Source organism: Lissotriton helveticus, chromosome 7, assembly GCF_964261635.1.
Source record: "Lissotriton helveticus chromosome 7, aLisHel1.1, whole genome shotgun sequence".
Lineage (NCBI taxonomy): Eukaryota > Metazoa > Chordata > Amphibia > Caudata > Salamandridae > Lissotriton > Lissotriton helveticus.
Genome location: NC_136068.1, coordinates 1,681,896,893 through 1,682,041,071, shown reverse-complemented (window position 1 = coordinate 1,682,041,071; position 144,179 = coordinate 1,681,896,893). Strand labels below are relative to the sequence as shown.

The 144,179-nt window shown below is 44.2% G+C and overlaps 1 protein-coding gene across 1 annotated transcript; it reads left to right on the top strand.

Moving 5' to 3' along the window:
• The first annotated feature begins 33,298 nt into the window (after positions 1-33,298).
• Positions 33,299-78,026, top strand: LOC144770658 (zonadhesin-like). Its single transcript, XM_078655367.1, has 4 exons — positions 33,299-33,318; positions 47,361-47,445; positions 50,565-50,591; positions 75,662-78,026. The coding sequence occupies exons 2-4, from the start codon at positions 47,403-47,405 to the stop codon at positions 76,009-76,011; spliced, it is 420 nt and encodes a 139-aa protein (XP_078511493.1). The 5' UTR covers positions 33,299-33,318; positions 47,361-47,402; the 3' UTR covers positions 76,012-78,026.
• The last annotated feature ends 66,153 nt before the right edge of the window (positions 78,027-144,179 follow it).

Sequence of the window (144,179 nt, the reverse complement as noted above, 5' to 3'; positions counted from 1 at the left end):
TCAACTGACAACACTCATGCACCCAAGCATTCCACTCACACTAACATTCCAACCGGAACACACACACTGGCTGAGCAGCTAGATGCAGAGGAGTAAATGAACATATGTACAACCTGAGGATACTCCTATGTCTCAAGACTTCCTGCCTCGTGTGTGTGGATCATAATATTTAATTGAGGCCTGAAATGTACTCGCAGTGAAATGATTTTCAAATTGTCTGCGGCGCTCACGCGTACTTTTGAAGTGCAGTAAACTTTTGAAGTGCCTCGCGAGAGGTGCTTTCCTCAACTCGTGTCCATTGTCAACTGAATGCAGTGACTATTCATATGATATGAAATGGCCACTATGTTTAGCACTTGGATGTATGTCATTACATCCCATAGGAATACCACGCGTGCCATTACAACGCGGGTATTACTACGCAATGCCAATGACAACGACATGCCATCAAATCGCATACTTTTACCACGAGTATGCCTTTACCATGCATGCCATTACAACACAAAGGCATGCGTGGTAAAGCTATACTCATAGTAAAAGTTTGCAAGGTAAGTGACATCCCTACACCTACACAACACACTACCAGGACCGGAATGGCTGTAGCGGGCACCCGGCGTTTTCCCAGTGGGACGCTAGGGTGGGGGGCAGTTTTGGCCCTCTGGGTAGCTGTTTTTGTTAAAGGGGGCCTGCAATATCGGCTCCCTGTAACAAAATCCGCGAAACCGGCTCGAGCAACAGCCAGGGCCGGTTTCTGTACCCAGTCTGGCCCTGCACACTACTCCCACCCCTAACCCAAAAACACTATAACACTACAGCACTACCCACACTACTCTCACCTCTAAAGTACCCTAAACCCTAAAACACAACTACACTACAACACTACCCACACTCTTGATCAACTTTAAATGTGGTAATCATCTTTAAAACATACTCCCACCCCTACAATACCCTAAACCCTAAAACACTACTACACTACAACACTACCCACAATACTCCCACCCCTACAATACCCTGAACCCTAAAACACTACTACACTAAAACACTACCTACACTACTCCCACCCCTACACTACCCTAAACCCTACAACACTACAACACTACACTAAAACACTACACTACACAAACACTACTATACTACACTAAAACCTGCAACACAACACTACCCGTAACCCTAAAACACTACACTACACAAACACTACTACACTACCCTAAAACACTACACAAACATTACTATACTACACTAAACCCTAAAACACCACACCACACTACCTAAACCCTAAAACACTACACTACGCAAACACTACTACACTACCCTAAACACTAAAACACTACACTACCCTAAACCTTAAAACACTACACTACACAAACACTACTACACTACCCTAAATACTAAAACACTACACTACCCTAAACCCTAAAACACTAGACTACCCTGAACCCTAAAACACTACACTTCACAAACACCACTACACTACCCTAAAACCTAAATCACCTCACTACACAAACACTACTACACTACCCTAAAACCTAAATCACTACAACAGTACCCTAAACCGTAATACACTACACTAAACAAACACTACAACACTACACTACATTACACTACAAAAAAAACACTAAAAGTTTTAAAAAAACACACAAATGTTAGAACACTACTTTTACACTACCCTAAACCCTACAAAAGTAATCCCCACACCAAGCACAAACCCCCTTACCTCTCTCCTCTCCATTGTCGCCGTCTCTGCTCTCGGTTCCTGCTTCCTCCTTCTTGCTTGGTGCACGTCGCTGTGAGGAAACAGCCTAAGTTTCCTCACAACGACTTGGATAGCCTCCACCATTACACATTACATCGCATGCATTTTAAAAGCGCATGAGATGTAATGGTATGCGTGGTTTTTACACGCGTTGTAACATCACATGCATTGTAACGCATGCGATGTAATAGCAACGCGTGGTAAAAACTGCGTTGTAATGGCTGTTCCCCCTTAGCACATAGTGGCCATTTAGGGTCCACTCTGACAAAGAGAAAAATGTGAGAAAGATTTTGGTGGCCTCATATGGACTCTGAGGTTTAAGAATTTGTTTCCAACCGCGTCAAATGCAAACTTCGCGACAAGGATTTAATAACTGAATCCCAAGTTAAGACTGTCAAATTGTGTCCCAAAAGAACTTGGCAGGGCATTTGTGTCAACTTCTTGGGTCCATATCATATTCTTCCTAATCACATGAGATACGTAATTGTTATGGTTGACCATGTATCTAGTTGGGTTGAGGATGAAGCAATTTCTGAACCTACTACCAAAAAAGCAATTGAGTGTTTCCAGAGGGTGTGCTCAGGAGAGGGTTTTCCTGGTGAGATTCTCACTGACAACGCAGTAAACTCATAGAAGCACTGTCTGGAGAACATCTAGGATCTTAGGAGCTGTCCCTACAAGACTGGGATATGTGGGGCAGACCAGCAGTGACTTTTCTAGCATTTCTAAGAAATGTATAATATTGGGCATGGCATGAAGCAGTATTAGAGAGGTCTGTCCCACTCTTTAGGATGTGTCGCAAGTCATACAGAGATAACCAGAAAGACGGAAAGTATTGGAAGGTGAGAACATGCAAGATAACTGACGTGTCCCTGACCTCTCCGTCTCCATGAGACAGAACAGCTTTCTGGTAATTTCATTACATATCATGTGGCATTTGGCAGAGTTTGATCTAGTTTGTGGACTATACGTGTACCATAGACATACATACACCCATACATGCATACACAGATGTATCCCCAGCTCCAATTATCTGATTTTATTGATCTTTCTAAGCTTGAGTTCAAATTGTATTGTGTGGGTTTTGTGGCTTTAATTGATGTTTGTACTGCTTCAACCTTTCACACAGTAATCTTGGTAAAACCAAAGTGCTATGTATGTGCCATAGCTACCAGGGGTTGTGAAGAGATTACCTAGTAAACAGTGTGTAACATAGCAAGACCACACCTTATTAGGTTGGAGGAGTAACCCCCTCTCAGAAAAATATTCTATTTTATAACAAAACTCACAGTCACTAATTACCTTGTTGGATTGCATCTTGTGTGAGAATCTACTGGATATTAACTTCCATGAGTGTTTGAATATGTGTGAGTAGGTTTTAGATTTCTAAAATAGCATGTCCATTTCCTACCTGGGAAACAAGCCATTTCTCAAAGGGTATCAAGGGTTGGCATTCCAACAGCCTAATCCATCATACCTGACTATATCAAAATCACTTACCTACTGGCAACCTATAATCAAACAACTTAATTCCCTCTGCGTCACAGATATATGTTAATAGTCCAACCTCTGCCATTTGCCTAAGATCTCCTTCTCCAATGCACCCTTCAAATCTCGGGTTTCTATTCCTAAATTCCAAGATGCCAGTGTCATTTTTATGATGGGGATTGCTCAAATCTTCAGGCTTTGTACTTCTCACCAAGCCATATTGGCTTCCCAATGTAAGCCCCAGTGATGGATTGATAGATGAAACACCAGCATGTTTCCCTTTCTTCATGGTGCCATTCAACTGTGTATCTTAGTTTTGTCACAAGATAATACTGTGTAATATTGGGCACTACCAGTGCTCCTTCCTCCATGGGACGAAACATTTATTTGGCAGCAAGCCTAATTTGTTTCCCGTCCAAATGAAATCGCTGAAGAAGCAGTAAATTAAACCCAGAATACTCTAATGCCAAAATACCCTTCCGGAGTGAGTGAAATGTGCTATATAGGCTCTTTTAACATAACATAACACTGGGCATAAGTCTTCAGGGGAAGAAAGGCTATAGACTGAGCCAGAAAAATGAATCTCAGTAAAGCCATCATTTTAGCAGCAGCAAATAGTACCAGCCAGGAGAGGCCAGCCCCTTGCAAGTACCTAAAATCATTTTTAAGTTGGTCTATGAAATTTGCAAAAATTTTCCTTGGAGGTTTTGGCAGCATCTGAGGTTAACTTTAGAACCAAGTATATGATATAAGACTCAGCCCATTGGAACAGGAGTTTGGCTTGAATTCATGTTTGAGTTGATTTAGGAAGGGACAAAAAGCAAATAACTGCAATTTATGAACATTGATTGTGAAAATCAAGGCCTTGCCAAAATAGTCAATTCGGTGATCTCCTCTGAGAGGGATCCTTCGAAGTCGGTTAATGCGAGCAGGACATCATAAGCATGTATGCAGAGGTTGTGTTCCATGTATCTTATAGCCATCCAATTACTTTATTATGTTGCCGAACTGCCATGTCCAGGGTTTCCAGGTGTATCACAAAAAGTAGAGGGGACAAGGAGGAACCTTGTCTTGTCCCCGGCTCAGTTCTGATGATGGTTGTCAGTGAGCCATTGGCCTTGAGTCCGATGGCCACTGAAGAGTCAAGTCAAGAAATTGCTGATGCATTTCAATGTGATGTAGTGTTCATTTAAGAAATGGTCAGTAAATGCGGTCAAATGCTTTCTCCATGTCTATTGTTAACAAGATTGCATCCCAGCCTGTTCACCCCGCTTTATCAATTACATGAAGTGTCTGGTGGTGTCTGAGCAATTATGGCCTGGTATAGATATCGCACAATATAAGGTGCACAACTGCGGATCCTTTCCCGACTTGATTTTTATAGTTATTGAGGCCTATTTGATTGATCTCAGCAGTTCCCCGATCTCCCCCACTGTATTAAACAACTGTGTGAGGATGAGTGCGAGTTTGTGACAAAGTGTTTCGTAAAATAGGGCTGAGTAGCATCAGGTCATAGGGCCTTTTGTGTTTTCAATCTGGAAATGCCCATAATCATCTCTTCCAACCTTATGAGTCTCTCTACAGAATCTTAGTCTGGCCCTCGAGCAGGCTTGGAAGAGGCATGCTGTTTAATAAGTCTTCCATGACCCGCACCCGAACCTCCTCAAGTATATACTGCAAATTTCGGAAAAGCGTGCGCACAGCACGTGTATGAACCAGCATACCTTGTCATGTGGCTTGTGTTTTGTCTCGATTTTGGTTTCTCGTTTTAAGCTAGCATCATTTTCTAATGGTGTGCAAAAATATTTCTTGCAGAAATGAGCTTTGCATGCATTTTTTATGATAGGCATTGTCGCCCTGTAATCCGCACATTTTGTTCCAGGGTTGCACAAACTTAGAACACAATGCATTGTTTTACTTTATGTGCTTGTGAGGAGACAACTCTTCTGCTTTAGTCTAATTAGATGTTTGTTTGATAGCATCTTTTAAACTGTTTAGGATTCTCATAATATTATGTAAGAAAAATCTAACTATACAGGATGACATCAGAGGGTTGTTTATGTCACAATATTGCAGTATTCGTAAAAAATATGTTCTCTTTTCATATACATATTTGTAGGTAGATACTGCTGTCAAAACCAAGTAGTGAGAAGCCTGAAGAAGGAGGTTGGACCCGTGTAATCCTCTGAAACGCGTCGCTTTTTCTTGTCCTACTAATATATGTTCTCTTGTGTTGTGTGACACAACTTAAGATAAAATGTTGAATCCACCGATCTATATTACCGTGGTTATGTCCTCATGAACTTGAATTTTTTTACATTATTGCAAACTATTTGTATTATATCTCTTAATTTGTAATGTTTTTAATGTGCATTATGATGTTGTATTATTCTTAATGTGAAAAGGTGTTTTTATACATATAATCTCTTGAACCAACTTAATAAAATTAAACATATGTTTTTCTAAAAACTGTATTAAGATTTGACTTACTGGCAACTGATAAATGGACCCGTGCTTGTTTGAGCAGTATGTGTAGTGTGTATGCATGTTTGGTATGCTAGTTGAATACCCCAAAGGGAGTTTTTTCTAGACTTAATCGTCTTTGTGGTGTCCTGTCCCTTTGGAGGGTTGGTCCCCTCTCTTCTTTTAGTGGAGAAACCATTTGAAACACATGAGATCCCACATATGATCCTCCAGAAACCGCTTGCCCAAATTTGAACTCCACTCCCTACCCTAATGCTCCGTCTAGAACTGCCAGATCCATAAATCCATGTTCAGAAACTGATATTCTCTCCCTCCTCCTTGAGTACACCTCTCCATAGTCAGAAGCTGATATTCTCTTCCTCCTCCTTTAGTACTCCACTCCTATTTCGGCCATCTCTGTCCATGCTAAATCCTCACAAACAGCCCCACTAATTGCACCTAACTCGACACACCCTAAACATGGTAATGCAGAACCCCTCCAACCATCACGCCCAACTCCCATAAAGCGCCCAGACTCAACGCCAATTCCATAAACATCAATAACCTCTTGCAGATCCCCACTACACAACCCACGCCCACAGACCCCCTGCACAAATCTCACCTGAATCAATCGATCAATACATTTGTAGAGCGCACTACTCACCCGTATGGGTCTCAAGGTGCTGGGGGAGGGGGGAGTGCCGCTACTGCTCGAAGAGCCAGGTTTTGAGGTGTTTCCTGAATGTGAAGTGATCCTGGGTCAGTCGTAGGTGGGCGGGGAGGAAGTTCCACGTCTTGGCTGCCAGGTAGGTGGTGGTTCTGCGGAGGGCGAGGCTGGCGCAGCAGAGTTTGCGTGTTGGAGTGTAGAACATGAGGCGGTTGTTGAGGTATTCAGGACCTATGTCGTGGATCGCTTTGTGTGCGTGGGTGAGGAGCCTGAACGTGATCCTTTTGTTGGCGGGGAGCCAGTGCAGGTCTCTCAGGTGGGCTGATATGTGGCTGTGGCGGGGATGTCGAGGATGAGGCGTGCGGATGCGTTCTGTATGCGTTGTAGTCTTTTCTGAAGTTTGGCTGTGGTGCCTGAGTATAGGGCGTTCCCGTAGTCTAGTCGGTTTGGTGACGAGGGCCTGGGTGACCGTCTGTCTAGTTCCGGTAGGGATCCACCGGAAGATCTTACGGAGCATGCGCAGGGTGTTGAAGCATGATGATGAGATGGCGTTGACTTGCTTAGTCATGGTGAGAGAGGAGTCCAGGATGAATCTCAGGTTGCGAGCGTGGTCAGAGGGTGTCGGTGCGTTGCCCAGTTCTGTGGGCCACTGGGAGTCGTCCCAAGCAGATGGGGATGGTCCGAGGATGAGGACCTCTGTTTTGTCTGAGTTCAGTTTCAGACGGCTTAGTTTCATCCATTCAGCGATGTTTTTCATTCCTCCCTGGAGGTTGGGTTTGGCGGTGACTGGGTCTTTGGTGAGGGAGAGTATCAGCTGGGTGTTGTTGGCATATGAGATGATGTTGAGGTTGTGTTTGCGTGCGATGGTGGCGTGGGGGGCTCATGTAGATATTGAAGAGGGATGTATGACGTTACAACGCATACTTTTACATCGCATGCCTTTACAACGCGGTATTTACAACGAATACCATTACAACGCATAGTGCTTTTAGGCGCTGGATAGTAATTTATTTAATTTACTATTCCAACTCCAGTCCCCGTGGATAGTAGGGAAGGTGTTGGATAGTATATTAAATACATTCCCTATCCTAGAGCGCCCCCCAGCGCAATGCGTTGTAATAGTTTGCATTGTAAAAGTTGCGTCGTAAAGGCATTGCGTCGTAAAAGTTGCGTTGTAAAGGTTGTACACCATTGAAGAGGGTTGGGCTGAGCGATGAGCTTTGGGGTACGCCGCAGATGATCTCGATCTCCGAGGAGCGGAAGGGAGGGAGGCGGACTCTCTGGGTTCTGTCGGAGAGGAACGAGGTGATCCAGTCCAGGGCTCTACCTTGGATCCCGGCGTTGTGGAGGCGGGTTATTAGGGTACGATGGCAGACTGTATCAAAGGCGGCTGAGAGGTCTAGGAGGATGAGGGCGGTTGTTTCCCTCTTGTCAAGTAGGGTCCTGATGTCGTCGGTGGCTGCGATGAGTGCAGTCTCAGTGCTGTGGTTGGCTCAAAATCCGGACTGGGATGGGTCGAGGGATCCATTGGCCTCGAGGAATGCGGTCAGCTGTTTATTGATGATCTTCTCGATAACTTTTGCAGGGAAGGGAAGAAGAGAGATGGGGCGGAAGTTTTTGAGGTCTTTAGGGTCCCCTGTGGGTTTCTTCAAGTAGGGCGTTGATCTCTGCGTGCTTCCAGCTCTCTGGGAAGGTGGCGAATGCGAGGGAGTTGTTTATGACGTTTCCTAGGTGGGGAGCGATGATGGTGTCGGCTTTGTTGAAGATGTGGTGCGGGCATGGGTCGGAAGGAGAGACGGAGTGGATGGTTTTCATAGCCTGGGCAGTGTCTTCGGTGCTGATGGGAGTCCAAGCGCTGAGGGTGGTTGTCGGGGGCATTTGTTCGGTGGCTGGGGGTGGAGTCAGGGCGCCAAAGCTGTCGTGGATATTGGCGATCTTGCGGTGAAAGAATGTGGCGAGGGAGTTGCAGAGGTCTTGCGATGGTGTGATGTTGTTGCTGTTGGCGTTGGGATTGGAGAGCTCTTTTACGATGCTCAAGAGTTCCTTGCTGTTGTGTGTGTTGTTGTCCAGCCGTTCTTTGAACAATGTATTTTTGGTGGTGCGGATCAGCTGGTGGTGTTTGCGGGTGGCGTTCTTGAGGGCTGTCATTTTTTCGCTCGTCTGTTTGCAGCGCCAAGGTTTTCTCGAGGGTTCGGCAGGATTTCTTCGATTCTTTGAGGTTGTTGGTGAACCATGTTGTTTTCCTGTTGTGGGCTTGCCTGGAGGGTTTTTCAGTGGTGCAAGGGCATCGGCGCAGTTTACGATCCACTGTGTGAGGTTGCGGGCTGCGTCATTGGTGTCAGTGGTGTTGATTGGTGGGTTCCGGCTCAGTGATGTGGTTAGCTGGTCAGCGGTGACTTTGCTCCAGCATCTACGGGGCATCTGTTGCGGGCGGTGGTGGGATGTGGTCTTCTTAAAGGTGAAGTGGATGCAGCTGTGGTCGGTCCAGTGTAGTCCGGTGGAGTGGGAATCTACTTAACTGTAGATCAGTGGTGAAAATGCCACAGAACTTGCTTATCTCATCCTTGCCCAAGATCTGGACCTCCTTATCCTCACAGAAACTTGTCTCAATGACTCCGCTGGCTCTATCCTTGACCTATTAGTCCCTCCTAGTCACAATATTATCAGACTCGACTGAGTTAAGAAATTGGGAGGTGGAATAGGCTGTATATTCCGTAATTCTCTCACAGCAAAACAGTCCCCTTCAGCTAATCTCTTCTCCTGTGAATACCTAAGGATAGATATCACTAGCACACACAGACCCTTATGCACACTTCACATCTTCTACCATCCCCAAGGTGATAGCTGTCATCTAATCGAACAAGTTATGGAAACCATAACCTCTAACCTAGGCCGACACTCCCCCCAGATCTTCCACAGTGACTTTAAGCTCCACTGGAATGACCCGCACAATCAGGCAGTTACAACCCTCAAAAACTTCCTAACTGACCTACCACTGACCCAATTCTGCAACACCCCCCTCACACCTTAGGCTCGACACTGAGGGTTACTAAATACTGAAGAAAATCCTGACCAAAATTGAGAAAGATGGTAATTTGTGAGTACATTCTGAAAATTAGAGTGGAAGTACACCTATATTTGGGTCCCACAAATGTATTATTGGTTAGTGAGATTGAAGTACAAAATCAGCACTTGTTTTATGCTGTCCTGACCTTTTTCTTAAATTCTTAAATTGTGCACCATCTGCATATTTCTTTGCCTTCATTTTCAGTTGACAGACTGGCTAAGCTTACATCTGAAGAGGAGCAGGGTAAGAGCAGGAGATCCTCGGCTCATCACTGGGCATGTACTCTGGACACCACCAGTGAGGAGGAGGAAGAGGGAGACCAAACAGCAGGTAGTGGTAGTGCGCCTAACCTGGACCAATCCAACTCCAGCAACATCAGCAGCCCAGGTGGAGGCTGAGACCAAAGGTGGTGATGTTAAGAGGGACATCACCAGCCAGGGGGAAGATGACTGTGTGTCTCCTGTTGGCCCACAAGAGCTTGAAATTCAAATGGTGTCCCCTGAGCTGACCCCAATACCATCTGGGTCTTCCACCGACCCCTCCGTAACTCTTCAGGTCCCTAGTCCATCAGGCCTGCATCTGCACCCCCTGCCACTCCCCCAGCTCCTAGTGCCTGCCCAATAGAGCTTAGGGGGACACATGCCCAAACACCCCACACACTTCATGTTCAACCCAAACCCCTCTGTGTTTCTCCTGTGGTTGCATCCAAGTGAAGATGTCAGGACTGTAGACTGTCATGGCTGCCAGGAGCTGAAGGATGAGCCCCAGATGTTCAGAGATGCATAATCCAGTTATTTTGACAGCCTTATTTCCTCCATCACATCCTTGGGTACAATCATATTTTCTGTGTTGTCTCAACGGCCCTCCCAGGCAACAATTTCTGAGTCCCCAAGTTAATTTTCCCTCTCTGTTTTCTCTGCTATCATTCGTACCCCTCATGTTTTCTTCTCACATGCAGTGTTTGGTCCTGCATCGGCCAGGATTTGAACATTGTAGTCCAGGATGAAGATGAGGACGGCCAGTGACTGGACAATGTTTTGAGAGTGGACATTGATTTTACCGTTTGTACATATACAGTTTCCCCTGATGCATCCTGACGTGTTTCATTTATTGTCTCAAACCCCCTCCAAGTTCCTTTCCTCATTCTGCCAGAAGATTTGACTTAAATTTCCTTTCTTCCATTTCAATGGATATTATTTTGTTTAAATGTGTTTTCTTACACTTTCTACAATATATACATTTTTCTTCAGAACCATCTCTATATTTTGGTTTTTTTATTATAGAAGCTGGATTCTAAGTATGGGCGTCTACATTGGTAGGTATTTAGCTGTGCTTTAAACATGATACCTTGCTACACAGATGGTACTATAAATCTACATGTCTTACTCACACATATTTACCATCACTTATATAGCCTACAAGCAGAGCAACAATGTGCCCATCATCAACTATTAATCAACTCAGGATGGAAGTACTGAATTGTGAAAATATCTTTTTATTTACAATTTTTTTGAGCATTTATATTTTACAGTGATCATGGGGGGTCTGTCTTGTGACTCTGCAATTGTAGTGGTAAGGATCTCTGTAAGTACATTTTCGTCTCTGGTGCCAATGTGCAGGTGTGTTAGTTTACAAAGTTCGGGAGGATGGTGCCCGTACAGTTGTTGGTTGAGTCAGAGGGTGTCATCACAGTTGTTGGTTATTCCTGTACAGGGGCAGAGTGGTTGCACAGTTTTTTGTTGTGCCTGTACAGGTGCAGAGGGTTCCTGCACAGTTCTTGGTAGTGCCTGAACAGCGGCGGAGGGTGCCTGCACAGTTTTTGTTTGTGCTTGTACAGGGGCAGAGGGTTCAAGCACAGTTTATGGTTGTGCCTGTACTGGGGCGGAAGACACCTATACAGGGAAGGGGTTTGCTGGTCTAGGTGGAGGGCATGCATGTGCAGGGGGGCATGTGAAGGAGGGCAGAAATGTGCATGAGGGACTTACCTGTGTACGTAGGGGGTGGCAGTGCTGGTTGCAACATAATAAGTATATTCCATAGTATATCAAGTGCTACAACACAATGGTTGGGACAAATATTCTTTGCCTCTAACTGATGTTCCACCTACCACCTGGTTTGTGGACACCCACCTACATGTGACAGTTCAATTCATATGTGCAATGCAAAATCAAATTCCCCCATTTCAGCTACAGCTTTGTGTGCTATTGAGATCCCCCGTGATATCAGCTGATGAACCTGGGTCCTTGATTGTGTGGCAGAAGACTTGGTCCTTGACCCATCAGCTTTAGAAAGAAGAGACACCTCAATCAATATTTAGCATGAATTATAAGTGATGGAGCAAAATTAACACAGACATCACTGATTATGTTGGGAACATATCACACACCAACATCAGAAAAAGTGCCCTATATGGCACACTTACCTGACAAACAGATGGTGGTGGGTTTGACTGCTACAGCCAGAATGTCTCCTAAATCCCTGGATAAGGTCCTTTGGATAACTGGAAAGCTCCTGACAAAAGCTGTAATGTTCCACACACATCCATATTTCAAGAAAAAGGATGATGGTATTCATTTTACATGTGTATGTCATAGAAATGCATATCCAGCATATTTAGGGCTACTCCTCTTTAGATGAGACAAAATAAGCAATTTGATACATACTATATTATTTCAATTTAAATGTAGCAACATCCTTTCATTAATCAATGTGTTATGAATTACTATACTCTTATGAACCATGCCTGAGCATATGGAGATGAGTGATGTCAGGGGTATTAGACACACACCACATACTACTAACGTATAATCCAATAAAAAACTATGAGCCTTTCAATCAAGTAATTTTTAAGTGCACTTATCAGGGTCTACCATCTGGCCAGTGCATGCCATGTGTCACAACCGCAAGTGGAGCAGAGATCCTTGTAGTAGGTATTTTTCTGGACAGGATCACAGGGCCAAAAATGATATCAGTGTAATTTAATTTACTTTCTAGTGGAAACATGTCATAGTTCAGTTAAAAAGTATGAGACTATTTATGGATTATTTGTAATATATATATGGGTTGTCTGATCACAATGTAGTACATGGGACCAACTTCTGGCCATGTTTACTTACAAGTTTGTGCCAGTGTATTGGTTGATCTGCCCCATGATGTCTCCTTCCTTCAAGTGCAGGAACAACTGGTCCAGTGAATGGATCTACTCTGGATTTTTGTGGAAATTAATTGTAGAAGTCAACAGACAACGGCAACAAATTATGAGTACAAATCCTAACATATTTGCTCAATTACTGTGATTGTTACTAAGTACTGCTCATGTTTATGTGCCATATATCAGAGTAAATTGTAATCACCAGCAGAGATGGGCCACTGTTTTAGAATGAGAAATTTGAAGTTAACATTTCCAGTACTGGGGCATGTAGTTCAATTTACAAAATTAGACACATGAGAGTCTAAATCATTCTGATTATTTGCATTAAGTGGATGTGAATTCCACAGTCAAATTTGTTGTCTATTGTACTCATTTATCTAATAAAGTAATTATTTAAGAAATCACATGTTACCTGGAACCACCTTATGGTTGCCACTCACAGGCAGCCATGCAGCAGGTGGGTGTAAATGGTGGTGAGGACGCCCTTCTCAAGTGGTGTGAGATGGAAACAGAGTCCAGTTTGTCCACCAAGAAGTGGTCTGGCAACCTCTATTCTGATAACATTTTCTTTCACCCACCTCCTCCCATCCTGCCTCTTCTTTTTTATGTCAGTGATGGTCAGCAAACAGTCTAGTAGCAATTCAGGAAACCATCCCAGCTAGTACACTCTCCACAGTCAGTGAGCTGGATTCACTAGCCCTAGACAGAGTCCACACACTCTAAACCATACCTATGTCTAGGTGCACCCCCACATTGAAGACAAGAGTTCATCAGTTATGCCATACATTCCTCCGATATGCCAGGTTCTTTCTCAACTTTGAGTCTACATACGGAAACCACTCTTCTCAGACACTGTCTCAGTCCCTAACCTGTTACTGACACCAAAAAATAGCCAGACCATTGCCTCTCCAATCCTTTGATGTATTCTGGGTAGGACTTCAAATGGCAGTAAAGACCGAAAGTGAGCCAATATCCACCAAATGAAACCAGTCTATTATCTTGAAAGCTCTTGAGAGTAAATATGCAGGGAAGCAGTGCTAGTAGTGTAGGTCATTGCATTACCTAGCCCTTGGAGCATCCTTCCTCTTAGCAAGCAGTTACATGATGATGTCAATAGAGATTGCAACCCGATCAACTCCCAGAGGCTAGGGATTATTCATCTCCCTGGAATGGGTATACTGTTTTATGAAGCTTTTGATCTGCTTGCTGATGGTGCCAAGTAATTAATTCAATGCGCCAGGAAGCTCAAAGGGAAAAACTCATTACTGGCATCTCAGAAATATATGCTTTTTCTTGTAGTTATGTTAAGGAATTAAGCTGCGTCACACATTACCTCCTATCTAGAATCTGGGCACAATGACTTATAAAAGGCAGTGTTGCTGATCATCATCCACTCTAAAGTTACAGTTAAAGCTCAAGTTACACAAGCAGTGCAGAGTTAAATCACTACACCTAATACATTTTGCCAAAATGGGATGTTGCAGTTCCTCTTATTGGTAACATTGCTCATAAAAAATTTAGATAGAACCCCATCTGTCACAGTGCTACCTGTGTGCATGTGTCAGAAAACATTCTTCCTCACTCAGGCTGCTTGTCTTCCTTTAAACATGCTCAGAGCCCTGAAATCAAGTTTCCATATCACATCACCTTCTTTCATAATGTGGCAGCTGTGTGCTATAGTTAAAAACATATTGAATACACCATTACTGTGGGCCATACTCCCTTAGTGGGTCACAGGCCAGAACAGAGGTAAAAAGACGGCTACAGTCCCAATGCGAAAAAAACGGGAGGGTTCACTGGTAAACCTCATTCACCTACAGCCATTGGATATGCAAGTACTGTTTAAATTGGATAATTGTACGACAGTAAATGAATTATAAAAAGAAAAAGACACAAAAATGATGGACAGAATGCGGAACAAATCAAACTTTCACCCCCAGTCAAGAGATCTGGGTTAAATCCATAATTCTTTTGCTCACCATGCCACACTAGCTTAGACACACGCATATGCAAATCAGTCTTGACCCTGCTCCTCATGGGACCAGTCCAGCCTGAACTGCCTAGCCAGGTCCTACCTGGACCAGAAACCAGCATCCTGGGACCGGTTTCAGGGTATCAACCCAAATCAGTCAGGCTAGCTTAAATACAGTGGCACAGTGAGCCTGGGGTCCATGCCTGGGCAGACCCAGCACACTTAGGGTGAGATAGTAGAAGGCACACAAATGATGGATGGAACACGGAACAAATCAAACATTCACCCCCAGTCAAGAAAAATGTAGGTTAAATCCATTGTTCTTTTGCTCACTATACTACCTCAGTTTAGACCCAATCAAATGCAAATCAGTCTTGACCTTTCTTCTCATGAGAACAGTCAATCGTAAACTGACAAGCCAGGTCCGCCCTGGACCAGAAGCAATCAACCTGGGATGTGTGTCGGGTTATCACACATTTGATGCCAGGCTAGCTTGAATCCAGAGGCACAGCGATCCTGAGGCCCACGTCTGGGCATACCCAGCGCACTAATGGCGAGAAAGCAAAAGACACTCAAATGATGGATGGAATGTAGACCAAATCAAACATTCAACCCCAGTCAAGAGATCTGGGTTAACCCCTTCCATGCGCACGACCCCCGGGGGGAGTCATTTGCAACGGTGGTTGTGTGCGCACGACGGCTACCTGCCATTATGACACATGGCCCCGGAAATCCCTCTGGTGCAGGAACCAGAGGGATTTCTATTTCTCCCCTGTAACCTCAGGAGCTGGGGAAGAGATTCCCCAGCTCCCGAGGCCCCCTACCGTTTCAGTGAAATGATGATCAGCGCTCACGTCGCGCTGACGTCATTTCACTGAAATCGAAATTGAAATGAGCCTTTAGGCTCTTTTCAGTTTCACTTTCTACTTGCTCAGGGGGCTATATCAGCTCCCTGAGCCCAAAGAAAGACAGGAGAGGTATAATTGGAAAGGGGAGAATCTCCAGTAGACTCCTGCTTGGGTATCACCCCGGGAAGGCGATCCCCAAGCAGGAATCCACTCCCTAGACACCAGGGAGGGGGGAGCGGCCAGTTGGGCAAGGTCCTTTGCTCCCCCATATGAATCTGGGCAAATGTAGTCTTTCTGCCCGAGGCAGTATCCCCCAATCTGCAGAAAGCCCACTAGATACCAGGGATTGTTTAAAATTATAGTTAGGGGTGGGGGCTGCCCAATATGGGTATGCCAATGCCCCCACCACATGCCGCAAAGGTAGTCTTTCCCTGGGTGGCATTTGGGGGCAGTAGTCCCTAATCTGCCCCTCGGGGCTGAAAGCCCACTAGATACCAGGGATTACAAAATATATATAATTAGGGGTGGGGGCTGCCCAATATGGGCATGCCTATGCCCCCACCCCCTGCCACAACGGTACAGTCTTTCCACATTTTTTATTGCTCTTTGCACTTTCCCTACCTTCCTCTTGTACAGTAGTTCTGGTCTTTCCTGGCCCACCACGGTGTCTACCAATTGATGCGGAGGGATGGCCACAGTTGCTACACTACCGGCGCGGCAGTTTCTGCCTGGTCAGTGCTCTAGGCTCCAGGGGCACCTATTTAGTTGCGCAAGGGAGCATACTCGAAGCGGGCGTGCCGTTGGTGCACTGGAGATGCGCCTAAGGCAAGCCCATCTGTCCACGCCTGGACAGGGACCAGGGCCATGATCCCTGGCCAAAATACTAAATGCAAACATTGTACTACCTCCACTAGGGAAAACCTTCTCCCTCTAGGCTATCCTAGGGGTGCAAGATGTTATCAATATTCATGTGAAGAGATGCTGGAACTAGAAAACCCCAATGTCCAGGGTGCCTTCTCAAGATTCACAAGAGTTGCAGGAAGAAGACAAAATTTGACAGAAACTTGAACAATGTGTGTAAAAGAAACACAGATTTTCAGTTAGTGCTTATCAATGCCAGGTCCTTGATAAAACATAGATATGAGCTTGCAGACTTTACTACTGATAACAAACTGGATGTCTTGTTTGTTACGGAAACCTGGGGCAGAGAATCATCCAACCCAGATTTTAATATTGCTGTGGAGCTTCTCGATATTACATCTGATTTAGGACTCCAACAGCTAGTCCAAGGCCCAAAACATCAACCTACACATCAAGCAGGTCATACCCTGGATGGAGTGTTTACCAGTAATCCAGCCATCTCTATTACCTCTGTCCTTCCTCCCACATGGTCTGATCGCTATGCTGTTGTATTTTGAAATGACAGGCCTGTATTCAAGGCAACTAATTCAGCGAGCTCCAAGCTTAATAGTAGAGCTTGGCACAATATGGACTTAGGAGTACCGGAAAGTCAGCGAGTGCACAGCCTCCCAGACTTAGTGCTTGAAGTAGAGGTTTCATGTAGAAGTTATACCTCCTTGTTGAAATCCAACTTTGCTCAATTAGCACCCATCACAGTGGCTAATAAAAATTGAAAACTCCATCTGCACCATGGTTTTCTGATATTCATAGATCAGATAAACAATCATGTAGGAGGCAAGAAAGAGCCTGGCGAAAAAATTATGATGCAGTTGAAAAAGAGCAAAATAAGTCAATGTTAACTGACCATAAGAAAAAAAAATCACTGAGAAAAGCCAATATTTTACACTGAAATGGCAGGAAATGAAATTCTAGCAAGGAACTTTTGAAGGTCATAAACGATCTGACATTTGCTAAAAAGGATAATGCTGCCAACTGTACTCAAGATTTCTGTAGCACATTGGCACAGGCGTTTAAATCAAAGGTTGATCTAATTTATGATCAATTTGCCATGTATACACCTATTACTAATGGTACAGAAAAGGAAGTTAAGTTGGTAATGCCTCCCTTAAATGTTACCCCTACATCCACAGTGCAAATTGACATCCTTGTGTTAAGGACTAAATCGGGCTCCCCGGATGATCATTGTCATCTGAGGATCCTACATAACATTAGCCATATCATTAGTCCTCAGCTATAGGGCATTTACAATCAGATGCTCCTACAAGGAATATTTCCAATGCTGTGAAAGCAGGCCTGCATCTTACTGTTATAAAAAAAAACTAACTTAGGTATAATCGACTCTGCACACTATCGACCGATTACGAGACTTACGCTTCCCATGAAAACTTTGGCAAAAGTTCTAAATGCAAAACTTTCTACCTACATCCTAGAAAACCATATTTTAGACCACAGTCAGTTTGGTTTTAGGTCATGTCACAGTACTGGGACAGCTCTGATAAAGACAACTGAGGAAATTCACACGGCGCTAGATGGCGGGGGGGTCGGCTGCTCTCTTCCTCCTCGACCTGTCCGCGGGTTTTGATACTGTGGACCATATCTTGTTGATTGAAGGCCTTAAGATCATAGGTTTGGGAGGAAACGCCCTCTTGCTTTTAACCTCATTTTTAGCAGATAGAACTCAAACAATCCCATTAGGCGATTTTAAATCTGCACCTTTTATCCTGCCAAATAGAGAACCACAGGGCTTCTCACTGAGCCCAACGCTTTTTAACATTTATGTGTCTGAACTAGCCCCTCTGATCAGAAGTTTTGATCTAATCCCAACCTCATATGCCGATGACACCCAATTCGTTATATTAACAATAGACAAGGATGTTAACTACTCCATCAAACTTCATGATTGCATGGTCGCCCTAAGCAATTGGATGAGTAGGCATTGCCTGAAGTTAAATTCAGGTAAAACCGAGGGGATGCTTTTTGGAAAGCTTTTTCCTCTATGGTCACCAGTTTGGTGGCCAAGTACCCTAGGCTCCCCTCCGACACTAGTAGCAAAGGCCAAGAACTTGGGGGTCATAATAGATGAAAAGCTTAATTTTAAATCCCTGATTTCTAAAGTGGTGTCCTCTGCATTCCTAACCATCATAAATGTGCGTAAAAGTCTTCCACTTATTCCTAAAAAGACCAGAAAAACAGTTTTAACTTCTCTGGTTTTATCAAAATTGGATGATTGCAATTCTTTATATATTAACGTGCAATCCAACCAGCTCAGAAGACTACAATTGGTACAAAATGCCGCTGTCAGATTAGTACTGGACGTTCCCAACACCAGTCTATTAGGGCTGGAATTCAAGAGCTTCATTGGCTCCCACTTGCCCAGCGCGTGAAATTCAAGGCACTTTGTATCGCATAGAAGGCACTCTACAGAGAAGGCCCTGAATTTCTTTGGTACGCCGTTAGCTGGTACTCGCCTAGTAGATCATTACAGTCGGCTAACACTTTCCTAATGCCCAACTTCAGAGTCAAAAAGATGAACTGGGGGGGAGGAGTTTCAGACATAGCACCTTCAGGATATGGAACTCTCTTCCACTTTCTCCCAGGAAGATTTCTTCCCTTCTTGAATATAGAAAACACCTGAAAACCTGGGGGCATATTATCAAGGGGGTTTATCTCTGCTTTTTTGGCTTTAAAAGCCAAGAAAGCGGAGATAAAATTATCTCCCTATTACCTAGCTGTCGCTAACACCAGTTAGCGACTGCTAGTAGGAGATAGCGACCATCTTGGGCCCCACTTTGCATGTCAGTGATATTTATCACTAATGACATGCAAAGTGGGCGTGCCAAGAGGTTAGCGACTGGAAACAGTCGCTAACATCGCTATCTCCTATTACCAACATTTGGAGATATTCGCGCTAAGCTAACACCTGCCCTGAGCAGTTCTTAGCCATGTTATCCAATGGGAGGTGGATAACATGGCTGGGAGCATTAGCTCGGTAATACATGAATATCGGCCGTTTTTTATCGCATTAGCGATAAACCTTGGTAATACCAAGGTTTATCTGCGATAAAAATCGCCGCAGCTCAGCGGTAAAATTTTGTCTCTAACCAAGCAATAGCGATAATTATCGCTATTGCTTGGTAATATGCCCCCCGGCTTTTTAAAACGTAGTCTCCCTCTTACAGCATTGAACCAAAAGTGCCTAGACACCCAAGGGTATTAGCACAATATATAAAATGTTATAACATAACATAACATAATATGCCAATACCCCCCGCCGCAAAGCCCACTAGACACCAGTTATTTTTTTTCCAGTAAATTTAGGTGTGGGGGTTGCCCAAGATGGGCATGCCAATGCCCCCACCCCTCCCCACCACTGTATTTCTGCCCCCTGGGGAGCAAATGGGGGCATTCCACACGCAGGAATTTGAAATAAATAATTTTTTTCAACAAAATTTGAGGTATGCAGGGGATTCTGGGTAGGGAAATGTTGGGGGCCCACGCAAGCCATACCTCGCTGGACTCCTCCTGGTGTCTATTTTCAGAAATGTGTGGGTTTGGTAGTTTCTATAGATGGCCGCTGAGCCCAGGCCAAAATCCAAATTACCCCACCTTTGCAAAACCAGTTGTTTTGTGATAGGTAATTTTGATGTCTCCTCTATAAGTTTTGGGCCCTTGCCTGTCCCAGGTACTTGACCCACCAACGAGAGGTACCATTTTTATCGGGAGACCTGGGGCAATGCTGGGTGATAGGAAATTTGTGGATCCACATAGATTCCAGAACTTTCCCACTCAGAAATTTGAGGTTTGCAGGGCATTCTGGATAGAGAAACATTGGGGATCCACGCATCAGTTAAAACCTCAGTTGTATTCCAGGGGAGCCCCTTACGCATGAGAATGGAAACCCAGCGAGAATAGCAAGAGTAGAAGGAAGAGTGAGTTTCGCCCTAGTGATGAGAGCAAAGCCTGTCAGCAGTGGCGGGCTGCAGGTGAGTTTCCTGAATGAAGCATATGTCACCTTTATGATGGAGGAGGTGAGCATGCACAAGGCGGCCCTTGTGGTGGTCATTGACACCGCGGACATTACAGGTCCAGAGTGTAAGGGCTGTCATGGTACTATGCCAGGAAGAGGAATGATGGATGTAGGTTGATGCACAGATGGAGTCAGATATGATAGTGAAGGTAAACACAGCAGAAAGGCCGATGCAATGAAGAACATGATGCAAAAGAAATCGCAAAACAACAAAACCAACAAGAATCAAAGGAGAGGCAACGTACCAGTAAAAACAACCCCCCCACCACCCACACCAACCCCTCAATCAGGTTGAGAGACCAAACCCACGCAGGTTAACCCCGACATGGAGGGAAAGGGGAGAAGACTGAGACAGAGGGAATTATCCTGTGGAGGCATGTCTCGACACTGCGAACACCCCTGCCTATAGGGACAGGGTGGCCAAGTTGAAAGGTATTGCAGACTGCAGTTAATAAACAGAGAGTATTGGGGTGCCAGAATGGACTTCCATGGCCATCTGGGTGTTGGTCAGGAACCGCTAGAAACAGGAGGGGAAATCGAATCAGCAAAAGGGGAATGATGAAGGACCATATGTCCAAAGTGGGCCACACGCGAAAGGTGGCAGCAGAAAGATACAACAGAGTAGGGAAGGAATCTTTATCTTTATCCAACCAAGAAAATTATGTTAATGATGCCCAAAAAGTTAACTGTTCACAAGGGAACGAAATGGAGAGCAAGCAAAAAATGGCCAGAAAAGTCAGTCATTGTTACTCAGGTTGCCAACATCAGTGGTCTGGGAGCAATCAGGGGGAGAGCGCGAAGCCTTGTCCAAAGACTTTGTGAAGGATAGCACAGCCTTAGGCTCCAGAAAGACATGCACCATGGAACCCTGCCATACCCGAAATTCGGCAGGGTATGCCAGAGAGTAGGAGACATTGTGTTTTTGGAGAATCCGTTTCGCCGGGCGGAACTCGCGGCGAGCAGCCAGCACCGCCATCGTGTAGTCGGGATAGAATGCCAGGGTGTTGCCCAGATGCCGGATGTCGACTTTCACCCTGGCTGCCCACAAGATGACGTCAGGGTCACGAAAGTTCAGCAATTTGGCAATGATAGGGCGCGCTGGCAAGATGGAGCTGGGCGAGGACCGAGGGAGCGGTGGGTATGCTCGATGATGAAGAAGGAGGATAGGACATCACCAAAGAGTTCTGGAATCAGCTGTTCCATGAAATCTTCCATCTTGGAGATGTTGGAGGATTCGGGCACGCCTATGATGCGGAGGTTTCTTCTGCTGGAATGCACCTCCAAGTCCTTGTTCTTGTTTCTGATTACTTCGACGACCATATCCATTTGTAGAAGCTTGTGGTGCTCCCATGCAGCAGCGTCTACAGCCTCCGAAATTCTCGTTTCAACCTGCAGCAAGCGAATGTCATCCGTGTCAACACGGGCGTTGACAGCATCCAACCGGGTTGACAATTGGTTGAGTTGAGCAGCGATGCCCGTGACCGTAGACTTGATGTCTAACAAGATGGCCTTCAAGTCATCCTACCGTGCTGGGGCAGCATCAGCCTGAGAGGTGGCATCACCAACATCAGTGATCGCACCGTCCTGGCGAGTTTGCCGGCATTGGTGCAATGCAATCTTGGGCTGTTTTGGGTCCATCTTCCCCATGGTTAGGTGCAGACCTGAGGGCGCAGAGGGGCAAAAAGTATGTGCCTGGTGGAGTTAGAGAGGAGGCGGGCGCAGCTGCCATAGGGCGAGAGTGAATCAAAGCTGCCCCTGACAGATGCAGCTGAAGAAGGTTATCGGAACCTAGGATGACAGCAACCGCTGAGTTCCAGGAGGCGCTGATGTAAGAAAGAGGCCGGATGGCCAGCAGGGCCTGCAGGGGGAGGCAGCATCTGGAAATGCCACATGAAGCACACCAGCAGGGTTGTGCGCTTCGGTGCAGCGGGCACCGCGAAGTCAAGAGGAGCGTGCAGCCCACTTCGCGGGACCCCAAAGGGGCAACTAGAACACTGCCAGTGCTTAGGGCTGTGAGGATGAGGACCAGGAGGCCTAGGACCCGCTATGCGGCATGCGCACCCCCAGCCCTGCTGCGCTGCGCTGCACCACCAGTAACAGCGGGATCCAACAAGAGATTGAGGCGTGAGACAGTCCGCTCAGTGGGGCATCAATTTGAGGAGGTAGGAGGCGGCAAGGAGAAGCGGCGTGAAGGTAGTAAGGAGTCAGGGCAACCTCAGGGTCTGACACCCGCTGGCACCGGATCCAGCAAAAGAGGTCGCCCCCCCGAGGAGGAACAAGAGGTGAGCAGGGCCACCGGCGTTGGCAGATGGAGAATGCACGACTACAAATGGAGGGCCCAGGCCTGGGCAACTGGTGAATAGGAGGCTGAGAAGGGCTGCCAGCCAAGCGGCAGGCAAGTGGCTGGTGGGCAGATAATAAAGGGTGGCAGAGAAGTCCCCAGGTGCATGGCGATGTAAGACAGACAGTCGGGAGGCCACGCCAGAGGAGGGAAGTAAGGAGTGAGGAGTCGCGGCAGCGCACCGCCCGCGTCGCGAGGCCAGTTAGGGGGAGGCCGCTACAGGAGCTGGAATATGGCGCGCGCCACGAAAAGGCCAGGGCCTGGCGGTACGGCGCAAGTGCTCCCAAACTCTCTGCAAAACGCCCCCACAGCAGCAACACTCACCAGCTCCGGAGGTGAAGAGCTGGAGGCAGGCCCAAAGTGATGATCCAGTCACAGGAGGGCCACCGGAGAGTGGCACCAGTGAAGCCAAGCCGTGCCAGCAGAAGGGCCATGAGCCCGCGCCAAGGCCCAACAGCAGATCTCGGCATAGCGGCACGGGAGGAGGGCCAAAGTGGGATCAAACTGTGCCCCGGGGCAGGGTGAGTCAAAATGGCATGGCGCCAAGAGGCAGCGATGGGGATGTCTGCAGGGATCCTGACAGATTATCGGCTTGGCCGGCAGAGCCCACTTAGAGTGCGGCCATTTTGGAGCCTGCTAAGCCATGCCCCCAGAGTATGTGGGTCAGTTGATAGAGCGAACAGCCTCCCTAACAAGATTTTTTAATGTTATGAACCTGAGGCAAATGAGCTGAAGAGGATGGGGTGGCTAGTGATCTTAGCAAAAGTAGACCGCTCTTGTGGAGTGATCTGTACAAAATGCATAAGACCTTAACTTTCACTAGCTGTTTCAATGGATGCCAGTGTAGATCTTTCAAGGCATTTTTCGCCTATTGGTGCCTTTAAAGATTCATGAGGATCCGAGGGGAAACATTCTGAGTGACCTGCAGCCTCTTGATCATGTATTGTGGTGAATCAAGGTACAGGACATTACCAGAGTCAATGTATATAATCATTAGAGCCTGGATGATTCATCTTGTGGCTGAATAAGGAAGGAGATCAAGAACCTTTCTTAACAGTTTTGGGGTACAAAAGCAATTAGCGGCAAGTTGTTTCACACATTTAGGGTTGGGAAGCCTCTTGAGACAGTCCAGAGCAGGGGTAGGGATTTTCTTGCTGAGATGTATGCCCAATATTATAACCTCAGTCTTGTCTTCATTGAGCTTCCTGAAGACATGGGGCCAGACTGCAGTGACTGCAGCTGGAGATGTGTGGATTTAAATCACCAGCTTAGTGTCAACAGCATAGGAAACCAGTGCTAACCGGTGGGATTACACAATTTCAGCTAGGAGGTGAGTATAAAGATTTAAAAAATGGTGGGGTACAGGGACGACCTCTAAGGCACCACACAGCATAAGGGGAGGTTGTTGGAGTAACATGAGTGATCTAACACCTGGCATGTTTTATTGTCCAAGAAGGAGAAAAGCCATTTCATAGCACGGCTGTCAATCCCCACGTTTGATATCCGATGGATGAGTGTGGCATGATCTACCATGTTGAAGGCCTCACTGAGTTCGAAAAGAATGAATTTGCTTCTTTGGTCCAACAAGTGTCTCAATTCCTCACAAAGCTATTTATGTCATGTGCTGTGGTCTAAACCCGATTTCAGTGGGTTGGAGGATTTTGTTGGACACAAGGAAGGCAGAAAGATGATTGTTAACATGTGTCTCAAGGATCTTCTAGTCTCCTGGTAACAGAGAGATCGGCTTGTAGTTACTCAGACAGAGGGGATCAAGACTAGGCTTTTTTAAAATTGGTTAACCACTTCCATGCGGGGCTAATTCCCCTGTGGCGCGGAGGGAGGGGGGCGGCGCCACAGTACTCATGACGAGTCCAGCTCGTCATGCCTCACAGTGGAGCTGTGCTCAGGACGAGCTGGACTCATCATGACTCCACCCACTCCTGTAGATGCCCGCACAGGTGGAGAATTAGCCGCGCGTGAGGGGGCCGCGCCAGTTATGACGCGCTCAGCTCGTCATGAGCATAGCTCCACTGTGCCTCATGACGAGCTTAGCTCGTCATAAGCATCGAAGGGGTTAAACCATTGAATGATTCTATTGTGGGTGGACCTGCTTACTGGAGAGGAAGAGACTGAGCAGATCCACCAAGGTTGGAGCAATACTATGAGACCCTTGCCAGAGAATGTGAAGGGGGCAGGGGCAAGAGGAGAACCTGACTTTGTTGCACTTAGAAGATATGAGAAGACTCACATCAAGGTCAGGAAAGACATTGAGAGTCTCTTCTGACTTTATTAGATGGTTTCTGAGGAATCTTTAATGTTTAATCTGTCGGGGAAGGGGGAGTCGATCAATCAATCATGACATTTGTATAGCGCGCTACTCACTCGGAAGGGTCTCAAGGCGCTGGGGGAGGGGATATGTTACTGCATGAACAGCCAGGTCTTAAGTTGCTTCCTGAAGGAGAGATGGTCCTGGGTCAGCCGAAGGTGGATGGGGAGGGAGTTCCAAGTCTTGGCTGCCAGGTAGGAGAAGGATCTTCCTCCGGCGGTGGCTCTGCGGATGCGTGGGCGAGGCTGGTAGATCGTAGCTGGCGGGTGGGCGTGTAGAAGGTCAGGTGGTCGTTGAGGTACTTGGGGCCCAGGTCGTGGAGAGCCTTGTGTGCGTGGGTGAGGAGCCTAAACGTGATCCTCTTGCTAACGGGGAGCCAGTGCAGGTCTCTCAGGTGGCCGGAGATGTGGCTGTGACGGGGGATGTCCAGGATGAGTCGTGCAGAAGCGTTCTGGATGTGTTGGAGTCTTTTCTGCAGTTTGGCTGTGGTTCCGGCGTAGAGGTTTTCCCGTAGTCCAGTCGGCTATTGACGAGTGCCTGGGTGACCGTCTTCCTGGTCTCGGTGGGGATCCAACGGAAGATCTTACGGAGCATACGCAGGGTGTTGAAGCACGATGAGGAGACGGCGTTGACTTGTCTGGTCATCGAGAGGGAGGAGTCCAGGATGAAGCCCAGGGTGCGTGCGTGGTCCTTCGGCTTGGGAGTGGAGCCCAGGGCAGGGGTCCACCAGCATGACTTCGGTGGGGAGGCGGACTCTCTGGGTTCTTCCGGCGAGGAACGAGATGATCCACTCCAGTGCCTTCTCTTGGAATCCGATATTGCTGAGGCGCTGTACTAGGGTGCAGTGGCAGACAGTATCGAACGCTGCGGAGAGGTCCAGGAGGATGAGGGCTGCTGTTTCCCCATTGTCGAGCAGGGATCTGATGTCATCGGTGGCTGCCATCAGGGCGGTCTCTGTGCTGTGGTTGTCTCGGAAACCGGACTGCGAGGGGTCGAGGGATCCATTCGTCTCGAGGATGGCGGCGAGCTGTCTGTTGACGGTCTTCTTGATGACTTTGGCAGGAAAAGGGAGGAGCGAGATGGGGCGGCAGTTCTTGAGGTCGGTGGGGTCCGCTGTTGGTTTCTTCAGGAGGGCGCTGAGTTCGGCGTGCTTCCAGCTCTCCGGGAAGGTGGCGGTGTGGAAGGAGGTGTTGATGATGTCCCGCAGATGGGGTGCGATGATGGAGTTGGCCTTGTTGAAGACGTGGTGGGGGCAGGGGTTGGTTGGTGATCCGGAGTGGATGGTGTTCATCATGCGGGTGGTGTCTTAGATGCTGACCCGGATCCAGTTGGAGAGGGTGGTGGTAGGAGGCGTTGGTTCGGCGGGTGGGTGCGTGGTGGGTGCTCCGAAGATTTTGTGTATATCGGTGATCTTGCGGTGGAAGAACGAGGCGAGAGAGTCGCAGAGGTCTTGCGATGGGGTGATGTAGTTGTTTCCGGCGCTGGGGTTGGAAAGCTCTTTGACGATGCTGAAGAGTTTCTTGCTGTCATGGGCGTTGTTGTCCAGTCGTTATTTGAATGCTGTCTTCTTGGTGGTGCGGATCAGCTGGTGGTGCTTGCGGGTGGCGTGCTTGAGGGCGGTCATGTTGTCTGTGGTCTGGTCGTGGCGCCAGGCTTTCTCGAGGGCGCGGCAGTTCTGCTTGGAGTCCTTGAGTTTGTCGGTGAACCAGGGGGTTTCTTGCTGCCGGGCCTGTTGGGAGGGTTCTTTAGCGGTGCGAGGTCGTCGGCGCAGGCGGTCAGCCACTGAGCGAGGTAGCTGGCTGCTTTGTTGGGGTCCGTTGTGCTGGCGGGAGCGTTCTGGCTGAGGGAGGTGGTGAGCTGCTCGGCGGTGATCTTGCTACAGCTTCGGTGGGGAGCGTGTTGTGGCTGGTGGTGGGTTGTGTTTCTCCTGCATCTGAAGTGGATGCAGCTGTGATCGGTCCAGTGTAGTCCGGTGGAGTGGCTGGAGACGTGCTTGCTTGCGGAGAAGATGGGGTCTAGCCTGTGGCTGGCGTAGTGGGTGGGGGTGTTCACCAGTTGCTTGAGTCCGAGGTTGGCGAGGTTGTCCAGCAGGGTGGTGGTGTTGGTGTCGTTGTTGTTCTCCAGGTGGAAGTTGAGGTCCCCTAGGAGGATGTAGTCAGGGGAGGCGAGGGAGTGTGGGCTGATGAAGTCTGCAATGTCTTCGCTGAATTGTGTGCGTGGTCCCGGGGGTCTGTAGTTGAGGGTGCCTCTGAGGGTCGTCCTGGGGTTGGTGTGTATATGGAAGTGGAGGTGTTCGCCAGCGGTGAGGGTGTCGTTGGAGTTGGTCGAGATGCGGATGGTGTTCTTGTGTACGATGGCGATGCCTCCTCCAGTCTGGTTGACGCGGTCCCTCCGGGTGATCTTGTAGCCATCCGGGATGGCTATGGCGATGTCAGGGGCTGAAGAGGCGTTCATCCAGGTTTCCGTGAGGAAGGCGACGTCTGGTGATGTTGTGTCGAGCAGGTTCCAGAGTTCGACGGCGTGTTTGTGGACGGAGCGGGTGTTGAGCAGGATGCCCTTGAGGTGGTTGCTGCTGGTGCTCGGCTTGTCGGGTGCGGTGCATGTCCGGAGGTAGGTGAACTTGCAGGCTTGGCAGGTGAATGGTCCGTGGGTGCGTTTCGGGGTGGCTCGGTGGCAGGCGGGGGTTCGGCCGGTGTTGAGTGCGTTGAGGGTGGTGGCATCGTAGGTCCGTCGAGAGATCAGGTGACGTCGGAGTCCAGGGGTCCTGGCGCTGGGCGCGGACGGGCCTAGACGGGCTTGCCTTTGGCACGCCTTCGGCGCACAATTGGCACACCCGCTGCGCGCGTCCGCAACGTGTACGCGTGGGCGTCATAAGTAAGGAGCCGGGAGGGAGGAACAGCTGGGTGGCGGGAGCGGGGCGGCGAATGGGCTGGCGGGCCGCAGGGCCGCAGGGAGGCAGCGGCGGAAAGAGTCTGGGGTGGGCGGGCGTCTCAGCGGCGGCTGGGTCGCCCGAAGCAGAAAAAATAAAATAAAAGCGGCAAAATCAGGAAGCATGGAGGCTACCTAGAAGGTAGCAGGCAGCAGTGGAGCGTGGGGGCGACCTAGCCTGGTAACAGGCTCAGCGGTCGATGCCCAATATCTTCTTCTGAAAGAAGAGAGCCAAATGATTGCTGTGTTCTATCAAAGCTTCTGGAGCAGAGTGAGAGAGATTTGGCTCTGTGATATTTCAGAACCTGAAAGATCTCATGATGGAATTGGTGGAGAGCTCAAGTTTGGAAGTAAAATAGGCTGATTGAGAGTCCTTTGCTTCTGCATGATTAGAACCTAATGGGGCTCCTATACTTAGATTTGCTTTGTCAAAGTACTTTCTCCAGCTTCTCTCCAGACTCCTACAATCCTTTTTCAAGGCAAGACTGTGGGCATTAAACCAAAGAGATTTTTTGCTTCGCTGGATATTCTTATACCATCTTGCAGGAAAGAGCAGAATAGGTAAGTGATCCACTCATTAAAATTACAAATGGGCAACATAACTTGGTCCGATTGATACAATCTCGTTGCCTTCAGGACAAATGACCAGTTCTTAAAGTTCAATTTCGGCCAGGGTCATTCCAGAAGTCTGGCCAATGATTAGGGGGGAGGAGAGGAAGGCACAGATAGAGTAATAGAAAGCAGAAAGTGATTAGACCAAGTTAAGGGTAAAGGTCTCTGCACCTGAAGATTAGTCATATTACTGAGCACCAGATCCATGGTGTGGCCTTTCTCATGAGTGGGGCCCTCCACTAGTTGCAGCAACTGTAGAGACACAATATCTTCTTAGAGGCACTATTGTTGGTGTCGTCAGTATGTATGTTGAAAAAACTGAGCAAAGTGACGTTTGCCCTGTTCATAACTAAACCCGCATCCAAATCGGAAGAGCCTGTAAAACATGAGCAGGCGAGCCCAGCAGTTTATACAACAAAATTCTAGAATAGGTAAAAGTGGGTCTAAGTGTCAAAGTAAAAAGCAGACTCACGCAATTTGGAATCTGAGATGGTGAGAACATGCCCTTTAGGGTTTCCTTATTGGTTATTGGTTATACCTATGCAACCACCTCCTTTACCCAACCAATCTAACATATTGATACAGTAATCAGGGGCAAGGTTTGGATGACATTGGGGCCAGAGCCCTTGTGTAACCAGGTTTTGGTAAGGAAAGTACATCAGGTACAAATTCCATTAGGAGATGGTATATATACAATTGATGTGCTTCCAAGGAGCGTCGGTTGTCCAACAACAAGCTACAGGTGTCGAAGTCTCATGTATACGACTAATGCCAAGCTGGCAATGCCAACCATAACTGTCACAGACAAACAAAGAATGACTAAGGTCTATAGAATGGAGACAGGAGATAGTTGCAGAGGTTTGAGGAGCTGGTAGCTTAATGGTGGTGTAATATACCTTATTTTCCAGAAAGGGCCTGGACCCTGGTTCCAGATGGCGTTGATTGGTGCAGACAGGTTTGTCTTTGGCACACCTTTGACGTGCCAGCAGTACGCCCGCTGCTTGCACCCATGCGGCTTCCTTCATTCCAGGTGGAACACTAAAGTGCATCAGAATAAGATAGCGACTAGTAATGTGCAAAAGAGCAAAGAAAATGTCCTTGCCTAGTACAGTTTGCCCTTTGTGAGAGCTCACGCCCCAGCTCCTTTTCTGCAATTTCCCCAACTACAGGTAAAGTATATTCAGTTCAACATTCACGTAATACAAATTTTAAAAAGAGCTTCTTAAAAAAGAGTGATACCAATCTCGTCACTCCCTCAACAGCGTCAATCGGAACTGTGATTTTGCAGTCATTCAAAGTAGCCAGTGGTTTAAGCGCTATTGTGGGAGACCCCTCTAAGGGCAGGGGGCTGGCACTGGTGCTAGGAGGCAGCAGCCCTTGGATATTAGTGGATGGAGGGGGTGTCACTCTAATGTGGTTCACAACAGAAATTACTACTCTACGAGGAAGGAAGGCCGATTGTGAGGCCAGATTACTGCAGACTGCCAGGGTTACCCACAGCTACTGTGCCCCAGGCAAGAGACTTAATGGAAAAGGCACACGTTGTGTAGCGGGTCACCCAGTGACTAGCATGGCAGAAGGGACCCAAACCACAGTGAGCACTCCGTGAGTTAAGGGTAGTGGTAGAGGGGTCTAGCAGGGTGGTGAAATAGGCAGTAGTGCTTATGTTACATACTGCATATTTGCTAAACTAGCACAGCAAGTCAAATTGCACTTGTATAGTTTAACAGATTATGTTTTACTTTTACTGTGGAACATGATAGCACAACCCCATTGTGCGGGCTGTACCTCGGGAGGCATGGCTCCGCATTTCACTTTTACTGTGTATCATCATAACACAACCCCATTCCATGGGCCATACTCCAGACTCACCACCAGCGTGTAGCAGCAGGCCTCAGATCCCCAGCAGTAGCAGGAGGCATGGGTCCATGTGGCCGCTTCAGGCCAGGGGCTTTATCACACTCCGCCAAGCTCTCTGGCCTATCATGGGGCAGAGGGGGATGGGCTGCTGTGGCACAAACTGCCTGACCCGGTCACCAGGTCAAACACCAACACTACAAGATCCCCTCACAACGCAGCCCCCTTCGCCTAACTCCATCTCTTCCCTTTCAGTGCTGCTCCTGTGATAATAATGCACCGTAGGGCAGGCATGCCCCAGAAGAGAAGCCCCTCTCATCATAATCTTCCTGAAAGACAACATCTGATGTAAATTAGCCTCCAGGAGCTTCAGGCAGGGAAAGAGCAACTTTCTAAAAGAACCTTTCCATTAATGTTTGATTTTTTAATACATATTAAACACAGTCTTTGCATTATTTTTCTAGTGAACCCTTAGTCTGAAATAGCAGAGTTAATGTAATATTGCTTCCTGTGTTTCTCTAATGACCAACCAGCGTTTTTAAGGTGTAAATTGCTTTTGGGGACTAGTCACTGTAAGAACATGTTGATTTTAAATTTCTAAATGTCCTACATTTAAATTCTATGTAACCCGGCCTATTGTGCTACAATGCATACTTATAGGTGACATTCTTATATTTAAAGGATAGGTTTTCTCCCTTCAAAAGGATTCATTTTGAATGGGTTTGCATTTTTAAACTTGCAGCAGCCAGGCTTCTATGGTAGGACTTGAGTCATGTTTGTGCTGTCACAGAAGTGGATGGGTGGCGCATTATCAATAGGGGACATTTCAATGTTCATGTCATGGGTCTACGTTAGGCACTATATATCACGGCTTATGAGAAAGTTAAATATGCCAGTTATGGCTTTAGGCAATTTTGACCTGTGTTAGTGGTCAGAGAACATGCATTGAGGCCCGGTCAATAAATTAGCAGATGCATCAGCTCACAAAAATGGGAGTGGCCAGTGAAGAGGGGCATTTTCTCACACTAATCACGAGTCTTATGATGCATGCATCCTTGTATGTACTATGTGAAATAAACAAGGACCCCCTGATTTGGATCAATTTCCTGGGTCAGGGCAAGAATTTATGTGAGTAAAATACCCAGGCAAATCCTCATTAGAGACACTAGCACATGAACAGTGGCATCAGCCCAAACATGGTTTAGAAAAAAATATATAATCAAAAAACGTTTTTGCACATATTTGTGTATTTTAATTTCTGTTATAAAACATGATTAAATGATAAAAAATATTGAGTACATTAATATTTATACATGATAAAATTTTCCTGCATTATAGCATATGCATGGATCTAGACATACATCAGGTACATATATGTTATACAATAAAAAGATGGTTTCCTGTCTACGCGTTTCGACACAACTGTGTCTTCCTCAGGACTGTACCATCATATTTCTGTAAAAAATATACATAAAAGTCTGTATTAGCAGTGCAAAAAACGTTTATATTATAGATTTTAACATTTCATAAACAGGGCTAGTGTTACTAAGATTCCTAGATCTGATGATACCGCATTGGCATATATATACGAGGAGCATCATTTATATACATATATACAAATCTATATACATATCTAGAGATACATATTTACATCATTGCTGCAGAAAAATACTACGCAGACACATCTATGGTACAGAATAGAAAACCATCTGTGTGTTTCAAGGGAAAGGTAAAAGCGGTAAAGAACATGTGAGAGCCTACCTATTTCAGTACTCATCAAGGCTTAAACGGTCCTACAATATCCCTATTGATATTAAATGGTAACTGCTTTATGGGATAATCCTATAGTATTATCAGCATCCTACATAGGACCCTATCTCGCCATGTATACTGGCTATACATTTTATTGTATCATATTATCTGCTTACCTATAAATACCAACACGTGGTGCCGGGATTAAAGCCAATGTGGAAGCAGATACACACAGTAAAAGGTTCCAGGGTAAAAAGAGAAATAGGTAGGTTCTGCAAAGAAAGGGGGTAGGGATCAGAGTGCATATCCACAACCCTAACGCACAGGTAGCATTTCTATTTTAGGCCTATAATATCCTTCATCTCTTTTATTTTATTAAAGTCTACAAATCTCACTAAACCAAACGCCTGATGTGACGAACTAAAGCTACGTTAATTGATAGTAAATCTAATTTAATTTAATACAGCACATCCTAAATATGACCTTATTTAATGTCACTGGTAAAAAGTAATAGGAACAGGCTATATTGTTTTCATGCTCGATTGGCCGATTGTTAACATATTCGGTTCAAAGTTAACACATAAAAAAGAAGAACCTTTGTTATAAGTGATCTCGTCATTTTGGGGAATGAATTCTAAGACTGCCTTGCCGATAGTATCAAGGATAGTTATTCATTTTTACCTCTAATGTTAATGTCCTGAAACCATCAGCTTTTGTACGTATTGGCAGCAAGATTTACCGCCTGCATGGACAAGAGAGAGGGGCAGAAACAAGAATATCGTCATGGTGAGGACGGATATGCCACACTGATTAATCACCTCTTCGTTTGCAACAACAAAGTTTACCTGTTTTTATGATAAAATGTGCGTGCCGGCTGCATGAGGTTCCTCATCCTTGTATGTATCCTTGTAGATGTGTTCTTGCTAATCATGAGACATATGTGTGCGTCCTTGTGCATCTGCTAAAGAATCACCACGTAGGATGTTTTTGCTAATATCAATTTTGGCAGTGCTGCTATTGGCAGAAGCACATCACGCTATATTTACTATGGCAATGCCTTCAAATCATCATTGGCTATATAACCTTGACACTCCTAGCAGCAACAGGTTTCAGGCAGTAGTTCTTCTCAGAGCTAAACAGCTGAGGTGAGTTGTATCTACCAAACCTTTATTTTTTACATGTTTTTTTTTGCTTACTAGAGCAGCTTCACTGTCTTCAATTCAATGGTTTATTCAGTCTTGAACAACTGTCTCTTAACTTTATGTAATGTCAGTAAGGAAAAAAAAAAATAATAGCATATATTTAAACAGATAATGTATGAACGGCGCGTACCTCATTAGTCTCTGCACTTACTGTCAACTGTGACACTACTGCATCTGTGTACCTGTATACTAGTCTAACATGTGGTAATTTGTATCGTGTGCATTTAGAGGAATATGTAGGTTTCTCTTATCTTTAGAAATATCAGTCCATTTTGACACAGTATTTTCTGTTGCTGGAAACAAAACATCTCCATTTGTTCTTGCTTTAAACAAAATAAATCTTAAGAGATCTCTCATTTATTAAATATTACAGCTATCAATTAATAACTAACACAGTCCACAAAGGCAAAGTTGATGCATCATTCACAGTGAAACCAGGAAACGTTTCACGCGCCATATCACAGGACTCGGGTTGTGAAAGTAATAAGATGTGACAATTAGGAACTGGGGCAATGGGAGGGTGGAAAGGATGAGAATAGCAGGTCCTTGATAAAATCGCATCTGGACATTGCATTGGGTATAGATCAATACACCATCGAACAGGTCAAACAGCCTAGAACAAAATAAACCTTCAACACCTCAAAAACTCAGAACCAGACACCTGAAATGTCTAACAATACTTCAATCCAAGGATTAAAGTCAGCAGTATTTACCCTGGGAGATAAACCCCTGGACATGGAAAGTTTTGTAACCAGCCTATGACTAGGAGTGTAGCATTGGCGCAATAGGCCTAACTCAAGCCCACATAATGCACCCCCGATACCAATGTGTTAGTAAAGAAGAGGCATAATTAGGATGGAGATAGCCTCTCAAACACCTGTGCCCCGGTGCCACTGTACATGCTGCACGATTGATAGCTATGCAGCAGCCTGCAGTAGGTTAGTGAATGCAGTACTCATGATTCACTGAGGATGGATCCCTGAATTCATGAAGCCCATAAGCATCTATAGAAAACCATCTTATAAGCACACGTTGAAAGCACCGAGTAGTGAGGGCACTTGTTATTTTATTATTACAAGTTCTGTGCGGACATTTTAGAAAGCACGATTGCGCACAAAGAAGGGGTCAGCTCTGTTCATGCTACAGACCCAGGTATCGGCATAACCATACTGGCTAAATGCAATATGAGCTGTAGTTTTTCACATTCGATATTACTTATCTTCAGAATGGCTGTTTCCTCTGCTCCTCATGCTTAAAATCATCATTCACTAACCGATGCCACTTATGTATTACTATAAATGAAACACGGGAGACTATGGTGATTTTTATTGGGCTCTTGTGAAATTGTAAAATGTAGCTTCTAAATGTATTGTGAAATTTTATGAAAACACTTTGAAAATTTCATGAAATTGTGAAATTGTTTAAAACGTCTGCAACAAATTCTAGTGGAATAAGTAGCATTTGACATGGTGCTGATTTTTGGCAGAATATTTTGCTAAAATAAGTAGCTAGCAGTTTTAATTTTCAGGAAGGTTTTCCTTCAAAAGCCAGAGAATGCTGACAGTCAGAGAGGTAAAACAGAAAATGTTTTAACTCATGAAAAAGAAACTGATTAATTTTATACCATCAAACCAACATTATTATAATTGTGTTCATCCGTGGTTTGAAAGTGGCATTAAAACCATTCTAATGCAAGAGGAAATATACAGAACCTGATGAACAGTTAAGTGAAAATACGCGAAGAATGCATTGAGTGAGTGAGAGAATGAGTGAGTCAGTAATTCACTGATTTTTCAAGTCTGTTTATTGAAATTACCACTTCACCTAAATATTGACCTGATCAATGATGTCTGAAACTAGACACCCGGGGCCAGGTTTAAGAAAGTGTCACTCAACGCAGCAACTATAAATGCTACGCTACGTTGTGTGAGTGGGAGGGAGCTAGCATGCATCATATCTAAAGAGATATGGCACTCTCCTCCACTGTCCCTAGCACTGCTCGCACAGAATTTTGGTGCTGAGTGCAATACACACCACTTTGCACCATAGTGTATGGGTGTGAGCTTGACTCTAGCATAGGCTTTGTACTGGAAGTGTTGGATTCCAGCACAAAATACTATGCTTAGACTAACCTTTAAAACGTTTTCTACATTGTGTGTGTACTGTACAATGCAGCAGACAATCAGATTCGAAAAATAAAGAAGAAATTAAAACATTTCGTCTTTTAACTGCTGCTTTCAAGTGGTGTCTGTTTACTAATATTAGTAGATAGGGCTTTGTGTCAAAAATCATGGATGTTTGCATGGGAATGCCTATGTACACCCCATGGAACACCCCCTTGATACTAAGAATGAAAATCAGTGCTCTACTACTACTTACCAGCGCAAAACATTTTTTGCACTGAACGGAAAAGTACTTAAAACATTTTGTGCTGGTCTGAATCACTTTTTTGACAATATGATGTTAATACCTAAACGTGGTAAATATACCTTGGTATAAGAAAACATCACCTAATGAGATTGTGTTCCTAATCATAAATGGCTTTGCCTAATGTACAACAGACTCGCCTGAGCTTAGGAATCTCACCTGATGTAAAATGGTAGTATCTTGTTACCAAGAACTTTGTTTGCTACAGGTGCATAGCCTTGTTTTCTCATAAATGTTCCAAAAAATAAATTCAAAAGGTGTAAATAAAGTTTTTAGGTGCTCCGCGGGTGGTGTCTACCATCCAAGACGTCCTGTAAACATAAGAAAAGTGTGCTCCTAATGACCCATTAGTTGCTTCCCCATGGGCACTCAGAAATAGGTCCCTCTGTGATAAAAGTGAGGACTTCACACATTTTATTAGAGTTATTCTCTCCTTTTTTTTATTGATTTGAATTGAAGTTCGTAAATTCTTGTTTTTTCATCACGGAAACGCTTTTGCATCTAAGTATTTTGATCATAAATTCAAAGTCTCTGATAATAGGAACAGAGACTGCTCTTTTCGTTTTAGCAACTTTGGCCGAGTCTGTTTTCCAGCTTCATCCGATGACACATAACACGTGATCACGGAGTTACTATCCAATCGGGTGCATTCTGTTTTCAAAACACGGAAACGCTGGGAGCGTTCCTCTCAAACTTGATTTACCGCGCTGGAGGGGAATGCATGACATAAGGTCAGTTTAGATAGATCCGTTATTTTTGAACGTAACATATAATGTACAAATCTGAATATGTGACATTTATCCTCGATCTTTTTATGTTTAGACTCGCGAAAGCAGCATAGCGAAAAAGACATGTATGTCTTGTTCCTACATGTTCGGCACAAACCAATCGGTTATTTGTGTTTCACATGAATCACTGACATAATATCGACAGTCAAAATATCGACTTACCAAAATATCGAGGTAAAAATATAGAATGCCAAAATATCGACTTCCTATCTACAAACAGGTAAGTACAAAAATATCGACTCCAAAATATCGATAGGAAAAAATATAGACAGTCAAAATATCAATTTTTTTAAATATCTTAAAAGTAATTTTTAAGTACTATAATAATAAATATTATTAATTAAAACATACTTAAAATACTTAAATAAACTTAAAATTAATAAATAATTATTGTAACTTAAAAAATATATATATATATTTTTAATATATATATATATATCTATATATACATATTATTAACAAAACATATACAATATTTTTTCCGTTGGATAGCGAGAGGTTTAAATTTACTATTCCCACTCCAGTGAGAGCAAAAGTTGGGAAAGCGTTGGATAGCGTAGGGGTAAAAATTACTATTCCCACTCCAGCAAGTGCATCAGTAGGGTAAGCGTTGGATAGCATAGGGTCAAAAATTACTATTCCCACTCCAGAGAGTGCAACTGTAGGGAAAGCGTTGGATAGCGTAGGGGTAAAAATTACTAGTCCCACTCCAGCGAGTGCAACAGTAGGGAAAGCATTGGATAGCGTAGGGGTACAATTTACTATTCCAACTCCAGCGAGTGCAACAGTAGGGAAAGCGTTGGATAGCATAAGGGTAAAAATTATTATTCGCACTCCAGCGAGTGCAACAGTAGGGAAAGCATTGGATAGAGTAGGGGTAACATATACTGTTCCAACTCCAGAGAGTGCAACAGTAGGGAAAGCGTTGGATGGCGTAGGGGTAAAAATTACTATTCCCACTCCAGAGAGTGCAACAGTAGGGAAAGCGTTGGATAGCGTAGGGGTAAAAATTACTATTCCCACTCCAGAGAGTGCAACAGTAGGGAAAGCGTTGGATAGCGTAGGGGTAAAAATTACTATTCAAACACCAGCGAGTGCAACAGTAGGGAAGGCTTTGGAAAGCATAGGGGTAAAAATTACTATTCCCACTCCAATAACTGCAACAGTAGGGAAAGCGTTGGATAGCGTAGGGGTAAAAATGACTATTCCCACTCCAAAGAGTGCAACAGTAGGGAAGGCGTTGGATAGCGTAGGGGTAAAATTTACTATTCCAACTCCAGAGAGTGCAACAGTAGGGAAAGTGTTGGATGGCGTAGGGGTAAAAAATATTATTCCCACTCCAGAGAGTGCAACAGTAGGGAAAGCGTTGGATAGCGTAGGGGTAGGAATTACTATTCCCACTCCAGAGAGTGCAACAGTAGGGAAAGCGTTGGATAGCGTAGGGGTAAAAATTACTATTCCCACTCCAGCGAGTGCAACAGTAGGGAAGGATTTGGATAGCATAGGGGTAAAAATTACTATTCCCACTCCAATACCTGCAACAGTAGGGAAAGCGTTGGATAGCGTAGGGGTAAAAATTACTATTCCCACTCCAAAGAGTGCAACAGTAGGGAAAGCATTGGATAGCATAGGGGTAAAAATTACTATTCCAACTCCAGCGAGTGCAACAGTAGGGAAAACATTGGATAGCATAGGGGTAATTTCTAATATCCCCACTGTAGTGAAAATAAATTAATATAAATCCCATAATTATAAATTAATCAATTATTACATTTTAATTACCAATTAGGATTTAACTAATTACCAATTAAAAATGAATCACCCATTTATTTAAATAAAATACCAATTAATTAATTATCATGTTTAATTAATTATAATAAATTACTTCCCAACCTATTCCCCTATAAACCAACAACCCGCTACTAAAAATAAAATAATATTATTCACATAATTATCAATTAATCAATTAATAAAAATTAATTATCAATAAAAAAATTAATTATTTACAAATTAAAAATTATTTGACAATTTATTCTAAATAAATACCAATCAAGTAATTAATTAATATATTTAATGAAATTAAAATTAAATTACTTCCCACCCCATTCCCCTATAAACCCAAGACCTGCTACTGAAAAAAAAAATATTATTCACATAATTGTCAATTAAACAATTAATTAAAATTAATTATCAATTAACAATTAATTAATTATCAATTAAAAATTAATTACCAATTAATTCAAATAATTACCAATTAATTAATTAACACATTTAATTAATTATAATTAAATTACTTCCCACCCTATTCCCCTATAAACACACAACCCCCTACAGAAAATAATTTACTAACATTAAAATATGTATCAATTAATCAATTAAAATTAATTACCAATTATATTTTAATTAATTACCAATTAATAATTAATTAACAGTTAATTCAAAATAAATAACAATAAATACATTAACATATTTACTTAATTATAATTAAATTACTTCCCACCCTATTCCCCTATAAACCCACAACCCACTACAGAATTATATTACACACAAAAAATTAATATTAACTTACCTAAAATTCGATATTTTTGTTGTCTATATTATGTCTAGTCGATATTATGTCCATTCTTTATTTTTGATTCGATATTATGTCCATTCCATTCGATATTAAAATTTTCTAGTCGATATTTTGGTAGTCTATATTATGTCTAGTCGATATTATGTCTGTTCCATATTTTTGACTCGATATTATGTCTAGTCGATAAAAAAAACTCGATATTTTGACTGGTTACCGTTTCACATACACCACACGGGCACTGTTTTAAGATTGAGTTCTGGCACAATGAAAGATCAACAAGGACTTGTAGACAAGCACTGATCCAGTGTCTTTGCCCAGATGACATGCCGATTAACTCTGCCTTCTCAAAATTCTTAGCATTTGCATGGAAAAAACTTGAACTTTTATAATATTAATTGTCATACCGTTCATATTTCTCTCTTCTATACTTTTAAACATATGAATTTACAAATTTAAAACAGTTTTATGATTCATGTGTACTATTTTAAAAAGTTTTATGCTTCATTTTTATAATTATTTTCTTTTTATCGTATTATCATAATTGAAATGTTTATACTGTGCATTCATTCTTTGTAAAGATTTTAAATATTCAATCAATAAACATCATGAATCCCACTAGGAGACACGTGTGTTACACTATGGTTTGAATAGTTTGTATTAAGCAATTCAATTATGATAACGTTTTCCTTAACACATGATAGATATACACTGATGTTATGATATTTCTGAACTAACAGTGATGCTCCCTGAGGAAGGGCTGTCTCTTGCCCGAAATGCATAGGAGCCAACAAAACAACAATGTCAAAATAAAGAATAATGATGTATAAATGAGATGGAATGACAAATGAATTTCATTGAACAAAAATTTACGAACTTCAATTCAAATCAATAAAAAAAAGGAGAAAATAACTCTAATATACTGTGTGGAGTCCTCACTTTTATCACAGAGGAACATATTTCTGAGTGCCCATGGGGATGCAACTAATGGGTCATTAGGAGCACACTTTACTTAAGTATCTTGGTACCCTCACATACACTTAATAAGGTCTGCTACCAAAGAGTGCATGTTGTATACAGAATGTTTGATTTCCTACCAACACAAAGCCAAAACCAGTTTGTATAGAGATCCAGGTGGTAGTTGCCAGTAGCTAGTTATAGTTACGACCATATTTCCACAGGGAAGCGTTTTTTTGACTTGCTCAAACATATTAGGGTGCAGTGAAGCAATCACAGAGCTAAGAAACTAGTAATGACAAGTATCCAGCCCATGTACTCTCCGTGACTTCCCCAGTGCACTTAGAATATCCAAGAATGGAGTTGATATTACAGGGTCATACCTGCTCATACACATATGTTCACACATGGGATACAGTGCAGCCTGCTTTACGGCTGAAAGGTCTGCTGTACGGGTGACTTACCAATACCTCATGCAGTGCATGATGGCATGGCATACATCGCTGTGTGCCATTGTGACTTTTCAGTATTCTCTGCACCAAACACCAGCTTACAATGGCAGTTTGCATGGTCTTGGTGAGGGGTCCCTAGGAAGCACAACCTATGCAGCAGCCCCAGGAGATCATCTTCAGTCCCAGTGCCCTAGATACCAGTGGTACCATTTACTATGGACTTGTAGGGGTTGCTGAAGGTGTGCCAATTGTGTTATGGTTTTGGGGAAAGACCACTGCTACTGGGAGACTAGTTGGCAGTGACCCAGTACACCTCAGTCAAAGTTGCATTAAAAACCAGGCAAAAAGTTTGGGGAGTACCACAACAGATGCCCAAATTCTCACACACCCGCTCACTCACCCATGCAGCCCCTCACTCACCCAGTCACTCACACATACAGTCACTGACACAGACACTGACTTACGCTTGCAGTCACTCACACAGTCACTCACTGCATTCATCTCACTCAACCGTACAGGTACTCACATAGGCACTCACACATCCATACTGCCGTTTAAGCACTCACTATCTCACTCACATATACAACAACTCACTCACCCTCTTGCTCATTCATAAACCCATTCATACACTCACTCACTCACTCATATAGTCTCTCGCACACTAATATAGGTTCTCATCTACCCAGTCAGTCACTCATACAACCAGTCACTCAGCTATACAAACACTTACACATTTAATCAGTCACCCAAGCAGCCACTAAGACACAGTCACACACTTTATATATACACACATACAAACAGCTTATCATTTTTCTAACCATAAAGGGCTGTTCTGACAAGAACCTTTATTTCTTCTTTTTTTCTGGAACTTTTTTTCTAACATTTGGTATTTTTGTATGTTTTATCAAATAAAATAGCAACAAGGGGGGGTCAACCCAAAAACACAAAAACCGTGGGAAAAAACTGGAACAAATAAATAAAAAATGAACAGGTATGTTGCCTTGCTGACTCGACCATGACATTGACAGATTGCTCACCAGCTGTAAGCATAGTGTTGCAGACATGGTTCTTGTCTCTCCACAGTTGGTGCTGCCCTGGATGTGGATGGCCCCTCTCCAGTATTTTTAGGCTGTTTGTCTTGAAAGGGTCTCATTCCGCAAGTTGCATTCCATAAACTGTTTTAGATTCTGGGAAGGAATTGTAAAGAAAGCCCGGCAATACTTTGCCTTTCAGGGCTGGTCCTTCATCACCAGAATCTTCAAGACATTCCTCTTGCTCCTCTGGTTGCTGTGCCACCTCCTGCTGGTCTCTGCCTCCTGTTGCCATTTTGGATGTCAAAAAATGACAAAGAAATGCCCTAAGCAGAGTTATGCACTAGTAGTACAGGGCAACTCGAACTCCAAATAATGATTCAGATATCAATTGGAAGATGAAAGAAGAGAGAAATAGGCTGGAAGTACCTTTGATGATTAATGAAACTGTCTTTTCCAGTCAAATCTCTTTCTTACATAGTCACATTATATTCGCGAATGCGGACATCATCACAAATACTAGCATTGTCGAGAAGATATGTAATACAATTTAGAAGTGCTTTATATTAAAAATAATTAGAAACATTGAACAGCTCTTGTCAAACATTAATTACAATATGTGTTTTACACTTTTTCAAAAACCAGTGTATTTTCCATGAAACAGGAACATACGTATCACAAGAATTGAATATGAATTTGCGACAAAGACATTTTTGAGAAAAGACAGTTAATAACCCATTGAAACAAATAACAAGGATTGACACAGAGAAATACATGTTCATTTCAGATAAATGAAACCTTGATGGGCCACACATAAAGGTCCACTTGAGTTAAATGAAAATAGAGAGCAAAAACCTTTCCTCTATTATTCCATATTGGAAAATGATCTGAAAGTGTTAGCTGGAGTGAATGCAATGTAAATATATTGGAACAAAATCTGAACTTCTGTGTGTGGAATGCAGTACTTAATGACATCTCCTTGGAACAGCAGAGTGCATGGTTCTCTCAATCAAATACACCAAGTATGGAAATCCCCAAATCATAGCACTCACTAACATACCCACCCACATATCCATAGCAGCTCTCACACTGCCACTCCCAGACACACACAGGCTCTGACACAACCAGTGACTCACCCACTCAAGAACTCACACAGTCTCTTATATACCCAGTTATGCACTCATATACAACCTCACATAGCTACTGAGACACCAACACTCACAGTCCTCCATACACACTCATTCGCCCACAAAGAGCTTGGTTATAACTTTGGTCATGGGACGATGGGTCCACCTGCCACTGCACCACCAAAGCAGTGGTCAGACTGCCTGCCAGATTTGTCGTTTCTTTCTTTCTGATGGGCTTTGTTTCTGATGTTCCAACAGCAGTGCCCTGAAAATGGGCACCGCAATGGGAATGCCAAAAATAGTTCCTGCACAGCATGTACTGTAAATCCATGCTGTGCAGGAAATGGTGTGCATGTTGTGCCCCCCTGTATGCACCCGCAGGCCATTAGGCACCATGGAGACCTGTAGGGCCCCCTTTGTTTTGTCTCTGGCACAGTTTTCGTGCCTATGGAACTGCCATGAAAATATGCTTAGTGGGCAAGCATATCACTGCCTCCTGACCACCGCAACACTGCCATGGAACGGCGGTTTCCTGGCAGCTGCAGTGGCGCTCTGGTGTGCCCTCTATCCAACTCATAATAGGGCAGTCGGGAGACCACTACCACCAGGCCCCTATGTGCCAGACTCATAATCGGGACTAAGCGACCCACACAGGTTCTCAAATATCCACTGCAAAATATTACAGTTTACATTTATGAAAATAATTCTTGAAAAACCTTAGAAATTCAATAAAACAAAGGTTAAATGGACGTTATAGTTAGGCTCAGATTTCAAATGTACAAAAAAGTTAAATTTAGCAATTATTGTTCCCTGAACTAACTATAACTTATGCTCCCTGCAATACACTGCTTATGACCTGGTGAGTGATATCACTGATGATATGTGTGTACAAAAAGGGGGAAAGGAGTCCTGCAGTACAGGAGAAAGGCGAGTTTAGCACTCACAAAGTGGAGTGGTAGGTCCAGCCGAGGTTTTCGCCAATAGTGACAGTAACAAAATGTGGTACCAGGCTGTTCCTAAAAAAGGTGGGGTGTGTTAGGTCCGTATGGTTGTGGAGATGGCGTAGGAGACCGATGGAAACCCACGGATGGGCATCCAATATGTTGGATGTAATGGCCTCACACAACCTTGCAGGTGTCATGCTTCATCATCGGCAATGCTACTCGTTGGGTCGGCGGTGCAATACCCAATGGGCAACACCACTAAGAGGGGCTCTTTGGTGGAGATCTTTTATCCAACTGCCGTATGGGTGAAGTGTGGATATGGGGCCAAGATTGTGTAGACATTATGGTGGCTTAAAATGGGGCAAAGGGTACCAGGATCAGGTTTATTCTAGTGGTCCCTTGCTCCAAATTAAAAGAGATCAAGATTAGACTCGAAGGGAAATTATGTGCCCTTGTGCGAGACTAGGCTAGTTTGTGTATGACTGGGTCGACATGTTTCTCGCTACTTGTCCACTGACTAGCGATTCTTCAGGACCAATATCAAAAATGAGTTTGAATCGTATCAACTATCTACAAAGTGTCTTTTCCTCCATCTTGGAATATAAATATTAAATGGAAAAGGAAGGTGTACCTGTGTTGCGCTGTATTTGCCTACATTGGGAGACAAAAGAAAGCAAATCGCAACAGGTTTCACTCCACACACAATAGTACGGGACCTAACAGCACTCAGTGTAGCATGCCAGTGAAGGTGTCGCTACCATGTGAGGTAAAAATGATAGTGTCATCCATAGTGAGCATAGTGAGTGGCATGCCCATGTGGGGAAACATAAATTAAAATTAACGTTCACAGCAGTATTCTCATTGTGTCACTAGATTCTTGGCACTCAACTATCTGTTCAATGGTGAGCTACAACGACAGCACCCGGCGGGTAGAACAACGGGTTAAGCCTCTTTGCTTTCAGGGTAAGTACGGTAAACAAGGGGCAATAGTGATTTAAGGGCTTAATCAAACTATGCAAACTGGTCTCACGAGTTGACTAAAAACAGCATTACTCATAATCTTGCTCCCTATGTGAAGGGCGACTATCATTATAGCTGCTTCAATTAGTACAGTTTCTAAATATCTCCTCTCTCTCTCTCTTACCATCTGATGTGTGGCTGGTACTTAGAAAGCCACACGTGTTAGAAAATGGCACCTCGCCGCAAAACCATGCGCATGTCAGGCACCTGTAGAAGGCAAGGAGTGTTGCTGGTTGCCTGAAAGCATGCCACAGATCGCTAGTGGTACAAAAGGGGGTGTGATGGACGGAGCATCTGAACCAATCAAACACTCACACCCAGTCAAAAGATCTGGGTTTAATCCATCACCGTTCTTTAGCCCACTCTGCCATCCCAGTTCAGACATGGCTATATGCAAATCAGTCTGACCCTGTACCTCATGGGAACAGTCCAGCCCAAACTGCCAAGCTTATATAACATAGCAGCAAAAACGTACATGCCCCCAAATTTAATGGTGCTGGTAGAAGGAAGGGCTGCTATCGGTTGTACGGCATTTCCCGAACAATCGCATCTCCCTAGTCCCATAGGCAAAAAGTGGGCGGAAGCCTTGTGTGTCAACTTACTGCTGTTTAAACATAATTTTCCTGATGTTGCTCAAAAATAGCTCATGTACAACACACACGCATCAATATCACCCGCTTAGTTTAGTACAACATGCCTACGGGAGGTTCACGAGTCAAAACATGCTGTCTCTCTGACTCGTTCGTGTGAACCCAGCAACTGTCAATCTCAGTAAAGTTATCACACATTCCATTCACTCTTTGTAAAGACAGCGATCGAGCAGCAATCCTTGGCCTAAAGCTGGGAGTTCATATTCATGATCTTTCTGTACATTCTAAATCGACATGGGGAGGAGTATGGGTGTGGCCAGTCTATGTTGGTATGTTTTGTACAAGGCTACGCAGTCGGTCATGTGTCTGGTCGTTCTGGTCATTAAAGTGTACCTTGGATAGACCTTCAAGTGAGGACCTAGAATGAACCCCATGGTATGTCCTCATTGAGTCCCGCACTATCTGAGGACAAGCGGTGTATCCACCTTTATTCTTTAAAGAACAAACTCTGTTTTTTGGAGCTTGCATTTGCTTCTAGTATTAGCCACCTCATGGAGTCGGCACTGTGATTAAATTCCATGAAATATTTACACATTTTGGTATTGCTCTTTTTGCAATGAAAGTTGATGCGGTGCTCAGCCATGCGTGTCTTGACTGGGTGAGTGGTCATGCCCACATAGTATAGATCGCAGGGGCACAGTAGAAGATAGATGCATTTAGCGGTGTTGCAGTTTGCATGGCCTCGTAGCTCCCAAGAGAAAGTAGGGGTCAATTGAATTGACTTATATGTTGTTGTGAAAGGGCATACACTACATGACCCACAGGGGTAATGTCCTTTGACTGGGGGCAAGTACCACAGGGTAGATTGCGTCCCGGTTTGTGGTTTCTTAGGTCTGGTCTGTATCAATATGTCCTTGATATTCTTCGACCTCTTGAAGGCGAACCGGGGTAGTTCGAAATCGAGGCCCCCAGTATTTAAGATCTGCCAATGGCGTTTAAGAGCTTTCTTAACTGAGTTTGAGGCTGGTGTGAACGTGGTGACACATGTCATGGGTTCGCACATCTCAGGGTCCTGTACTCTTCTTTCCGATAGCCCACCTCTATGGTTATTCTGAGCTCTCTTTTTTGCTTTTGTTATCTCCCTATTGGGGTAGCCTCTGTCCAACAAATTCCTTGAGAGGATAGCGGACTGTGTTTTGTAATCAGCCAACCTGCTGCAATTACGCCTGACCCTCAGGAAGTTTCCGAAGGGCAGATTCTCCCTTAAAGCTTTGGGAAGATGGCTCGTGAAATGGAGCAAGCTGTTCCGGTCTGTTGCTTTCTTGAACATAGTAGTTCAAGATGAAACACATGTTAGCTGTGCTGGCTGTGCTTGGATAATTGTATCTTGTGGCTGTATCTCAACGTCTTCTGTACTGTATCAGATATGTGTTCAATTTGTACTGTATGTTGCTTTAATACATATGCGGTGTTCATATATGATTTACATTTAAATAGATGCACTCGATTGCATCTATTTGTCAAATTTATCTTGACATATTTAAAATAAAACATCATTACTAATCAAAAGTTATTTTCTCATTATAATAAATTGTGACCTTACTAGCTTAAAGTGTGTTGTGCACCAGGCATTCGTTGTATGTTTTTGTAGGTCATTGCCTTTGGTAATGTCTCAATTGCACTTATTTGCAACAGGAGTGTTGTATGTGGTAGAACACTGAACACTTTTTCTTATTACTGACCACACTTGTTAAGAGTTCTCAGTGCTGGTTGTATCTTTAGCTTAATGCTGGTTTTGTAATGGGTAACACTTCAGTAATTTGTTTATATTATTTCTTTCTCTAACCAGTCCCAGAAACCCTGGGGTAAGCGTCACAGTCAGTCCCCAGTTGTCCCTAGACTACAGGTTAAGGACCACTGGATAAATGTCAGTTAATTACCATCCATACTGTTCTTCACACATGTTATTGGTCAAATTAGTTCATGTTTAAAGCTGTGTATGAACTTTAAAACCAATTTCAATCAACACTGGGACAGGTGATCAATTGAATAATGAAACTTTCTCTATTTGATTAAGATTCAGATTTCTTCCTGTGATCCACCAAAGCAGCAGAATTTCATGATGATGAAAATTCAGCTCTTCTTTCTTCTCCTCGTCCTTGGTGAGTGCACATAAATACTAAAACATGTAATGAGTTGTAAGGGCAAGCAGCATATTTTCTAAGATAAGGGTGTTTCAAGTCCTGAGAAAAAGATGAGGGTATGAATGAGGATGAAAATGAGCTCTGTTTTTATTTACTCTATCATTTGTACACCTGTTTGATAGCAATTATTGGAATATGAAGGAGGTGATATATGTTACACTGGTGCTCATAGGTGCAGTAGATGTGCACATCTGCTTTTACCATTCTGAGGCCCTTTGGTATTACAGAATAGGCCTCAGAACTCCAGGAGTGTACTGATGAGTGGATCAGGAGGTCCATCATTCATACCTGGTGTCAAACTTTGAGATGGGGGGGTTCCCTATGCAGGGGGTTCTTTAAAGTTCTTCCCTTCCTCTGTCAATGCTGAGCTGACAAGAGGCTAGTCTCAGGTTCCTTTGTGTGCTGGAGACAAATCTTTTGAACTGTAAATGGGGCAGGGCCGAGCCCCACCCCAAGCTATCCTGGCAAGACGGTCTTCTGGGCTGAAAAAAACAACAGAGCTGAGATATCTTTTTCTATAATTTCTCTTCTTTTTGAGACCTTTATTTTTTCATTAAGTCTGCTTTGTTGGGAGATGGGCAGGTTAAATGCAATAATTGTGTAAAAGATAATGAAATTGTAAATATGTCCGGAATGAGCCTTCATAACTTTAAACATTTTATCAACTCATATACATGAATAAAGCACAGGAGGCATGTAGAAAATATTACATTATTGCCAATTGGGGCACAATATTGTGGAGGGAGAGCTAGTACAGTGCAGAATTTGATCAGAAATGTTCATGATTAGTTCTTAAACACACCATGTCACATGGGTCGAAGTGCGTTAAGAAATGGCACAGCTGGGGACACTCAATATTACAGCTGCAATGTAATGAAATGATTACTGTGTATAGTATTGTGTTGTACATTGATTCTTCATGTAATATGGTTGTCTTTTGTCTTAGTCCTTTCTTTGTGTTTTCTTGTTGATTACATGTAGATTTATTGTAGGACACAGCTGAGCACAAGCTTCGCCAGCTGACCAGACCACCAACTGACACTAGTGGAATTCTCCAGGTAGAAGTCAGAACATACATAGGCATTGTGGTAGAGAGAGAACAAGAAAACACAAAGAAAGGACTAAGACAAAAGACAACCATATTACATGAAGAATCAATGTACAACACATTGCACACTTGGGTATAATGCTATGCCTGTTGTTAGTTTCAATACACATGCACACCTATTAAATGGTAGTGTTTAGCAGACAATGATGATATGTGTAACTGTGTAGAAAACATTTGAATATAGTATATTTTCCGCTTGGTCATAATATTGTGATTCAAGAATCAGCACATATGCATATACAGGAACTGAAAGTATTTGGCACGCAATGAGAATATGTAGAGCATTTTTAACTCTTCTGCCAAGCAGCCGCAAACATGATGTTTGCTCCCAACTGGATGGAGCTTCAAAAATGCTCGCACTCACTGGGAGCTGACTTCAGATCTGTTTCTTTGACCGCAGTGATGCGAGCAGATAAAAAGATCTAAATATTGTTCCTGCCTGGAGGGAGCAGCATCATCACCTGCTCCCGTGGTTTGGGAGTCATGTCGGCTCCTGACAGATGCAGAGAGTAGGCGGGGGCTCCCTCCACAGCCCCCAACAATAGTATGGTGGGTGCCCTGGATGGGCGCCAGGGCACCAACATTTGCTTTGCCTGGCCGTGGAGAATGGGTCTCCAGGATTGAATCAGGCCGGGGAGGAGGGCTACATGCCCCACCTTTTAATTGGTGATTGCCTCAGGGATGGTGTCACCGGGGATCAAATCGGCCCAGTAGGTCACACTCTTGCTCCTCCTTGTTCAAATAGTGTTGTGCACTAGGGAGTGGGGACGCTGGGCTGAAATCGACTGGAGGGGCTGAATGCCCCTTCCTCTAACATTAATGGAGGACCACAGCATTTGGGGACCCCGAGCCTGTAACCATCGCTGGGAGGGTAGTCCCACACCCCCTCGATTTTTTATTCAAAAGAGTGACCCTGGAGGATGAGGTCCTCAGGGCTTAATAGGTCCCCAGGGCTTATTAGGCCCCCCTCCCCAATATTTAAATAAGTGGCTCTCGGGATGTGATCCCAGGGGCTGATAACAACTAGGGCAGGGGCACCCGGGGACCCCTCTCCTTTCAAAACAACGGCCCTGGTGGATGGGAGCTACTAACTAATACTGGTGAATATCTGTGTTTTATTTTGTTCAAAACTTTAATGTTACCACGTATGTATTCACCTAATTAAAATGTTACTTTTCAGTAAATTTTTAAGGTTTCTAAAAAAAGAAAGCAAAAACAGAGCTTGTTTTCATAGTTACTTACAATGTTACTTTAACCTTTAGGTTTTTAGATAGATAGATACACAGACAGACAGACAGACAGACAGACAGACAGACAGATAGATAGATAGATAGATAGATAGATAGATAGATAGATAGATAGATAGATAGATAGATAGATAGATAGATAGATACTAGGTTACATTCAAATTAATTTTATGCCTCAAACTATACATATAATATATTTCAATTAACTGCTGCCGATAGCGTCCTCACTTCAGGACCTATATTATTTTAGATTTGCTATTTAATGCTGTATCACGATAGCCTGTGCTGACTCAGTGCAGATCCCAGTGCTTGTAGGTATGTGCCTTCTATAGTGGATTCATGTAGCCTTTAGTATTCCAGGTTAGTGCATTATTTTAGAGAGCATTGGTCAGAAACAGGAAGAGGCCAATCCTGCAAATTGTACTGTCTGTATACAAACCCTCAATTTGCTTTACTCGATGCAGGTTCATTAAAACAGCGGGTATATCTGTGGGGGGCCAGCGAAGCCCCTAATAATATGAATCCTGTCAGAACACAACATATGCTTGAAAATCATATCACAATAGCACCCTTCAAAATATAACATGAGTGCATGACATAATTGATCTAAATGTCTTGGTGTTGCTCTAATTTTTCCAAGATTATGTTAATGCATTCCACGCAGAGCCTCACTGACTTGCCATTGATGGACTGACAGGATTTCTTGTGCTTTCTATTCACAGATGTTTCCTTGATGTGGGTGAACGGAGGTGAGAATTTCTAAAAAGAAACCCTCTACTTTTATGGCTGTTCAAACCTGAATATAATTTGAAACAAGGGCTAAATATCATCTGAAAACAAAATAACAACTTAGAGCATAGTTTTTATGTAGGTTTGTAATTTAGCATCTCTAAAATGTTAAATTGGAGATGATAGATATGCCAATTTGTAGTAGATTAGTATTTTGGTGATTGTAATATTTCCCCTTAGTTGGGCCCCCCTCGTGCAAATTGCAGTTCTGCACTTGGAATTAGTTCATAGTAAAGCCATTTATGTTTGTAGTTTTTTTTAAATGAGAATAAATGGATTCATCATGCAGATCCAAATAAGTAATAATGGACATTTTTTAACAAGAATCATAAGATACAGGAAATCAAACGTGTCTACCGATATCCAGCAAATAGGAGGATATAACGTTTTCTCAAAGTACTGGTAAAAATAGTACCACAACTTCACAGTACTACAAATTGCAGTACAAAGATACAACTCTCACGCATTTTCATGACAAATATCAAGATCAGACACATCTTGAGTCTGTAGGTCACTGTAGCAGCTAGCATTTACACATTTATCCTATTATTTTCTCATTGGTGCAATTTGTGACTATTTTAGTGATGTAGGAAGAAAGGGATCTCTAAACATTTTTTGAAACATAGCATGTAATATCACATAGTCTTTGGTCTGCATGCATCATTCCACACTGTGATTATTGAGGATATCCTGGGCCAATGGTCAATTATGTGCATTATTTTTTTGCACAACATTGTTTAATATGGAAGGTTAATATTTACTATGGTCATATTTCGGGCTATAAACAGTAGTAGTACTAGATACCATAAAACGCATTGTCAAAATCAGTAGGGATGAGTAGCATTTTTAGGTACAACTAGGCCTATTGGCTTGTGTAAGTTTATGTGACAGATACGGTTTGAATAGTATAGAATCTGTTAGAAATGTAATTATTTTTTTGCGACTACTACCCTTAGTAAACATGATCCTGTTATATCACAAATGCAGTTCTTAAGAGAATCACTGATATTAAAAGAATAGGGAAGAGTGTGTGCAAGGATCGAGCAGTACCAAATAAACACACTGCAATAAAGTTTTCATACCAACGTGATAAACAAAAAGACAGGAAATATTTGACTGGATATGGATTTTTTCATTTTTAGGGAAAGAAGCAAAAGAAAACACAAAGTGTCAATGGAAAGTAACGTTTTATTGCTGTTTATGACCTAGGCATGCGTTTGGGTCAAAATTAATTTGGGGATGGATAAAAGAAACAAGCAAAAGATATATAATATTTTTATTATGTAATATTGAAATTAGAATGTAATTCAATATTATAATAGGAAAACTGTATATGTGTGTTACCAATAACACTAAAAAATACTATGCATAAATGTCACATGTCCCAAAATTGATCAACCTTCCTAGATCACACATACACATACAGTAAAAGACACATAGACATAGAAGATTGGGATGTTAAACTTCACTTACAACCAGTGATGATGGACAGAGTGGAGGACACTCTGCTAACTACTAGTAATGAGCAGGTAGTTAGTGAAATTGATATGTCTACTGTTGTTAATATATTTCCTATAGAAGCTGCTTGATGTACATCTGGACAGCTGCCTGTACTGAGACAGGGCAGGGCCTCTATACAAGTAGAATCTACATTAGTTGAAAACATACCAATAGGGGCCCTGTGCATCTGATTTGAATGCTTTTGTTTTTCAATTCAATACAAACAACATAAAGAAACCTGTGGGTTTAGTTGAAGCAATAACAAAATGAACAAAACCATCTCTGAGTGCAATAACATAATTCAATCTGGTATCTGAAAAGCATTAAAGGAATAATAGCAGGTGTATGGCGCAATTGAAATATATCCTTGAAGAAACACAGCCACCTAATGTTCCTAATAGATCCAACAAGAAAGTGAAGAGGGATCTTCGTAGGGATTACGATGTCCCTTTCACACAGCTTTTCAATGTGTTACGACCGCCATTGTAAGGCTGTCGGAAACTGAATGTGGAAGCCACTAAAAGGCCCCCTGTCCCTCTGCAGCATCTGTATGAGGCCTGGTGAGCAACTGTGGTGCCCCCCAAAACATCCATACCCCATGTGCCAGGCACCACATGTGCATGGCACACTGTGCATGGATGTTTGCAAACATCCATTTTTCCAATGCGGCATGTGCTGCGGCCCATTTCCGACAGTACAAGCTGCAATGAAAAACTGTATGTATCTGATGGCCTCATGGGCGGTTGCATCCTAAATTGTCAGATGGAACTGCTGACAACAAGTCAGTCGATTTCCATTCCGAGACGATGTTGGTCGGACTCGCATCCAATCAGCATCGTAATCGGGGCCTAAGTGTCTTGTCCCTACTTGGTGCAAGTACTGTTAAATTATATATGCAACTTTTTGTTTTTGTGGCCATTCTCAAATTGTGAAATTGTGAGTAATTTGAGTTTTACAATTTAAAAAAGGCAAAAAGCAACTAGAAAGTGAGAAATAGGGAAATAGATTGCTACGCAATTATAGCATGCCTATATTTTCAAACACAACACTTCAAAGGTCTCTGTTATGCTTGTAAAACTAATTGCAAATGGTATGCAATTTGCATTCATATATGAGGCTTATAACTTTCAGCAATGATTTCGCTGCCCCTATTATGATTAACTTTGTGTCATCTCATTAGTTCTTTGGATTCAGTGCTTTAAATTTAAACATTCTTGTAGGCGATCCGAGCCATTTTGTTATCCATATATATTTATTTTATTTACTTGTTGCCTGACTAAAAATATCTTGGAAAGAGAATTGTCATGCTACGCTGTAAATCCTGTCTTTTAATTCTTTCTACACTTTTCTTCCAAATTTTGTAAACAAGGTAGAATCTGTCCCACCAGTTTCACTTATGATTGCCTTAACTCTGGCAATATATGATTGCAGATCAAGATATCCTCGATGAAATTGAACAATTCTTTTTTCAGCATCATATTTCTTATCACAGCCATTAAAGGTTCCCTCAAAGTATGATACAAATGCTGCATAATTATCCAATAATAGATTGCTTTCTGACCCTAAATGAGTGGCCAAGGATAGAGGATTCCTAGTAGTACTGCATATCATAAATTCTACATTTGCTTAATCTGTAATGTATTTATGAGATAGATATTTAGAAGCTCCATCACATTTCAACTCAACTAAACCTGCAATTGTTGAGTTTATAGTTCTTTTCAGAAGTACTGTCAGGGGATGTAAACAGGCTGAATTCTCTGTTTAATTCTGGTCCAGTAGTCTCAGTTTATCACACCCATTAGATGTTCTTGAACTTGATCTAAATAATCTTGATCAGGGAATTACTTGTGGTGTGTCAACACTTGTACTAAAAGAAATTATGTTCCTCCATTGCCTAAAATATCATCAGTAAATTTAATGGCAAATATTTTTGGCTAATATTTTTTAATTGCATGGTCTTCTCTGAAAAATAACTGACTGACACACACTTTGTCATCACTTTGATGGTGATTCCCTGACGACATTTGATCAGTGAAGACAGGAGTTGTGTCTCCCTGAGTCCACTAGACTACAATATCATCAACAGTGCCACTGGACTTTCCCCTTCCCCAAGGCATGGGGACTACTCACCAACCGACAGCTTTTGAGACCCTGCTTTGATCATTTGACTGGACTCGCAGGCTTATCTCGCACACACAACAGGCCCTCCAATAATAAACCCCTATCTGTCTACATCTTTATCAACCACAAAGGCACATTGACATTGGGAAAGACTTATATTCTGTGGATTTCTAAAAGCTTAGCCCAACACAAGACAGCGTACAAAGTATTGAATCGCTGATATCTCCACTTCGCTGAGGCTGTAATTCAGTACCAGGAGACATTTTACACAATATGGTGGTCTTGCCCAAGCATTACCACCTTTTGGAAAGACAGTCTTAGCCAAATTAGGAGGAACTATTGGTTCCCCTCTTTCAGATTCCTACCCAATAACCATTCTTGGTATCTGATCACTAAACATGCAGGCCATGACGCATGCTGAATGACACTTAATAACACCCACATGTTCGGGGCTGCCAAGCAAATGATAACCCTACCTTGGAAGAAACCTTTTGCTCCCCCCATAGCCCAATTGTTCCTGTGCCTGTAGCACATCTTAGATATCGAATTGCTTTCTCATTAAATAACTCACGCGGAGAGGAAGTTCACCCCCATTTGGCAGCACCCTCAAACAATACTTGTCCAATTTGGAATTTATTTAGTTTAGGTATTTATTAAGTTTTGGATAGCGTGAACATGTGGGTATCAAGCTCTTTGCATGAGTATAATTGAATATCTAACATGATCACCTGTATAAATGGAGGTAAAAAGCCTTGAGCATACATAACATACTCTACTTGTTCTCAAAGATAGTCATCAAGGAAAAGCCAGGCATCATAAAAGAGTTACAGTTATGGATACACTCAATATACACAAAGGAGATAGCTTAGGGTAAGAATATGTTCATCAGAAATGATTTTACTTATTTTTTTGAATGAAGCGGTAGATGAAATTAAGCGAGCATCCAGAGGCAACCATAGGCAAAGAGTTCCTTATCTTTTGTGCGACACCTGAGAAAGCTCTGTACCCAGCTTTCTTTTTATTGAAGTGCTGTAGTTCCAGTAGCAAAGCTCTCACACTTCACAATTGTCCACAACCCTCTGATTTTTCGAGTTTTTGGGCCAAACATCTGGGGGTGTTGAAATGTAGGGCTTTGTGTGTCATTGCTTTATCTTTAGTTGAATTCTTGCCTCATAAGGTAGCCATTCAGGGATTTTATGGTGGGGGAGATGTGTTTGTTTCGTTTTGTACCGGAGACAAGTGTGGCGGCCGCATTGAGTGAAGCTCTTAGAGGGGCCAGTTTCTATCTAGGTAGGCCACATAAGGTGGCACTACAGTAGTCTAATCTGGGCAACACAAGAGCTTGAACCGCATTCTTGAATTCCTCCTGTGGGAGGAAATGTTTAAGTTTCTGTTAGATACTCATCTGACAATTCGCTCCTTTGGTGAATGTTCTAATGTGATCCTGCATATTCAAGTGTGTGTCTAATGTAATTTCCAACAACCTAGCAGAATCTATGTTGTGGAAAACAGTTGAGTGTGGTAAGATGTTTCATCTAGAGTTACATTTTGGGAATGTTGTTCAGAGGAGATATGAGTGGGAATACGGTTTAGGTGGAAGCGAGCCAAAGATGAGTATTATGTAGAATAGAGTCATCTGGGGAACAGATTTTGATATACAATTGCGTGTCATCAGCATACATGTGATAATAATTGTTAGCAGATTTTAAGGAATCTGCTAGTCGTTCCAAGAATCAATTGAAGAGAATAGGTGAGAGAGTGTAGATCCCTGTGGAACACCCAGTGTGACTGTGGAAGGCTTCGATAGGGATTGGTTCATCTTGACTCTTTGGGATCTACTGTGGAGGAATGATGTCAACCATTGTAATACGACCCCTGATATGCACATCCTTCCTTCAAGTATGGTCAATAAACTATCATGTTTAATAGTGTCAAAGGCAGATGATAGGTCAAGTAGTATCAGAAGGCATGATTCCTTAGAATCCAACATTTTTAGTATGTCATCCACCACATGAGTGAGTGCTGATTCAGTGCTGTGACCATGACAGAAGCCTGACTGGCATTGATTGAGAAGTTGGGAATTGTCTATGTGATTACAGAGTTGAATATGTACACATTTTTCCAGGAGTTTCACTAGAGAGAGGATGTTGGAGATAGGACGGTAGTTGAGCAATCAGAGTTTTTTTTTTTAAGTGGGGATTACCTACTTTTAGACCGCCAGGTATGGTGCCTTGACGTCGAGACAATAATATCAGAACAGAGCCACCCACTAATCCCCCAGGGACTGGGTATCGTTAATAACAAAAGCAAAATGTCCCGGAAGGAAACATTTAGATGCTGATTCACTTTTTCAATGGTGTCATATGTATGAACACTTAATTGTTTGCAGTCACAGGTATTCAATATAGGACACTATAACTGTATCAAAAAACGAAATGTAGCTTTTCTGCAAGGTAAAGGTCTGGCAACAAAATACTTCCGATACAATCACAATAAATTAAATGGTAGTATGAAAAACACCTTTCGCATAAAATATGGACATTTGATTCAACCACATTTGCGTGAATTAACACAGCGCATTGGTAAATTATACTCTAAATAATTAGGTATTTATGCAAAAACGGCGTCGTGCATCTACGTTTCGGTCTCCAAAATCAGACTTAGCCGCAGTGTAAAAACAAGCCAGACTGGTCATGTCTCGAAAAGCCACAATACAACTTACGATTCAGAAAAGGGGGTGGTGATGAACAGAGTGTCTGAATTAAGCAGACCACTCTTACCCAGTCCAAAGATCAGGGCTTGATCCATCACCGTTATTTATCTCACTGCCCCATCCCAGCTCAGAACCTGGCTATATGCAAATTAGTCTGTCCCTGGCCCAGTGCATCATGGGAACAGGGCAGACCAAACTACCAAGCCAATTCTTCACCAGAAAGGAGACAAGCTACCGGGGACCGGTTTCTGGCATTTCAGCCTCTTCGGCCCGGCTTGCTTGAATCCTGATGGAGCAGTGAGAAAGGGACTCATGTCTGAGTATACCCTGCCACACCTATAGTGGCCAAAAACGATTCAGAAAAGGGGGTGGTGATGAACAGAGTGTCTGAATTAAGCAGACCACTCTTACCCAGTCCAAAGATCAGGGCTTGATCCATCACCGTTATTTATCTCACTGCCCCATCCCAGCTCAGAACCTGGCTATATGCAAATTAGTCTGTCCCTGGCCCAGTGCATCATGGGAACAGGGCAGACCAAACTACCAAGCCAATTCTTCACCAGAAAGGAGACAAGCTACCGGGGACCGGTTTCTGGCATTTCAGCCTCTTCGGCCCATCATCAGGATTCAAGCAAGCCGGGCCGAAGACGGCTGTAATGCCAGAAACGGTCCCCGGAAGCTTGTTTCCTTCCCAGTGTAAGAATTGGCTTTTGTAGTCTGGTCTGCCCTGTTCCCATGATGCACTGGGCCAGGGACAGACTAATTTGCATACAGCCAGGTTCTGAAACTGGGATGGTGCAATGAGCTAAAAAACGGTGTTGGATCTAGCCCTGATCTTTTGACTGGGTGAGAGTACTCTGCTTAATTCAGAGACTCTGTCCATCACCACCCCTTGTTGTAAATAATTGTGTCCACCCTAAGCGTGGAAGGGTATACTCAGATGTGAGTCCCTTGCTCATTGCACCATCAGGATTCAAGCAAGCCGGGCCGAAGACGGCTGTAATGCCAGAAACCGGTCCCCGGAAGCTTGTTTCCTTCCCAGTGTAAGAATTGGCTTTTGTAGTCTGGTCTGCCCTGTTCCCATGATGCACTGGGCCAGGGACAGACTAATTTGCATACAGCCAGGTTCTGAAACTGGGATGGTGCAATGAGCTAAAAAACGGCGTTGGATCTAGCCCTGATCTTTTGACTGGGTGAGAGTACTCTGCCTAATTCAGAGACTCTGTCCATCACCACCCCTTGTTGTAAATAATTTTGTCCACCCTAAGCGTGGAAGGGTATACTCAGATGTGAGTCCCTTGCTCATTGCACCATCAGGATTCAAGCAAGCCGGGCCGAAGACGGCTGTAATGCCAGAAACCGGTCCCCGGAAGCTTGTTTCCTTCCCAGTGTAAGAATTGGCTTTTGTAGTCTGGTCTGCCCTGTTCCCATGATGCACTGGGCCAGGGACAGACTAATTTGCATACAGCCAGGTTCTGAAACTGGGATGGTGCAATGAGCTAAAAAACGGTGTTGGATCTAGCCCTGATCTTTTGACTGGGTGATAGTACTCTGCTTAATTCAGAGACTCTGTCCATCACCACCCCTTGTTGTAAATAATTTTGTCCACCCTAAGCGTGGAAGGGTATACTCAGATGTGAGTCCCTTGCTCATTGCACCATCAGGATTCAAGCAAGCCGGGCCGAAGACGGCTGTAATGCCAGAAACCGGTCCCCGGAAGCTTGTTTCCTTCCCAGTGTAAGAATTGGCTTTTGTAGTCTGGTCTGCCCTGTTCCCATGATGCACTGGGCCAGGGACAGACTAATTTGCATACAGCCAGGTTCTGAAACTGGGATGGTGCAATGAGCTAAAAAACGGTGTTGGATCTAGCCCTGATCTTTTGACTGGGTGAGAGTACTCTGCTTAATTCAGAGACTCTGTCCATCACCACCCCTTGTTGTAAATAATTTTGTCCACCCTAAGCGTGGAAGGGTATACTCAGATGTGAGTCCCTTGCTCATTGCACCATCAGGATTCAAGCAAGCCGGGCCGAAGACGGCTGTAATGCCAGAAACCGGTCCCCGGAAGCTTGTTTCCTTCCCAGTGTAAGAATTGGCTTTTGTAGTCTGGTCTGCCCTGTTCCCATGATGCACTGGGCCAGGGACAGACTAATTTGCATACAGCCAGGTTCTGAAACTGGGATGGTGCAATGAGCTAAAAAACGGTGTTGGATCTAGCCCTGATCTTTTGACTGGGTGAGAGTGCTCTGCTTAATTCAGAGACTCTGTCCATCACCACCCCTTGTTGTAAATAATTTTGTCCACCCTAAGCGTGGAAGGGTATACTCAGATGTGAGTCCCTTGCTCATTGCACCATCAGGATTCAAGCAAGCCGGGCCGAAGACGGCTGTAATGCCAGAAACCGGTCCCCGGAAGCTTGTTTCCTTCCCAGTGTAAGAATTGGCTTTTGTAGTCTGGTCTGCCCTGTTCCCATGATGCACTGGGCCAGGGACAGACTAATTTGCATACAGCCAGGTTCTGAAACTGGGATGGTGCAATGAGCTAAAAAACGGTGTTGGATCTAGCCCTGATCTTTTGACTGGGTGAGAGTACTCTGCTTAATTCAGAGACTCTGTCCATCACCACCCCTTGTTGTAAACAATACAACTTAGGCGACGAAGAAACCGGCAACTCTTAGTCTCGGGACGCCCGACACACAGTTCCTGTGTGTCGGGCGTCCCAAGAACTGTGGCTTTTCGTGACATGACCAGTCGGGCTTGTTTTTACACTGCGACTAAGTCTGATTTTGGAGACATATATTCTTGTGCAACCGTTTTGTCCTGAAGATGGTCCCAAGGATCTGCTAGACCAGCGGGGGACCTTTTGTTTTTCTTATTCTTCTGTTGTATGTGTTCCTTGCTGATTTTAAGCTTTTTTGGAGTTCCAAGGAGAGAGAGGATCTCCAAGCTCGTTCAGCTGATCTTAGAATGTGTCTTTCTGAGTTCAAGTTGTCATTGAACTAGGACTTGGATTCTTTAGTGGATATTTTCTTTTGTTGGAGGGGGTCGAACGAGTCAAAAGCTTCCACTATGGTGTAGAAGTCTGTGAGGTCATGGGTATCATCCATGTCAGCCTGAGGGATCAAAGTGATATTGAAGTGGTTAGCTAAGTCATTGAGGCTTATGTCTCGTAGATTTCTATTCCATTGTTGTATTTGTATGGTTGTACTCTATTCTGGGTCACCCTTAGATCAATGAGGAAGGTGATTCGATAATGGTTGATCCAATCACAGGGGCTAATGGATTCCAATGTGATGGTATCTCTCTTTCAGTTTATACAATCCAGGGTCTCGCCCTTGATGTGAGTTGGGCTGTCGCAGATTTGGATCAACTCATCGTCTGATATAAAAGACTTCAAGCTGTTCACTGCCTTGTCTTTCAGGTTGCTCCAGTGTGGGTTAAAGTCTCTGACGAAAATCTGGAAAACCTGAGAGATATCATTGGTTGTTATGATCTCCATGATTTGTTGGATGAACAGAAGATTGTCATCAGGAGGGTGATGGAAGGTGTGTGGCTTACAACTGAGCTTATTATTGTTGTTGATGTTGATGCCCAGATAATCACATTCAGGCAGGATGATTGTTTCTGCCTGAGACACTGCAAGAGTGTTGTGGAATATGGACGCTATTCCCCCACCAGATTTCTTGGATCTATTTAGTCAAATGATCTCATGACTAAGGGGGACTTGTAGGTCCATGATAGGGTGAGATGATCTGTTTAACCAAGTTTCTGTAAGGATAGCAATATCAAATTTGTATGTAAGGATGAGATCATAAATACCGTCTGGAATACTCCTGCCTTACTTTGCATAGACATAAAGCAATCCACCTCTTCTGAGCTCTCACTCCTAGTCTAAACCCCTGGCCACTTTCCCCTGCCCCTTGCTCTACTACTAGGGCCTTCTAGGAACATTTGAGTGTAATAGATGGTTGTTTTCAGCCTAGAATGACGCGCTTCTCTTTTAAGCATGTCTTTGTTTTTTCTTTCTGTCTCTTTTGAAAAGGTGTTGGGGGAGACTCTAAATATGCTGAAATGGTATTCTTCCACTTTTCCTATACTTGAAGGAAGTGGCCCGTTTAGGGTCACTCGGGTCACTAATGACCACCTCTAAGCCTTCCATTCCAAATAAAGAGTCAGTCAGAAAGTAGAGAATACAAACCAATAACTGTTTATTACATACACTCAGAGCGGTGCCCAGTCGCTAGGAGTGCTGCAGAGGGACTGAAATTGACAAGTATAGAGATACATTATGTATGTTTCATTACTGGGATAAAAGACGCCCATAGTGGAATTTTCCAAGCAGGTTCTGCTAAGCAATGGAAGATAAAAAAACTGTCTCAGCACTCGTATCTTGCACAAAGTCTCAAAATCTAAGGTTGTTCTAGCCGGGCCGGTTACCAGACAAGTGGGAGTAGGCCTCTAGTGAGAAAGATATGTGCTAATAGGAACAGTGTACTCATTACGGGAACAGGTCTACATGGCAAAAACGAAACTTAGACTATAACGTTTCTCAGACTTAAACTAATTTAGTTTTGAACTGCATAAAATGGTGCCTGCAAAGAAAATGGCACAGCGAATGCTAACTTACACTGGGCAATGCGCAAATATGAACATTTTTATTCTAACATACTCCATGGTCGCCTTACTATTATACTTGATGGAAGCAACGGATTTCACTGTCTTTGGTGCTGTCTGTTAGCATATTGTAGTGCTTTTGCCTTGTTGCGCCTTAGGTATAATGGCTCTTTGTGTAGTCTCTGTACGACAAAATCATCAATTAAGAAATGTTAAGTAAAAAATATATAGAATCAGATCAAGGGCACCAAAATGCTTAAACAGAACAATACAAGCAATAATAGAGATGTGTACACAAAAAAAACTGAATCAAACACTTCAAGGTTAGGCGTTTTGCTATGCCAATGCATTTCAATCTAATTGAAAGACCTTGCGTCCTACAGTTGATATGCATACAGTGATCACCATCATCCTATCATCCTAGAATGTTATCATTTTCACTCTCTGAAGGTGATCATGTTTTAGCAGTTAAGAAACTATTCTATTTTTACAAAAGACTCATGACATCCTAATTTCCCGTTCTCCAGAGAAAAGAAAAAAATAGCAGGATAAGAGGCTAAAAGACACAGAGGAAATGATCCATTTCATCAAAAGGTTGAGCACATCTGATTCACTCCGTTAAAACTTGCTATCTCTGTACAAACCTCTAATCGTTGCCTTAAGTTCTTTAGTTAACAGGCTAGCCAATCCTACATCACTAATTGTTTGGGAAGGAAGGCAGTTGGGATTGGGTACACTACTATTCAATACATACCAAACAAATAATCAATAATACATTTTGGTATGTATTGAATAGTAGTGTACCCCAAAAAATAATCAGAACGATTAATGTAATTCATCCTGAGGAACCAGAACCTTCTAATAGGGGACACAGTATTCCAAATGGTGCCTCTGGGTGACAATCACAACATAGCTAGGAAAGTAGGAAACATTTTCACTTTACATTGTTTCAGTCGCAATTTGAATATGATAAGACTTGTGTTCCACAAAGATATATGTTTCTTTACCACTGTCTTGCTAGAATGCTGCAATCACGGCGCTGAGCTTGTCTCAAACAAATTCACATACTGAATTCGAAATGTTTTTGATTTTTTTGTCACAAGGCTTTGTTCAGAAAATTCAGTCCTAGAATTTGAAATAGGACTAGTGCTTTTTCACTCCTGCTCTTTCCTTTGAATAAACCAATTCAAAATTGTGGCATCTGACTTCCTAGTTCCTGTTTCCACTCCATCTAGGTCAGTCTTCTCAACTATGTATAAAAGCAGGTAAAGACCTGCGCCCATGGTATCACACTTTCCCTTGTTTTCTCCATTCAATAATGCCATGCTTTTAAACTGCAGTCCACCTTCAGCAGAACTGCTCTCTAGAACAATGCACTTTGGGGATAAATGTATGTTCTGTAACCACAAACTGCTATTCATGTTCCACCTTATCATAACCTTTAAGGATTATTAACTAAGCCAATTAGGTGAAACCAGTTTAAGGGAGAAGCACATTAACCTAAAGCTGTCCGACCCAAAACAGGAGAAAGGCGGGGGGGGGGTAAGAATGAAAGAACCAGGTGTAAAAAAGGTTTTAGCATTGTGAATCCTCCTATTCGGTAAATCAGGGGGCTTTGAATGCCTAAACTCTTATTCAAATGTATTTTGGAGTCTATTAGGATGGCGGTCGGAAAACCTCCCCGACCGCCATAGTTGCGGTAAAAGACTCACAAGGACAAGGACAAGGGCAAGAACTGCGGCATAACCGCCAGCCCAATTAGGATGCTGTGTGGCGAAATCCGACCGCGGAGGTCGGATTCTGGCGATTCACATTGCAGCGGTCGCTGCTTCCAGAAGCAAGGCTGCGATGTTAAAAGGAGCATGTCCTGCATCTCCCTGCCATGGCACAGGAAAATGTAGGGGTACCATGGTTAGCACCCCAGTGCTCCCTCTCCCCCCATTTGGGGCCTGCAATGGTCCCCCGGAACATGTCTCCGCATGCCTTTCCATGGCGGTTCCATCTCTGCGGAAAGGCTGGCTACCGCCGGCATCATATTCGGGCCAGCGATGCTTGGCCTTGATCCGCCACAATTGTAGCGGTCCATCTCCGTCTGCCAGGCGAGCGGGCAGACTGCAACCGTCGGAAAAGTGGCGTCTGGAAAATCACACCGCTGTGGTCAGGACCGCGATGCTAATTAGATGCAAATGTAAATGTACAGGAATTTATATAGCGCAAAATCACCGAGTGGTTTCTAAGCGCTTGCTTAGGGAACCCGGCCTGGTATTCCCCTGTGAGATAACCCCAGCAGGGTATCCGCAAGGTGAAAGCCAGGCATCCCGCCGCGAGGGGCCGTTGTGGAGATTAAGCAAGCTATTGCCCAGAGTCGCAGAGTGTGAACCCGTGAATCGAGTAGGCACCGGAGCGAGAATTGTCGAGTCCATGGACATTTTAGGACTCAAGACCCCGCCGAGCCGGGAATTTAACCCTGGTCCCGAGCTGACCTCTGCTTCCAGGTCTGCCTCCTCTAACCAGTGAGCCACACTTCTCCACGACCGGCGGTTTTCTTGGTTTATGACCGCAGGCGGATGGCCGCTGCCTGTGCAGCGGTTGCCACCGCTGGTTCAGTGGCTGCTATCCGCCCTCCATCCTAATAGACCCCTAAGTCTATTAAACAATTTGGAAAACATTGTTTGGAGCGTCTTCAAAGCGTCCCTTTCAAGTGCTGATTCATTATGGCATGCATTAATATTGTGCCACCAAAATCCAGTGGCAAAACATTAATATTTTACCTACTACACAAATGTAGTGGTGATCCATTCGCAAAGTTGAAGGGGTCCACAGGTGAACAGTTACCTTTGTGAATGCTGACAAAAAGTCCATGGGACAATTGCTTACTCCCCAAAAATGTTCGTGATTTTTTTTTTTAACACATCCTTTTTTTCTTTAAGTAAAATCAGGTGTATCTAAAAACATATGATTGCTTTACTTAAAGGCAATCACTGATATAGTGGTATGCTGCCCCAGTAGGCCACCACCGCTGTTATGGCAAAGGATCATACTAGATCGAAATTTGCAACATACATCATCAGTGATTTGGATTTTAAAGAACCTATGTATTAGTCCATGATTACTGGTCATAAAACAACGGGCTGCAATTTGTTGCCCAAATTCTTTGTTCCAACTGCAGTTAGGAAAGTGAAGGAAGCTTCATGGTAAGTTGCTATACAGTGCTGGCTGTATACCAGAAGACTGAACCTGTTCAATCAGCACTTGATAGCTGACACTGATAAAATGCAGGAGTAGGGGCTCCTGTTGTACCTCCACACATCTTCATAGTGTCCCTGTCCCTTTTGAATGCCTTAACTTCTTGACATTTTTCCAATGAACACCTGTTCAGACCTGAGGTATTCGACAAACATCCAGAACTTCCAATGTGGATTGTTTTGTCATATAGGTGGCACCATTGGGGTCTATCATAAAAAAGCAATATTTAAAAATGTCAATAATACTGTGTGACCAAAATACTCCAAGTTGTTCATCTGTAGCCTCTGTTCATGTGAAACATGTTTATAATATTTTAAGTTGAAATCGAATTATTATATACTGTATTAATACTGTTCACAGTATTTATTTTGTTCTGGGTATTAATATGCTTTCAAGACCTAACACATTTAAATCTGCATTGGACTTCAAATTTTTCAAGCAGCCCATCTATCCGTTTTTTCAGTGGGCTACTTTAGGAGGTATGTGTATGCTCAGATATGAGTCCTGTAGTGTTCTGTGCGCTGTAGTCACAATCTATGCCTGATAAAACTGGATAATGTCAGTTATATCATGTGTTCCAGTAGTAGGAGACCATAAAGTTTTTTAGGATAGCCAGTAACGTTTTAGAAAAAGTTAGAGGTGACTTGTTTTTGTAATGCCCAGCTTAGTAATGGTGCCGTGAGCATAAATGACAAGAAATATGGCCGAGGGAGTAGCAGTGGCTTGTTTCAGCCCCCACTGTTTAGGTCTGGCTTGACAACTTTACCTATGTGCGAGCTCTCTTCTGTATAATACATGAAGAATAGACTTGGAGTCAGCCCCATTCGTCCTCCTGATTGTTTCAGGCAGAGTTTTAAAAATAGTAAGTCACATCTTCGATTCGGTCTTAGATTAGGTATGTGGAGTCCTGAAAAAAGTAACATGGAATCCCATACTGTCACATGGGATTCTGCTCCTACACAGAACTGTGCATAGAGACTTGGAACCTCAGTGAAGTAGGCTGTACCAAAACTCACCTTAGTATCCAAAATCCCCTACCAGACTCGCAATCAGTTTCTAGTTGGTTCTTCCATACCCCCAATGATTAGACAACCCAGAACATGGACTTAGAACACCTCAGGTAACGTGGAACACATGAACACTCTTTCGTTATACTATCATACCAGTCCAAAACGAGGAGTAAATGAAGACATGTGCAAGTTTGACTTATTTATTTCTAATGCTGTGTTCTCAAGCGCAGTATCTTAGGTAAAACAAGCAAACATATTATAAGCAACAAGGTTATCAGCATAGTTACTATTTCATAAAATACAAAGGGGGAAAGCATGTTAAAATGCTAAAGGGAAGAAGGCTAAATAGCACCTCAGTCTTACCCTCCCTTGCTAGTATATTATATTATATTATAGAAGGTCTCTTTGGGTTTTAGAAGGGCGGCCCCATAACTCTGGTCTCAGTAGAAAGGGATCACATAATCTTCTACACCAACTCTCTGCATGCGAATATTCATCAAGTATGTTTGCATGCTCTGCGCAGTGCATTATTAAACGCACCAAAAGCCTGAGTTATCCACAGCTGTATATGTGTTATGTCTAGGAGGTGCGCTGATCAGACCGAACAATAGCCACAGTGTTGAAATAACCTTGAAGGCCTCGGCACTCACTGTTCAGACATAGCTTACCAAACAAAGTTGATACAATATGAAAACATATTATTCTTGTGTGAAGCAAAATAATCTACTAGGCTCAAAGCATTAATAACAATATGTGCTGTGTTTAAAAGCAGCAGAGAGGAAAAATGGCGTTTAAACTTCTAATAAGCTCATGCTAACTTAACACACTGTAAAGGCAAAGCCTATCTCCATGACAATACTAAAGAGAAAAAATCTATGACATTCATGCTAACGCATTTAAACTGTGGTATCTCATAGTAAAGAGACTTGACGACCATTTAATACATTTTACTCGTGTCTATAATTTGATTCAGCTTGTATGATGTTTCGACTACTTATATATGTGTTCAAATTCACTTTTTATTGTGAGCCACGCCTTGGTACTACACACATGTGATTGCACATTTGAATTATGTTACTAAGTTATGTTAAAATGTAATATTGAGTAAAATAAGATACCTGAAAGTGTGCTAGAAAAATAGCCCTATTGAAGAAAGTGTGCCATCACAGTTTTTATGAAACACAGATCGTTTGAGATCAGCATAAGAAAAAGCGGGAGTGCATTACCTCCCTAGGTGCTTACACTGCAAACTGGCAAATTCTAGTATTTTCCTTTCTTTAGTGGGGAACAGTAAGATCTTCAGTGACCATAGACCAATTAGCATAAAAGGGTGGTAAGGTTGGACTGTATCTTGATTATAACTGGGGCCAACATAATAGAAGGGTGATGAACAAGGCAAATGGCTTTTAAAACAATTCTTCAGGTAGCTACTGAAGCTGAATTCTGAACAAAAAGAGATGAATGTGTCTCTGAAGGCCAAACAATTATCAGCGTGACCCCTTCCGACCAAATCTCATTGGAGCAACCAAAGATGAGGACAAGGGTCTTCTCAGTATCATACTTTAAGTCATTGTCTTACATATAGAAAGCCAGTGGTTTAAGACAGTTCTTGAATCGCTCATAATTCTGCTGCACTGGATCGACTAAGCAGATGATTAATTGAATGTCATCCATGTAGGTCATAAACAGGAAGCCATATGTCCTAATGAGGTGAGCCAGAGGCGTGATGTGGGTATCAACCAAGTTCTGCATCAAAGAAGGGATTTCTGTCAGGCACTAATTTAGCTCTCGAGTAAAAATATGAAATCTTCACAGGTTTGGTATGACCTTGATGCTAAGAGGTAATCCAGTAGACGTTAGGATTCATAATCTCAATACCATAAAGCTGGGACAATAAAATGTCATGGGAGATGTTGTCAAATGCGGTAGAGATATAAAGGAGAAACAAAACAGCTCTGCTGCCTTCCTCAAGCACCCAGTGTAGTTCATTCACTACTGATATCAAAGTTGATTTTAAAACAGTGGGATGGCCTAAAACTAGAATAATGTGTATCTAGTATGAAATTCCATTCAGGAAAATCAGTGATTATTAGTTTTACTTCTTTACTAGCGGAAACTACTGTATGTTTTCAGGACATTAACACTTGGGTGGCTAAAAAAGAGAAATTATAAATTACACTGATTCCAGGACAAAACTTGTCTAACCCCAGATTTAATATCAAATCCAAACATATTTCACAATGCAATTCTAATTTGGTGGATTGGATTCATTCTTTAGCAATACCACAAGTGAAAAAAGCAAACTGTGTTTGATTGGAGATAGAACAATCAACCTAATGTCTACTAATGCAAGATAATAAAACGGGATAACCTCTGAACGAGAGATCAAATCTGCTCAGGATTCACAGAGATGGAATATATCAGTATCCGGCAAGCAGTCAACTGTATGGAAGATCTCCTTAGTAACAATTAGGATGAGGACATTTATTTTCAATACAGGTCCCCTATGGTGATTCTAATATTAATGTTATAGTTCTGAAGGGACACTAAACACCTATGCTTTAAAGTTACATTTTAGTACCTACTCAAACTAAACTTTAGTCTTTTTTTACATTCAAAAATAGTGGCCACAAGTTTCATAGAAAACCTGGGTGCTAAATGAAGAGAACATGTACTGTGGATTGGCTTTACCAAAGAGATTCAGGGGCATATTATCAAGCCCAATTTTGCCGCTTTAGCGACCGTTTTCGGCCGAAAAGTAGCGTTTTATATATCGCTCTATTATCAAGAACACGCTAACGCATGTTTCCTCGAGGTAGCTCCCGTCTTTTCTCCACTTTGCATGTCAGCGATATTTATCGCTAATTACATGCAAAGTGGGCGTTCTTCACTAAAATAACATGAATACTGTCGCTAACACAACTTCCCTCTATTATCAATCTGGTCCCGGACCCGCATAGCAATAACAAAAGGTGAGCTAACCGCAATTATCGCTGGATACTAATGCCTGTCTAAAACCTGACTTACCCATCTTGTCAATGAGAGGTGGATTGTCAGGCTGAGTCTGCACTTGCCTATCAGCAAGCTTGGCAATAGCGCAGTGGAAATAGTGCTTGTTTTCTCGCACTATTGGTGGATCTCGCCGCTATCGCTGGATTTTGCATTGCCTCTGAGATAAGCGTTGATAATAACGTGCTATCTCGGAGATGAAATTCAGCGATAAGAAACGATTAAAAAAACAGCGCTAAGCGCGCTATGCGATAATTATTGCAAATCGTTGATAATATGTCCCTCAGTCAGTCATGCTTTAAGAGTGATGTTCAAAGCCTGCATTTATGTATGATGTGGGATAGAGAAGAATCAGTCAAGAGCGTGGCAGACAGAATCAAGATAAATTGTTCACTCAGGCTCTGGTAAATATAGTCTGCTGTTGAGATGCAGTCTTACCCCTAGATTCATCAAAGTCCAGTTTTGCGAGTCTATAATAGCGATTAATAAGGAATCGCTATTACAGACTTGCAAAACAGGATTCATGTACAAATCGCACTTTATTGTGCGATTCCTACAGCTTCCTTATTTGCGATTAGCTAATTGCTAATCGCAAATAAGGAATAACTCCCCATTCATTCCTATGGGCCTAAGGGCCCATAGAATGAATGGGAAGACATATCAAAGTGCGAATCGCTATTAGCGATTTGCATTTTGAGTCTGCGATTTCAAGGGTGCAGGAGTGTCCAAAGGCCACCCTGTTGCACCCCTGAAATGATATTGGACGCTGGTGGTATGCACACACATGTCCCAAGGACATTTTGGATATTTGGATATTTGGAAGGGTATTTCTAGAGCGTTCGCTCCGAAGGGAGCATCTTGGCGCTGTAAATCCTAAGACCAGATCGCAAAGAGAGGGAGGGGGGGGCTAGATGGCTGCTTTAGTCCAGTCGTCAGAGAGATTAAAAATCCACGTCTTGAGGAGCTTCCTAAAAGGCTTCTCAAGCGTCTGTAGTCTGAGGTGCCTTGGCATGCTGTTCAAGGCTCTAATAGCCAGGGTGCTGAGCGTTTTTCCACCTTTAGACTTCAGATTGAATTTGGTGGGGGTCATGAGATTTTCTTGTGAGGATCTGAGGGAGCGGCCCGGAGTGTAATGAGGGAAGCGTCTAGTCAAGTACGACGGACCGGATTTGTTGAAGGCTCGGAAGGCTACAGTGAGAATTTTGAAGAGTATTCTCTTGTGCAAGGGGAGCCAATGCAAGGATTTAAGAGCGGTGGAAATTGAGGATTTGCGTGGAAGTTTAAGGACAAGACGGGCAGCAGTGTGCAGAACACTTTGAAGTTTCGAACGGGTGAACTTTTTGGTCCCTGCCAGGAGGCCATTACAGTAGTCTACTCGAGAGAGTATAAGGGCTACCGCAATAGTTTTTCTGGAGTCAAGCGGGAGGAAATCAAAGAACTTTCTCAGGGATTTAATAATGCCGAAGCATTTTCCTGCTACGGTCGAGACGTGGAGATCGAAAGAGAGTTCGGAATCAAAAATGACCCCGAGGTTTCTGGCCGATGGAACTGTTTGCGGTGGAGCAGCAGAATTGTCAGGCCACCACAGGGCAGGGCAGAAAGAGGCATTCTTTCCAATAGGCAAGATTTCGGTTTTATTCGAGTTGCAGCGGAGGTGGTTAGCGTCCATCCATTGGAAGACTGCTGTTAGGCAGTGTTTCAGATTGAGTTCTGCCGTGTTGGAATTTTCGTCAAGGGGGATGATAAGCTGAGTATCGTCGGCATAAGAAGTGACGGTTAGGCCGAACGATTCTATAAGGGTAAGCAGAGGGATGAGATAAATATTGAATAGGAGGGGACTTAGGATGGAGCCCTGGGGAACTCCGAAGGACACCTTTTTCTCATTCGATTTGAAAGGGCCGAGTGAGACAGTTTGATACCTATCGCTGAGGAAAGAACTAATCCAGGATAGGGCAGAGTTGGTAACGCCAATGTCCATAAGTCTATTAATCAGAATGGAGAGGGAAATGGTATCGAATGCTGCCGTGAGATCAAGAAGGATCAGAATGGCCTTCTTCCTTTGATCTTGAAGGGTTTTGATGGTGTCGGTCAGTTCGATCAGGGCGGTTTCGGTTGAGTGTTTAGACCGGAAACCGGATTGCTGGGGGTGAAGTAGATTATGGGAATCAAGAAAGGTCTTGAGCTCCTTGTGGACTAACTGTTCAGTTATTTTACCCAGTGCAGGTAGCAGGGTAATGGGACGGAGGTTGGTCAAATCTGAAGGGGGTTTGTTCGCCTTTTTCATGAGAGGCTTAACCACACCTTTTTTCCAAGAGAGGGGAACAGAGCAAGTTTTGAGGGAGAGATTGACTATTTCATTGATGATGGGGTTAACTTCATCAATGATGAGGTGGAGGATTTTAGGGGGACAAGGGTCAGACGGGGAGCCAGATTTGCATGAAAGGATTGCTTCTCTGGTCTGAGTCAGAGTCACCGGGGTAAAGTTTTTGAGACTGTTAGCAATCAGGCGTGATTGGTCCAGATCCGAGAGTGAGTAAACAGGGGGGGGAGGGGGGAAGTTTTTGTGGATGGAGGTGATTTTGTCATCGAAGTAGTCGGAAATCTTGTCACATAGCTCTTGAGAAGAGGGGATTTCCGGTTGGAGAACTTTTGGATTGGTGAAAGATTTTACTATGGTAAAAAGGGTTTTTTGCTTTTGACTGGCATCCTTAATGGCGTTAACATAATAAGTTCTTTTAGCTGATTTAATGGTTGAGAGATAATTTTTCCTCTGTAGAATGTAATTACTACGATCACCATTATTGTAGGTTCTGCGCCATTTACGTTCCGCTTTCCTGCAGAGTAGGTGTGCGGCTGTTAGGTCAGGCGTGTACCAGGGAGCTTTGATTTTCGTTTTCTTCAAAGTATTATCTTGATTATGGGGTGGACATCGTTTTGAGATTTCTTGAGAGAGCCAGTTATTGAGACAAACTGCATCTTTATCGATGTTACCAGAGGGGGAGGGGGCATTGGTGGGGGAGAAGGCATGAAGAATAAGATTTTTCTGGACAGTTTTCCAATTAATGGAGTGAGTGGGTTGGCGAATGCGTTTTTTGCAGGTAGAAAGGTGACGGCTGGAGATATGAAAGGGGATCAGACAGTGATCAGTCCAAATCTGGGGAATGGGGGACAAGGTGGAGAGGGGCGGGAAGTTGGAACAGACCCCATCCAAGGTATGGCCAAGGGAATGAGTGGGTAGCTTGACGCTTTGTTGCAGATTGAAGATATCCAATGTCTGCAGGAAGTTTCTGGTGAAGGGGTCGACTGAGGTCTCGAGGTGCAGGTTGAAGTCACCCAGGAGGGTAAAATGTGGGTAACGGAGTAGGAAGTGTCCGAGAGCATCGTTTAGAGAGTCAAGGAATTTAGCGGCATTGCCGGGTGGGCAGTAGATCAAGCCACCGGAGAAGGAGAGAGTTTGACTGAGTTTGATGGAGAAGCCTAGTCCCTCTGCATCAGTAAGGGGGTCGAGGCAGAAGGTGTGGCAGCTAAAGGTGTTCCTTAGGATAAATGCGACACCTCCTCCTCTACCTTTCTGTCTATCCTGTCTGTGGAAGGAGTAACCCAGGGGGAGGGCAACGGCTATATCTGGGTTACTGTCTACAGTGAGCCAGGTCTCAGTGATCATGAGACAATCCAGGTCATGGTCAATGATGAGGTCGTGTATATCCTGACTGTGTTTACACATCGACCTGGCGTTTATCAGACCACCTGTAAAGGGAGGTCGCGGGGTTTTAGGGGAGATTGGCTGCTCGGTGACGAAGTTGAGTGTCCAGCGACATTTGTAACAGAAGGTGGAACCGAATACTTTAGATAGATCAAGCTTGCAAGAGCAGCTGGATCTGCCTCGAAGTTGGCGGAGGTCGTTGGGAGCAAACCTGATGGTGGGAGGAATTTGTGCAGGGGTTCCTGCGCCTGGCGCGGTCTTGGCGCGGACGGGCGCAGACGGGCTTGCCTTAAGCGCGCCCTTGGCGCGCAAACGGCGCTCCCGCTGTGCTCGTCCGCTGCGCGTTCTATGCATGCACATTTTGTAGGAAGAGGGATGGGGCGTGGCCTAAAAAGGGGGCGGAGTCAGCGCGCACGCCGCTGGTGATGGCGGCTGCTGGCAGAGAGCAGAGAGGGGCGCGACCAGCTAGTGATCAGCTGTGCGCAAAGGTGAGTGCGAGCGCTAAGTTGTGCCTTGAAATTTTAAAAACACAGAGGATTTAGTGACACCACACAGAGCAACAAATGCAGATAAATGAGCAATTTTAAAACAAAAGAGTACCTCCAGCTCCCGGCTTCCGCCTCAGGACTGGGTCAAAGGTTTACTGGCTGCCGCTTGTGGTCAGCGGTTTAAGTACGGCGATCAGGGGGGCGTGGCCTAAAAAGGGGGCGGAGTCAGCGCGCACGCCGCTGGTGATGGCGGCTGCTGGCAGAGAGCAGAGAGGGGCGCGACCAGCTAGTGATCAGCTGTGCGCAAAGGTGAGTGCGAGCGCTAAGTTGTGCCTTGAAATTTTAAAAACACAGAGGATTTAGTGACACCACACAGAGCAACAAATGCAGATAAATGAGCAATTTTAAAACAAAAGAGTACCTCCAGCTCCCGGCTTCCGCCTCAGGACTGGGTCAAAGGTTTACTGGCTGCCGCTTGTGGTCAGCGGTTTAAGTACGGCGATCAGGGGGGCGTGGCCTAAAAAGGGGGCGGAGTCAGCGCGCACGCCGCTGGTGATGGCGGCTGCTGGCAGAGAGCAGAGAGGGGCGCGACCAGCTAGTGATCAGCTGTGCGCAAAGGTGAGTGCGAGCGCTAAGTTGTGCCTTGAAATTTTAAAACACAGAGGATCTAGTGACACCATACAGAGCAACAAATGCAGATAAATTAGCAATTTTAAAACAAAAGAGTACCTCCAGCTCCCGGCTTCCGCCTCAGGACTGGGTCAAAGGTTTACTGGCTGCCGCTTGTGGTCAGCGGTTTAAGTACGGCGATCAGGGGGGCGTGGCCTAAAAAGGGGGCGGAGTCAGCGCGCACACCGCTGGTGATGGCGGCTGCTGGCAGAGAGCAGAGAGGGGCGCGACCAGCTAGTGATCAGCTGTGCGCAAAGGTGAGTGCGAGCGCTAAGTTGTGCCTTGAAATTTTAAAAACACAGAGGATTTAGTGACACCACATAGAGCAACAAATGCAGATAAATGAGCAATTTTAAAACAAAAGAGTACCTTCAGCTCCCGGCTTCCGCCTCAGGACTGGGTCAAAGGTTTACAAAGGACATGTGTGTGTGTGTGACATTCAACTTAGAAAAATGCACTTAAGTGCATTTTTCTAAGTTTCCGCTATTTACCACGAGGTTTGAATTTGCGGTAAATAGCGGCAATTTTTACATGTTTCATGAATTTCATTTAAGGAATCTCAAATAGAGATTCCTTAAATGCAATTCCTTGCAAAATTGCGAATTCTATAATAGCGATTTTTGCATTTGGGATGATGAATCCCAAATGCAAAAATTGCGCTCGCAAAGGGCCAGATTCTCAGAATCTGGCCCTTTGCGAGCCGATTTTACGATGATGAATCTAGCTGTTAGTGTTGTGTTTTAGCAACCAATTGAAGTTAATCAGCTAGTAGACCAAGAAAGGGAAATGATAACCAACACTCGTAGGTTAGACAGTGAATACAAAATAAGCTATACTCGGTATAGCTTCTCATCAGTTGGCCTATAAAAAAAATAAGTCTATTCAAGAGTGGATAACATTTCTGTTAGCTCCTGCACAAATGATAAAGACATCAAAGCAGCCCATATTTTAGTAACCTGAGCTATTTAAAAAAAATAAAAATAAGAACAAATCCATATAGAACAATATGAGGGGAAACAGGGTGGGTTTCTTGGTCTACTACCCTTGAGGCTGCAACCATGATTCTCAAGTCCACATTTGTAAGTCAGCTACTACCTCATTTCACGTGTTGGTAACGGCACAATGGTTTTTGAGTAGAACTGCAGCTGCAAACCACTGAAGTATTGCACTCCAAGGTGAATTTGGGAAAGAATGATGCTATTGCTCCGCGTGCAAATTTATTGTAGTTCATAAGATCCCATATTCTGACTTTTGCAAATTGTAAAGCAGCTTTTGTACATTACAGAAACACATTTTGAAAACCAAGTGATACTGTTAGTTCAGTGGGTTTCCCATCGCAAAATCCTTTGCATCCGGCATGCTGTATGGTTTGAAATTAGAACATACATTTTGTCAATTTTGATGTGGATGTCCATGTTCAAAGAATGCCTGCGAAATGATGTGGGAAGATGCATTTCTCTCTTCAGTAGCACCTAGGAACCTGGGTCAAAGAGATTTAACATCAATGTACCATATGTGTTACATTTACTGTTATTAATGATATCACATGTTCAGAACAATAAAGAGCACTTCTGGGATTCCATTAATCCTGAATTTGGAAGAGATTTTGCTCCTAATGTTTCCATGATTTAAATTCATTTTTTTGGCCATGAGTGTGCAATATTTATGGACATTTCAGAGACAGTTACACCAACAGTAGAAAAAAAGACACAACTCACACAGTAAATGTTTTTTTTTTAAATCAGGCCCTAGTAGTTTGTCTCCATTGCCAGACGTGTGTGTATTACCATGCTCAGTTCATGGAATGAGCCAGCTTAAAACGAGGAATAATACTTTGAAGCACCACATCAGGTCTACAGAAGAATACAAGTAGGGTTGTGTTGTTGCAATTGTTGTTGTCTTGAAGGATTTCAATGTTTTTGTATGTGTTCCAATAACTTGTATTATCTTCTTCCACAGAATGCCGTGAGCACCAACATATGTCCGCATGTGGGGCTGGTTGTCAACAACCCTGTGAAAAGCGAAATGAGATTAAGCCATGTGTGATGATGTGCGTCCCTGGCTGTGTCTGTGATGAGGAGTACATTCTGGAGCATGAAGGTTCTCAAAACTGTGTTCGGAAACAGGATTGTGAATCCTGTCCAGAAAATACCTATTTCAGTCCCTGTGGCAAGCTATGCCAGAGAACGTGCCAGACCTACAAACAAGAAAAGATTGCCTGCGTCTTGAGTTGTAATCCTGGGTGTGTTTGTGTGAAAGGATTTGTCTTGCATAATGACAAGTGTATTCCCGAAAGTGAGTGTGAGTAGACAATATTCCCACTGAGAGCTCGGTTAGCGAAAGAAGGAAGCACATTACCCCTGATTTTTTAGGTTTCCAAGAGCAAAAGCCAAGCTGCACATCTAGCGCCTTATCTTTCAAGTTTATGTAGCCTGTCTAGCAGCTTCTTCTGCGCTCATAACTCCCTAGAGCTAGTGCGACCACTATCACCATACAGGGAATCGCTAGAGTCGGGCCCAAATTATGAGTGTCAGTCCTTTGAATGGGGTGCACTGTCTTATAGGCAAGGGTGTGGAAATTACAGAGTGTTGTATACTCCTTCTGGTTAAGAATTGCTATGCAATATCCATACAATTGGAAGTCAGTATTTAAAGCAGAGATTATGACATGAGTCTTGTTATTTTCCCTTGTTAGATTTTATTATGATTTTCTTGATGAAATCTGTAATGGAAAAATTGCGGTACTGTAGAAAAAAGCACACTCTGGACAAATACTTTATATGGTAATTGCCACACTGCCCACAATGCTGATTCCTGTGCAAACTTTGGATAGGTGGCCATGGGCAATGTTTAAACATTTCAACAGAATAGAGATTGCTCCCTCTATCATCTCCAGGCACCAAACTGTTGATAGCAATCCAGATGTACTGTAGTGGTTCCCTGCTAACAGTTTGCACCAATAGTGTTTTAATTGCTATTTGTTTTAATCAAGTTACTTGAATGGAATTTGCTTTTTATACTGACAGTTCGATTAATGTGAACCAATTCAATGCCCACTTGGACCCTAAATATCTCCCTGCACTCAATTTGGTTAGAGCCCCGATAAAAGTGTATTATTATCTTTGAAGTTTTTTATGTTTCAATGTGTTCTTCCAAACTCGACCCCATTCACTATTCTAACAATTTTATTGTATAGCTAAATAATTTGAATGCATTATGTTTAAAATAATCGCATATCAACTTTCTGAACTAATTGTAACAGTAAACAAATATGAGTTATCAAGATTTACAAGACTAACTTTAGCAATCAAAAGCTGATAATCAGGCTGTTTGCAACCCCTAAATCGGCTCTCAGCATGTGCCAACCCTATTTTGCGATTCAGTAACCTATTACTGACTTGCAAAATAGGGTTTGTGATTTGGTATTCGGATGAGGGTTGATTACAAGCAAGTCGCTTTTCATACGCAACCTTGCCCAATCAAGGGCATCCCTTTCTAATAGCCAGGCACATGGTCATGTATGAATCTTCTGCGACCGGAATGGGGTCGCAAAACATTCATATATTACTGACTCAGTGAAAGAGGTGATAAGCCATTTGTGAGCGGGAAGGGGTCCCCGAGACACACCTTCCTCTTTGTAATTTATGGGCACCAACATTCTTAAAGAGCCAGCAGTGGTCCCAGCGGCCACTGCCTGATCTTAAAAAAATTAAAAGTTAGCTTCTAATTTTTATTTTTGAAATGCATCCCGTTTTTCTTTGAGGAAAACGGGCTGCATTTGAAAAAAAATGCTTATTTAGAAATCAATCCCAGGCATGGTGATCTGCCTACCCCAGCTGCCCCATCCCTGTAATTACATGCCATTCTTAATGGGTCTCAAATTTTGACCTGTCTCATGAATATTGATGAGGCAGGTAAATTGCGGCCACATTGGGAATCGCTAAATGTTTCTGAGACACATTTCTACATTTTATTTTGTGAGTTTCTAATTTTAAGTCACAAAAAATCATAATTAGGGGCTCTCAAAATGATATGGTCATACATCTAGCCCTATAGTCCACTTCATTTTGCGAATCTCTACTTGCAAGTCTAAAAAAATTGCAAATAGGTACTCAGAAAATGTAATGTTTGTACATCTAGCTCTAGGTAACCATACAAACTTAACAATCTTGTTCACACGAGAATCTCTCCTAATGAGAAAAGAATATCAAAATCCACATTATTCCACTTTTGAATGTTCAAATGGAATGGGTTTATTATCAAAATTTGTAAACATTTGCTCTGCTTCAAAGCACTAACATCAATAAAGATTGCATATTAATCAAGATGTCTAAAATGTTCTTGTTGTAATGTTCCCCAGATTTAAATGAGTTTCTTGCAGCCATCAATAAAATAAGGTTTGCCCAGAAACTGCAGAGAAATGGGTCAGGTATTATGCAAGGGATATCATTACATCAGCAAAAAGATAATTTGTGTCGACGTTCCCCATATGTGGCATCTCTTGTTGTCATGCCCCAAGTAAAATTTAAGGGGCGTGGCCTGCTGGACAGCTCATCTGTGAACTCAGTGAGGCTCTGGGTGCATCGATGACACACAACCCAACTCTTCTGATTGGTGCACATGTTGAACTATTACTGTTGTTTGGAGAAGAGTGCACTGCCCTATGGCAAATAAAAAGGGCAGAATGGCACTATATCTGTTAGATATGGCAGATTCCTTTCGTTTTCCCCTGCGCTGGTGCTCAATGGGCTGCCGTGGGCCAATGCTGGCACCTTTTCACCATGGTGCACGAGTGCCTGCATTGAGGAGATGATTATTTTTGTGCAGGAAGGTTTCCCTTCCGGCACAAAAACTATTAGAAGAGGCTTTTTCCCCTTTCTATGTGTGCTGCCGAATGCAGCACGCAGAGAAAGAGGAAAAACTAGGAGAAATAAAGATATAACTCCTCGTTGTGTATGTATGTATGTATTTAGCAGATTTATAAAGCACAGGGATCACCCTCGAAGGGGTATCTCTGCGCTGCCGAAGAGCAAGAGTCAAACAGGCACAGACTAGCACAGCTTAGACTTTGAATAATTCCTTCTTCAGGAGTTTCCTGAAGGGGATGTGGCTGGGGCATTTGTTTAGGTCCTCCGGTAGGGTGATCCAGTATTTCGAAGCCAGATAGGCCACAGTTTTGCCTCCTGATTGTATTTTCCTAAAGCTTGGGACCACTTACAGCCCCTTGCCTTCCGACCTGAGACGACGATTTGGACAGTAAAGTTTGAACTTGTCTGCTAGATTGCTTGGGCTTGCACCATATAAAGCTTAATGGGCGAGACAACATAGCTTAAATTTAATTCTCTGGCGTATAGGGAGCCAATGGAGAAGTTTCAACAATGGTCCAGGGGAGGTGCAAGGTGCTTCTTTAAGGGCCAGGCATGCAGCCACATTCTAGACAATTTGCAATCTGCTAAGCAGTGAAAAGTTTGCAGCTACCAATAAAGCATTGCAGTAGTCCAGGTGACCAATAATCAGAGCCTGAATTAAGGTTCTGCATACAAAAAGGAGCAGCCATAAGAACACTCTATGCAGAAGGCTCAGCGTATGGTATAAGGTCCCTATGGTGGCCAAAATTTGATCCTTCATAGATAACTGTGCATCCAGCCGGACCCCTATATTTTTTGCCACAGAGGTTGGAGAGGGAGCAGGGCCCAGAACCGTTGGCCACCACTCAGGGGACCAGGCGGGTTGTGCAGTGCCAAATAGCAAAATTTCAGTTTTTCCCGCATTTCGTTGTAAGAAATGTTCTGTCATCCACTCTGATATGGCTAACATTCCCGTAGAAAAGCGCTGATCAACTAACTCCATGTCTTTGTCAAAGGACAGGAGTAGTTGCGTATAGTGCGCATAGGAGAATGGGGTAAAGCCATACTCCCGGATGACTTTAGCAAGGGGGACCACATAGATGTTAAACAGGGTCGGGCTCACACAGGAGCCCTGGGTCATCCCCTTAGTGAGCTTCAAGGTTTGGGATTGGAAAGGGCCTAGGTTGATGGTCTGAGAGGGCTGGTCTAAGAAGCTTACAAACCAGTCAAGAGCTTGTCCCTGCAGACCGGCCTCTCTGTCGCAATATCAGTTTCTGATGGGAGACGGTGTCATATGCTGCTATCAGATGCAACAGTACCAACAGCACTGCTTTATTATCTTCCAAGATAGAAGGGAGAAAACTGTTATTTATTCACAATGTTCTTAAAAAAAAAAATTTCACATTATATTCAAAAGCATGTGTGCCCCGGAAAAGGCGTGAGGGAATAGTAAAACAAAAGAGTGCAGAAATTATATGCAAGAAGTCAAAGGAGGATTGAGGGATAGGTGTGTACATCACTCATATATTACACATTAGTATCAACATAATCCACTGGGATGTATGTTGTTACAACGCATGCTATTACAACGCATGCCTTCACGACGCAAGTTTTACAACGCAAGTTGTTACAATGACTTGCGTTGGGGGGTGCTGGATAGTGAATAGTTTAATTTACTATTCCAACTCCAGTCCCCGTGGATGGTAGGGAAGGTGTTGGACAGTAAATTAAAACTTTTTCCTATCCTAGAGCGCCCCCCAGCGCAAGTCGTTGTAATGGCTTGCGTTGTAATGGTTGCGTCATAATGGTAGTGCGTTGTAACAGTTGCGTTGTAAAGGATGTTTCCCAATCCACTGGCTCTCTTTCAGCCAAAGAGAACAATACATGCTCTATAAGCTACACAATGATTCACAAAACCATGCTTCCAGTGCCTAAGTGGTTATTCATACAAATCTGTGCAAGCTGGTGTGAGGGGGGTAACAAGTGTCGACGTTTCGACCCCGTGGGTGTACTAGGTATCCGTAGACCTTAGAACCGACCGTGACCACTTCACCATGCGTCGTTGGCCTTTTGAGATCGAGCAGAGGATAGCTGGCTGACCTTCATGGCAGCTCTTACGCTGACCACTTCAGCGGCGTCCTGAGTTTACAACTGACTAACCCCCAAGATACAGGGTTGACTTTGAATTATCCCAAATCCTTCTTGTTCTCTCTATTCTGGAGCCGGCTGGCCCGGATTGAACGTTACCCTCCCATGGTAACCCTGCTCCACAACACCTCCCCAGTCCTGATGAAGACCCCATTCTAAGGTCTACAGATACCAAGTCAACCCACGGAGTCGAAACGTCGACACTTGTTACCCCCCTAAACCAGCTTGCGCAGATTTGTATGAATAACCACTTAGGCGCTGGAAGCATGGTTTTGTGAATTTTTGTGAAGCTTATAGAGCATGTATTATTCTCTTTGGCTGAAAGAGCACCAGTGGATTATGTCGATACTAATGTGTAATATATGATTGATGCACACACCTATCCCTCAATCCTCCTTTGACTTCTGGCATATAATTTCTGCACTCTTCTGTTTTACTTTTCCCTCACGCCTTCTCCGGGGCACAAATGCTTTTTAATATAATGTGAAAAAGAATTTTTTAAGAACATTGTGAATAAATACCAGTGTTTGCCCTTCTATTTTGCTTCAAGTAATCTATTGTCATATGTATATATATTTTTTCCTTGTGACCAAACTCACACTGTTCTGGGACTCCTTTTTTGCTGTACCACTTTCAACCCAGGTCCCAGTGACTTATCTAGGTATACCCTTCTTTCTGTAACGCGTTATTATCTTCCAAGGCCAGTTTGATATAATCAGTGACCCCGATGAGAGTTGTCTCTGTCAAATGGTTGGATCTGAACCCAGACCTCGAGGGATCAAAGATGCAGTTGCCATCAAGACAGTTAATTATTTTGGTATTAACATGACTCTCCGCCATCTTGCTCTTGAGTGGAAGGAGCGAGATGGGTCGGTAATTGGAGAGTACTTCGGCCGGCATCTGATCTTTTTTGTCATTAGGAAGCACTTGGGCGGCCTTCCAATCCTGAGGCAGACTACCCACACTTAAAGAGATGTTTAGGATCTCAGCAATAGGGGCGGCCAGGAGAGGGGCCAGGAGAGCATATTTGTGAGCGGGCATAACATCCAGAGGAGATCCAGAGTTAGCCATTTTTAACATGGCTTCCACCTGCGAGACCTGAATAGAATTACATTGATTCAGGCCTCCACCTAAGCTTTCAATCGGTTCATATACAGGATGAAAAGGCAGCACATTATCAGTGTTTTGGGAAAATTGAATGTAAATTAGGTTGATTTTGTCATCAAAGTACACCGCTATACTGTCTCACAGTTCCTGTGATGGGATAACCTGTTTGGCGCATGCAGTGGGATTGGTGAAGGAGTTCAGAACTTTATAGAGAACCTTTGATGAATTTCCTGCCTGATTTAGTTTAGTTATAATGTGAGCTTTACATGCTTTTTTCAAATTCTTATGGTAGGTGGAGAGGGACAGTTTAAATTTAACCCTTTCACTTTCTGGTTGAGATTTACGCCAAGATTTTTCTATTTACAACTAGATTTTTCACTGCCTAAGTCAACAGTGTACCAGTCTTCACTTTTTTTCCAAGAGTTACTAAGCTGGTATGTAACAGGAGCCAACCTATCTATCACCTCACTCAGGGTATCGCTAAAGGCCCTAAGCTTCCCGGTGACATTCATATATTCATTAAAAAGTGGTGGGACATATACTTTACTACAAGACTCAAACGCGACTTTATGCCAGAGCCTTTGAAAACTGTTCAGGGGACGTGCACTCACTAGGAGTTTAAGGCAGCTGTTCGTCCGAACAGGAATCATAAAGTGGTCTGACCACATCAACGGGCAGTCGGTATCAGCAACAATAAGGGAAGAATTAGTAAATATAATGTCCAGTGTGTGACCAGCTGAGTGTGTAGGCCCAGAATTGATCATATCTAAGCCTAGAGTGGACATGCGGCTAAGAAATTCACCACCTCTATATTCTCCTTCTCTTCATTATGGATATTGACATCTCCAAGTAACAGGAAGTGTTTGGAAGTGATTTTTTTTCCTTTTTTTATTCACCAGGCAGCTTTACAGGGCAAAAAAAGCCCTAATTAGACAAATACATGCATACATTCATAAACTTAGGTCAACGAATTTTGTTATGAATAGCGCATATAAACAATGAATGGACAGATACCAACGTTTGGCGCTTGACATTAGTGTTGTACAAGTACAGTTATGATCATATAAACATATATTTATACTTCTCCTGGACACGTCAAAAAACAATTCGCCTCAGAATTCCTATGGTAATGTACCAGTGGTGTCTCCCGTGGTAACAGTCCCTCTCCCCAACATTTCATCTCATTCCGTATATCAACTATGAGCCATACTCATCTTGCTGTAAATAATCAATCAGTGGTTGCCAAAAGTCTTTGGGCCTAGAGGCTCGAGGTATATCCTCTGAATAAGCACTTAGTGTTTCCTTGCAATAAAGTAGATCTATTATCCAGTCCTTGAATCTCGGTGGGCGTTTGCTGCCCATCTTAATGGCTACCCGCCGCTTCACAAGCAATAGTGCCACTGCCAGCAGTTTCCGTCTTTTTGCCAATTTGAGTTTATATATACCTAGTAGGCATACTATGGGTATGTTCGGGATCTGTTCATTTAACATGCTAGCAAGCGCGTTTGTTACTTCTTGCCAATAATTATACAGCCCAGGACAAGCTCACGCCATGTGTAGGAAATCAGCCCCTGGTGAGGAGCAGCGTTGGCATTTATCATCTGCTCTTAGGCCGTACCGGTGTAGCCTGACCTGTGTGTAATACATTTGGTGAAGGAATTTAAAATGGATAATCTTCAGATTACAGTTTGATGTGAGTAAATGTAATTGAGCGCAGCTATAGTCCCAGTCGCCTTCTGAAATGACCTCCCCTAGAAGGTCTTCCCATCTCTTAAGTGATTGATCCGGACCCACGTACTGTTCATTCTGGGAAGCTGTGTATAGGCGTGTGACTAAATTCTGCCTCGTAGGGGCAGTCAGCAGTGTCTGCAGGGAACGTAGCGTCTCAGGTGCAGCCGGGAATGACACATAAAGGTCTTTAAGCGCTGCGCGTAATCTTAAATAAGCAAACATTTTTAGTGGAGTTTGATGTGCGCATAGAGAAGGGCTGTTGAGCAGTATGAAGGTATTGTTCGGAAATAGCGTACCTAGTTTCGTAAATCCCATGGTCTCCTGCACTGACCTCATCTTTGGTTTCCTGTGTCACCGAGATTTTGGGATGGTTGTGCCAGCGGAAGCGCCGGAGCATATGGGGGGAGTTTCTGCGCTTTCAAGGCCAAGGTGTGCCAGGCCCTGGACGTACATTTCACCGGGTGTATAGAATCGTTAGGGTAGCAACTAATGGGGTCTGATATGTAGTGCATTACGGGTTTTGGATGGATGCTGTCTGTTTCCACTGCTATATGCGGTATATGAGAGTGCGGTTGTGTCCAATAGTGTGCATGTTGGGCCTGTGCGCAATAGAAATACAGCTGTAAGTCGGGGGGCGCGAACCATTTCTGATGATACGGTTTCATGAGCGTTACTCTCGGCTGCTTCCCAGCCTACGTGAGTCGCTGCAGTGCTGTACGGAGTCTAGTAAAGAAAGCTTGCGTGAGCCATATCGGGATATTCCAAAAAAGGTATAGAAAACAGGGTGATATGACCATTTTCTGACGGACAATCCTGTCTGCTAATGATAGGGGCAACTTGATCCATTTTTAAATTTGTGCATCTAGTTTGGTCATGGCCACGCCATAGTTTTCCCTGATTACCACCTCAGGGTCTCAATGTATCCAGACCCCCAGGTATTTCACCGGGTCCACCGTCCATTGGAGTGGGTAATCTAAACTGGGTTCCAGGGTCTCGGCAGTTAAGGGTACCACCACTGATTTGTCCAAGTTAATACTAAGCCCTGAGTATTTCTCAAATTTAATATACTCTCTGATCAGCGGGTTTAGGTTCACATCTGGATATCTAGTATATAGCACCATGTCATCCGCCTATAGTGAGATACCTATAGGGCGAAGGCTGAATTGTAGAGCAGCTTCTGGGTGTCATTACCCGATCTTACACGCAAGGGGCTCTAGAGTGAGCGCAAAAAGGATAGGGGACAGAGGACATCCCTGCCGTGTACCTCGACTTATCTCAAAAGACTGTGATGCCATACCGTTTATACGCACTCTGGCTTTGGGTTCATAATATAAGAGGGCTATCCATTTCATAAATGTGGTTGGAAACCCCATTCGTGTCAGGACCGTAAACATGAATTCCCACTCAACGGAACCAAACGCCTTTGCCGCGTCCAAAAGTGCAGCTGCGGTGGGTAGATCTGGGTGAAGGCTGTGGTATAAGGTGAAGATAGTACGTATATTCTGTGTCGTGGATCTAGTGGGTATAAAGTCCGCCTTATCTGGCAGGATCAGTGAGCCTAATAGCGGTTGTATCCTAGTCGCAAGTGTCTTTGCCAAGATTTTGACGTCTGTGTTAATGAGTGACAGGGGGCGGTAGGACTCGCATTTTTGGGGATCTTTACCCGGTTTAGGGAGAGCTATTATAAGAAGTCCCTCTTCATACGCTTCTTCATACATCTGGGCCAGGTGTGGTGTCAACAGGTCCCTAAACTCTTTGTAGAATTCGCCCGGAAATCCATCTAGTCCCGGGGCTTTATTATTCGGTAGCGAGTTAATCACTTCCCTAAATTTGTCTTCCGTGATATGGTGGCTGAGGTATTCCCTATGTGTGTCAGAGAGCCATGCCAGCCCAATATCATCTAAGTATTCGTGTACAGCCAGTGAGGGGTTTACCGTTTGCGTAGTATATAATGTAGAGTAGTATGTCAGAAAGCTATTTAAAATAGAGGGGGTGTCGTACGTCAGTGTTCTCCTTGCGTTCGCAATTTGTGTTATATGTGTCATTGCATGTGCAGGCTTTATTTTGCTTGACAGGGCCCTGCCCGGTCTGTCCCCTTCACCGTAAGCTCTGGCCGTGTGTCGTTTTGAATAGTGTTTTATTTCCGAGTCCGCACACTCATGGTATGCGTCCACTTTACTCTTTATATCTGCAAGGAGAGATGTATTCAATGTGTCAGTGTATTCTACTTCTAGGGTCTTAACCTCTCTTTCTAACATGCACAGTTGCTGTTGGATATCTTTAAGGATTCCCGCATGTTTGCTAATACAGTGGTGCTTAGATCAAAAGGAAGAGAGAGGACTAGATAGGCTAGGCCGAATCCCCTGGATTATATATGCATATATCAATAAGGACTAGCTAGTTTTAGAAGGAGACTCAGGTAGGTACGTCATGTAGCAAAAAAAGGATAAGGAAAACGTTGTTTTCCTCATAAAGCCCTGACCCACTGACCTAGTCGGTGGCATGCTTCATCATCGGGCCCACCACAGTGGCACCGAATGTGCCCCGGGTGTGCTTCAATGCCAGGAGACTGCGGAGCTGGTATGTTGCTGAGTGTGCGGTGAAAAGGGGGAGAGAAGTGAAGTTGATTAAAAGCTATGCAGGCGGTCCCAGCACCCGAGGGTTGCTTATCTTTAATGAACTGGGCCTCTGCTAGCGGATAAAAAGCCAAGAAGATGTGTTGGAGCGCTTATTATGACCTCCAGCGTCTAGTGCGGTCTACATGTTTCAGCCAGTGCCTTGTTAGTTTTAAGCTGGCTTTCCTCAGGACCTTTTAGTATGTGAAAAGTGCAAAGTAAACTTAATTTTAAGTGGTTATGTGGTCTTTAGGCTATGTGTGGCGCACGCTAAGGCGCTATAGCTGTTAGAGGGGATTCCCTCAAGCTTGACTACATATAACACAAAGGACAAAGACAGGACGTACAAGGTAGAGTCATTTCAGTATGGTATGGTGTTGTACCACAAGATGCCGGCTTATAAGGTGGTGTTCTACCTATAATCGGCTATGGTGAGCTCATGGCACATGCATGAGGCTGGTGAGGGTTTTAACAAAACCGATAGTGTTTTGGTGGTGGGCTAAAAAAGCGTATTTACAAGGTGAGGTACAGGTAAGTATAATACTGGATCCTCACTCTGTTTTGTCTTGTAAAAAGCTTCATGGGTCGCATGGCAGAGAAAGAGACCCTAGTGAAATAAAAGATAGTTCAACATATCTCCAACCTGTTGGGGAAAAAAGGTGGTGGCTTACCCTGTTTGTAGCTGTAGTGGATCAGATTTTACTCACGAGTATTTCGGTCTGGTTCCTCCTTGGACCTATTCGTCCTTCCGCGGCGCCCGTTATGAGGAGAGTGGGGCGTCCGGTTTCGTATTTGTACTCCCTAGTGGATTGGTTTCACCTGTGTGCGGTAAAAACAAAGGGAGGGGTGCGCGCTAATAGCCATGTCATCGTCGGCCTGATCGCGCATGCGTTATGGAAGTAGTGCGCGGTATTGCGCATGCGCGGATAGTAAGCGCATGATAGTCCTGGGACTGAGTCTGTGAGCATGCGTGGTGAAGTCGCGCATGCGCATTGGCGCCCATTGAAGTCAAAGTGTTGACTGGGGTGTGGGCATTTTTTGTGATGGGATGGAATTTGGTCATGATGAACTGTCGTCATGACGGGGCCTAGAACTGGAGTAGTAATGGCCTGGTCGAGTGGTTGGCTAAACTTGGTGACTACTCTTTAGTGCACCAGGGTGCATGGGGCTCATGCAATTGCGGGCATTGGTCAGGGGAGAGGGGAGCAAGGGCGGGGTCGCTCATGCAGGGGTGACCTGGCACAGGTATCGTCGTTTCGCACAGCATGTGGGTGTTTACACGGTTAGGGAATTCCATGGTATAGCATCGTTTAAACCCTGGGTATGTGTGGATATGCGATATATCCACCGTTGTTCTTTTTGTAGGAGAAGTTTTTCGTTGGTAGTGTTGTCAAATTTTTCAATGACAGTCCAGGAGAAGTCATTGGGAGTGTGGTTATGAGTCAGAAACTGATCTGTGAGCTTGCTTATGTTTTTGCCACATCTTATCGTACTCCTGTGTTCCGTCATTCTAGTCCGGACTTTCCGGGTGGTCATGCCAATGTATCTTAGGCCGCATCGGCAGGTTATCAGGTACACCAAGTTGGTCGAGTTGCAGTTTGTGAACTGCCGTTGTGTCCAGGTCTTGCCCGGTTCTAGGTTCAAGGATTTGGAAGGTGACGTCAGGTGGCACACACTACAGTTGTTGCACGGTTGGTGACCAGTGACTTTCGGTAGGCCCCAAATATTGACTAAGGTGTTGTCACTGACATTTTTCTTTGGCAGGGGTCTGGTTTTTACTAGTTGGTCTTTGAGGTTGGTTGCTCTTTTGTAGGCAAAACGGGGTTTTTCCCAGTTCCTGGTGCCAGAATTGATAATCTTCCAGTTTCGTTATATGATGTTGGCTACCTGGTTGGAAGCCGTGTTGTAAGTAGTCACACAGGTTAGGGTGGGTTCTGTCTGTGGTTTCTCAAAAGTTTCCAAGAGAGTCTCTCTATTCTGGTTTCTTGCTCTTTTGCAAGTTTTGTTTATTATCCTTGACGGGTAGCCACGTTCCTTAAGTTTGTCTGTTAAATCATTGGCTTGTGACTTGTAATCCTGGATGTTGCTGCAATTACGTCTAATGCGTAAGAATTGCCCATAGGGTAAATTTTCCCTTAGGTGTCTCGGATGGAAGCTGTCAAACCTTAGTAAGGAGTTTCTTGCTGTGGGTTTGTAAAAGGTAGTCGTGATCAGGCCTCCATTCTGCGGTTTGATGTTCAAGTCAAGGAAAGCGAGTTCTGTGGAACTGCTGGTGCTTGTGAAGCGTAGGAAGGGGTCTTGATTGTTGATCCAGAGTATGAAGTTGTCCAATTGTTCTTGGTTGCCTTCCCATATCAGGAGGACGTCGTCAATGTAGCGGCGCCACATTTTTATGTTGGTTGAGAAAGGGTTGGTAGGTTGTTGTATGTAGGCGTGCTCAAAGTGTGCCACATATAATCCTGCCACGCTTGGGGCAAAAACACTGCCCATAGACGTACCGTTGGTCTGGAGGTAGTATGTTCTGTCATATTCGAAGTAGTTCTCTTTGAGGGCCAAGGTTGTGCAGTCCATGATGAAGCTGCGGGGGGTGTTGTATTCCCAGGGGCTTGCCATGAGGACATCATGTAGTACCTTGAGTGTGGCATCCTGTGGCAGGCTGGTGTAAAGGCTCTCAATGTCTAATCCTACTAGTAATTCAGAGTTGGGGTTGAAGTTGATGTCTTGGATCACACTTAGGAGGTGTTTGGTGTCCTTGATGTAGGAAGGAGCTTTTTGGACCAACGGGTTGAGAAAGAAGTCACAAAAGCGTGAAAGGGGTTCTAGTAGTGACTTTATTCCAGATACAATTGGTCTACCGGGTGGTGGGGTGATGACTTTGTGTATTTTTGGGACAATATAGAAATACGGGGTTCTGGTATCTCTGGGACATAGGTAGTCCGCCTTTTGTTTGGAGATCTTTTCATTGTCTTTGGCATCCTTAACCATGAGGTTGATGCTGTTTTGTAGGTGTTGAGTTGGATCCCTGTTGAGGCGTTTGTAATTCCTGGTGTCACCAAGGAGTCTCCTACATTCCTGGTCATAGTCGGTTTTATTCATGATGACTATGCCACCCCCCTTGTCCGCGGGTTTGATAACAATGGTGGGGTCATTTTGTAGACGTTGAATGGTGGTCCTGTCTTTGTTTGAGAGGTTGTTGAAGGTCTCTTTGTTTTGAAGTTGTTCTACTTCTGTGTATACTGCCTGTTCAAATGTCAGGATTTCAACCGGGATACTTCCCGGTGGTGGGGTGAAGGTGGATTTTGGTCTGAGGCCTGTTTCATTAGGGGCGTCGTCACTGTCGTGGTTGTGATTGTCTTTCTTCTCAAAAAATGCTTTTAAATTGAGCTTCCTAAAGAACTCGGCAAGTTCTACATGAAGTTTGAAGGTGTCCAGTCTGGTAGTAGGGACAAATGAGAGGCCATTATTGAGCACTTCTGTTTCTTCTGTGGTTAGCTGTGTGTCAGAGAGGTTGAATACAAGTGGGCATGTCATCCTCCTGGACTGTCATTGAAAAATTTGACAACACTACCAATGAAAAACTTCTCCTACAAAAAGAACAACGGTGGATATATCGCTTATCCACACATACGCAGGGTCTAAACGATGCTATACCATGGAATTCCCTAACCGTGTAAACACCCACATGCTGTGCGAAACGACGATACCTGTGCCAGGTCACCCCTGCATGAGCGACCCCGCCCTTGCTCCCCTCTCCCCTGACCAATGCCCGCAATTGCATGAGCCCATGCACCCTGGTGCACTAAAGAGTAGTCACCGCGTTTAGCCAACCACTCGACCAGGCCATTACTACTCCAGTTCTAGGCCCCGACATGACGACAGTTCATCATGACCAAATTCCATCCCATCACAAAAAATGCCCACACCCCAGTCAACACTTTGACTTCAATGGGCGCCAATGCGCATGCGCGACTTCACCGCGCATGCTCACAGACTCAGTCCCAGGACTATCATGCGCTTACTATCCGCGCATGCGCAATACCGCGCACTACTTCCATAACGCATGCGCGATCAGGCCGACGATGACATGGCTATTAGCGCGCACCCCTCCCTTTGTTTTTACCGCACACAGGTGAAACCAATCCACTAGGGAGTACAAATACGAAACCGGACCCACTCTCCTCATAACGGGCGCCGCGGAAGGACGAATAGGTCCAAGGAGGAACCAGACCGAAATACTCGTGAGTAAAATCTGATCCACTACAGCTACAAACAGGGTAAGCAACCACCTTTTTTCCCCAACAGGTTGGAGATATGTTGAACTATCTTTTATTTCACTAGGGTCTCTTTCTCTGCCAGGCGACCCATGAAGCTTTTTACAAGACAAAACAGAGTGAGGATGCAGTATTATACTTACCTGTACCTCACCTTGTAAATACACTTTTTTAGCCCACCACCAAAACACTATCAGTTTTGTTAAAACCCTCACCAGCCTCATGCACGTGCCATGAGCTCACCATAGCCGATTATAGGTCGAACACCACCTTATAAGCCGGCATCTTGTGGTACAACACCATACCATACTGAAATGACTCTACCTTGTACGTCCTGTCTTTGTCCTATGTGTTATATGTAGTCAAGCTTGAGGGAATCCCCTCTAACAGCTATAGCGCCTTAGCGTGCGCCACACATAGCCTAAAGACCACATAACCACTTAAAATTAAGTTTACTTTGCACTTTTCACATACTAAAAGGTCCTGAGGAAAGCCAGCTTAAAACTAACAAGGCACTGGCTGAAACATGTAGACCGCACTAGACGCTGGAGGTCATAATAAGCGCTCCAACACGTCTTCTTGCCTTTTTATCCGCTAGCAGAGGCCCAGTTCATTAAAGAAAAGCAACCCTCGGGTGCTGGGACCGCCTGCATAGCTTTTAATCAACTTCACTTCTCTCACCCTTTTCACCGCACTCTCAGCAACATACCAGCTCCGCAGTCTCCTGGTGTTGAATCACACCCGGGGCACATTCGGTGCCACTGTGGTGGGCCCGATGATGAAGCATGCCACCGACTAGGTCGGTGGGTGAGGGCTTTAAGAGGAAAACAACGTTTTTCCTTATCCTTTGTTGCTACATGACGTACCTACCTGAGTCTCCTTCTAAAACTAGCTAGTCCTTATTGATATATGCTAAAAAAGTGGCCCCGTATGGTGACTTTAAAGGCTTCCCACAGGGATCTGGTGCTTTCTACTAATCCCACATTAATTTGAAAGAATTCCAGTATTGCTTGCCGCAATTCACTGTGAAAGACTTGGTCTTTTAATGCAGAGGGTTGAAGTCTCCACGTAAACTGTCTGGGGGTATGAGTGGGGATAGCCAGCTATAGTCTAACAGGGGACTGGTCTGACAACGTTTTTGGCAAGTGTTCCACTGACGTGACCCAGGTGCTGACTTCTCGTGTAGTCAGCCAATAATCTATTCGCGACCATGTATTATGCGTCGTAGAAGTACAGGTTTCTTCCCGGTGCCCAGGGTGTCTCTCCCTCCATACATCCACTAAGGACCAGTCCTTGATGCCCTCTATCAAAGAGGTAGCTGCCCTCCGACCATATCTATCTGTGCATGATGACCTGTCCAGCGTTGGGGCCAAGCATGTATTAAAGTCCCCACCCCACACGAGGGCTGTGGGCTGAATGTCCATTATTTTAGACCAGATACCCTCAAACAAGAGCGGGTCATCTACATTGGGTCCATATACCGAAATATTCGTGAGATCTGTACCCACAAATGACCCCCGCAAAATGGCGTGTCTACCCTGAGCATCAGTACTTGCACATGTAAATGGAGTAGTGCGCTTAACTAGCACCAGAACTCCACGTGCATAGTTTGAATAAGAGGATGCTAGCTGGTATTGTGCCCACCTATGTCCTATTCTGGGCTCTCGCTGCGGCGTAAGGTGTGTTTCTTGGAGGCATGCTACATCAATTTTGTGTCTGTCGAGGTAGGCAATCACTTTGCGTATTTTTTGTGGGTTGTGCAGGCCTCGGACATTCCAGGACAATAAAGTTAACGTTCTAAATTGTCTTATGTCTGACGCCATTTATCATAACAATGAAAGCAAATGAGCACACGTGTGAACATGAGGCTCGCAAACGAAGAGCATAAACATGTAGCATTTACCCAACTGCAGCTGCCCGGTGATTTTTTAAATAGTCCCCCCTTTCCCTCCCCCTCCCACTCCATCCAAACTATAACAATGGAGACAATTCCCAGTAACCCCACCATAACCCCACTCCCTCCCCCCGTTGGGAAGCAACAAAAATCAAGGAAGTAACTAAGTGTGGTAAACACAAGTGGGCGGGAGCTGCCAAGCCCTGTCCCTTCGCTGTTTAGAGCAAAGGGGTAGGTCACGTGAAATTATGTATGTACATCGCAATAGTCACCGACCCTAATTCTACCACTGAATAGTATAACAATCCTTAACAAAACATGCGAAAATCATTTGTGTCCAGTACATTTTCTTAGGTTAACCCAGTCCCTTCATATAAAGTCATTCCCTTTATTTTACACTTAGCTGTGTGGCTCATCATTTCTTCGGCCATCCAGTTTCATCTGTAGCGTGGTCTGTGGTAGGGCAGCGGACAGTTTTCTATCCCCCAAGTTGTTCACTGGGCCCGTCCATCCAGACCTCTATGAGGGACCCGGGATGTTAATGCGAGTGTGAGAAAACAAAACCATTCATTCCTTTTACAAAGCGACCAAGTCCGAGGAGGTAAATCATTCTACATCTGACAGCGTGTCTTGCTCTGTGTGCCGATCCCTCGGTGATCTCCTTCGTTCTCCTTTCGGTTTCCACTGTTGTAGATATTTCATAGCGTCTTTCGGTTCATTGAATATCTTCGTAGTTCCGTCATCCGTTATCTTGAGTCTGGCCGGGTATAGCATGGCGTAAGGGATCTGTAGGTCACAAAGCTTCTGTTTCGCCTGTCCGTATTTTTTCCGCGCTTCTTGCACTGCTTGTGTAAAGTCTGGGTAGATCCCGATCTCCATACCCTCATGTCGTAATGCGCCTAGTTCTGGGACTTTACGCAATGCCGTGTCCCTATCCCTGTAGTTTAATAGTTTAGCTATGATGGGTCTTGGTCTTGTGCCTACTGGAGGTTTGGGAGCAAGGGAACGGTGCGCCCTTTCAACCAGGAAAACGTCTGAAAAATTGTCTCTGCCCATTAACGTGATTAGAAGCTGCTCCACATACTTCTCCATGGGGCCCGTGTTTGTAGTTTCTGCAATACCCATCAAGCGGATGTTGTTTCTTCGTGATCTGGCTTCCAAATCCTCGGATTTCGCAGATAGTGCAGCTAGCTGTTTATCCATCCCAGATTGTTTAGCTACGACCTGATTGTTGGTGTCTTCAACATCCGAGATTCTGCGTTCAGCCATATCTATTCTCTCGGTGTGTCTGTCCAACCTCTCAGACATACGGTCTACTCTGTGTGTGAGAGTGTCGATTTTGCCGTCGATGTTCGGCAACGCAGTCTGGATGGTTTGGAACATAGATTGGATGCTGTCCGCTGCAATCCCACTTGTCGAGGTTGTCGCGGGTGGGCCAGCCTGGTGTTCTTCTCCGGGCTGCTCCGCCTGTTTCCTGGAGTGGTCGAAGGTGAGTTTCGGTTGGCTCTTGTCCGGTTTCCTCATTTCTCCACCAGGAGCAAGCCGGTCTACTTCGCTGCAGGTAGAAGGTCAAGTTTCGCGGTCGAGGGAGGTGCACGTATGTCCGGTTAAATACGGTACGTCTCCGGGGGACCGCTCTATCTCCTAGGTCATCGGTCCTCAAGCTCTTCTCAATAGGCCTCAGACCTCAACAGTCAGTGCGGGTGAGGTTTGTCCCCTGGTCTGGAGTGTAGCGTAGCATCAGTAGTTGGCTTTGCGGAGGCGTTAGCGGCAAATTTACACTAGAGCCTGATATGGTGGTGCCTCAAGAGGTGTGCCGCATCTCACAATGCATGAACCGCTTTTCCTCACCTCCGTCCGCTCTTCACCTGGGGTGTAAGGCAGCGCACAACTGGACGTCCGCCTGGCTAGTGCTGTTGCGGTCTTCTGCACCCAAGGGAGAAGGCTCTGCCGCTTCGCAATAGGCGTTCGTTTCTCTGACCACCCTCTTTTCTGTGTAGCAGCCGCAGTGACTGCTTTTTTAATTTAATTCTTGCCTGCTGAGTGAGAGCAGCCTCAAGCTCCATCCGCCCCGCTGGCTACGAGCGGCGAACGGCAAACTTTGTTTTTTAACCTCACTCCCCCTATCCCGCCTTCCTGACTCCTCCCACCACGGCGTCACAGCCTATATAGGCTCCGCCCACTTTCGCCTCGCGTCTGACCGAAGCCCTGTGGCAGAGGGCAGAGGACTAGCGCGCTGAGCGTTGTAACTGCTTTTTAAATTTAATTCTTGCCTGCTACCTTGCTGCTGAGTGAGAGCAGCCTCAAGCTCCATCCGCCCCGCTGACTACGAGCGGCGAACGGCAAACTTTGTTTTTTAACCTCACTCCCCCTATCCCGCCTTCCTGACTCCTCCCACCACGGCGTCACAGCCTATATAGGCTCCGCCCACTTTCGCCTCGCGTCTGACCGAAGCCCCTGTGGCAGAGGGCAGAGGACTAGCGCGCTGAGCGTTGTAACTGCTTTTTTAATTTAATTCTTGCCTGCTACCTTGCTGCTGAGTGAGAGCAGCCTCAAGCTCCATCCGCCCCGCTGACTACGAGCGGCGAACGGCAAACTTTGTTTTTTAACCTCACTCCCCCTATCCCGCCTTCCTGACTCCTCCCACCACGGCATCACAGCCTATATAGGCTCCGCCCACTTTCGCCTCGCGTCTGACCGAAGCCCTGTGGCAGAGGGCAGAGGACTAGCGCGCTGAGCGTTGTAACTGCTTTTTTAATTTAATTCTTGCCTGCTACCTTGCTGCTGAGTGAGAGCAGCCTCAAGCTCCATCCGCCCCGCTGACTACGAGCGGCGAACGGCAAACTTTGTTTTTTAACCTCACTCCCCCTATCCCGCCTTCCTGACTCCTCCCACCACGGCGTCACAGCCTATATAGGCTCCGCCCACTTTTGCCTCGCGTCTGACCGAAGCCTTGTGGCAGAGGGCAGAGGACTAGCGCTCTGAGCGTTGTAACTGCTTTTTTAATTTAATTCTTGCCTGCTACCTTGCTGCTGAGTGAGAGCAGCCTCAAGCTCCATCCGCCCGCTGACTACGAGCGGCGAACGGCAAACTTTGTTTTTTAACCTCACTCCCCCTATCCCGCCTTCCTGACTCCTCCCACCACGGCGTCACAGCCTATATAGGCTCCGCCCACTTTCGCCTCGCGTCTGACCGAAGCCCTGTGGCAGAGGGCACAGGACTAGCGCGCTGAGCGTTGTAACTGCTTTTTTAATTTAATTCTTGCCTGCTACCTTGCTGCTGAGTGAGAGCAGCCTCAAGCTCCATCCGCCCCGCTGACTACGAGCGGCGAACGGCAAACTTTGTTTTTTAACCTCACTCCCCCTATCCCGCCTTCCTGACTCCTCCCACCACGGCGTCACAGCCTATATAGGCTCCGCCCACTTTCGCCTCGCGTCTGACCGAAGCCCTGTGGCAGAGGGCAGAGGACTAGCGCGCTGAGCGTTGTAACTGCTTTTTTAATTTAATTCTTGCCTGCTACCTTGCTGCTGAGTGAGAGCAGCCTCAAGCTCCATCCGCCCCACTGACTACGAGCGGCGAACGGCAAACTTTGTTTTTTAACCTCACTCCCCCTATCCCGCCTTCCTGACTCCTCCCACCACGGCGTCACAGCCTAGATAGACGGGCCCTATGCGTCAGCGCAGTGGACGAGCGCAGCGGGCGCGCCGTAGGCGCGCCGGAGTCGCACCAGAGTCAAGCCCGTCTGCGCCCGTCCGCGACCGGACGGGACCAGGGGCTAGGCATGCTGTTATTGCTATCTCCTATTCATCTCTCGCCCTTATGCATCTTCGAGCCGCCGCTTGCCCCTTATCGTTTGACACTTGGACACGGATCACTTCACTCGGAATCGCTGGTGACTTACCCCCCCACTTGGGTCCGTTCACACCCCCCACCTCTCTCACTATCCCTGAGTCGCAGATCCGCCTGCTTTATTTAAATACTCGCTCTTTGGTCAGGCATCAAACTGACATTTTTCACCTACTCATGACTGAAAGGCCTGATGTCCTCCTACTCTCTGAGACCTGGCTTACGGACGACTCCCTACCGGATATATTGGCAGCGTTACCTCCTGACTACTGCCTGCTTAACACCAACCGCCATGGGGGCCGCTCTGGAGGGGGGGTCGCAGCGGTATTACGAAAGGATATTCAGGTTATCGCTCCCACCTCTATGACTCTTCCTGATGTGGATAACCTGGTTTTCAGTCTTGGGACCGAGGTGGGCGCAGTTACCTTTATGGTACTCTACGGCCCCCCCCAGTCCATGCCCTCCTTCCCTGCATCGTTTATCGAACAGCTTGCCAGCCTTGCTACTTCTTCCCCACGTATTGTTATCGCTGGGGATTTTAACTACTGGTTCCAGCATAAGGACGCCGGTCCCCATGCCTCTGAACTGTTTGAAGGTCTCTCGAGCCTGAACTTTAGCCAACTAGTTACCTCTCCCACTCACAGTGGTGGTCACATACTTGACCATATCTGGGTCCATGGGGTGAAGTCCTCCCACCCGCTTACCACGCCTTGTGTGTGGTCTGACCACTGCCTTATTGATATTACCATCTCTGGGTTGGTCAGATCAGGATTCCCTCGCGGGAGGGTGGCATGGCTCGTTAGTGGAAGTCCGTTAATCCCTCCAAACTGCTAACCCACCTGTCTCACACACGCCCCCCTACCCTCAATAACCCTGACATTAACGAGCTAGACGGCCAAGTTTCCAACTGGCTCATATCAGCTAGCGACATCTTCGCTCCACTAACCAGGTTCCCTCGATCTCGCCACAGCAATTCACACAAATGGTTCACTCCCCATCTCAAAACCTTACAGCTGGAACTCCGCCAATCTGAACGCAGATGGAGAAGAGACTACTGCCCGTCAAGCAGAGATACTTATGTGGCAGCCCGCAATAAGTACAAATCCGCTATCTCTGCAGCCAAGAAAGCCTACGTCTCCGAGAGAATTCTACTAGCCCCCTGCAAGTCAAAGGAGATTTTCAGAGTTCTGGACGAATTTACCTCTGATTCCAGAACGCTCCTGTCTCAGGCTCCTACTCAGGAATCCTGTAATGCACTTAGCACTTTTTTTTTGCAGAAGATTGTTTTGATTAAGGACACTATCCCGGTCACCTCATTGGGCGCTGACTCCGCTACTCCCCCTCATAATGCTCTTTCTATCACTCAGTTCCCCCCATTAGATCCTACATCCCTAGCCAGCTTGGCCGTTCGTATCAAGTCCGGTTCCCCTGACGACCACTGTCCACCTTCTATACTGCGTGGCATCTGCCATTCCCTACCTGACTGTATCCTCCCTTTACTTAACTCTTCTCTCCTCTCCGGGACGGTCCCCAGCTCCTTCAAGGAGGCCGTTCTAGTGCCTCTGTTGAAGAAGCCTGGAGCTGATCCTGCCGTCCCGGCGAACTATCGTCCTATTTCTCTTCTACCCTTTCTTTCTAAAATCTTGGAAGCCCATGTCACTGCCTGTCTCTCGAGGTTCATCGAGAGTTCCACCTTTCTCGAGGCCAACCAGGCCGGTTTCCGTCCCGGCCATTCTACGGAGACTGTGATCCTGGCCGTTCTGGATACCTTGAGAGATGGAGCTGACAAGGGTACCTCCCAGGCCTTGGTATTATTAGATCTGTCGGCCGCCTTCGACACAGTGGATCATAACATCCTCCTCCACCGTGTCGAACAGGCCGGCATCCAGGGCCTGGCGTTGGCATGGGTTAAATCCTTCCTCACTGGGAGATCCCAGTCTCTCAGCCTAGGTACATTCAGGGCCCCTAGGGAGCACCTGCCTTGTGGGGTCCCCCAGGGCTCCTCTCTATCCCCTCTTCTCTTTAATCTTTATCTTCGCCCCCTTCGTTTTTCTTTGAGGCAGTGGGACGTCACCGTCTTTAACTACGCGGACGACCTACAACTCATTTTCTCTCTTAACTCTCCCTCTGCTATTCCCACCTTTCAGGCAGTTATGTCCCATATCTTTCAGTGGATGTGTCAGAACCAGCTGAAATTGAACCCAGGAAAGATGGAGCTCCTCCTGCCGGGTAAGAGCGTCGTCCACTGGGGTCCACACTTTTGGCCGGCAGAGCTTGGCCCCCCTCCTACCCCGGTAGCTTCGGTGAAAAGCCTCGGGGTCACTATTGACGCTGGGCTTTCTCTCGGGCCGCAGGTGGGGACGGTGGTTTCCTCCTGCATGTTCCAGCTACGCAGGATTAGGAAGGTGGCCTACCTCCTTACCCCCGATGCCCTGCTACAGGTCATTATGGCCCTCGTTCTCTCCCGCCTGGATTTCTCGAATTCCATCTATCATGGTTTGCCCAAATGTTCCATCTACAGGCTGCAAATCATTCAAAACCAGGCGGCGAGATTGGCCCTCGGGATACCGAAGTGGCAGTCTGCCAAACCCCTCCTCGTCGAACTGCATTGGCTCCCTGTCAGCCTAAGGGCCGCCTTTAAGCTGGGCTGCCTCATCTTTAAGTCTCTTTCTGGTTCTTGCCCCGCTTTTCTGAAATCCCTCATCCAACCCTATTGTCCTTCACGTAATCTTAGATCACTTCACTTATATCTTTTGGTGGTCCCCTCCTTTAAACTCTGTAGATCTGGTGGTCGAAGATTCGCCGTCCTCGGCCCCAAACTCTGGAACTCTCTCCCTCTTCCAGTTAGGATCTCCGGTACTCTCATCCAATTCCGCAAATCACTAAAAACCTGGCTCTTCCCACAACCCAGCTAAATTTCCTCTGTTTCTTCTCAGCACCCCTTCAGCGCCATGATACCCACGGTGATAGTGCGCTATATAAACACCCCCTTAACATAACATAACATAACAGTGATAGCTACAACCCACTACTCGCTGTTGGCCGTTATCTCTCGCCGCTGTCTATGTCATTGACCCTGAGATCTAAGATGTGCTGCGTCCCCCACACCTCTCGCCCTGCAAATGGTAGTAGGCCTCAGAAGTATCGGGTCTTGCTGTTGTCTAATATTTCAATTTCAGGGACTTACTGTGATCACAATATAGAAGGTGCAGCCGGACTGGGCTTCCTACTGGTCCGTGTAATTCAGTGCTCCCTGCGTTCAAGTACTTTCCGCCCGAGTGGGGCCGATCACCACAGTATGGCTGATATTGAATGGCAGTAGCTCCGCTCTGCAGGAGGTAGCGCTCCGCCAGAGTAGGCTGCCTCAGGAGTACCGCGCTTCCCGCCGGCAGCCCGACTTCCTCCAGTCGCGCCCCCCCCCGGCAGGTCGGCCAGGCGCGATCCGGCATCACGGCCAGGAGTCGCACTGTGGGTCGGTGCGTAGTCGGGCCCCGCGTCTCTCGGGCCTCAGCTTTGATTGCCGTAGTGCTCGGCGTCGCCTCTCTCCCGAGCACTCCCAAACTGTCAGCGGAAGCTGGGGGGTCGCTTCGCGGTTCGTGCCAGTGGTTTCGTAGGGTCAGTTTGTCATTGCGTGTGTAGGATGAGGATTAAAGATCGGGCCTCCCGGAGGAGCTCGCTCAAAACGCCGCCATTCCTGAGCTCGGCTAGCTCCGCCCCCGTGTTTGGAAGTGATTATGTGAGGGGCAATTTTCTCCACTAATTTCGAATTGAAATCTTTTAGTGGCCCAGGAGGGAGCGATAGATGAGAGCGCACTTTAAATTTTCCTGGGGTGTCAGCACAATTTTAAATATATACATTTCCATAGTGTTATCTGAGATGGAGTCAATCAATGTAACTTGCAGTGCCTTTCAGTAGATTATAGCACCCCACCATCCACTTTCCCTGCTCTGTCCAACCTAAGAATCCAATAGTTCTCCGGGAGGACAAGAGCAATATCAGGCATGGAGGTGGGTTTTAACCATGTCTCTGTAAGGAAACCTAGATCTGGGGATTCTGAACTGACCAGATCCCAGTGTTCGGTAGCATGTTTAGGTAACGAGCATACATTAGCCAGGAAACCCTTCCAGGAACACAGTTAATTAGAAGAGTGGGGACTATCTTGACTAAGAGTAACCCCCTCTGTCGGACTTTCACTGCAAGCATTGTTATCTTGTGTATCCAAAGTATTGTCATAGCAGTTAAAGTGACAATAAAAACAGGCAAAAGGACCTTCAGGATGAATCATTAAAGGTGTATACGAGCATGGAACCACGACGTGTCTCAGCTGTAAAAGTTGAGAGGACATGTAGATTGGTAGCTACCGCCAAATGGGCAGAATCTCTGGCTCCTTTCGACGAACAGGTGCGGACGGGCAGAGACAAGCTTGCCTTATTCGGCACGTCTGCAGTACGCCCGTTGCGCACGTCCGCTGCGCGATGGTCCAGGTATCCGGTTAAATAATGAGGTGGGCCACTAGAGCGCTAACCTCAGTTGCGGTAAATTACAGGAAGTGCCACAGGGCTTTCTCGGCTAGCGCTAACATCCTCCAGACATACGGGACAATACTGTTGAAGTCACACACCGAGTAAGAAGTTAAAAAATGCTTTTTGCTAAAAGACAAATGCTATACCAAAGTATTACATGAGTAATGTGGGGGCTAAAATCACACAACACACAGTTTTAAAATTAGCAGGTGAAAGCCTAAGCAGTTGGGCCCATTACTCGAGCACTTTAGTAGTTACAGTACTAAGTGTACTCGTTCATGAAAACCAGAGTGCCTCTAGTGAGTCCGTTACCCGATACGTTTTTGGCACTGCCTCAGACGTACGATTTGTGGTAAATATGGGGCAGTGTCAAAAAGCCATAGATGTTGCTGAGAACACCCCCACCAACACCTATGGAATTACCCTTTCACGCAGTTTTGTGAGTGAAAGGGGCACATATTTATAAGGTCATGGAAAGCCCTGTAACATGGCTTTACGTGGCCTTATAAATATGCAGTGGCACATTGCAGCACTGGACAAAAAAGTGACGTTCTGGCAGCGCGGTAGGGCCTCTTGAATCACCTTAGCAGACTTTTTTTTATTGAGGAGTGAGGTGATCTTGTCCAGCGTTTAGAAAAGCAGAACAATCATGGATGTGTGCCATTTATTGGTTCATAAACCATGCTTGAGTCATCTGTAGCTTTGGTGGACAGACAATATCTATTAGAGGAAGTGACATTGCATGCCCATTAACCCATTCCTTGAGAGGATTTGACATTATATAATATTACTATATATTATCTTTGTCCTTGGTAGCAAATCAGGATGGAATGTCACACATCATTGATCCTTGTGACATTAACAAAAGTGGCAATTCTGAAATTAAAAATAAACCTCACTAGGGGACAATGGAGAATGAAATAGTATACTAATGTAAATGGAAGTGCCTTATTCACTAAACCCCCTTTTGTACCGCTTTGTTTGCCATAAGTTGGCAGGGTATGCTCAGACGTGAGTCCCTTGCTCACTTTGCCACTGGATTCAAGCAAGCCGGGCTGAAGATGGCTGAAATGCTAGAAACTGGTCCTAGGAAGCTTGTTTCCGGTCCAGGGAAGGCATGGCTCGGCAGTTCGGGCTGCTCCGTCCATCACCACCCCCTTTTGTAACGCTTTGTTCACCATAAGTTGGCAGGGTATGCTCAGACGTGAGTCCCTTGCTCACTTTGCCACTGGATTCAAGCAAGGCTGGCTGAAGACGGCTGAAATGCCAGAAACCAGTCCTAGGAAGCTTGTTTCCGGTCCAGGGAAGGTATGGCTTGGCAGTTCGTGCTGGACTGTTCCCATGAGGCACAGGGTCAGACTGATTTGCATATGGCAATGTCTGAACTGGGGTGGCAGAGTGGGCTAAAGAACGGTGATGGATTAAACCCAGATCTGTTGACTGGGTGTGAGTGTTTGATTGGTTCAGATGCTCCGTCCATCACCACCCCCATTTTCTGCCACTTTATTCACTAAACAGCAGTGATCATGTATTAGGGGCACAACCACAAACAGCGACTGTCTGAGACCAGGGCGCAGTAATCATAAGCCAGCGACAGTCCTCATCCTTCTAAACTAGTTTATAATGCTCAGGTACACACTCAAATTTCCCTGCTCAGACATCATATCCTACTATAGACATAGAAATAGCTTTAAAGACCAAAAAACAGTGTACGTCCAGTACGAATTTTCACATGCCATTCTAAAACCAGTGGATTTCCAGAAATAACCTAATATGCATATCCTGACTCTTAAAAACATACTTGTTAAACAAAGCTTGATCATGGGTGGTAGAAGTATGTACTCTCTGTATACCTGACCATTTTGCACACAGGATGTTCCAACTGAGTCTTATGCACAAATATGCACATGATGTACCTGCATGTACCTGCATGCTTGCTTTTGTGCCCAGCCATGTGTGCATGCTGACACCTCCCACAAAGGTACACCTAGCCGTGGTCCTATTGCACGTTTCCATACGGTGTGTAGTTTCTGCCTCCTTCTTGTTTGTGTGCCCTTAGGAAGCACTGTCATCTGTGTGGACCAAGCCACGTCTCTTCTGTGGGCTCCTATCTCCTCAAACCAAACCATTTCAGCTACTCAGACCTAAAGTAAGCAAATTAATCTTTCCATGGACATCCAGTGTACACCTAAATACCCTCTCATTTGCACACATGTTGCTTTCTTTCAGCTTTAAAAACCTAGCCTCCTATCTTATGTGGACCCTTCAGCCATTATTTCCTGAGTAGATATGGTCCATCTAACTTATTTACAGCAGTCTCGCTCCAAACTATTTGTACCTAGCTCCTGCACCTGAGTGTATTTGACCTTGTTGTGTAGTTCCTAGGAATCCACAGGACCTTCGCGCTTTGGATGACCTAAAGTGAGGGCTTGGTGTCCCATCTGCTTCCTGCCAACCCCACAGGATATGTCAGCCACTGGACCAGCTAGCTCTACAGTGCCACTACAACCCCCCTGTATCTTACAGTAATGTAGGTAGTCTCTGGCAACCACTGAACATGACAACCCTTATTCCTCAGGGATCGTGAAAAACAGTACAGTACTTTTTGCTCACACACTCATGCTTGCTTTCTCTCAGAAAATACACAGGATGGCGATTAGGATGTTTCCATACATTTTTATTGGTCCAGACTCAGTCTAGTGTAAAACATATTTGCTGCGACAGTCAGGAGACAGAAGCATACGAGATTGCTAGTAACAATATGGTAAATAAATACATTTCTACCATAGTGCTAATTAGATGAACATAAGCAGTTCAGATAAAAAAGTCGCACTAGCATATTCCTAAAATACGCGCCCTAAGTAATTTGCCTAAATGTACCTAGCTTAAATCTGTATGTGTACCATGTACATGTCTATATGTATTTATGTAGCCAAGAAACCCCTACGAGAAACCAACACCCTCACCCAATGGTTGAGAATGAAGGACCCCATCTCTGCTTCGAGGATGACACCCTGCTAGGCATGTCAGACTGCTGCGTGTCGAAGATTCAGAATGCAGGACCCCCCAGAAAATTAGAGGAATTCTCCTATAAATTGCAGTGGGAATTAAGGGTCTTATATAATGAAGTGGTCACTCCAGGGTTTCTTCTAGAATGGATGTGTTTTGAAAACAATCATAAATGTTTTTCCAAACAAATGTGATCTTGAACAGCTGTCTGTTGGCCAAGGATGAAAAAAGTGTTGACCTTATGCAGAATAATTATCCGATGCCTGAGGACATGTTTATGTACGTCAAGTACCGGGATTATGATATAATACTGAGAGCCTGGTGTCGAAGAGACAGGAGCAAGTTACTAGCTAACAGGTCACCTGTTTAGAATCGCTATTGTCGTGTGGATGGGACACATGTATGTAAAAGGGGGTATACATGACAGGTCTAGCCTAATGGACATGACATCCTCTCCTCATCAAAAGGTCAACAGAGTCAGCTAATTATTGATAAAGCTAAGGCCATTAAAAAATCGTTCAATCGTTTATCATAAAATACTAAAAAAAATATTTTTTCCTAAAAAGCGTGCAAAAAGGTCCTCCAAACTCGCATATGTGGTTATTGTTACACTGAGCACCTTGAAAGTCAGTACGCTCAGTTAGAGCAGAGAAGGAGAAAAATAAAAACAAAGTCATTTACGACCTTCAGTTTTTGTAAATGTTTAAAAAATGCCTAATACTTCCCAGCATAGGAATGGGCAGATTGTTTATGAATCCTGTGCTGAAAACTCAACATCGCTAAACATCGTATCCATAAGCGACAATCCCTCAAGAACTTCCAGCATCATGTGGAGTGAGCAAAGATGGTCATCTCTGGTTCCCACAGCAGCCACAGGGGAAGAATTAGATGCCTGAATGGCTGGAATTGATGCACATACCTCTGGAGCAGAGCCAACTTCTCAACCAACAGGAGCGGAAGCATCCATTGGAGGCTGTAGAAATGGCGTCACTTAGCCCCAGACATCTATCACCCAAAAATATATTGTCAGAACACCTTCCCTAACATGTTTGCAGTAATGTCTTCCCTACTTCTGTACACTGATTTCTGTCTCACGTATATAGATCAGGCCCTCTCACCTCTTTGGATGTAGATTCATTTGAAATGTGGCACCCTACTCTCACAACCTAATACTGTGTGCACCTCTTATGTGCACACTTTCATACATACCTGCTCATAATATGATCACAGGTGCACATTCCGAGCAGTAACACACAGACACATACAAACAAACATTTCATAGGCAAGCTGCAATCCTCATTCTCTTAAAACTAGTTTAAAATGCTCAGGTACACACTCAAATATCCTGGCTCAGACATCATACCTTACTATTGACATAATCATAGTCTCAAATACCAAAATACAGTTTAAGTCAAGTCTGAATTTTCACATGCCAACCCAAATCCAGTGGATGCCCAGACATAACCTAATACGCATGTCCTGACTTTTCAAAACATATTTGTTAAACAAATCTTGATCCAGTAATCTCTGCATACCTGACCAATTTGCACACTGGATGTTCCTACTAGTCTCATGCACAAATACGCACATGAATGTACCTGTCTGCACCTAGCCACTGATTGCTTGTCTGTCACAAGCAATCACATTTCTCACCAATGTGTAGGTTCTGCCTCTTTCTTGTGGGTGTGCCCTTAGGATGCACTGTCATCTGTGTGGTCCAAGCTACATCTTTCCTGTGTGCTCCCATCTCCTAACCCAAACCACTTCAACTACTCAGACTTAAAATGAGCAAGTTGAGCTTTCCATGGTCATCCAATGTACACATAAATACACCGAAATTTGAGCGCATGTCGTTTTCTTTCACTGTTGGAAACCTAACGTCCTATCCTATGTGGACTTTTAGCCATTATTATCTGTGTGGATATGTTCCATCTAACTTATTTCACGCAATCTCTCTTCAACCTATTTGTACCTAGCTCCTTCACCGGAGTGCATTTAACCTTTCATCTGTTTACTTCCCAGGCCCCTATATCTGCGTACCTTGTCCAAGACATGACACTATGCCCCATCACTTTTAGAGAGAGGGAGGTGAAGTGGTTTTATAGACATAGAAAACATGAATAAAAATAAACTACAAACGAGCGTAGTGCCGGTCATGAAACCAGGTTACATTTCATACAACAACTTCTTATTGCATAATATTGTTTTCGCACGATAAAGAGAAACAAAAAAAGTTTGTATAACATATTGTTGAATTCCAAATTGACATGCGTTTGTAATGAAGCCAAAGGAAGTGAAAGGCTACTGTGGCAAAAAATGGTGTGTGGCAGAACATACATAATATCTAATCCCATCACACAAATCTGCTTAAAGATGCCAGTGCAAAATGCTGTGGTTTTAAAAAATGAATATATTTTTAAATTTAGCCATTCTTCTTTTCGATGGAATAGAGTGTGAAAATAGTACCTAAAACCCCCCGAAACACAACAATAACGTTCTACACAACGCAATGGGATTTTAAAACACCTTCGTGGGGTATTGTACAGTATTCCAAAGGATTTTGTGAACAGTTTAAGGCAAATAGTGTAATTTAATCACATTTAGGCCATGACTGTGATTACCCCTGTACACGTGTAATATTTATTGGACCTAATAAATACTCCACTGACTTGGAGACTTTGGTCATTTCCTAATAGAAGCTTGTGTCAGGGGATTGATGCATGACTTGTTACTGCCTGTCACTGAGCGACTGGGAACACTGAAAACCTGCTGCTTCACAAAGGGACAGGCGTAATGATGCTGTAGATGATGTAGAGGCTCATTTGCCACAGTAGTGATGTGTACGAGACTCCCCCCCCTCCCAGAATACTGGTTTAGGTTCTGGAACAAGTGTAGTCATTAATGCCAACACTCACAATGGTGCAACTAGCCAGAACACTACGGCCAGTACACAACTACCAGTTAAGTCACTGACTGCCTCTAATGGTTATCAATCTCAGGATGCTCCTTCCTTTAATCAGATGATGTCATTGACACCCAAGAGAAATAGTTTTGAGGACTTATGCGCACCAATAACCATTAATTTACCACCAGCATATTGTCCTTGTGTGGCAGGTTTGGTTAATGTCACTGCTTTGTCTTCCGGCACATATGAACCACTGGAATTGCTGGTTAATAATTGGTTGCATTCAAAACACACATTCCCCGTAAGTAAGGCTGATCAAATTGCGTTGACTAGGCGAGTGGGATAGATTGGCAGATTGGCCCTCTAAGGAAAGTTTACTCGGGGGATTTCATTATTATCAATTTTAAGCATCCCATATTTGCAGACGAGGCTTTACAAGATTAATGCCAATTGCACCATCTGTAAAGAACATAGCTTTGTTACCCGTGGGTTTTTTCTATCAGCATTTAGCAGTTAAAATTTTACTGGGCAATGGTAATTTGATCAACCAACCTGGACAGACATGGACCTGGACCTCGGTCAAAGGACTGCACTCTCACCGACAGCTCCTGTGATCCGTTGCTGACGCTGAGCACCTTGTCTTGTGTGTTCGAGGCTGCTGCTGTTCAGAGTATTGTTCATTTTTGTATTTGTATTTACTCCTGCCTGAATTGCTACAGTATTTTTTTGTCACTGTTGGTTAATTGTGCCGTCGTACCCGCTCTTGCCCCCTCGCTCTGTCCCCATCCCACGCTTCCCACCACTGCTCACCCTCCCCTCTACCCACGCCCGTTTTTCCAGCTCCCAGCTAAGCGTCCCTCCCCTCCCCTACAAAATGCAGAGCCAAAGGAATGCCTATGGCAAGCTAGTCTGTGACCCGAACCCTGGCTCACCCACGACCAACCGCTACGATTCTACCATCCTCAACGCACTCAACCACGGAAAGCACACCGACTGCGTAAGAGCCTCATCGAACATCACCCATGGATAGTTTGCGTGCAGAGCTTGCCACAGATCCTTTACCATCGACAATACCCCCACCTCCACCGAAGGTCCGACCGACGCACGCACCACCAACACCTTGACTCGTGTCCTCCTCAATGTGCGCTCTCTACACTGACATCCCATAGAGATCTGGGACCTGATCGATACTCTCTCGCCGACGTCGCCTTCTTCATGGAAAACTGGACCAACGCCACCTTCAGCACCGACATTGCCGTTGCCATCCGTGACGGTTACAAGTTCGAGAGAAAGGACCGCCCCTATCGCTCTAGAGGCACACAAGACCCCCTTGACTCTCCACTTCCAGCACGAGTGACCCCCACTCCAACACAGAACACCTCCACTTCCAGATTCAGACCAGCCCCAGGACCACGCTATGCGGCACCCTCATCTAAAAACCACGGGGCCCTCACACCGAGTCTGCAACCACTATCGCTGAGCTCACTGCACTCCACGCAATCACCTCCATGGACTACATTCTTCTCGGGGTCCTCAATTTCCACCTCGACAACCGCAAGGACCCCCACTCCATCACTATCCTCGACAGCCTCGCCAACCTGTGACTGAAGCAGCCGGTAAACACACCCACGCACAGAGCTGAACACACTCTAGACCCCATCTTTGCGGGAGGAACAAATATCCGTTTCAGCCACATTACCCAGCCGCCCTGGACAGACCACCACTGCATCCATTTCACCTTCAACACCCCCACCGCTCCCAAGCCTGCCCCATGATTGCGTCAAAGAAACTGGAGCAAGGTGTGACATAGCCTGGCTCCATACTCTATGTTCTAAAGTGGAACCATGGCATCTCTGGATTCTAGGTTTGTCAGTTTGTCCAGTTTTATGATGGCTGGGCTTGTTGAATAAAGTCTCTCCTAGACTTCACCTTAGTGTCTCCTTTACTTTGTTTCACTGGCGATGATCGCGCAGAAAGACGTAACAAACAAACCCAACATCGCTAGATTCCTTCACGGGAGAAGAAAGAAAGTTGAAAAGTGAGGAATCGGAAAGTAGAAGGAGAAGACAAGACATCCACTTACCTTGGGAAGTATCTGGTGTGAAGAGGCCAAAGAACGTAGCGTGAAGCGGCTGACACGCTCCCCTCCGGTACCCCGCCAAGCAATGCCCACTGAAAGCCGCCTGGTTCACCACTGAGCTACAGGAAGCCAGACGCTCCTGCAGACACCTAGAGAAAGCTTGGTGAAACCAGAAAACCATGGAAGCATGGAACAACCACAGGAGTGCCCTGTCAAAGAATACCACCAGCGCCTAAGGGACATCAAACAGACCTTCATAAGAGTCAAAGTTCATACTAACGCGACCAAAACCAATGAACTGTTCAGCGTAATACAGCAGCTCACCAAACCACTCAGCCGACGTCACACCTTCTCAGCAACTCTGAGGCAAGCTCAGCTCATACTTCCACTGGATGATCAAGGACCTCTATGAATATTTCAACAAACCGATGTGGGACATCACCCCTCCCCATCTTGGCCGATAAGCCTATCATCATGACCTGGAAGCCCACCACCGTCGAACACATCACCACTACCATAAATAAAACCCACTCAGGAGCCCCTACGGACCCCTGCCACCGCACATATTCAACAGAGCCGCCGCCACCATCGCACCCGAATTTGGACTTACCATCAACTCCTCCTTCACGTCCGGCATCTTCCCAGACAACTGGAAGTGGGATGAGGTGAAACCCCTCCTCAAGAAGCCCACGTCCGACCCAACGGACCTGAAAAACTACAGGCCCATCTCTCTCCTCCCTTTTGCAGCCAAAGTCACAGGGAGACTCGTGAACGCTCAGCTGACCACCTTCATCAAAGAGAACTCCATCCTAGACGCCTCCCAGTCTGAATTCCGCAGTAACCACAGCACCGAGACCGCCCTCTTCGCCACCACAGACGACATCCACATGCTACTTGACCAGGGGCACACTGCGGCCCTCATCCTTCTAGACCTCTCCGCAGCCTTCAACATCATTTCTCATCGCACCCTCACAACCAGACTTCACAACGCTGGGATACAAGGAGCCCCCCTTGACTGGATCAGATTATTTCTCTCCGCCAGAACCAGGAGGATCAGACTCTCTCCTATTCTCTCCGAACCCACCAACATCAACTGCGGAGTGCCCCAAGGCTCATCACTCAGCCCCACGCTCTTCAACATCTACATGGTCCCCCTCGCTGCCATCGTCAGACAGCAAGAGCTCAGTCAGCATTGTTTCCTAAGTGGATAACACCCAGCTCACCCTCTCACTCACGAAGAATCCCAAGGACACCAGACTCTACTTCCAGGAGGGAATGAAGAACTTGGCAGCCTGGATGAAAGACAGCTGCCTGAAGCTCAACTCAGAGAAGACCGAGGTTCTCATCCTCGGACCCGGCAACTCCGCGTGGGAAAACTCCTGGTGGCTCTCCGCCCTCGGGAACCCACCAACCCCTACAGATCACACATGAAACCTTGGCACCATCCTCGACTCTTCCCTCTCTATGAACCACCAGCTCAATACAGTCACCGCCACCAGCTTCAACTGGCTGTGCATCCTCTGAAAGACCTTCAAATGGATCCCCCCACTGCAGAAAGATCATCACCCAGGCGCTCATAATAAGCAGACTGGACTACAGCAATGCCCTGTATGCCAGAATCAACAGATCTCTCCTACACAGGCTCCAGACCATCCAGAATGCCGCTGCCAGACTCATCCTCGGGACTACACACCACTAGCACATGACCCAACACCTACGAGACCTCCACTGGCTCCCTGTCGAGAAGAGGGTCACCTTCAAACTCCTCACCCACACCTACAGATCACGCATGAAACCTCGGCATCTTCCTCAACTCTTTCCTCTCCATGAACCGCCAGATCAACGCCGTTGCCTCCACCAGCTTCAACTGGCTGTGCATCCTCTGCAAGACCTTCAAATGGATCCCATCACTGCAGAAAGATAGTCACCCACACGCTCATACCAAGCAGTCTGGACTATGGCAATGCCCTGTATTCCAGAAACAACAGATCTCTCCTACATAGGCTCCAGACCATCCAGAATGCCGCTGCCAGACTCATCCTCCAGACTCCACACCACAAGCACATTACCCAACACCAATGAGACCTCCACGGGCTCCCTGTCGAGAAGAGGGTCACCTTCAAACTCATCACCCACGCCTACAAATCCCTAAACCACATCGGACTCAAATACCTCAACGAGAGATTCTCCTTCCACGTGCCCAAGAGGATCCTCCCCTCGGCAGACCTCGCCCTGGCAGAGGTCCCCTGCACCCAAAGAAACAGAACAGGCAGGAGAGCCTTCTCCCACACCGCAACCAAGACCTGGAACAAGCTCTCTGTGAACATCAGACACTCCCCAACCCTACACACATTCAGGACGGTCCCCAAGACCTGGCTCTTCGACTGATTTGGAGCTCCCCCCTTCCTCCCCCAGTGCCTTAAGACCCTCACGGGTGAGTAGTACACTTTACAAACCCCTGATTGATTGATTGATTGAACCAACCGATGTCTGGGTGCAATCCCCAGCATACTTGACCTATAGATTTGTCGAACAGATTTCAGATTTTGACTTCAATAGTGGACAAAGATTGACTTAGTTATACTGATGAATCTATCTTTCATCCTAGAAACAGTTGTGCAGCTATTTTACATGCTATAACAGCTGAATTGTCTTATCCCATTGATTCTGAATTTTGTGACATGAAATGAAAAGAAATTAAGCTTTTATAGAGTGCTACATACACCCAAAAGTGTTTAGGCGCTGCTTTCAAAACAATGGAATTTATATAAGGTTAGCTAGGAATCACCATCTAAAAAGCCAAGTCTTCAGACCCTTTATGAAGTTTAACAGATTTGTTTCTTTTTTTGAGTTGTTGGTAGGGAATTCCAAAGTCTAGTTGTGGTGTAAGTGAAGCTTTGCCACCACCCCCATTTCACTGTACACAATCTGGGAGTGATAAAGTTCCCACAGCCCGCTGCCCTGATTGGTCGGGGTATAAAGCTTCAAATAGTGTGACATTTGCAGTAGACCAAGTCCATGCAAAGATTTAAAAGCTATGCATAAGGCTTTGAATTGAATACTCTTTGCCACTTGCAGCCAGTGCAATTGGACCCAGGCCTTGGAGGCAGAATCAAGTCTCGAAATCCCAAGAAGAACTTGAGTTTCTGCGATTTCTGTCATCCTGAGCTTACAAATACTTTGCTTGTTTCAAATGGGGGTGGGGTCGCACACAACTCACACACCGGCGGTGTCGCCCCTAAGGACTCTGGTCAATGTAGTAAAGTGTTCGCGATGCATCATCTTTCGAACTTCTGCTATCTTCGCTGTCTTCGCCAACCCTAGACACGTGTTTCGGGGTATCACCCCTCGTCAGCAGGGATAGGCCGTGTACTGGGGTTGCCGATGGCTGCCAATATCTGCCAGGTATAGTACCACTCAGGCGCGTAGGTGCGGGATCCCAGGCTCGTCAGCCCACTGCTCACGGGAGCATTAAAGTTACAAATGGGGGTGGGGTCGCACACTACTCACACACCGGCGGTGTCACCCCTAAGGACTCTGGTCAATGTAGTAAAGTGTTCGCGATGCATCATCTTTTGATCTTCTGCTATCTTCGCTGTCCTCGCCATCCCTGGACACGTGTTTCGGGGTATCACCCCTCGTCAGCAGGGATAGGCCGTGTACTGGGGTTGCCGATGGCTGCCAATATCTGCCAGGTATAGTACCACTCAGGCGCGTGGGTGCGGGATCCCAGGCTCGTCAGCCCACTGCTCACGGGAGCTTTAAAGTTACAAATGGGAATGGGGTCGCACCCTGATTGGTCGGGGTATAAAGCTTCAAATAGTGTGACATTTGCAGCAGACCAAGTCCATGCAAAGATTTAAAAGCTATGCATAAGGCTTTGAATTGAATACTCTTTGCCACTTGCAGCCAGTGCAATTGGACCCAGGCCTTGGAGGCAGAGTCAAGTCTCGAAATCCCAAGAAGAACTTGAGCTTCTGCGATTTGTGTCATCTAGAGCTTACGAATACTTTGCTTGTTTGCACTAGTAAATAATGCATTACAGTAGTCTAGCCTAGATGAAATTAGTGCAGTGACACTGAGATAAAAGGAAGTACCTTTCTTAGAACTTTGAGAAAAAAGAAGCAAGAAGAAGTGGTGTGATTGATTTGATCTTCAAATCACAACTTGGTATCAAATAGTACACCAAGATTTTTTACATTATTTGATGGGGTTGGCAAGGGGCCAAGTTGGAAGGGCCCTGAACAGTCTTTCCAGATTGAAGAGCTATTCCCGAATAGAAGAACTTCGGTCTTAGATGATTTAAGTTTAAGACATTTGGCTAGCATTCAATTGCCTGTATGAGACATGCAGTCATGGAATCTAACTGCCTTTGAGTTGAATGGACTATTAATTGACACAATTATCTGTTTGTCATCTGCTTAGGATACCAAAGCAAAGCCATAAATTTTGATTAATTTGGCCAGGGGAATGTCATACAGGTTAAATAAAATTAGACTCAGGGTAGAACCCTGAGGTACTCCACAGGAAAGTGAGAAGGGAGTGGATACAGAGTCTGCAAGAGCCATTGTTTGGGAGCAGTCTGATGGGAAGGAGCTCAGACAAGAGAGCACTTTATCTGATCCCCAGAGACAATAGACGTCAACCAGCAGATCATAATTGACTATTTGAAAGGCTACTGATATATCCATTAAGATAGGGACCACACTCCCCCCACCATCCAAGGTTTGTCTGAGCTCTTCAGTGGCAGTAATCAAGACTAGCTCTGTACTACGATGGGCCCGAAATCCATATTGAGAAGGATCAAGAATGGCATTGTTGAAAATGAAGGTGGCTCATTCAAATTGATGGCTTTTTCTATTATCTTTGAAGAGAGCAGATATCTTGAAATTGGCTTTTAGATCAGGGTGTCATTAGCATCCAGATTGGATTTTTTTCAAAAGTAGCAGTATGGAAGCTTTTTTTCCATTCAGTGGGAAAACACCCTGAAGTGAGAATTAAATTAAAGGTAGGCAAGAGAGACGTGGGTACAATATCTGGGGACAGATGTATAATTCTCGGAGGGCAAGCGTCTGTGGGAGATCCTGATTTTACTACTGAGATGAGCTTTATAACCTGATCTAAGGTTACGGTGGTAAACGATACGAACCTTGCCATTGTCAGGCAGTAGTGAGGGGGACATTAGGGGGACAATTTGCTCAATTGAGACAGTGTCTGGGCCAAACGATTATCCTGAAACATAAAAGTATAATAGACCCATTTAACCTTATCCTGGAATGGCATAGTTAGCGAATTACAAAATTGCTGGCTAGCTCTAAGATCATGTGAAACCGGAAGTTTCAAAAGACTTTTAGCCATGGTGAATACATCTTTTGGACAGCCATTTAGCTGTATGAGGCCTTTTTCTGCAAGATTAGGTTCTTTTTGACTTGAATGGAAATGTTGTGCCACAAACACCACTAAACAGTCAACAGTAAAAGTTAACACAGGTACTTGTGGCCTTTAAAAGCCACCCCTTGTAGAACCTCCTTTAGTATCACTCAACAAGATCATGATAATGGTACATATCAATTTGTCACCTGGTATGTGTGCAAGTTGCAGAATAATTCATCACCCCAGATTGTTTAGTCTCTACTGTCATGTGCATTCAGTAAACCTGGTGTGTGAATCTAAATCATGTTGAGGGGTTTTCTTCCCACTTTTGGGGGGCACTACCATCGACAGCAGCATGTGCCAAAGAGGGATTACAGATTTTAATATCTAACAAGTTATGAGTTACTGTTAAAAAGTATTCTGTGGTATCGCCTCATTTCCAGTTTTTGTGGCTATCAACTGAGGGTGGCCCTGACCTAGTGGTAATCAATTTTTACAAAATCGTATTTGACTCCGCCCATAGCCAGATGGTTTATGCCCTTGAGAAGGGAATAGATGTTTTTTGTGCCCTATTAATTCAAACATTATCCTAATATGGGCAGGTGATTTAACACCCAGGCATATGCTCTTTCGGCAAAATAGATTTGTGGACTTTTCTCCACTGATTTATTTGGCATTTCACATTTTCCCCATAGTGATTAAGGGAATGCTTTAAAACCATTCATTTTTAATTATGACCTGGTTTTTCTAGATTTTAAACACATAGCCAATGGTGAGCAAAACTCTCCTTTCACGGGCAGAAATACTTCCATTATTGATCATGTCTTGATCTCCAATTCAGGTGGTGACTTAGGGCCATATGTATCAAGCCTTTTGCGAATCGCAAAGGCCGAAATTCGCATTTGCATGTTTTGGGATGTATGAAATATTCGCAAAATAAGGAATAGCAAAGATTTGCGATTCCTTATTTTGCCATAGCATTTAAGGAATCGCAATTTTGCGATTCCTTAAATGTTATGTATGTAGCATTTTTGGGTTGTGAATTATGGTTAAGAATTTGCAAATTACCACTGTAGGACTTGGCCCTTTCCCCAGAATTTTTCGTTTTTTATTCCTTTAATTTAGGGTGCCCCCTATTGTAACAAAAGGGTATAGGCCTTGTGGAGTGGAGAAAGCCCTGTGTAATGTCAAACTAATGTTAAGATGCAGGTGCCCTCTTCCCCTAACATGGCTGCCACTGACCCCTGCTACTGCATCGCGGTCTTTGTGGGCGCATTCTAGTAGACAGGAGCTGGCTAGAACCCTCAAACAATGTATCTATACTAGCCTGCCAGCCTGGCCATAGCCATAATGGTGGAACCTCCTAAAACCTCCTGGAACCTTCTGGAACAGGTGAGGTGGCACCAACTGCCACTGCCAACTGTCAACTGGCACTAAATAAGGAAAGGGAGGGAAACTTTCCTGTCAGACTGAGGGAGCACAGACCTGGGGAAGAACCTACGCAGGAGTTTTAGGCAGTGGGGCCTAGACAGGGACCTATGACACTGGGAGTGACAGGGCCTAGGTGCTGCCTACCAAGTGTTGAGGGATCCTGAACTTGCCCCCTGATCTGGCCCGGCGGGAGGGGAACCCAGAGTCCACCTGAAGGAGACCGGCTGAGGAGATTTGATACCAGCCATCAACTCCAACCCCCCCCTTCAAGGAACCCTTCAAGGAACCCAGAGACTGCTATTTACAAGAGGCGCCGAGAAGAAACCAAATCACCGCAGGACTATTGAGAAATCAACCAGGTATTGGCGCTGTGACGCTCCCTGCGCTCCCTGACGCCACCTGGGATCCCTTTTGCTGGTTTGTCACTGTTGTGTGGCCTGTCCTGGTGGTCCTGCTGACCTGCTTCCAACTAAAATAAACTGTCTACTGGCTGAGCGCTCCTATTCCCTGGCGCTAGCACCCTGCACTACCTGTCCTGAGGAAAGTGCCCCACTGAAGTGAATGCTAAGCGGTATCTCTGCATAGCGCTAGCCTCCTGAACTGCTAGCCTGACTGAATTGCCTGAGGCTCAAGCACTGTAACTGCCTGCAGAAGCGCTAGAACCCTGAAGCGCTATGACTGCCTGAAGTGCTGTCCTGCATCGTTTGAACTGGCTAATTTACTTCAGCTTGCTGAACTGGACAGAGCACTGTGTCCCAGGCGCTATCCCTCCGATCACCTGCTGAAGAGCTGTGCCTCCTTGAGAAGCGCTTATGTCCTGCAGACTGTTGGGCCCTGAAGCGCTATACTCTTAAAGCGCCACGAAGCTCCTGGGCGCTATTCCTGCCTGAAGCGCTTTTGCCCTGATGAGCGCTGACTCTGCCTGAGACGGCTGTTGTGCCTTCAAGCGCTGTAGCCTCCCCTGTCTGGCCCACAAACCACCGGAGGGCTTAGAAGGAGCCCAAGAGCCCCCTCCCTCATCCTGACTGGCAGGAATCCACGCATGGGCTCCCCGAGGAGCCGAAGAGACAGGTAATCCCCGGGGAGCTGGGCGGAAGGCCGGAGAAGGCCCCGAGTTCGCCCCTCCCCGGGGGAAAGTTGAAGTTGGGCCCTGCTGGCCCTGAGAACCTGTGTGACTGGGAACACTGTCAATGAGCCCCGTGGGTCCTAATTATTTATAGAAGGCCCCCCCTTTTTGACATGGGAAATAGCCCTTAATGACAGGATAAGAAACCCCAAAATTGCTCATTTTGTGACTGGACTGAGGAGGAAGTAGTCCCTAGCTGTGGAATTACTTCAGTCAGATTGCTTCTCGGCAGGGACTGAGTTTCACAAGGAGAAATCCCCCTGCGGGTTCATTGATTTATCCATGCCTAATGAAATGTTTTGCATTTTGAAGGGGTGGTTACCTGACGGAATGGTTGCTTAACTTCTGATATGGTTATTCTTCCCTAGAGAAATGATGATGCATTGCCTACCAGTGTAAAATGAAATGCTGATTAGGAAGTAATGAAAGGCTATGCCTTTATTGTATGTGTTGCATTGGTGAATTGCTCCCTTTACTCTAACCTAATGGGATGTTTACCTAAGGGGATGCCTATTCTTGCTCAGGAAATGTTGTGCATTTTATTGGAATTCTTACTTAATGAAATGTCCTAACTTCTGCCTAAGGAACGTTTATTTCTAGCTGAAGAGAGGCTACTCTAGATTAAGGAAATGTGTTGTTGAACTGCTTATCTTTACTGCAGGAAATGTTTACCCTGGTATCGGACTGTTTTAGAGGTCCCAAGGCCCACAGTTTATAGGCCTCAATTCATTAGAAGGTTAACCCCTGATTAGGGGCTGTAATAGAATGCCTACAGTACCAGGATGAAGAGAATTAGCGAGGGCTAGGCCCAAACCTTGGTATTATCTATATTCCGCCTAGTGTCCTGTTCAGCCTAGGCCTTATGAAAGGTTTACTCCTGCTCAGAAAAGTGGTTACTAGCATAATGAGATGCTCACCCTTGCTGGGTGCCTTGTTTTAGAATGCTTAAGGAGATGGTTAATCCTGCACAAGGGGATGATTTATCTTAATGGAATGTTTTCTCCCACTTAATGCTACATTTACTGGAAGCCTACAGTTATTTATTTACATGTTTTCTGCTGTAAAACACTCACCCTTGCTTGGTGAGAAGTGGGTAACATGCCTACAGATTTAATATGATGTAATGTCATTTAGTTGCCTTTTGTGATGTATTCCTTACAGGTGCTGACAAGAAGCATGGCTACGGTCAGGCCTGTGATTTTCTAGTACTTGATATTATCTAATATTTAGTATTTAACTTATATTTAATATTTATTCACCTAGTATTTATTGCCAAGTGTTGAAATACAGGTATTCTGAAAGAAAACTAAAAAGTAAATTGATACTGTAATTTTTGATTACCCTGACTCTGCTCTATACATAAAAGTTATTTAATTTTTATACAAACTAACTGGAGTGGCGTCACTCATTGCGTGCCCATTTTTCTGTCTCAGTGGATGCGTGTGCTGTATGGTCGCTTTACACATAAGCTTTCGGATGCCTACCCGCTCGTGCCATGCTACCCTCGGGGAGCTGGTGACCCCAGTTCCAACAACCACCAACTTGTAGTTGATGGTAACTTGAGAATTCTTCAAAAAATGCACAATTTGGCATTTTTTAAGGTGGCATGTGATGCACACACATGCCCATAGGGCATGTATGTGCACCATATGCACACACATGTACATTTCAGGGGTGCAGCAGGGTGTCTTTGAGACACCCCTGCACCCTTGAAAAAATTCTCAAATTGCGATTAGCAAATTGCGAATTCGCAATTTGAGAATTATTTTGCAATCATTCCTATGGGCCTCCTGGCCCAAAGGAATGCATTGGAAATTATTCCTTAATTGCGAATTCGCAAAATGCGAATTCGCAAATAAAGAAGATTAAGGAATCGCTAAAAAATAGCGAATTTCTTCATACATACCATTTTGTGATTCCTAAATAGCGATTCCTTAAAAATCGCTATTTAGGAATCGCAAAAGAGTTTGTTGATACATATGGCCCTAAGTCTGTACTCCTAATATTAAACCAACAGTTATCAGTGACCACCATCCAGTAGTTTTACCTTTTTTATTTTGGAATATCAACACTGGAGAATCCTTATGTATAGTTAATATAGCCCCCGTGAGGCCTAATTGGGTGTGAATCAGGTGGGCAGGAACTAATCCTGTTAGAGTCCTTAGCAAATTTTAGCCAGATTATTTCTACCATGAACTCACTTCTCAGATCACTTCCAAGTCTTCCGAAATCCTGGAATACTGGGTGGTTTGATAGATCATGTACCCGTGCTCTGCTGAATTTGAAATTACCCTTACATTGTTCCCCTTGGAACCCTAAGGCTATTAAACTTTTATGTAAAAATTATATTTTGGCTGTGGCAAGAAGGAAGATATGATTACAGGATGAGGCCTGGTCCAAATTGATTAAAGCTTCTGAAATGAGGGACACTAAGCTTTTCTGGAACATGGTTAATGCCCTGTTTTAATAAAATGATTCAATCCCGGAGGAACTAAACTCCTTTGTTTCTTGTGAATCATGGGTAACCCATTTCTCAGCAGGGTTTAATCCTAATCTAGTGAATAATGGCTCTACCATGCATGTACAGGATTTAAGTAGGAATCCTCCCTTTAAATATTACCCTCAGGATTCCTGAGCTGTATTAACAATCATATCCATTTATAAGAAGGGTGATAAGTCAGATCCCAGCTCCTATCGCCCCTATTTCTCTTTTAGACTCATCAGTTAAATGAACGAGTAAGATCTCTCTAAAGAGGCTAGAGTTATGAGCTCAGGACAATTCAATCTTATATGTAGCACATTTTGTTTTTGGAAAGGCCTGGGGACAGTTAAACAATTTGTGAATTTGGAATTGGTAATTGGAAAGTACGCTAGGGTTAAGCCAGGACCCCTTTATCTATATTTTATTGATCTAGGCAGCGTATTTGACCTTGTTGACAACTCCATCCTTTGGGCAACCCTGATAAACCTTGGTGCCCCAAAAGTGATTTTCTGTTTTTTAGTGCATATTTATGGGAATTTATGAACAACGGTTCGATACGGCACCCAGGGTGAATGCTCACCTCCGTTTAGGGTAGGAAGGGGAGTAAGACAGGGTTGTGTAATGGCTCGATTTCTATTTACACTTTTCATCATTGGGATTGATAGTACCCAACAGGCTCTGCAGGTCAATGTGCCTAACGTCGCTGGCCATTCTGCACCCATGCTGTTATATGCCGACAACATGGTTTTACTATCTAGGATCTTCATCGCCTACAGACTTATGAATACCTTTGCAGATTTTTGGGTTCAAAGAAGATGGTAATTGATCAAACCAAAACCTCTATAATGGTATGTGGGAAAAATGCGCAAAATTGTAGGTCCTTTTATGCTGTTTGTTTCCCAATAACCAGGGTGAATTATTTATGTTATTTAGGGATTTTACTCACAAACAAAGGTGTTTGGACCTGGTAGGTTTTAAATATTAAATCAAAAAGGAGAAGAATCTGCCTTGGGACCTTTAGATTTTCCCCAAAATTGGGAAGTGGACCTGTAAAGGAGATGGTAGACATATAAAAAGGCCAGAGGGGTGTCCTCTGCCACTTTTGTGGCAGGACTGTGGTGTTGTACCCCTAGTAATCCCCTCCAGAGAGAAGAAAATACATTTCGGAAATGTCTAGTTTGTCTACCTGTCTAAGACTCATCTTTGATTGTTCATAAGGAAGTTGATTTACAATACCTGGAGGACCTGCTCTTATTGAGACCCTTATTACATTGGTTTTCGCTTTGGTCTAAAGTGGAAACAAGCCTTTTGAAATTGATGATTACAGATTGTCTTAACCTGGATCATGTTTTAAAAATTCCCTGGCTTACCTATATTAACCCCTTGGCTGCGGCGGTAATTCCGCTGCAGAGCCAGGGGGAGGGGGGCCATGTGGCGCCGCCATGCTCGTGACGGAACCACTCCATCACGAGCCACGGGCGCGGTGCGCATGTGACAGAGTAGTTCCATCACGGCCCCGCCCGCCCAATAGAATGCTCAGCGCAGGCGCAAAATCGCTGCCGCGCAGGCGTGTCGGCCGGGCCGTGATGGAACCACTCCGTCATTAGCACAGCGCGTCTGTGGCTGGTGACGGAGTGGTTCCGTCACCAGCACACAAAGAGTTAACACGTTTTTTAGCAGTTTGTTTAATATGCCTGTATTGCAAGATCCAACAATAACTTTATCACTTGATAAGAGTCTTATTAAGGCAACTCTTCCAAAACATAGATGTAACCACAGAACGCATGATGAGTTGAAGAAATCTACGGTTGCTTTTTATATTTTGCTCAATCCACGGGAAGAGTGTCAATTTTATCTGTCCTGTGTAACTATTACTCAGCAACTCTATGTTCTGACTAGATTTCGAGCTGAATCAGTTCATCATTTAGTTGCCTTCTCTGAGATGACAACACCTTCGACAGAAATGATTCCCTGATCTTGTGAGCGTGTGTTCAAGCAAAGCACACAGCAGTTTATGTTGTTCTGTGCCTTCTATAAGAATTTTCTGAGTTATTATCACAAACTAAGGGGCATATGTACCAGCCCCTATCGCCACCACAACGTCACTTTTACCAATGTTGTGGTGGTGATAAGGGCTGCGCCTTATGTACAAGGCAGCATTAAGCCACTTAACGTGGCTTAATGTTGACTTGTACATAAGGCCCCCTTTTGTGCTATGCTTAGTGAGATAGGGGTGGACAGTGGGTGTTGTGGTAGGTTTTCCACTGCAACACCCATTCATTTTGATGCTGCCCTCCATGTACAAGGATGGCGTATGTAGGAGGCAGCGCCAAAATTAAGACAGGGAAAACCTGGTCTTAAGTTGGCGAAACAAGGAGAAATGCATTATTTCTCCCTGTTTTTTTCTTTTTCCATGTGTGGTGCCTTGTTCAGCACACATGCATAAAGCAAAATGCCATGGTTTGTTCATGTACAGGAAGGTGTCCGTTCCTGTACATAAACAATCTTTAATAAAATTACCATTTTGTCACTTTCATGTGCGCTGCGTCAAGCAGCACAGATGAAAGTCACAGAATGGCATTTTAGGAGTGTTTATGTGCAGGAAGGCCTAAATATAAAACAATTCACTGAATGCACCCAGAAGCAAGGGGGGCTGTGTTGGCGCTAAGTGGCTAAACTTAGCACCATCCCAGGGGGAAATGCAAGGCTGCACCACATTCTTGTAAATATGGCGCAACCTTGCGTTTCAGAAGTGGCGGTGTGAGTGGTAAAGCCGCACTACACCACTTCCTTGTACATAACCCCCTCATTCTTCTTGCACTAAATATTAGAGATTATAAAACTGCACTGAGTTATTTATCTGCACTGGGAGATCCCCTTGTATGTATTAATGTTGCTCTTTTTATAAGGGGGGCTATACAGTTTAGAAAAAGTATTATGTAGTAGGGCTGATAATGGGGGAAGTGGGGCTGCTTTTTATATGTATTTTGATTAACATGTTTTTATGATATTTTAATGTATTGTGTGTACTTTTATGGCTGTTTTTTAATGTGCAGATAACGTTTATTTGATTTGAACATTGCAATACATAGCCCTTATTTTGAGTTTCTCAAGTGAAATGGGGAATAACATTTGGATTTTGATGTTTGATGTACCAAAATCAGTACAGCCCACTATCTACTGGGACATTTTAATGTTTGAACTGCTGACATTTACTTGGAGAAAACATAGACTCAAGCAGAAAACTCTAACTCACTTATATTTTTGACACTCATGCAAAAGAGTATTTGCATCATGGCAAAATAAGTGCCTCAACATAATTGGAAACTAAATATTATTTATCATAATTTTAGAAGAGGAAGAGAAGAGACTGGGGCAGATCCATCAACAAAAGTGAATAAAAGTGTGCTAACTGCTAGACTCTTGTTCTAGTTGCAGTCACAAAAGCAGGAAGAACAAGCCTAAATCCAGGCCTTAATGATTGGCGCTGTATTCTCGTTTCACAGGTCGTACCTATAATCTTGCCAGCCTCTCTAAGTTACTGCTTGCATGGTGCTTCCAATTTAGATGATGACGAGGGCTCAAATGTCCAGAACATGAAGATCATGCCTTCTCTCTTTGAGATGCAGCAAGCCCTGTGCATTGACACCAAAGGCGAGTATCCTCAATTCAGTTAATCTGGTTTCAACAGAAATACACATGAAGGGCCCCCTCGTTTTCACTGTCACTATAGAGGGCAAACAGTCTACTGTATGCTTTTTAGGTCGAGCTTTAGCGGCAGCGTGCATGCGCAGCTCACTCTGCAAGGCATGCAGTAGTAGAGTATGGGGAGACAACCTTCCCTCACTCTCCGTCCATATTTTTCATTGGCTCTGTCTTTGACCTTCCTAAATTCGGTCTACTGATTGATAATGAGGCTTTTTTGCCCCTACATATTATGGCCATTTCGTCATTTTTACCCTTCCATTGCGATTGGCCCCTTTACTTTGAGTGTTACACGGTAGAGTACATGTTATTTATAGTACTATTTTCTGCACTTCAGCTGTCCATGCCTTCTCCCGCCCTTGCCCTCCCGCATGCCTGTTTGCAATGCAATAGGTCTTGCGTAAATACGAATCCTATTGCATTGCAAATGCTTGTTAATGTAAGAATTGTTGTGTGAGCTCCAGATTTGGTCTCAGGGAAAAGTGTCCCGTCCCAAAACTTTTCACCCTTTGTACTGAGAACATGAATTGGCCTGGCCAGCTAATAAGCTTCCCGGAGGTCCATGGGCAGCATTGTCTCAATGTCCCTGTTATTGAAATACATGTAGGGCACCAGACCCTACAAACAATTGGCCGGTGTGTGGCCTTGGAGTGGCCTCTGTTGTAGGGCCGGCGTGTGCCGGTCACAGGGGCCACATTCTAATCATGAAAGATTGCCAAATTCACTTTCCAAGCTGGTGAAGCTCGGCTGCGCGCTCCACTTTGATTTCTGGTGACCATATACAGACACTTACCTTGGGCCGACGCCTCCGCATTTAGGATTTGTGATTTTTTGTAAGCGCAAGCCTTTCGTAAGTACACAACTTGCATTCGGTAAGATTTTACATAGACACATAGTATTAAATAAATCTGTCTAGCAAAAAGTAATTCGCATGCAAGCAAGCTTTAGTTTGACTGTGTTCAGGTTTGTCGTCCTTGTGAAATTCACTGTGCACTTATTGCATGGTAGCAGTACAACTGGGCGACGCAGCAGTTTATTTCCTGTCACATTTAAGAACGGATTGGTGTCTATATATTGAGACTGAACCTTAAAATATGAGAGTTTGAAAGGCCATATAGCATACAATTGGTATGAACCATCCTTAAGTTTTCAATCCGTCTATTCGTGTAACATGCCTGAATGTTTTTGTTTTTGCTTATTTTTGTTTTATTTATTAGCCTCATATTTAGGCTAACTGAATAAATACTGTTTATTGTAGTGTGTGACAAGAGCCATTACGGTACATATCAACTTGACACACTCTTCTTCATTTTAAATATGTTTTCAAATTCGATTATACATTTTGGGCGTTGGCACATCAGTATTGCCTAAAGTTTCGTTATTTTCAAAATGATTTCTTAAATTTGTATTTTTAAGCCCAACCCTCAAGGTTAGTTTTTCAGGGGGCATGGCACCTTGACTTGTGCGGACAAGTCTGAAACATTTGCTTTATTTATTTATGTATTTGTTTATTTACTCATAATGTGTGCATTTTTAGATTTTGGTGCTGTGCGTCTCCATTAGCACTTCTGTATAGCACTGGAGAAACGAGTTGTGTTGCTGCCGTGGACCTTGTTAGAAATCACATTGCCAATAGCGAGGTCTGCACATGGTGCTGGTAGTCTTTGCAGGGCCATGTGTAATGTACCAACGCTTGTTCCAAACATACAAATGGATGCTGGTTCAAAATAGAATAAAATGAAAGTAAAATAAGTGCAGGCAGGTAGCTGAAAGAATCCTGAGGGTTACTCAAAGCCTTGAAATAATGTGAAACATATATTTAAAAATGAATTTGATAGAGTGTAAAGTCTGATCAGATAGGTGAGTGACTGTCTGACATTTTTCAATTGTGAACCCTGACCCCATGCAGAAGTTCAGTCAAAAGGAAGGTCAATAGGTCCATTTTCAGATTAGAGCTACTGTCAAAAGCAGGTGAATAAAGTTGTCACATCTATATAATCCAAGGTGAACTTTTTTCAAACATAAGAACAGACCCTCTCGAGCCAAGACCATCCCTGAGGGAGCTCGTTTGACACTTGGCTTCAATGGAAGATTCCTCGCGAGTTACTGTATCTGGTTTGTGTGGCGCTGAACCTGTATCTTCTTACGGATGCCATTCGCCAGCATGGATCCACCGACAGGCTTATGTTCAAGGGATAGGAGGGAAATTATTTCACCTACAGTTTCCACATTATAAACAAATTGGGGAGGTAATTTGATGTCTTTCATAATAGTTACATGGTTATTACATTGGCAAAACATTCCAGGGCAAGGCCAAGGTCATGTCTGATTTCAATTAGCCCCAAATTGCCATACCAATATATCAAGTAGCTTTCTTCAATATTCGGATACAATTCTTTTTTTTCTCTAAAGTTCAACCCCATCAGGTTTAAAAATTATGAAAATAATTATTGCAAAAACGGAAAATTGTACCATAGTATTTACCAATAATCCTAATAACTCAAAGCTAAACAACTTATGTTAGATCTACAATAAATCAGATCAGACATCATGATTGCAAACTTAAGACAGGAATGTACCACCATCCAGAAACTTGTCATGTATGCCGGAGAAGTGATTTGACAACCTGGAAAGAAAAAAAGATGATAGCAAGACCAAAAAACTAGGCCTAAAATGTATTAAAATCTCTAACATATCTTAGAGTTTGCTGTCCACCAGCTCAACCCTGCAGTTACTGCACAGAAACCCCCCCTCCGACCAATTTCGGATCTGACCCTACTCTAATAGCAAAAGCGAAATTTCTTCAAGACCCTTAACAGCTGTGAACCTGTCAATGCAAACCCAACCTGATGCTGAAACATAAAATTAGTATTTGTCTAACTTCCAAATTGTTCAAAGTGTAACCAAGCTGACCATGGGCATAGCGGACCGCTAAGCTTCTGAAATATCACTGTAGCTGATGGAGCAGATTTCATCTGCAGTCATGCATTGTTTTATTTTTTGTGCTTCAGACAGGCTGCATTTAAATTGCCACGCACATTTTGGTGCAGGTTAAAAACATGGCACATGAAAAACATGAAAAGTGAGGCCTATTCACTTCAGACTGAAAAATGCTTTTGCTGAATTAAATTAACATGTGTTTTTTTTGCAATGTAGAGAAAAAGTGGCCTTTTTACCTTTGAAGATTTTTAATAGAATGTGTTTCTCTCTTCCCAGCACATCCATGTAAACTAAATGTATTATTCCTGTCTTAATAGACTTTGACTTGTTGCATATTTTGATAAACTTTTCAGTTAATAACACCTCTTTTTATAATGTGTGTGAATTAATAATGCACTTGGGACACATAATGGACTGATTTACATGAAATTAATATTATCTTTGTGTTTGTTTTATTTTTGGGGCCTACACAAAACATGGCTGCCTGTGAATCCATCAAGACTATGGCTTGAAATTTAATGAGAAGGGAGCATGCGCAGACTGTGGCAGCTTTCCTCATGACAAAAAGTCAAGGACAACCTGAATTCTTGTCATTCTGCCAATGTACCAGTTAGTTAAAAGTGTCCATCTACTGCGCTGAGAAGGAAGGAAAAGATGAATTAGATTGAAACATTTTTCCTAGTAAATGTTGCAATGTTTATAAATGTAGTTATTCATGTATGCTTCTTTTGTTAAGACTAGTGAAGTCAGGTTTTTAGAATGAGTCAGGGAAGTGTGACCTCATGCCTTTATGACTGACCAATCACGTAAGGTTCTCCTGAAAAATGTTACATCTTTGTGTACTCTGCCAATAATTATGGTATAAATACTGTCCTCTCTGGATGGGAGCTGCCACTTCTTTTTTTTCTCAGCTCAGCTGGCTTCTATGGGTTAGGTACGAGAAACGTCTCGGGAGATTGCTGAAGGGCAGGTTTGCGTTCGAGGAGATTCAGGGGGAGGTTTCTTGCTTCCACGTCCTATCTTGGCACTTCATGCCGCATTCCTTTGAGGTCTGGTGAAGGAGGGGCTGCTTTCCTCTTTAGACACAGACAGACAGAGAGTGCAGTGGATCAGGATAAATGCTAAACTTTAAGTTCATGTTTTGACTAATTAATTAGGTCTAAAAGATTTATTTGTCTTATGCATTTATTTCTCTTAATGGGAGATTTTTTGCCAACTATTTAATTATTGATTAGCTTTGCAAGACTATTTTTCTTAGAAACTCTTTAAGAATTGTGACTGAAATTTTGCGCCACATTTTCATAACTACATGTAATGCTTATATGCAGACTGTAATGTGTTCTGTATTATTGATATTTTTCCTGTTTTCCAAATTCTGTAACCTGATTGATATTTTACTAATGAATAAAGGGTCAGAGAAAAATTAACTTTTTTGGCTAGAAAATAAAACCCTTTAAAATACTCAACAACTCTCTTTTTTGGCTTACAATAATAAATTGCATTTTTGACTGTTCATCTTTATTTAAAGTCTCCTGAAGGTAATACATGGTGTGAAGGGCCCAACACCTTTTGAGCGGTAAAATAGAGGTAGCATGAGGGTTTTGCATTGAGAAACTACCAGAAGAAATTACCGCTCTCCATCAGTTTTTGGTAAGCAGAGGATGGTCATTATTGATTAGTTTGGTGATTAGTAATTATTGATTTCACCATCAACTACTCAACTAATGGATCATTGACCTTAAGAGGGAAATAAAATAATTGCCCAAGTTAGATAAATGTCCAAGTCCTGATTCCTGACTCCAATGCTCAGAACCTGAAGACTGGCAAAGCAGTACTGGCAGGTGATGCAAGAAGTGGTGTGAGTATCAATAGGGTTGTGAAATGTTGTTAATATGCTAGCATGTATTTTTGAAGTGTTGAAAATAGTAAGGATTTTTTACTGTTGGTGACATTTTGCTCATTTTGAATTGATGGTGTTATTGATTATATTGGTAATTTCATAGGACATACTTTTTTGGTTATTGATTACATGTTTTAACTCTTCATGTTTAGTTAGTGTCTTGTTCTTTGTTGTCTGGAACACGCAGGTATGCACACCTGTGGAATCCCGGGAAGGAATAGCGGGTGGTAAATGGAAGCCACACTGCACTGAGGTTACTCGTCTGTTGGAATAACACTGAGAAGCTAGGTAGGGCTGGCAGTGTTAAATTAGGGACTATTTTCTGTGTGAATGATTGATAGCGAAGAGTTCACTGGTGAAACTTTTGTCTGATATCACCTAGAAAGGGTCACACCAAAGGAGTAGCAGGTTCTTCTGAGCTTGATTGATAGCAAAAGGGTTCGCTGGTGAAACTTTGGCCTAAGATATATCCTGAAGGATAAGTCCAAAGGAGTAGCAGGTTCTTCTGAGCTTGATTGACAGCAAAAGGGCTCGCTGGTGAAACTTTGGACTAAGATATATCCTGAAGGATAAGTCCAAAGGAGTAGCAGGTTCTTCTGAGCTTGAGTGAAAGGTAAGCGGAAGGGATTTACCTGTAGTGTTTGAAGAGTAAACGGAAAGTCTTACTTTGTGAAGGGTAAGCGGAATGTGTTACTCGCAGTGAATATAAATCTATCCTTTATTTAGCACAACAGACAGAGTAGCGAATGTATTTATGTTGTTACTAACAGAGTTATTGATTAAGAGAAATATTGAAGTAAGATTTTGTGGAGGGTCAGTGGTAGGAGTAAAACTGACTAAAATTGAGACTGACAGCTTTGGAGAAAAGAAATTGCATTGAACTATTGCAAAAATGAAATTGTTTGAAGGTTTAAAGAAGCTGTTAGGAGGTAAAGTGAAAAATTCGTTTTTTATTGGTGATGCTCCTGAAGGAACACCTGTGCATTTTATGTCTACCAGTTTGGGACAAAACACATGTATGTGGGTTCAACAATGGTGCAAGATTACTGAAAAAGAGGGTGCTTTGAGGTTTCCAAAAGATGGTACTTTTGAATTGCAAATTATTGACAAATTAAGGGAAGTGTTATGTGAAATAAAGACACCATCTAAAGCTGCACAATTTGAGGCCTTAAGCCTGTGGGAAAAAGCAGCAAGAGAGAAAGCAAGTGAGGATGAAAAGGTAAAGCACCATATACAGGAGAAGGGAATTAATGCTGAAAAAGAGCTTCAAATAAATAATAATTCAGGAGATGAAATAATGGATGCATTGTTAACTGAGTGTCCACCACTTTATGTGGTTCCCATGAAAAATACTGAAAATAGTGCACCAGTAAATACTACAGGGGCTACTGCTTCTGTTGAACAGAGAGAAATACAGACTGAGAGAACTGTGCAGACATTTTATATTGAACCATTACCTGTTGATTCAGTACTGACAGTGATACCTCCAGGTGTTACTGCTTTAAATGTGCCTGATTTAGTCCAAGAATTGCAAACTGCAGATGCACAGATAATGCCTAGAAAAATTATGACTGTCCCAATTAATATGGTCCCTACTGAAAAGGTTCAAAGAGCTGCAGAATCAGTGATTTTGCCAGGGTTTATTTCAGAAACTAAGAACACACAGATTATTGAACAGAAAGTACACCAAGCACTGAAAGGTGAGAGAAAAATGGTATTTACAACATCTGCAGCCCAGGATAAAATAAATATATTTGAAAATGGGATTTTTCAAACCTGCTCTGAGGAAGCAGCAGTGATTAAAAATATAGAAAACATGGGGGAACATATTAACACAGGCCCTGAAAAAGAGAAACAGCTTAGTGTTTTAAATTCAACATGTGAACATGAAGAAATTAACTGTCCCTGCTGTTTAAATAATGAAAATGTGAACCAGTGTCAAGAAAAAGAATTAATTTCCCTGAGTAAGGAAACAGCTACATGTTCATTAATTACTCATAATGGACTGACAGATTTGGCTCAAAAATATAAAACTGATGTTTCAGGAAGTTTTCCATTTCAGAAAAGTTTTAGGGTACACATGGATGATGAAGCAAATGAGAAAATGTGTTCTTCAGGAATGCATTTGCACATTGCAGAAATAAAATATGGTTTTAAATGCAATGAGCTTGAGAAATTAGGAGACAAGTGGGCTAGAAAACATGAGAAAAAAAAGAAACCACCAGATCTAGCAAGGAAAATGGATAAGGAAAAGAAGCCACCAGATATAATTGAGAAAAATAATAAGCAGAATGAGGGAGAAGCTTTTGCTTACTCATTGAGAGAAAAGGTGGGAGAAATGTATGTGCATATGCCACAGAATAAAAGTGAACTTGCAGCATTTCTGAACACAATGCCACAATTGAGAGACAAATTTATGCTGTGGTACCCACAAGTTGATGGATTTGATGAATTTTTAAAAGAGTTGTGCATTCATTTGGAAATGTTCTTTTACATTGCCATGCAAACGGAATTGTGGTTTGAATATAAAGTTGTGGAAAGGCCAAGTGAAGAGACAATGAAAAGGGTTTGCATGAATGCATTATCATTTTCTGTTGTTATGGAGGAAAATATAGCAGTGATTTATTTCCTAAAGGGCAGAGTGCTAGCAAAGGATGTTGATTGGGTACAGATTAAAAGAACACAGGATGGAAGTAAAGGTGTTTTGGTTTGTGCAAATTCAGGTATGGATGTTGTACTGCTGGAAAATGTGTCCTTTTGCCATCTTTATAACAGATTTGAGCATTGGAAGAAGAAAACTAAATTTAAACATGATGCACAAAAACATGGAGAAATGCAGGTGCAAAATATGCCAGTTAAGCAAATGCAAATGTCAGTTCAGAAACAGGTACCAATGGCAGAAATTTTTCAAGCACAGATGGTCCCACAAAATATGGAAAATGCTAAAATTAATTTAAATGAGTTGCCCAGAGTAAATGTGAATTGTTTCCAGAGACAAAAACAGAACCCAGTCCAACAGGTTGCTCTTTTTGCAAATGAGAGTTTTAACACTCACAATTCTGAATTTACCAATTCCATTGTGAGGGCAGTGGAAAGTCCAGATTTAGTTGCAGGAGTTTTAAAGAAAGAAATTACAAACCAAGTATTAGAAAATTGTGCACCAAAATTAGGCCCATTTGAGGAAGATTGCAAAACTGTTGTCTGTGACTCAGGCCTAGCAGGAAAACAATTATTTTGCAAATTAAGCAGCACAGATTACTGTACACCAGATAATGCTATTTTTCAGATTCCTGATGAGGATGTACATTTTAAAATGGCCCATCAAGAGACAGTTGTAGCATTGTTTTCAGAAAAGACAGTTGAAAAATTACCTTCTGCTTTGGAAAAAATATTAAACACAGAAATAAGAAAGTTCACAGAGACGGATGCCAGGCTAATAAAATGTGCTGAACATGTCTTATTAAAATTTGAACCAGATGACATGTATTCAGGAACACAATCCGTTGCAGGAATTTTACCAATAAAAGGATTTTTGATGGAACTGATTGGAAGTTTGTGTAACTTTCTGATCATAGGTTCACAGAAAATAAATGAAAAGAACAGAATAGTGCAGGAGATTAAAAGCATATTTTTTCCATGTTGTCCTGTGGTACCGAATCCAGCCAATATATTTTTTCACATTCCATGTGGTGAAGAATGGCTTATTTTTATTGATTTTTGCCAAGTTCATGTCACAGTGCCATTGGATGAGAATAGTCAGGAGTACTGTCAAAAAGAAGATGAATGTCTGGGACACAAAATTGGAAAGGGAGGTAGAAAGGTGTCACCAGAGAGGGTGAAATAATTTCCAAGATGAATTCACCTCAAATTCAGAAAGAAGTCAGGAAATTTTTGGGAATGGTTAGCTGCTGTAGAGAGTGGTTACTAAACATTTCCCTAGTGGCTAAGCCTTTACTGAGGCTGACACACTCAGGTGTGTCTGATCCGCTTCCATTGGACAACAACTGCACAAAAGCATTCCTAGAGTTGAAAGAGAAAAAATGGCGCGCCCCAGCACTAGGAATGAAAGTTTATTTGAAAGAAAATACACTAATTTGCAGTGAGAGGGAGGGCTGCGCTCTCTCATTGCTTATTCAAACAGATGAATGTTTTCAAAGGTCTGTGATGTATTGCCCAATGGCCTTTGACCCTAACTTCACAGAAATGTCAGCAAATGGATTGGATTGTGATGAAACTGAAAATGAGTGTCTAAATATCATGAAAATATGCATAAAGCCAAATTCAGACTTGAAGGATGAACATCTGAGTCAGCCCAACAATGTCCATTTTGTAGATGGCCCATGTTTGAAAGGTGACACATTAAAAGCAGCACATGCTGTGCTCCTTATACATGATGTTGTCAAAGCTTCATGGCTCTTAGTAATTACCCCAGCCCAAAATTCGAAATTGATTGCCCTTACCATAACATGCAGTATATCTGCTCAATTGGGAGTCACTGTTGTCATGGGAGAGAGAAATGCTAATTCAGTTGCACAAAATTGTGTTCTGTTAGCATATACATTCTATGGAATCTTCACAGTTAAGTTTAAAGAGGCTCAAGAAAATGTTTTTGAAGCAGCACAACAGGGTTGTATCAGAACTGTTTTTGAGAAAAATGACAACTGCAAAGTGACAAATGTGTTATTGCAAAGACTGATGCCCAGGTATAAATTGCCAGTTTCTCTGAAATCAGATCATAATGTGGTCTCAAAGATAATGAGTGCAGAACAACAGATTGGACAAGAAATGGATTGTAGCTATCTGCCTGAAGTGTCACGCATAATAAAGCAAAACAATGGCAGCAAAGAGTTACCTTTTGCAAAAGACTGTTTTTCAGCATTACCAAAGTGGCTTGAAAATGCATATGCAAATGCACTTGTGGAAAACACTGAGGAGAACACTAGCCATTGCTGTGTAGGTCTGGTTGATGTACAGTGTGCAGTTTCTCACCAGATTGCAGCTGCTACACAAGATCTGCATAATGGATGGTGCAACGGTTTTGATCTGAGAGATGTTGTGGTGAAACATCTGAATCTGATCAAAGTGAAAATAAGAGTGAAAGGCCTTGGTTGAAAAAGTGCAAAGGATTGATGGTGCTCTGTCAGAATTTCTCAGCACCTAAGTAGTCCAATTTGCATGGAAAGTATGAGCCATACTGATGACAAGCTGATGACAATGAGTAAAGAAATGCTGAAACTGTCCTGTTGAATTCCTTTTTTATTATTTTAGTTACTTATTTTAAAGAAGACTAACTGTTCCAAGAAGCTACTTACAGATCTCTGCACTAAAACATTTGAGCTTGGCTATATATGATCTGATTACAGACCAAACTTGTGTTTGCCTTAGAAATAGAAGTAACATTCTTATATGCTCAGCTTTTGCAATTTAAAAAAAAAAAAAAAATAATAATAAATTGTCACGTATGAAATGAAATATGTGTGATGAATTATAAATCATTTTATTATGATTTGAATTATCAATTTTTTGGATTGATGGAGCAGATTTCATCTGCAGTCATGCATTGTTTTATTTTTTGTGCTTCAGACAGGCTGCATTTAAATTGCCACGCACATTTTGGTGCAGGTTAAAAACATGGCACATGAAAAACATGAAAAGTGAGGCCTATTCACTTCAGACTGAAAAATGCTTTTGCTGAATTAAATTAACATGTGTTTTTTTGCAATGTAGAGAAAAAGTGGCCTTTTTACCTTTGAAGATTTTTAATAGAATGTGTTTCTCTCTTCCCAGCACATCCATGTAAACTAAATGTATTATTCCTGTCTTAATAGACTTTGACTTGTTGCATATTTTGATAAACTTTTCAGTTAATAACACCTCTTTTTATAATGTGTGTGAATTAATAATGCACTTGGGACACATAATGGACTGATTTACATGAAATTAATATTATCTTTGTGTTTGTTTTATTTTTGGGGCCTACACAAAACATGTCTGCCTGTGAATCCATCAAGACTATGGCTTGAAATTTAATGAGAAGGGAGCATGCGCAGACTGTGGCAGCTTTCCTCATGACAAAAAGTCAAGGACAACCTGAATTCTTGTCATTCTGCCAATGTACCAGTTAGTTAAAAGTGTCCATCTACTGCGCTGAGAAGGAAGTAAAAGATGAATTAGATTGAAACATTTTTCCTAGTAAATGTTGCAATGTTTATAAATGTAGTTATTCATGTATGCTTCTTTTGTTAAGACTTGTGAAGTCAGGTTTTTAGAATGAGTCAGGGAAGTGTGACCTCATGCCTTTATGACTGACCAATCACGTAAGGTTCTCCTGAAAAATGTTACATCTTTGTGTACTCTGCCAATAATTATGGTATAAATACTGTCCTCTCTGGATGGGAGCTGCCACTTCTTTTTTTTCTCAGCTCAGCTGGCTTCTATGGGTTAGGTACGAGAAACGTCTCGGGAGATTGCTGAAGGGCAGGTTTGCGTCCGAGGAGATTCAGGGGGAGGTTTCTTGCTTCCACGTCATATCTTGGCACTTCATGCCGCATTCCTTTGAGGTCTGGTGAAGGAGGGGCTGCTTTCCTCTTTAGACACAGACAGACAGAGAGTGCAGTGGATCAGGATAAATGCTAAACTTTAAGTTCATGTTTTGACTAATTAATTAGGTCTAAAAGATTTATTTGTCTTATGCATTTATTTCTCTTAATGGGAGATTTTTTGCCAACTATTTAATTATTGATTAGCTTTGCAAGACTATTTTTCTTAGAAACTCTTTAAGAATTGTGACTGAAATGTTGCGCCACATTTTCATAACTACATGTAATGCTTATATGCAGACTGTAATGTGTTCTGTATTATTGATATTTTTCCTGTTTTCCAAATTCTGTAACCTGATTGATATTTTACTAATGAATAAAGGGTCAGAGAAAAATTAACTTTTTTGGCTAGAAAATAAAACCCTTTAAAATACTCAACAACTCTCTTTTTTGGCTTACAATAATAAATTGCATTTTTGACTGTTCATCTTTATTTAAAGTCTCCTGAAGGTAATACATGGTGTGAAGGGCCCAACACCTTTTGAGCGGTAAAATAGAGGTAGCATGAGGGTTTTGCATTGAGAAACTACCAGAAGAAATTACCGCTCTCCATCATAGCTACTTTCTTATTTGGTCTGTTTTATATGATTCTAAAAGAATATTAATGATCTTGGGGTGGTTGACACATTGGAATATTTAAGCCCAGGAAAAAACTGATTTTCTTAACAACTCAGATATCCTAAAAGCTCCAAAGAATAACTATAACATGAGGACGTGAAATAATGAAGCTTCCAAAGTGGAACAACAAAATCTAGGCAGTGTCGGTACAAGTGCTTCCCAGTAAGGAAAAAATATATAGATTTGCACAGCGCAGTGCCATATCCCTTTATGTAAGGCCATCCTAGGAAAACATTTTTATTTGTTTATTTTTTTATTGTTTTTTAAATTATTTTTTTATTTTATTTCCAAATCAACTAAAGAGGGGTCATAACACTAAAAGTACTTACCATAGAAAAAAATACCTTAAAGCTTCCCCGCAATGGTGGTAAGGGATATATCCTTATCAATGTTGCTCAGAATAACGCGCAGTATGTCGTTGTTACTCAGTAAAGAGCCTAACTTGATCATTGTTACAACAAGCCGTTCATGACTGGAGAAATTCGCCCAAGCCCTTATGTAAGCTAAACATGCGCTGATAACAAAAGAGAGTCCCACCAACATTTTTATCTGCATCCCGCTAGAAACCATACCTCCTGATGAATCCAATCTGTCCCTGTTCTGCTTTGGGTGCCTAACCCAAGGAATAATGTTACTGAGAACGAGATCATGCATCTGCTATAATATTGTCCAGACCAGATATATGCTTAACTGTAAACTTGTGTTAAAAGGCACACAACCCAGCATGACTCAGTACGCAGCATAAATCTCTGCAATAAATTAAGTAGACGTTTTTTCTTTTGCCCTTTGACCAGTTACCAGATCCACTTACAGTTTGTCGTGGATATGAAAGGCACTGATATGTTGCCAGGTATAGTCCAAACTGTCAACACTACGATCAGAGGAAAGATTTCAAAGCATGAAATACTGCGATTCTCATTAATCCACGCACCCTTTCCGGCCCAAAAAGCCCAAAGCCGATATCTCCTGGCGCATCAGAAATATTTTGTACTAACCATACAATACGTTCGTCCAGAGACCTGATGGGAAAAAATGATAAAAATCTTTAAGAAACATTATCCCAAACTCAGAATTGGATTTCATGGACAGAGACATTCTAAACCTGTGATGAGGAAAAGAAAGGGGCAGACATAGCACCACCTAACCTCTGACAGAAAGATCTCCCAGCATTTATTACCCTGTGAGCAAAATTGAGGTGACCTAGTAACCGCTGCATTCCAAAAAGAGAACATTTGGTGATATCCTAGCCAGTTTCAGCAAATGCGTAATTCCCTGCATTTTAGTAACAGATTACCTGGCCTCTATTTTCACTGCAACAATCTACATACCCAGGAATATGAGGCATGTAGCAGATCCTTTCTGTCTTCTCTTTAGCCTGAGGCCCGTCTAACTCTTGCATTAAAGATTAAAAGAAACGGAATGCCTTGACACACTGTTGTGATACTTGTGATCAAAAGAAGGAAATCACCATATAATGGTATACTTGGGAATGAGATAATCTGAATGAGACAATCCCTTGCAGAAAATAGCTAAAAATCTCCAAACAGTTGACTAGAGACTGCTCAACCTGTGGGAAAAACTTTGTTGACAAAGAATTGTCCTTGAAAGTGTATGTCAAGTAATGCAACGTCTTGTGAATGAACTAGAAGTAATGTACAAGCAGATCTAATATCACATTTTGGCTAACTCCGCTCCTGAGCCGGCCTTCTTCCAGATCAAAATCTACCTCCACTAATAACAAACTGCACCACAGTGTCTTCCTTAGTGATAAAAATGTTCACAGAGAAAATCTTGGGGCCAGGAAAATGTTGCATCATGTGAAACTCTCCTTAAGTTTTTTTTTTTAGGAAACATTCCCAAAGGAGAATTGATAAGATTGGGTAGAGGCCAAGAAAAGAAAAGGCCAGCCAACCGACTCTCCGCAATTTCAGAGTGTAATTATGAGTTATGACCTGTGGGAATTGTTCTGCAGATTTTAAACTTAGAGCAAACTTGCTGTATCTAGGACCTTAATCATTTGAGCTTAAAACCTTCTTTAAACCCCCCTCCTCCAACTTTAAAGCTTTTCCCAGTGAAGATAAAGAACTGAAGCTAATAACAAAGCATGGAGATATCAATTGTTGATGGACTGAAACAGCACAAAACACCAATGTTAATGATAACTACAATTTAAAAACGTCACTTACTTTACTACAGTATAAAGACAACACCACTGCAATATATAGAAATGTAAGCCTACTTCCTGACCTGCACTATATCGCTAACACCACTGACTCACCAAAGCCACTGCTGCTGATTTACCTAGTGTAAGTAAACATTACAAACATAACTGCTTCTTGACGTAAGGCTGTAATGGGGCGCCCCTCCCTCAACCTGGACTAGTAGGGAAAACGGATATGTGTTCGCTAAAATATTGCAAAAAAGGAATGTTGACCACATTTAGAACATTCTTGGCCATATTTTCATGGATCCTTCTGTCGGAAACCTCTGTTAGAATTCCAGCAGGCTCCTGTAGTGAAAGCTGGAGATTATACCCAATTGCCTGCCCCTCCTAGGGTGGGGATTAAAAGAAAGCCCACTAGCAGTATGCATCATAGGGAGAGGTCTCTGGGAGATACAACTATTGGACCTCCTATTTGTTATCTATGTCATCTCAGGGCTTCTCTGTAACTAGGGCTAGACAGGCTCAAAACTCTTGACATAATGTAGCCAGGCAAAAAAAACCAAATCTTGACTGAGCCTTTTTAATTGTATTCAAGTATTTGACGTTGAAATCGAACATTCTGGAAATCTTATACAGTAAACACGTGCAAGAATCAAAGCGCTTGTGGTCCAAAAGTCCATATTAGTGGAAAACCTGGGTCTTTTAGGCAGTTCGTAAGCCTCCTCCCTAGATCCTTCCTTGGATTGAATCTCCCTGTGCAGTAATTTGAAAATGTAACCACAAAATCTCCATCCCAAATCTTGTCTTTGGTATGCTTGTCAAGACATGACCCCAAAGGCATCGACAGCCCCGTATAGAGAAATTTTTTAAGACCTATGACTTTTGTCCTTACCCTCCTTTCCATAGCAAATTTACAAAACTACATTTTGTAACAGTGAAAGCGATTCGCATTGGCAACAAACCTTAGCCTCTGCAACCTTACCAACAACTCCATTTGCTTTACGTATGCTTAGAAACTTTTTCCCCAATGAATATCAATCAGCGGCTCACCTGCTTGACAGGGCTTGACTGATGTTGAAAGCTTTTCTTGTTGGCTCCAGATGCCTTGGAATAACGCTCCAAATACTTCCACTTTCAGATTCTTCTATCTTCAAAATATCACTCGGGAAGTCTTGTTAGTAAATCACCCCCCAATCCCTCCCCTGTTTTGAGAGAAAAAGACTTTCAGCCAATTCTATATCGCTCTCAATCTCACCCTCTTTGAAAGAAGATAATTCATCATCACCATTCCCTCTGTGATTTTCTTTTGCTGATGAGGAAAATGAACAAGGTGCTTGATACCTTTGAAAAGGAGTATTACTGCACCTGATACCCTTTGGCAGACTTGTCTTATGGTTGCCCTGCAAGACACTAGAACTCGCAAAACATGTGGAAGGAAAGAAGCAGGACGCTTGACACCTGATACGAACAGGACGCTTGATTCTTGAAAGGAACAGGACGCGTGATACCTGCTGAAGGAGTATTCCTGCACCCGATGCCCTTTTGCAGGCTCATATTATGGTTGGCCTGCAAGACGCTCGACGCAGAACCCGGGTGAACTAGCAATTTTCTTTACCTTCACCACTAACCCACATCTATTTTCCCTGCCCTTTATGCTCACCATTAACCTTGACTGAAACATTTTACTGACGCTGCCAACCTCAAGCAGCAAAAGGAGTGAAATTATATGAAATATCATATTCAGTAGTTGAAATTAATAAAGAAGTGACCTGAACAACATCAAATAAGCCATAATTTAAACACCCCACAGGTAGCGCCATCACCCGTTTTCTACTAACAAACGCATCCTGACAAAAACCTATCCCTACACCTCATCTGTAAATTACAAAATATTTAATTACCTGTTTTAAAGCCAATTGTCATCACTATGTCAAATATGCATTCACAAGCTCTTATAAAACCCAAGAAAGCACAATACATATCAGTGTTTCAACTCACGCTCAAAAAATAGAAAGGCTCATCATAAACCAAATCCAGAAATGTTTCATGTACGTTCATTTGTAAAGCATTTTATCTGCATGCTAAAATATTTTCACTATATTCAGCAACAAAACGATTTCCAACCACTAGGTGGCACAGTTACTCTATTTAACAATGTAAAACACCTAAATTGTAGCAAGTAAATCAATCTCCGAAAACCATTTCCAAATAAACAATTCAATCTGAAACTAAATACGATATCTGTGGCACAAAAACTGCTGCGCTGCCGCCCACTTTGGACAAGGACCACCAACTGACCCTAATTAGAATACGGCATTTCAAACCGCCGTGTTCTACAGCAGGCGCCTTTCCTTCATGAGCTCGGTCTGGGCAATACCATGCCCCAAGCTGCCCGGGAGTGGGCATTCTTCGAATGCCACCTCTTAGTGTAATGTAGGTCTTTGGGCTCTTCCCACAAGGATGACAGGAGCCAGGATAAAGTACTGCTTTTACTTTATTTTATGAACTCTTGAAGGAGGGCGCCGGGACGTCTGGTGCCCTTGAAGTATTTCCTCCGACTCGCCCTGTGTAGGGCGATCGGAAGATGGCTGCCATGCGCGCTATGTCATAACGTAGTGCGCGTACACAGTGCTTAATTTGTGCCGGTGCTTTCCGGTTCTTAGCACCGGCACTTATTCTTCTGGGCTGGGTCTATACTATGCGTCTGAACGTCATATGGCATTGAGTTAAAGTAAATGTTAAATGACCTCCCTGACTCACAGCAGACACTATTGTTCCTCCCCCGAGCCTCCGGTAAAGAGTTTTGAGGCTGTGAGAGCCAATGATAGGAAGATTGCAGCTCCATCCATGATGCGAATAATAGGCCCGATTCCAGCTATGTCCATAGTGCAAATATTAGGCTCCTTCGTTCAGTGTTGCCGGTGGGCGGGACACTGAGATTGGGCTGGATTTGATTCTGCTGGTAGGGGCTGTGTGTGCGTGCCTGCGTGCGTGCGTAGAATATTTTCAAATTGCCATGCCCTGTCAGACACAAACCAGACAGTCCCCATCAGTTCAGGTCGACTTCGATGGCTGGCAGCAGCAGCAGGCCTCCCACCAGTAACCGTAAGTAGCCAAATCAATGCTGCTCGCTTGCTAATAAACATATTTACACACGCAGCTGACGCCACACTTTCACATGCAGCGCCGGCCCACCGCCGCACACGTTCGGACTAACCGCCATTTCCAGCTTGCTACTGGTAACTAAATACAAGCTCCTTGCACCACTTTTGCGTCACTTTTCCCATGTTAAAAATGCCGCAATAGTGGCGCAATGGCCTTGTAAATAAGCCTCATGGCCCTTAGAAGCAGACAGTGGATGTGGCATGGCTGACTAGATTAAAACAGTTCACCAGCTACACCTCCAGATTCTAGAGTGGACTACACTTCAGGTGACACTCATACCTTCGGTGTCCTTTTTTAACAAAAGGACTTTCATTTTCTAGGAAAAAAAGCCTGCAATGTAATGGATTTTAAAAAATATGCAAATGCTTGTTTTCCCATCATTGCACTGTGTCATAGTAATGTTTCTCTTATTCATCCGCTGGTGCAAAGGTACTTGGCTCAGGGCTGCAATCAAAACGGACCCAGAATGGCTCTGCTTTGTTCTGCAGAGCATTTACTGCGTATAAAACGTTTACCAATTAAGAATAAGTGGCAGCTGCTGAAAGTGACCATAACTGAAAAAAGGTACACACTTTAATATAAACAACAGCGGATGGATTAAGGTTTTCACAGCCGAAACCCTCACTCCTCGTGTTGGCAACTCCAAAGTTGTTTGGAAACAACAGGTGGTATGGCCTGAGAACCTGTGCGCAGCACCACATCCTCACCTCCTTCTCCCAGCCCAGCCTGCAATGCTCAATGCACCACACGTTGTTAAACCAAACTCCACAGTGCAGAGGCAGTGCCCCTGCTCTCCCTCGCCCTCCCCTCATAACTCGAGCTGTGCTTAAATATCGGCCTCAAAGTGCGGAACAGAAATGAGTTGTCTGCTTGATCCTCTTGCGGGCTAGCAGGCAGGACATTGTTGTGTTCTAGCTTATTCACGTCTGCGGCGCAAGGGGCGCGCAGCGTAGCCACCACGTGACCTGAGTAATAAAAAGGGTCTCTGCACGCACGTACGCCAGTTGGCAACGACGTGCTGAGCCACTAACAGTTCCCTAGTGTCCGTGTGATTATTGTAGGCCCAAGGCCACGTGTTGGGCCCATTAGATCCCAGGTGCCCCACGAGTGTAGGGACCCCTCACGACACAAGAGCTGGCGACGAGGGCGAGCGAACCCTCGCTGTGTCCGCAACGCCTGCCCTGCGGAAGCAGCCACGAGCTCTGCCATCGTCTCGTGGTGCTCGTGCCTCGCGGCCCACACGCGGTGTGGCCACACAACTGGGAACCAGAGCGGGGACGCTGGTGGCAGCAGCGGTGACGTCAGGTGAGCCGCTGTGTCCCATTCGTGCGCTTGCTCACTCCGTGCCGCCTCCCACGTCCCTATCCCGTGCTGGAGAGCGGTGACCCAAAGGCGGAACTCTCGAGTACCCTTACTGGCTACTCTGGTGCCCCAGCGGCCTAGTCCCGGGCAGCGCCGCATTCCGGCAGGCGGCCAATGCGTGAAGCGCGCTGCCAGGCCCCACCGCGAGGGAACACTGCCAGGCCCCGGCCACACCCCCTGCACCTCCGTGCACACCGCGCGGAGTCTCACATGGTGCAGGCTCCGTCCGGACGCCCGCGTTACGGACGAAGGAGTGCCGACCTTCCCGCAAGAGGGGGACACGTGGTCCACGTGGGGGGTACTGACCCTGAACGAAAAGGGGGGGAGAGCAAGCACGCGGAACCCCTACAAAATACGCCATCATAGCACAAGACCACGAAGCCTGCCTCCACACGCAGTTTCTGTGCACGTCCTCACCACAAAGCCCAGGGCTCTGCAACGGACAACAAGCACTGGCACCTGCAAGAGCGATTAAACACAGAAAAACCAGGGTACAACTGCAAAGGTACGGCGTCATTCCAGGGCACCAGGCCTTTTCACCTCTGCCATGGCCACGATACCTCCCATTGAGCCATTCCTGGTGGAGGGCTCACAGTCATCTCTGGCCCCAAAATGGAAGGACTAGGTAGACCGCCTGTTGATCTTGTTCAAAGCTACCAAAGTCCATAAAGACCAGAAACGGGCCATGGTTCTTCACCTAGGAGGAAAGGATGTTCACAACATCGCCAAAACTCTAGTGGAGGTACCGTCAAAAAACCATCACTCACTAATAAATGCCCTGAACGCCTACTTTGAACCCATGGCCAATCAGGACTACGAGAGGTTCATATTCAGGCAAGCCCGACAGCTGCCCGAGGAGTCATTGGGCACGTACCATGCTCGGCTAAAAAGCATGTTGTCAACCTGTGGGTTTGCGGATGCCACAGAAGAAATAAGGGGACAGATCATCCAGGGATGCGTATCAGCCAAACTCCGGGAACGCATCCTCGAAGAGTCCTGGAAACACCTGGCGGACATTCTAACGTTAGGTCATACCAAGGAGTTGTCGAAGGCTCGAGCAGCGCATATGGAAGCCGCCCTTCAAGCGCCGATAAAGGCTGAACCAGTCAACAAAGTAACCGTCAAATCACCAACGAAGTGGAACAAGAAGAACACGGGGGCCGCCGTGGGGACGACAGGGAAAACCTGTGGATACTACGGGGGAACACCCCATCCGGCAGCGGAGTGTCCGGCCAAAGGGAAGCGATGCTCCGGCTGTGGGCGGTTTAATCACTTCGAAAAGGTCTGCCGATCCAAAAAGTATCGTAAACCTCGGCAAGTGGTGAATGCTGTGACCGACGGAAACCCCAGTCAGAGTGACCTGGACGATGATGAGGAGGAAGAGAGGATCGTCCACAAAGTGCTCATGATCGGTACTGCGACCCGCCCAGCTAAACGACTGCCTCAGTGCGGCATCCGGGTGGGCGAACAAGAGGTCATGGCCGTAGTAGACACTGGCGCGACCATTAACCTCATGGCTGCCGCCCTCCATCAAACACTCGACCCACCACCACTCCTGAGTCCAACACCCATCATTGTCTTCGCATATGGACAGGACACTCCTCTCAGGATTCGAGGGAAATTCCGAACATCCATCTCGCATGGGGGCCAGTCCATAACCACCAACATTTTCGTGTCAGAAGATGGGCAAGGCATGCTGCTTGGGTGTCGAGCAGCGGAAGACCTGGGAGTAGTCAAATTTGCGCTTGGAGTGCACCAGGAGTCGATACAACAACTCATAGCGGAATTCTCCGACATTTTCAAAGGCATTGGAAGATTCACGGGGAGCAAGGTACACCTCCACGTCGACCCCACCGTCCAGCCAGTGGCACTAAGGCATCGTCGCATTGCCTTCGATCTCAGACCTCTTGTCGAAGAAGAACTCAAGAAGCTGGAAGCGGCAGGAATCATACAAAAAGTGACAGGACCCACTCCCTGGGTGTCACCCATAGTGGTCACACGCAAACCGAAGCAACCTGGTGCTGTCCGGATTTGTGTGGACATGCGCCTCCCCAACGCCGCCATCAAGAGGGAGTGCCACATAACGCCCACAATCGACGACCTAATAGGAGAAATGGCGGGGGCCAGCTGGTTCTCAAAGATCGATCTGCGCTCCGGATACCACCAACTGGTGCTCGATGAAGAGTCACGCAACGTCACGACCTTCTCGACCCACGTGGGACTCCAGAGGTACACGAGGCTCAGTTTTGGCATGTCCAGCGCAGCTGAAGTTTTCCAAAACATCATACAAGAACTGATCGCGGACATACCAGGTGTGATAAACGTCAGAGATGACATCATGATACACGCCCGCACCATACAGGAGCACAACAACCAGCTAGCGCAGGTGTTCCGGAAACTAAGAGGAGCTGGTCTCACTTTGCATCGGGAAAAGTGTGAGTTCCTGAAACGGAAATTGCAATTCTTTGGATACACCTTTTCCACGGAAGGGGTCAACCCGGACCCAGACAAAGTGAAGGATATCAAGGAAGCTGCTCCCCCCACCACAGTCATCGAGGTCCGTAGTTTTCTAGGAATGGTAAACTACTGTGGGAGGTTCATTCGGGACCTCGCCAACCTCACACTCCTGCTAAGAG

Excerpts from the sequence above, each read along its gene's own strand:
- LOC144770658 (XM_078655367.1), top strand. The coding sequence starts at position 47,403 with ATGATGATGAAAATTCAGCTCTTCTTTCTTCTCCTCGTCCTTG. Across the intron at positions 47,446-50,564 it reads CTTTCTTCTCCTCGTCCTTG|ATGTTTCCTTGATGTGGGTG; the intron begins GTGAGTGCACAT and ends TTCTATTCACAG. Across the intron at positions 50,592-75,661 it reads CTTGATGTGGGTGAACGGAG|AATGCCGTGAGCACCAACAT; the intron begins GTGAGAATTTCT and ends CTTCTTCCACAG.